Here is a 117,500-nt window from a genome sequence, read left to right on the forward strand (position 1 = left end):
ATACAATATCCTCTGTCATTGAACATTCAATTATCTACAATATAACAAACATGTCCAACAATATCTTACAAACTTGTTTAACATAACAGAAATGTTTAGAGCTCCTCTCATCAAACCTTGCAGTTGACTCAATGCAATTGCTAACTAGAGTTACCTTGGCCATGCCGTGTAGACCTAGCATCAACATTATACTGATAAAGCAACATACCTGGATTCATCCGAGATGTATCGGCACCATTGTTTTTTTTCACAGCCAAAAATGTAGAAGCCAGTGGAATCTTGAATTAGGGTAACATAAGAGCTGAGCTACGGTAAATCAACATTCAGTTAGGATATAAGGTATTGTCATGATGACCTGATTGCTTCATTCTGCCAATTCTATGCAACACTGTGTGGTGTTATGGTTATGGGAAGCAAAGTACTGATATAACAGCCTCGGGTTGATTGGTCATTTTCTTGTTGATTTTTGTGCTTGGTGCTCTTGTTATTGGTGTCTAAATTAATGTTCTATTCTGTATTAATCATAAGCTGTGAAGTTTAAGAAGAGAGTTTACATTTTTTCTATCACACTACCACACCTCTACCTAGGTGGCACTAGAGGGCATATTATGGGATGTTTGGGATAATGTTTGGTATCATATCAAAAGTTTTCACGAAATTGGCACACACATTATGGCACGCACCTTGCGATCATCAAAAATTTGATTCAAATTGACAAAAGTCTACAAACAACTTGTCATATAGGCCAGGCTCTTGACCTTGTCTGTGTAAAAATATCATACTTTTGTAGGAAATTTTGTCAGGAATCCATTCATGTTATGTTTAAAGCTGTTTGAGTTTTATTTTTTTGTCTAGAGGCCCAAGTGCGGAAGCCTGCGCGAGGTGGAGGCTCCAAACCCATGGACTTACATGGAGGGAGCTGAGAGGGCTTTTTTCCTGAACTTTATTTTGGACCTGAAGGAGGAGCAGTGGGGGGAACAGAGGCCTGATCTTTCCGAGGATATTAGACAGGAAGAAGTGAAAGAGCTACTCATGACTGACTCCGGGAGAGACAGTGATATTCCAACATTACATAGGTTTTGGAATCTTAGGCACGGACCATCCTTAGACACATGGTTGTTTTACTTGCCAGCCGAGGCCTTTCTTCTTCCTCAACTGAGAGTCATTTATTCTCTCATCTCCAGAATTGAATAAAATAAAATAGAACTTTGTTGTCATTGTGATAAGTACAATGAAATTGAAGTTGAGCTCCAGATGAAACATCACAGCTGAAGAGATGGTAAGGAAGCAGTACAGCCAACACGAAAAGAACGTCATCATATCTTAGTACATGAGACAGCAGCAGCTGGGTAGCAAAAAGATAGCAGGGATAAGACAGAGTAAACATGTGATTTATATACGCCGCCTTGTTGTTACACATGCTGTGATTGGTTGAGAGGGGTTAGAGATTGAACATCAGCCTGTCAGCTAATCACAGCTTGGCATATGACTTCCGTGTCCTACATGAACTTACGCTAACTCCATTAAACTCATCGTACAATCTATGTACATGTCTACATGTCTGTAGACCCAGAAATGTGCCCGTGACACTAAGAGACGAATGAGTGAAATTTGACTGATCTCTGAGAAAACCCCTCAGGAATTGACATGGAAGTACATGGTGTGCTGGTGCTGACTTTACCTGACAATTGGCCTTTTGGGATTAAGTGCCCCATCCTTTTGCTTTAAAAAACACTTTGTCAGAAGCAGGACAAGATTACCTACATTTTGACATATTATAGGGGAGAACAGGGTAAACTGAGCCACTTTTTACATTGTTTGACCTGTAGGCAAGTGGAAATGAAATTGAAGTAAAATCAACAAATGTACATTAATTTCACGATGTCTCACATCAATGGAAATAATTAGACCACATCCATAATGATTGGTCATGGAAATATAACCTGTCAAAAAATTGTCCCATCTCAAAAATGTGGCTCAACTTGCCCCAGCTAAGGGGTAAATTGCTCCACCTCAAAGGATAAATTGAACCACATGGGGGTAAGTTGACCTTTTGACTTTTTTGGTAGCGTTCCTTGAAGTTGATGAACCAATCTCAACCTAAAAGAATAGGGACTTAACTAAGAATCTGTTTAGCTACAAGACCAACTGTTTGTTGAATTGTAACCTCTTCTACACTAGCTGAACGGTTAGCTTTCCAGCTCTCTGGGACAGGGATATTGTTTTTTGTCTGCCATTTCAACGGCTGGATCACAGGATTTCTTTGCCGTGAAACCACGGAACTGGTCAGCCAGTTTTTTCACATGGTTTTCCAGGTCTTCCTCCATCTCCTCTGTAAAGACCCTCTTTGCGTTTGCTGTCCCTGTGTAGCCTGCCACTGTCACTTCCCCTCCCTCTTTCTTTTTTAGGAATCTGCGCAAGGTTGTCCTGTCAATATTTCTCTCTGTGGCCACTTTTCTTGGGGATTTTCCACCCTGGACTTTGGTTGCTGCTCTCTGCATCTCATCAAGGGGTTTTGAGCCCCAGTTTGTCTTTCTGCTGTATTTCCTCTGCATTCTAGCTTGTCTACAATGTTACACATATTTAAAAAAACAAAACAAAAAAACAAATCATTATGTATCACTACACTTAAACACATTTTACCTCTGACACTTTAGTGCCTTATTGTGGGGTAAGTTAAACCACTGGGTCAATTTACCCAAAGCAGTTTGGCTCACTTTACCCCACCATTTTGTTAAAAACAACCGAGCCTAGCAATCCAGGCTGATACCTAGCTACACGATTCACATGGTTTTATACACTGATAGTTCAGCTACACATTTGATGTATGTTTTTCAATATAGTTAAAATTATTTTGAGCTGGAACATTCCGTGCGATACACACCAATGTTAAATGGCTGGAAGAGCTGAAATGCATCATGACTTTTGAAGGATCATTGTGAAGAGACTACGAATGCTAGGAAAAATTTGAAACCCACTGAGTAAAGCCAAAAAATAGCTGAATATTTTGAAGTTTGAATGCAGTTTGTAGATGAATGTAGGACTGAATAAGAAGGGTTTGAAGAAGGCTGAAAAACTTCCTGAAAGGAGCAAATTTTGAAAAATTCCCATTCATTCTCTATGGGAGCGAAGTTGCGAAAAACCCAAATATCTCTGACAGTATTTGTGAAAAGTGTCTGAAAAGTTATAGCCCCCTTGAACTAAATGAGATGCACGTTTGAGGTTTGTAGGAGGAGTAGTGGTCCAAAAAAAAACGGGCGGAAGAAGAGGAAGCGGAAGAATATCTTTTTTTGTAACAGAAGAGAATATGCTGTGAATACATTGCTGCATTCACAGCAATTATGTCTGACTGATAAATGGGCTTTGATCTTACGACTTATTTGCATTCATTTAATAAACGTAGTGCAGTCTTTCTGCAGACGTTATTATATTTTTGAGTTTATTTCAAGATAACAGATCGGACTATTTTGTGATACTGACTTTACGACGGGAAGTCTGTTGAATCACATGAAGAAAAATTGAAGGTGTGTCTTTATTGTGAAAAGTTGTTGCCGGAAGTTATTGACGCACACTTCTTGGGGTGATCGTTATGCACAGGCGCGCGAGGGAGCAGCGCCGTTGTGTCTGCAGCTCGAATGAACTCTGAAGTGAATTAAAGCGAAAATATGAGTCCGTTTCTGACTCTGCGTGTGCCCCTCGTGTAACCGGCTAAGTTCACCGGTAGTTCGGCCACACGGTGAACATTTCTCGGGGTGGAAGCGGCGGGCTGGCCCCGGTTCCTCGCGGTGTGTTTGTCGTCGGAGGAGTAAATGAAAGCGTTGTTTGGAGCCGTTGAACAAAGAGCTTTTCTCCCCTGTACCATTGTTAGCGAGCGGAGCGCCTGTTTGCTAACTCTCTCAGGGGGAGTTTCGGACTGTAAAAGTAAGAGAACTACTCTTAAGTTTGTTACTTGTAATAAAGCTGTCTCCTGTGTCTGTAGGCCTAATGTGCGTTTAATCTCACTTTATATTCAAGCAGCAAAGCCCTCTAACCACTGAGCTACACTGATTTTAGTCAAGGTTAGTTATAAGTTTACGTAACATTTATTTTGGCACATAACTCAAGTAAGGGGGAAGCTAACGTGAACAGCTTCTTTGTTTTATCCACAAAAGTAATAAATAAACTCAATTTACTGCTATATTTAAAACAAAATGAAGTCTGATCAATTAGAAATAAAGATTATATATCAGCTTGAACCTAATTTCTCTGTTCACTTGCTGTTCCCCACGTTTTAACCAGCATGTGGCTGCGGCATGTCCCTCTTGAATCCAAAGTAAACAGCAAAGATTTATTTTTCCTCTTCCAATTCAGCCCTGATCAATTCAAAGCTAACAGCTTGCTAAGCTGCATCCTACTGTACCAGAATATTATGAAATCTTGGTTTTTACCCATACACCTCTGTGCAGTACTTTGAGTGTGCACACACAGACCACAAATGCTAATTTGCTAATACTTGTTTTGTATTTCAAATTAACCAGGTATTGTGATGTGTTGTGACATGATTTTCTTTAAATTGATATTAGGATCAGATCAGTATGGGTACCAGCTGATCCTTAAGAGTTTGATTGGTGCAGAGTGTTATTCTCACATGCCTCGTCTCAGGTGTTGTTTCATTTCTTGAATTATACTGCAGTTCTCAGTTTTACCTACACCTGTACGGAACAAAATCAGCTTTATTAAAGGTAGATATTTGTCCTCTGGGGGCTACTAAAACTGACGCAAAGCCCTGTACTCTCAGTATATCACATTGGATGCTTTGTGTCCAGCCTTCTAACTCCTGGCTGAGTTTGTGGTGCTGCTCCTTTTAACAGGTGAGGGGCCACCTGTGCTCCAGTCATGACCTCTGGTAATGGGAACACTAACAGCAGCCAGCACAACGGAGAGAGCAAACCAACCCAGGTTTTAGTCAAGACCCACATCCTTACCCATCTGATTGAAGGCTTCGTCATCCAGGAGGGAGCTGAGCCTTTCCCTGTGAGTTCACCAGCTCTGCACCTGTCTGTCTGTGAAGCCACACCAAAGAGCTGTACAAACCAGAGCCCTCCTTATACTCTCTGTGTGTGTTTCTGATGCATCTAACTCCACATGTATGGAGAAACATGATCCAGATTCAGCTTCAACCCTACAGGCATTTTTATTTTTACACATGTGCAGTCTTTCATCACAATGGCCGTCAGTGCAAACTCAAAGCCAAAAATGAACCTGATTCTACAATACAACTCTGCTAGACAGGGCTAAACATGTTGGGTAAAAGTCCCTGCACTAGGTCTGTCACGATAACTAATTTTACTAGACGATAATTTTCCAAAATATTATTGCCGATAAACGATATTATTGTCAATATTATTTTGTTTTTTTTTCCCATTTTTTCATTGATGTAATTATGATAAATGGGGTAATAAAGTGAGTACACCATATCAAAAGCAAGAAACTTTAATTTTTTAAGAGTATTTAACTGTAATAAAAGGTCAGGATCTTCTAAATAAAATAAATTAAACAAAAAATATAATAAATATAACACAAGAAAGAGAAAAAAAATAAAATGAAAATGAAATGGACTCTCTTTTAGAAAAAAATACATGTAAATGAAAATAATTAATACTAATCAAAAACAATAAAACATGGACCCTGTCTCTAAAGAAAAAAGAAACTCCAAAAAAAAAAAAACCAACAATAAAAACTATAGCCTAAATAAAAGGGAGTTTGTACAGTTCCTGAATTGTTTGTAACATGTCCTTTTGCCCAGTCAATCCGTACTGTCTGTCAAACATTTTGAACATTTCTGGCTTTCAACCATATTGAAGGGCTGCATTTCTTTGGTAATGTAGCTGTCTTTGAGCTCCCACCATTTGGCTCTTTTATTTCTATTTACTTTACCGACCAAAAGCCTCAGTAAGAGTGGATTGTCAAAGAACAAGGCTCCGCTGCACCTCCCCTTCTTCTTCTTCGTCGCCACTATTTTCAAACAAATGCGACATATCAGCTCGTTGGTGTTCATGAGCTCACACTTTGTTCATTCTGATAAAAAACAAAATATTCCCACACTGGGACTGTGGCAGGCGGCTTAAGAACCGTATCTTTCGTGCCATCACTCATATTAGCGTGTGTTTCCTCCTTACCCCTCAGGACGCTCGCTTCAGCTCTCTCCGTGTGTACGCGTGAGCAGCCCCGTCTTCACCCCAAAGATTGCATTTTTGACAGATGCTCACTCTGCTATAAATCTGCTATAGAATCTATGCACCCCGATGTTAGGAAAGATAGACGTAGTGAGCCATCTTCTCATTCAGCCTCTTTGGTGGAAAGAGAGGAGGAAAACAAACATGCATGCTCCTGTCAGTTTATCGAGGCTGGCAAACTTACAGAGGACGTTTTTATTCATCGTTCAGTTATTGATTAATTGATTATCGTGACAGGCCTACCCTGCACCAAGTTCCGGGACCCTTTAGGGTGAAATATGATTTAGCCCCTTTCTCTACCTTGAACAACTCCTCCAAAGGGTTTTAGTCCCTGTGGAGTTCCTGGGATGGACTGATGACAAGAAACATTCATGTCAGAAGGTTCCAACAAGACAGTTTACAGAGTTTTGTTTGCAGCCTAAGACAATAGAGTCAAATGTTTCCTTCTTTCCTCTCATCTGTCATGAAAGCTATTCCCACTCTCTGTATTTTACAAATGATCTTATTCAAGCCAGAATCAGAGCAGTGTGATGTTTTTCAGTTTTCTGTGGTTACTTTCACTCTGCCAGTGCGATCAGAAGCTGTAATGAGAGTGTTTCACGTCCGCAGGTGGAACGCCCATCTTTCTCGATTGAGTGTTTAAGGAGGAACACAGACTCAAAGGTGGACAGCATCTCACCAAAGGGTAAATATATTCACATGTAGAGCTGTAAAGACAGAAACACAGCTTAGTTGTTTTTTTTTATTTATTTCTCAGAGTGTGGAGCGGATGTATCTTCTATCCCATGTTTGGATGCTGATAGTTTGAACTAGGGGTTGATAAAAGAATATTGATTAATCAGTGCAACACAATCGTTCCTTGTCCAATTCAACATCGATTCAGCAAATTCTCGAAATCAATTCATGTCCTGGCCAGTGGGGGATGCTGTGCATGTTATTCGCTTGTATGGAAGAAGGATTAGACCAAACTGCAACAAAATGGCAACCAAAGCTCCTTCAACTTTTAAGTCTGGCATTTGGGTTGTTTTTATTTTTGCTCAAAAATGTGAGGTGAAATTCCACTTATGTTCACATGAGCATGAATATTTAAAAATTGTCAACAGAAACTCATTATCTCATACTCATTTGTGTACTTCTACTTCTTACTAAATTGACCTCAATGCATTTAAATCAGTATTAAATGGAATGGACACAGAATCAACCTGAAGAATTGAAATGGAATTGAATTGTAAAGTTCCTAACAGTACCCATCCCTAGCTTGAGCTGTTTCTGTATCTATCCGACTTTGATGCATCCCTGTGGATTTAGTTTTTAAGATTCTTAAACGTAATGCAAACAAAAATCCAGTGCTGAGTTAATCATTTCTACAGTTTTATCTGGATTCTTATCTGTGCTGAGGCTAGAAAGTACTGACTCTGCTCCCCTGTGATCCCTACACTTTCAAACCTAAACACAGTCTGGATGTCAGAGTTCATTATAAATCTCTGTCTCAAAGCATTCACAGACTGGTCTCTGCATGCTGCAGAAGTTTACTAAACAGAAGCAGAGGATGGCTTATTGATTTAAAGCGTGCATGCTTTTACACCTTTCACAACTGTCCAGGTCCTGCACGAGGACCCACAGGAGACAAAATTCTCTGTCTGATGATTTGATTAGTGCTTTTTTGCAGTAAACAGAGGCCTGGGGGAGATCCAAACCCCATGTGATGTGACCATGCTTTGCTGTGTTTTTAGTCATTGCCATTAGTGAGCTCATGATGAAAGTGAAGGTGAATACATGTGAACGGGTTACATGTCAGTAGCCTTACACTGTGTTTTCATTATTAGCTGTGGCATTTCTGCTGTCTGTCACCAGCTGTTTGTGTTGACTGTGCCCCCCCCAGAGTTAAAGGCCCAGCAGGAGCCCATGTTGACCTGCGAGCTGTGCGGCAGAGTTGATTTTGCTTCCGTCTTCAAAAGGTCCAAGAGGTTCTGCTCCACTGTGTGTGCCAAACGGTCAGTCTGAGAGCATGGTAGTCTCTCCACTTCAAAGTCTTTATCAAGTCTTTAGCCCCCAACTGCCTCTGGAGATCATAGAGGTTTTAGAAGTGCTCTCATCCTGGACTATGCGCTATTGCAGTGTTACCCAGCCCTGGTCCTGTGGCCCCCCTGCCCTGCGTGTTTTAGATGTTACCCCACTCCAGCACACCTGATTCAAATGAATGGCTCGTTATCAGGCTCCAGCAGAGCTTGATGACGAGCCATTCATTTGAATCAGGTGTGCTGGAGTCAGGAACATAAAAAACATGCAGGGCAGGGGGTCCCCAGGACCAGGGTTGGGTAACACTGCTCTATTGTGTTTCTCCTGCTTTTAATCTTCAAACAGACTGTTTTTCCTGCTGACACCTGATTGGTTATTTCTACTGAGACTACAAACATGACCTAGGTCAAGAGATTAGGCTCAATGACTGAACTTGTCAGACCTCAGGGTGACACTTGCAGATGAGGTTTGGGGAAAAAAGTCACCCCTGCCATTTGTAAATTTAACTGATAGAAACAACTTTCCCTGTCAAGCAGTTTGACTCTGTAATGCTCTCTGTCTGTGCAGCTACAATGTTGGGTGCACAAAGAGGATGGGTCTGTTCCCAAACCGTAAAGCCTCACTGCAGAACATGAAGAAACCGAGAGGAATGCTGAACGGAAACATGAAAAACTGCAGCTTAGACTCAAGGAAGAAGAAGGTGAGACTCAGACTCTGAGTTTAGACAAGAAGTCTTTGGCTGTGGTGAAGGATAGAGTCTGGTTCCCTTTCAGATCATCCCCTCAGTGCAGAAACCTCCTGCTCCTGCTGCTGCTCTGTCCCCGGGTCACTTGGTGCATCCTGCTCAGGGGGAATCCAGCCAGTGTTCAGACCTGTTGGGCTACAAAAGACCTCTGTCCCCCCTGTCGCCCTCCCAGAGAATTCCTGCTGTCCGAGGCTGTGATCTACCTCTGTTGCCTCACAGTTTCCTTCCCAGTGACCCCTGCCAGTGGAACATCGAAGATGTCTATGAGTTCATCTCCTCTCTGCCAGGTTGGTGCATTTGGGGTCTTGGGGTCTGATAGTCGGAGTATCTCATATGTGAACTGACGGCAAGTGTTGTTCCTCAGGTTGTCTGGATATCGCTGAGGAGTTCCGCTCTCAGGAGATCGACGGTCAGGCTCTGATGCTGCTGAAGGAGGATCATTTAATGGGAACCATGAACATCAAACTGGGCCCTGCACTCAAGATCTACGCCCAGATTAGCCAGCTCAAAGACTCGTAGCCCCCATTTTCCCTCCCCCACACACGTCTTCACACAGTCACTGGACAAACACAATGCACTCAGGGTCCCAAACTACCTTTGAGATGACTCCAAGTTTCAGTCTGGGATCCTTTTCTGGACTGGAGGACTCAACAGAGACTTTTTTTTACTTCACTGTCGGACTGCTTCAAGAAAGCTCACCCAAGACAAGTTAGGTGGGCTGTTTTTTTTTATTGACAACATGTCCCTTTAATTATCTGTTACTAAAAGTTTGGAGTTAGTGTTTCATTTGTTCTGTAATTCACACACGCACGCACGCACCTATTTCTGGTGTCAGATGTACTTTAAAGGATAAGTTTGGTTTATACAGCTTTTACATTGTTTATAGAATGAAGTAGAACAAAATACTCACCCAGAAGGCTTTCCTGATCCAAGCAGTGCTTCAGGAGATATTTAGATCCAAAATCGTGCAGCGGACGTCCGTATAATGGGATCCATCGGGGCATAGACAGCGCCGCTCCTAAAACTGCATTAATCGTCCAAAAACTCATGTTTTTCACCAATATTCCATCATGGGTTAGTCCTCTGCTGCAGTCTGTGTCACTCCAGACAGCGCTGTGTGGCTGTTCTGACCTCTGAACTGACAAAGACTGTGTTTACGTTTGCCCCTCAAAGAAAGGAGTCGGCTCTCCAGAGAGTACTGCGCACACGCGGAGGGGCAACAAAGTCTTTGTCAGTTCAGAGGTCAGTACAGCCACACAGTGCTGTCTGGAGGGACACAGACTGCAGCAGAGGACTAACCCATGATGGAATATTGGTGAAAACACGAGTTTTTGGACGATTAATGCAGTTTTAGGAGCGACGCTGTCTGTGCCCTGATGGATCCCATTATACGGACGTCCGCTGCACGATTTTGGATCTAAATATCTCCCGTAGCACTGCTTGGATCAGGAAAGCCTTCTGGGTGAGTATTTTGTTCTACTTCATTCTATAAACAATGTAAAAGCTGTATAAACCGAACTGATCCTTTAAATCCTGATCCAGATCTAGTGCTACTTATTGTGTCCTGGCCTGCTCTCATGGACACAGTTCAAACAGGAAGAAGGAGCTGGATGACAGCTTGTATTTTTGGATGACTCAGAGAAAGACTGGGTACAAAGAGGAGACTACTTGAGTGTTATTAGTGAACAGAGCAGATTTCTGATAGTTTGAACCAACAGGCAAGTCAGACTCTGAGTGCTGTCAAACCAAGGGACAAAAAAGAAGAGAGGAACGTACAGAGATCCTTTAATGGCGCATTCTGCATTATCATCACTTTATCCCAGCGTCCGAGTCAAAGCACTGCACTCACAGCTTTAGGCATTAAAGAATCTATCTGTGAGGTCTGTCAGGTTGTTTGAGGAGCTTGTAAAAGTGAGTTAATTACAGGAGATCCCAATCAGCTCAGCCCTTTGAGAAACAGGCTGACAGAAGTGAGGCCTCTGCAGACAGAGTCAGCTCTGCCATGTCTCAGGCTACTTTAAAAAAAAAAAACGTAAACGTCAGAAAGCCTGTTGCTTTTTGTGCCATTCGCACATGTTCCTGTGCCTGTAGCGCACAGTTCAGCCTGAGTTACCTTTTCCTCTCTGGTCTCTGCTTCATAAAGGTCTAAACGTCATGTCACTGTCAGGATCTCTCAGATGTTAGCTTAGATGTATTTATGCTGCAGACTTGAACAGCAGAACATGCAGAAGAAAATGTTCAAGTCAAGTCTGAGTACAGCGCCAAAACTAAGTGGCTTTCTGACATCAAAGTAAAGAACGTGGCACACTCTTAAATGGACCTTAGTGTTTCCCTCAGTTTCCTGTGGACAACAACCACACTAACAATAAATCCCAGCACCTTCTTTTCTGTGGAAATTCCATTATCACTCTTTCCTCATCACACACCATGCTCGTTGTCACGTCTTGAGGGTCAGAGTGAAATCAAAGACAGCTCACAGCCAGCATTCTCTGGCTGTGAGGAGCATCACACGCAGATATTGATTTCTTCTTGTTTATTGTGTAGCAGCACTGAGTCATATTCTTCACAGGTTATCAACAGAGAGAAACTAACTCCTGAAGCTCACATCAGAGGAACAGTGTCGTCCCAGGTCAGAGCTGAGTTCTACCTCATAATGTAGAGAGGGAACAGAGGGTAGAACGTCTTCATTTATAAATCACTCTCTTTGCTGGTGCAGCTCTGTTTAGTTCCCCTCTAACAGTCTGAAGTCCGTCCTGAGTGCCTTCATCCACATGCTGACACAGAACTAAAACTCAGCCACTCAGAGGCTAATTTTCTTCTTCCAGAGTGCTGAACCTTTGAATTTATAGACCCTGTTTCTCCTCTGAGCCACGCTAAGGAGGGTTTTTAAAACTGTTGTATCTAAAGTATATTTTTCTATTTTTAAAAAGAAATGGCAGCATTTCCTCTATCAGCGTACAGACTGAGCCATCCATCTCTCTGCAGATGCTGTGTTTCATGTTACGTTCTCCAGACTGTGCTGTCATGAGTTATGACCTGCTTTAGTTGATACAGTCCTCTTCTGATGAGACGTCACTGTATTTCTCCTTTTCAAATAAAACCATTGGAGGATACCTGTGAGTGTTAGTCATTTTTGTGTGTGTGTTTTTCAATACTGGAGTGGAAGTGGAGACACGGTGGGGGTAAAGGAGGTTTCCCCTTGTGTCTTGTTTCCCAGACAGGAGGAGTTACACTGTCCAGGTCAGATTAGAGTAGAAAACATCTTCAGGGAGGCGTTATAATGATTTCCTGAACAGCTCGACTGGCTCGTTTGGGTATGAAGGAGCAGCATCTTACTCCCACCTACTGTCCTTTCGGTCAATTCATGATGCTGTTTGGGAATGCAAAAACATAAAAAAGAAAAACACCTTCCTCTTGACCCAAAAATCAAACGTTTTGACTCGTGTTTTAATAATTCAGTGATTTATTTCCCCCCTTAAAGATCAGCTCAATCACAAACCATTCAAGATAGAACAACAAACACAATAAATTAATGTCTTTCTTCATTAAGACACTTGGCAGTTCACAGCAAAAAGATCAGATAAAGCCCACACAGAGGAAGACCAGTAAACACACACATACACCTCTGTTTCCAGTCATCAAACCCCCCCACCACCTCAAGATCCCCTCAGAGTTTATCTCTGAGAGCTGTGGTGCTAAATGAAGATGATCAGAAACAGTGTATCTAAGAGAGAAAGCAAACAGCATTTTGAGCAGAAAGACCCCTTCACAGAGGTCACACAGTGCCCTCAGTGCCCTCCAGAACCTGGTCCCTCTTTGAAAAATAAACTTCCCGTAATTTTGTGCATCGCATATAACGACTCAAAAGAAGAGGTATCACCTTAAACACGTCAGTCTTCCACTGATAAGCCTCCTGATTAATCACAGAAACATCCCAAAACAGACTGCCTTTTGTGTGGAGGGAAGGAAACGAGACAGAGAGGAAGCATGGAGGATTTGATCCACTCAGAGTCAGAGGAAACTTTTAAGGACTGACTCATCACTCCTCTAGAAATGCAAATATTTCCCTTGCTCTCTTGTGCATCAGCTTCAAAGAGTCAGAAAACCTCCTATTTGTTCTTTTAGCAGCACAAAGTCTTTGTATCATGTGACTGATTACACCTGACACAGAAAATCTAAAAACAAACCTTTTATTTCCCGTCCAAAAGAATTATCTGAATATCAAAATCAAACAAAAATAGACCTAAGCCCCGCCAAAATATTTCTGTAATTTTTTGATGTGTAAATGATGAACTTCTACTCTTGTAGAACTTAAAACTATAGCCCAATATTTAGAAATGATCATGCATCCTTAAAGCTCCTGTGAGGAACCCTCTGGTTGTATGGATTTTGTTGCCCCCTTTAATCAAAGTGGAACCTCCTACATGTTGGCTGATCTTATTTTGTAGTGTTTTCAAACAAAAGTTCCCTGAACTTTTTTTCTTTTGGCTGTCATATGTTTCACTTACCATTAACATATCCTTTGGAAAAGTATAGAAAGGTTTATCTTTACCAGGCGGTGACGTGCCCTCTGGCACTGACCCCATCACAGCAACTCTAAGGCATTACAAATTCAGAACAAGAACTTAAAATCATTTGCTGACAGTCCATGTTGCTTTTGTGGGTCATTAAGGGGAACCTGGGCTAATTTCAGTCTGTTTCATGTCAAGCTTTAAGAAATCTTCACAGGATCACAAACCTTTTTATAAAACCTTTAAAGCTCCTGTGAGGGGATTATCGTAGTTGTTTATGAAACAGAATTAAATGATGTGCCTTTTATGACCAGCAAAAGCAAACAGGACAATCAGCAACATGATGACTGCCTCGTGTCCATTTCTCTGATCCTAGAATGCTGTGGTGGGGTAGGAGTCAGGTGAGTGGCTTAATGCATGTCCCCAAAGTAGTCCTCTTTTTCTTTCTACATGTTCCAAAGGAAAGGTTTGCAAAGGCTTTTTAAGTCAACTCTGCTTTACTCTCAATAAAATAAGGTGTGGCTGGCCAAACCGCGTCCACTAGCACCTCCTGAGGAGGACAGCTTTCATTACAGAAGTTCAATGTTTTCCTTCTTGATTCCTTCTTTTCCTGCCTGACTGTCATCCAATTAAGGCTTAAAAAAAACTTCTAAAAACAAATGTACAGGACAAAATCAGTGTGCAGGACCACTTTGTCCCCAAGAGGGCACCAAAATCAACCATGCTGAGAGTTCCTTCACACAAAAAAAGTGAAAAAAACGTTTTAACCCCTGAAAAGCTGCTTTTTTTTATCCTGCATGTGATCAAACTTCATGTTTTGTGATTTAAGAACTGGCAAACTTAAAACTGTCTGAAGCTGCAGCACTCATCATAGCAGAGGCATCAACAAATCTAAACATCTACACTTCAACAAAAGTTATGAGTGAGCGCCCTCTGTGGTTTAATGTGGAGTGGACGCCTTCTCTGACCTCCATGCCTCCAAATCTGTTCACAGCAGTGGATTTGTGTCACTCAGCACCAGAAACTCCCACATGTACAGCATGAGTGACTTTAGCCAAAGCTAAAGCTGAAGCAGAACCACATGTGGGTTGTGTGCACAGAGCTCAAGCAGCGATCTTGATGTCGCAGTCTTCACGTTTTGCAGCGACCTGGTGGAGTCAGAGTCAGAGTGTTAGAACAGCTGAGAAACAAGGCCCCCCCTTACATCACCCACCCACCCCCAGGAGAGAGACACACACACACAGGCATGCTGAGAGTAAAGAGCCAAAGCCAACCCAGAGATTTGTTAATTTAATAGAGTGATTTCATAAAAAAAAACATCATCAAAACGCAGGAAGGAAAAGGAGGGAGCAGATAAAAAGTGAGCACAGAGTCCAAGCCAAGACAAAGGTTTGACCTGCAGCGCCCCCACAGTCCAACAGGCCACAGCCTCCTCCTGAAAGCCTTCTCAAAGACAGACACTGAAGCCTCCACAGCACCTAAAACTTCACTGAATAATTGAAGGTCCTATCAATGGAAGGGATAATTCAGCTTTGAGATGATCCACCAGTCATTTTCATCCTTCTTCACAGTTTACAGAAACCTGGAGAATTCATGAGGAACAAACTTAAAGTGAGAATATCTGGAGGATTTCTGACAGCTGTTCAGGAAAACTTTGTGCACAGCTTCAACATGTTGTGTTTGCTTGTTTCTAACTCTAAGGTTTGCTCACAGCTCGTCTGAATGCTGTGTTGGATCCAGATTCAGGATGAACAACTGAACTGAAGGTGCAAATGTTCAGGTCCTGTTGTGATCAGCTCTGCTGATCTGATCTGATTAAAGGTTTGTGAAGTGAGTTTTTTTTCTGGACAACACGGCAATGTCTGAAAGTGATTGATATACAACATCAAGCTATTATATAGCATTAAAGACTTATAAACTTATGCTCCTGTTTTTTTATTTATTCAAAGTCACATTCCCAAAGAGATGTCTCCAAATGACTGTGTTTATCTGTTCTAGCTCAAAGTCTCATTCACAGGTACGTCATTGTGTCTGCAGCGACACTGATAAACTAAAATGACCTTTTAGGTTGCAGGTATGTGAATGTTTTTTGTCAGCCTAAACCCAAAGATTGGTTGAACTTAATTTGATATAAAGATGTTTTTTTACAGCTCTGCTTTGTCCACTTGTTTCTGCATCACTGCTTAAAGGATAAGTTCAGTTAATACAGCTTTTACATTGTTTATAGCATGAAGTAGAACAAAATACTCACCCAGAAGGTTTTCCTGATCCAAGCAGTGCTTCGGGAGATATTTAGATCCAAAATCGTGCAGCGGACGTCCGTATAATGGGATCCATTGGGGCATAGACAGCGCCACTCCTAAAACTGCATTAATCGTCCAAAAACTCATGTTTTTCACCAATATTCCATCATGGTCCGCTCCAAGTTAGTCCTCTGCTGCAGTCTGTGTCACTCCAGACAGCGCTGTGTGTCTGTGTGTCTCTGAACTGACGAAGACTGTGTTTACGTTTGCCCCTCCGCGCGTGCGCAGTACTCTCTGGAGCGCTAACTGCACTTCCCCCTTTCTTTGAGGGGCAAGCGTAAACACAGTCTTTGTCAGGTCAGAGGTCATTACAGCCACACAGCGCTGTCTGGAGTGACACAAACTGCAGCAGAGAACTAACCCAGAGCAGACCATGATGGAATATTGGTGAAAAACGTGAATTTTTGGACGATTAATTCAGTTTTAGGAGCGGCGCTGTCTCTGCCCCGATGGATCCCATAATACGGACGTCCGCTGCACGATTTTGGATCTAAATATCTCCTGAAGCACTGCTTGGATCAGGAAAGCCTTCTGGGTGAGTATTTTGTTCTACTTAATGCTGTAAACAATGTAAAAGCTGTATTAACTGAACTTATCCTTTAAAGTTGGCTTGTGAGGAAGCATCAGCGGGGATGTCAGAAAAACTGCAGAGGGCACCTTCAAAAACAACCAAACAATCACTTTGACAAATTTAAAGCAGCTATGATGCTGACTTTGAAAGTTTATAAAGACAGGCTGTAAAGTCAGTCTGACACCTGGAGTAAAATGAATGAATCCCTCTAGATGTAAAATGTGATCTGTTGTAAAAGTAGAATCATGGTGGGGTTATAAGATCATGAAGTTAGAACAGTGAGGCTTTAAAGAAGCTACAAAGACAGATTCAAATCTAAATTTGAACTTTTGTGCTTATTTCTCTTCCATTGTGATCCACGGATGCACCACATTAAAAAATGGCTGATTGGGTGGTGGGACCAGATGGTTTAAAGTAACTTGACGTATTTTGTCTTTAAAGTAAGGCAGAAACTGGACTGGAGCATGAAAGCGTAATCAGACCTCTTATCGCTCTCAGCCTCTCAGGGTAAACAGCTGCAGGAAAATCTTTTTTTAGCTCCTTCGGTGCTGAACCAAACCTGTGGAGTCCTCTCATGTGCACAGCCACTCCCAACACTGAACCAGGTGAGATGGGAACAGTTCACTCACAGAGAAAGTGAAAGCCAAAGTAAGAAACCAACCCACAGAGAGCGCAAGGAGAGAGACCCAGCACACACTTAAAAACACACCAGTTTGTTCTGCTCCCAGTTTTATAATGCTGGTTTTATACCTTGCTCCTGAAGAGGGGCTTGGCCCCTGGGCCACAGTACTCATTGTAAATAAGCTTGAAGAGGAAAAGGTGGAAGAGGGTGATGAGTGAGGCCACGCTGAACCAGAAGAGGAAGGGCAGGCCCGGGTACCTATTGGCCATGTGCTCCTCGTGAGCCAGGATGGCCTTAAGGTGCAGGGTGTGGCGGAGGTCCTGCAGGTGGCGCAGGTCTGTGGAGATGTAAAGCAGTGGTGTGATTGGCTGAGTCACCATCACGGGGAAGGTGTGACCTTTGATCTCTGATGTCAGCTCCACAGGCTCATTGAGGCAGCCGGCCTCGCAGGCATACAGCTTCACCGGAGTCTCCTGAGGCTTCACCGACACGTGCAGGAACGGCTTCCCCTCCACGTCCAGCAGCACCGCCAGGTTGATCAGGTCCTGGTTGTAGTGAATCCCCCTCAGGGCATAGCTGTTGTGCAGCACGTCAGGGTCAGCCTGGAACTGAAGGTGGTTCTCTGTGAACTGAAGGCCTCCAAAGCTGAGTACCATGCCCTGCATAGTTCCATGAGCTCCTGCTGCCACAAGCACCTTGCAGCCTCTCTTCTGCAGGGTCAGAGTCCACAGCGTGACCAGCTGCAGGATCTGAGCTGTGCTGCTCACCCGCTCAGGCCAGAGGTTCTCTGCATGCATGGTGGCGTGGCCGCTGAAGCAGTGGTCGGCGTAGTTAAGGCTGGACTCGAGGCGAGCGCGCTCGTCACTGCTTAGCCGTCGATCCAGCAGAGGAGCCGTGGTGGAGGACAGGATGTAATAGAGGGTGGTGTTCACTGTGCGGCTTAACGGGGTGTGGAAGTCTGTGATCTTTCTCATTTCAACACCTGAAGGAGGAATGAAGCAGAAATATAGCTCAGGAAAAACTGATGCCTTGCATGATGGGACAATTTAAATTCAGGGTATATGCTGAAATCCTGAGGTTAAATTCAAAACCTTTTTAAGACTTTTTAAAAAACCGTTCAAAAAGTATTAAGATCTTATCGTGACTTTAAGCTGTTGTTAGCAACAGATCTTTGACAGTTGTAGTTTGCATTTTAACATAAATTAGGTAAGCTGAGGAGGAATAAAGATTGAAAGAATAAATGAAACTGAAGGCAAGTTAATTGACATTCCCACAAAGAGTTACAGCAGTTATATAAGGCCAACTTGCAGAAAAAAAACAAGAATTTTATTTCATCATTATCAAAATTTAGGACATGTGCTTATGATTGTGTTATTTGCTTTCTATCAGCGCTACATACGGACAGCTACTAAACTACTGTATGAACAGAGTTTGTTGTCACATTAGCCTACGGGTATGTTGGGCTGCTCGTGCTACATATAGTCCGTGCCTCACAAAATCACAACTTTGCTTGTTGTCAGGTTTCAAACAACAGCGCTACATAACTGTATTAATAAGTAACTAATCTCTTCGCGTTGTATCCAGTAAAAAGGTGATTTGAACAAAACAAAAATTGTTCCAAAACAAATGAGATCAGGAGAAGCTTTTTCTAAATGGTAAGATTCCAAGATCCCAGGTCATCAAAAGTCAGAGAAATTTTCCCAGGAGGCTCGAGAAACTCTTATGATCTAGAGAGAAATATTTTGAGATGCTAAAGCTTTTTCTAGATCCTCACGCTGGTCTGTGATGAGTGTGACGAGCAGAATGATTGTCCAATCACTAGGTGTGGTTATTTTTGAAGGTTCAGACCCTGAAAACATTTGCCAATCAGATGGACTGTTTCTGTGGAGGATATATGGATCTGTCTGTCTGGCGTGTCAGGTTAGTTTGTAACTGTCCCAAGGAGAAAAAGCTTGAATACCAATAAAATGTAATACCTCACAACATCACGATCAAGGCTTTTTAATACTTTTTAAGGGCCTTGATTTTCCCACAACTGATTTATCAACTTTTAATACTTTTTAAGACCCTGCGGACACCCTGTAATTCAGCTGTTCTGCTATGCTTCCTGTTCCTAAACCAGGAGTGGCCGATCGGTGAACTCTGCATATATTAAACAGCATATAACTCTTTTCAGCTGGGACCATGTCAGTGAAAAGGCCCAGTGTGGAGTAGGATTCCCAGTCAGCAAGTGTGGTGAGTGAACTTGCTGAACTTGTACAACAAGAGCTTTGTGAGTCAAACATCCGGTGAGACTGAGGCTCAGAGAAACCACAGATAAGGGAACATGTTATAACCAGACGGTCTTCATCAGACATATGCTGCATAAAACATCAAATGGCTCCAGACGAGATATGAAGATTTACTCTATCAACACATTTTACCCTGCATACCAACTATTTAAGCACAGCATGCTGCGCTGACTCAGCTGGTTCAAAGTTTGAAGGAAACAATAAAAAGGAGAACAGAGTCAGCCTTCATGAATCTCTTCTTTTCACAATCTGTGAGGGTAAACAATCTCAGCAAACAGGATGACTGAGATCTGCGAGAAAACACACATTTAAACACATCGAAACCCCCACAATCTTTTATGACATTTCCTGTTTTTTCTGAAGCCGCAAAGGATGGAAAAAGAACCACGAGTAGCCCCGTCATAATCTGTCAGACAGACAGAAACAGCACCCTGTGACCTTTGTTTGTTTTTTAAAGGTGTTTTACAGATGACAAATGTTTAATTTGATCCTGAAACTGGCTCTAAGAACACTGGCAGTGCAGACGCTTCAGCAAACACCAATGAATGAACAGGATGAGTGATTTTTAAAGCTGCTGACAGAGGATCTGAGAAGGATATTCCATAAATTCAGTGATGAAGCTTTCCACTAAACCTTAGGGTGTTTGTTCTCCTGTATTTTACTATATTATGATTCACCTCCTATACTTAGATGTGAGGGTTTTCATTATATCAATAAAACTCATTTTGACTTTGACCTTTGTATTCTGGCCACTCCTATAACCACTCTTAAGTGAATCAGATGTATTCAGCTCATCAGCTGTGACAGAATCACTTAATCCTGGAGTTACTGTGATAATGGGCTTTATCTAAAGTGTGATACAGCATGATTGATCAGTTTGGGATCAATAAAAAACACCTGTCCCTCTCTGTCAGTGTGTCTGTTGAAAGACTAGAACCAGGTGCTGCTGCAGGATCAGCTCACCTGAAATGAAGAGGTCCATCCAGGCCTGCTGATGGTCCAGGACCAGCTCATCCACGCTGGCCCTCAGCATCTCCCCAAGCTCCTTCTTGGCTCCTTCTCTGAGCATACTAAAGGTCTCCTCCAGCTTGGAGGACTCGATGGGGTCTGAGGTCCACACCACTGACAGGATACTGTCTGTGTACTCAGACTTTGCCAATACCTGGATCCTGCTGCTCATCTTTTTAGAGACCACCACCACCAGCACCATGCGGTTGTTTTCTACAGGAACTCTGCCTGAAGACAGCACGATGTCTTTATCCTCCAGCTTCTCCACGCTGGAGGAGAACTTGCTCCCAAAGGAGGGCCTGTCGGAGGAGATGTCCAGGGAGACGGGCCTGTCGGAGGGGTTGTTGATGTGGATTCGCTGCAGGAAGATATTGGGTCTGCTCCTGTGTGCGATGAACTCCTCTCTGATGGTGACACAGTCCCTGGGGGACTGCAGGGCAGCAGGAGAGGCACAGCGGACCACCAGCACGGCTCCCTTCCTGAACCACAGCATGGTGGCCTGTGTTTCAGCCCGCTTCCCCTCCAGGTGAACGCCAACTCTCGGGGAGAAATCTGTCTGATGCACCGGAGCTGACCCGGGCTGTGAGGACGAAGCTACCCACAGTTTATTGGAGTCAATGTCAATCATAATATGGCCGTTACCTGACACAAAAGGTGTGTCCAGTTGTTCCTGAGGTGTGCTGTAGATCCCCTCTCCTCGCTCCACCAGGGAGCTCCACCTGTGGATCTCTGCCAACAGGCACTGTCCTGCTGCCCCGCCGGGCATGGCCGTGCCGCTGAAGAACCTCCACCTGCGCTCCGCCCCCAGGTACCAGTAGAAGATGAGGAAGAGGAGCAGCCCGATGAGGAGCCTCCGAGCCCAGCTGCTGGATAGCAGCCCCGGCAACCCCTTCAGTCTCTGCTGCAGCCACATTCTGAGTTTCAACGACAGCAGCCCAGCTGTGAGTCTGAACGGGGCACCCAGCGTGCTTGGTTACAGAACCGTGCCCGTCTTCAGAACATATTCCCCGGCCAAGGCTTACTGACTGAGTCCGCTAGCTCCTAGCTAAGTTAGCTCAGCTCGGTGGAGGAAAACAGTCCAGGTCTGGGCTTGTTTCTCGCATTGTGGCTGTTTTCAGATCAGTTAGCGGCTCTTGATTACGGGCGTTGAGTTGTCGTGTCCCAGTTAGCTTCGTTCAAAGTTTTTCTTCAAGTTTTTCACATCATTATTCGAAAATAACTCTGCAGCCAGAGGTTCACACTCCTGTTTTTTCACAACGTAACAGCAGGGGCCGGAAGTGTCGTCAGAGCGAAGCTTTCAACCTGCTGCAACCTCCGGTATAATGCTGTTGTCATGTAACTACAACATTACACGATTACCAGTTAAAATGTCAGCATTTTATCAACAAGCTATGTTGGCATAGAAAATGTGTTACTTACATAACTTTTCTCCACACAAATCAATAATATAGATAATGAATAATGTCACCAAAGGAAAAAAAATCGCTCAATTTACAAAATTGAAATGATCAGAATATAATTTACTTGAAAGATCTATTGAACTGCAATGGTCAGTTACTTAATTATAAAGATTTTATCACAAAAAAACATTCCCTATTAAATTTAAAGAATATAGCTCTGTAATAAACTCTATACCGAGCGGTACGATGGAAGTAAAGAAAAGCTACAAAAAAAAAACAAAAAAAAAAAAAACGAAGTTGTTTGTTAGCAGAGTTTAATTAAACATAATGAATGGGCCGTTTATAATTTTTAATTCAATCTAAATGAAACTGGAGTTTTTGGCAATAACTGCACTGTTTTAAAATTGAGGCAAGTGATTTCACTCAAATGATTTGAGTCATGATGCACTAAATAAAAGGTTTTAAGTAGGTTCAACTTTAATGCTAAAAGTTTGGACTCAAACAAACAACCTGGTGGTCCAACCTTATAAAGCTGTTTCAATTGGTAGCACAAAGTTTTTTCGAATAACTGTTTTATACTGGTTACCAGAAATGGAAAGTGAAAAATCTACCCTAAATTTGATTTTTGATTTGTACATAGAACGAATGGAAGGTACACGGATCACAGTTGCCCAGCACTATACATTAAGCAGAAGCTTACATCTGAGATGTTATCGAAGACTGTCATTCTGGCCTGTGAATACTGCCTATTCTACTTAGTTTTATAAATTTATTAATCTTATATTGAAAAGAAGTTGTCTGTTTTCGTATTATTCCTGCATCTTCCCGATTGATGTATAAAAATGCTCCATCTTTGATTGTTATTAACTGAAATATCCGTGGTTTGTTTTTACAGATATAATAAAGTTAAAGAAAAAAAGGAGGGAAGAGTGCGCATGCGCTTTCCCGGCCGGCCTCTCATAAACAGTTGTCAACAAATGTTCTGTATTTTTGCCACTCTTTTAAAAACGATCAGAAAAGAAAAACAAAGTGAAACTTTCATGATGGACAGATGAAGCTTTCTTCTTCTTCTTCCAGTAGTTTTTATTGGTTTTTATTTCTGTTGGTGTGAAAAACCTTCAGAGCCTCGGTGTGATCGGTCAGCTTTTTTACCCATGTGCAGAGTATATGCTTCTTACTCCTCTCTCACATTTACAGAAGTCTTTCTTGTGCGGCTTGTTTTTATCCTGTAGAGTGAAATGGCAAATTCTGCGTGGTCAGAAAAAATGATCCAGCTCCTCCGTCGTATGAATAACTTCTATTCTCCAGGTAAACCTGCGTTTATAAACGCAGCTCTATAGAGCTCAGCATGAAGTCCATGTTGTGCTGTATGTTTAGTATCTGAACGTTTTTTGTCTCTCTGCAGGATCCTGTCGGACTAATTGCTTTAGGTTTGAAATAGAAGGGACACAGGTGGGCTGGATCCCTCCTCATGTAGCTCCGCTGTTAGCACGGTACCCTGAGGTGTTCAACCGCCCACATGGTGGCGCCGTGTCTCTGTGCAGCAGCCTGGACTCCTATGAGAAGAGATCTGAAGCTGTGGATAAAGTCCTGCAAACTCTGAGAAAAGAAGAGAACCTGGTCTTTCTGAAAGGATGGAGGAATGAGGTGAGAACGAGTCTTTTTTGACATAGAATAGAATAGAAAAGAATAGAATAGAATAGAACATCTATCTCTGTTGGCTTCAGCACGACCAACATGCAGCATATCTGAAGTACAGAGTAATGCTATTACTTATTGGTCCCACTGGGTATAAATGTACCTTGGTCGATAATACAGGTGTTTTGCAGATAATATCTGATAATGTAAAGTCTCTTTGACAAAGTACTCCTACATTACACCTTCTAAATTACTCGTTTTAAAGATAGAGACTCAGCAAAAATGTTAAGTGGTATGAGGGACCAAGGTAGGATTTATCAGTTTGTTTCCTGGGTATGAAAGACACAAGCAGAAACAAGAAATCCAGCTATTTTTCGTTTTGTAAAAAAAATAAAATAAAATAATAATAATAATAATAATAATAATAATAATAATAATAATAATAATAAACAACAACAGGAAACAGCTCTTTTTTTGTTTTTGTGTTTTGTGCAAAAAAAAAAAAAAAAAAGAAAAAGAAAAAAGCCTGTCATTTTTTATTTTTTTTTTTCGTTTTCACACAAAAAAATGAAAATTCCACACCACATTTCATTTTGTTAGTGGGCAAGGCTTTTCAGTGCTGTGCCCTTCACAATAAAAGTCTCTCTGGCTGGCATAGAGAACCTGACTTTCAGTGCATTGCCTGCATTTACTCCAAATCAACACAGGCAGTGTACACAGAACACACACACACACACACACACACACACACACACACACACACACACACACACACATATATATATATATATATACTTATATTTACTGGCCATTTAATTAGGCACACGTCCGACTGCTTGTTAATGCAAATTTCTTATCAGCCAATTACATGGCAGCAACTCAGTGCATGTAGACATGGTCAAGAAGATCTGCTGCAGTTCAAACCAAGCATCAGAATGGGGAAGAAAGGCGATTTAAGAGACTTTGAACGTGGCATGGTTGTTGGTGCCAGATGGGCTGGTCTGAGTATTTCAGAAGCTGCTGATCTACTGGGATTTTAACCCACAACCATCTACAGAGGGTTTACAGAGAACGGTCCGAAAAAGATAAAATATCCAGTGAGTGGCAGTTCTGTGGATCAAAATGTCTTGTTGATGCCAGAGTAAAATGGTTGGAGCTGATAGAAAGGCAACACTCAAATAACCACTGGTTACAACCGAGGTCTGCAGAGGAGCATCTCTGAACACACAACACGTCCAACCTTGAGGCAGATGGGCTACAGCAGCAGAAGACCACACCAGGTGATCCTCCTGTCAGCTAAGAACAGGAAACTGAGGCTACAATTCACACAGCAACACCAAAACTGGACAATAGAAGATTGGGAAACGTTGCCTGGTCTGATGAGTCTGGATTTCTGCTCCACATTCAGATGGTAGAGTCAGAATTTGGCCTCAACAACATGAAAGCATGGATCCATCCTGCCTTGTATCAACGGTTCAGGCTGCTGCTGCTGGTGTGATGGTGTGGGGGATATTTTCTTGGCTCACTTTGGGCCCCTTAGTACCAACTGAGCATGGTTTAAAGTCCACAGCCTACCTGAGTATTGTTGCTGACCATGTCCATCCCTTTATGAGCACAGTGTACCCATCTTCTGATGGCTACTTCCAGCAGGATAACGCTCCATGTCATAAAGCTGGAATCATCTCAGACTGCTTTCTTCAACATGACAATGAGTTCCCTGTACTCAAATGTCCTCCACAGTCCCCAGATCTCAATCCAATAGAGCTCCTTTGAGATGTGGTGGAACGGGAGTTTTAAATCATGGATGTGCAGCTGAAAAATCTGCAGCAACTTTGTGATGCTATCATGTCAACATGGACCGAACTCTCTGAGGAATGTTTCCAGGACCTTGTTGAATCTATGCCACAGAGGATTAAGGCAGGTCTGAAGGCAAAAGGGGGTCCAACCCGGTACTAGCAAGCTGTACTTAATTAAGTGGCCAGTGAGTGCATCCTATTCTATACATACCCACGTAGTGTTCACAATATGGTGACACAAAGTAAGGCACTGGGTATACAGGCACAGACAAGGAGAGAGTCAAAACAGAGTCCAACGGGAAATTAAAAATCAAAAATTATGCAGACAAGAAACTTGCTGCAGTGGCCAGCAGTTCACTTATTTCAATCATTGAAGTCTTTAATTTTGACCCATTACATCTTAAGCTGGACACTACAGGTAAGTGTGACTTAATCCTTTTTGTCTAAAAATGAGACAAACACTTGTTAGAACCCGTCTTCTTGCAGTTCAGCTTTCTACTTTCTCTCTGTATTTGTGTTCAACCATTTTACACCAAAGCACACATGTTTTCCATGTGTAGTTGTACTTGGTAATAAAACAAGATTCTGGTTCCAAATCATGTAATACAAATGCATTTCAGTGCTTAATTAGATATAATGATTAACTGTGAGGTGTGTCCCAGAGGTACAGTGTGATGCCCATGTACTCTGACCCTCCTCTGATGTGGATGGAAAGAGCTGCTACAAGTGAGTCAGTACGCTCAGATAAATGGTTTGTGATCATCGTGTTATTGTTTCATGAGTGGTTTTAAAGTGAGTCTGCTCTCAGGTCTGTTCGGGGTGAAGCGATATGGAGTCCATGTTAACGGTTACACAGTCAGTGACAGCGGAGAGATGCGCATGTGGCTTGCACGACGCTCTCCTACGAAGCAGACGTACCCAGGGATGCTTGACCACGTGGTGAGTGAAGACAAGTTTTCCATCTTTGCTACAGGAGGAGTCGGTTAATGAGGAGTCCAAGAAATGTAACATGCTGTGTGTTTTGTGTCTAAAGGCAGCCGGTGGTCTGGCTGCTGATGCCGGCATCAAACACACTCTGATTAAAGAATGTGAGGAGGAGGCGTGTATCCCTTCAGCCATTGCTGAGAGGGCTAAACCTGTGTCTACAGTAAGGTGAGATCCTTCTTACCTAAGACCTGTATCTTCAAGGCTTTATGCAGAAAAAATCAGAACTCTTAGTGTAAATCAAAAGACAAAAATAAATAAAAATGAAGAGACTTAAAACTTCCATCAGCCCTAATTCATGAACAGGATGTGCCCTTTATATTTCACAGCTCAGTGTGTCTTCTTTGATGAATATTGGATGAAAAACATGATAAAAAAGTTTCCTAAAAGTCAATAAAACTATTTTTTGGTTTGTTTTCCAGCTACACGTACGTGGAAGAGGGAGAGGTGTTTCCAGAAAGTCAGTTTGTGTTTGATTTGGAGCTTCCTCGAGAGTTCAATCCCAGAGTCGGGGATGGAGAGGTGCAGGAGTTCTACCTGCTGCCCCTGGACAAGGTTTGTCTAACTGGGACTCCCTGCAGAGCAAAATCAACCTACAGACATTAGAGGCGTTAGCTTCTGGCTCAGATGAGGGTTTACATGGTGGTCTTTGGTCTCAGGTGAAGGAGCTGCTGGCCTCTAATGACTTCAAACCAAACTGTGCCATGGTGGTCCTAGACTTCCTCATCAGACACTCCTTCATTGAGCCGGACTCAGTGTGTGTGTGTGTGTGTGTGTGTGTGTGTGTGTGTGTGTGTGTGTGTGTGTGTGTGTGTGTGTGTGTGTGTGTGTGTGTGTGTGTGTGTGTGTGTGTGTGTGTGTGTGTAAAATCCTCATGGTGTTTCTTGTTGTCTCATGCTGATGATGTATTTCTCTTTCAGAGCCTCACTATCAGGAGTTTGTAGCTGGACTCCATCAGACTGTGTGAGGAGAAGCTGGACATGTGGACAGCTGTCAGTAGGCTCAGACACTTCATACTGACTGTTAAGACAAATGTAAAGCCAGTTTGTGAGCTGTCTGCTCAGCTTTAATAAGACTGAACATCAACCAGGATCTGACAGCTGGAGTCTGATCTCAGTTCAGGGGGGTCAAACTGAGTTCTGGATTTAAACCATAGGGTCCTTCCATCCATAAAATCATTTTTCAGCTGGTGTAACTTCAAACGGAGCCATAAAAAATGGGACAGACATATACATCCTCATAACTCCACCTATGCCATGACAGAAATGAGCCTTCAGGAGGTGTCGATGCTGTGTTGCTCCTGCAGCACCTTGGAGTTTGATACCCTTAACACTGACATTATTGTTCCTGTTAAAGAACATTTCTGCACCTGAGTGCTGACCAACATCCAGTCAAGTGTTTGTGTCTCATTTCCAGTAAACTTAGTATCCTTAGACTTAACATGAGCCATAGTCACCTAAGAAGTCCAGAAAAATGTCTTCATTTATGACATTGAACGATATAAAAACACCTGAATTGTTTGAAAAGAGTGGGAGAAACCTGCTAAATGGGTGAGAGAAATGTACGTTGTTTCTTGTATTGAGACAATATTTAAATATTGGTTCACTAAACAAGTGGAGGGATGAATTATTTCCTCCAACACCTTCTCTCTGTTGCCACTGGTCTTACTCACTGAGCATGATGACTTTGTTTTCTTAATCAAATTCATGAAAAAGTTAAATAAAATCGTAGTTAAGATGAAAAACAACAATAAAGGACATTTGGCTCTCACTTGTCTCTATGTAGAGCTCCAACAGAACACACAGCTTACACTGACCCCATCGGAAAAACTAAGTTTGAAAACTCAAGAATTTTGGGGGTAAAATACAGATTTGCAAAATTCTGATTTTTAATGACTTTTCCTTCCTAAACAGACCAATACTCGTATAAATAAATGAAAATGTGGTAAATCTGAAGTCAGCCCAGTCACTGCTTTCTCCTTTTGTTCAGAGTTTTTTGTGTCTGTGCCCTCTTCTGGATTTTTTTTTTTGTGGAGTTCTGTCTTAAATAGCTGCAATAAAAAAATCTCAAACTGTAATTTTGTTTTAATTTAGTTTACATCTGCATCCATCTGTTGCCCTGGTTCTGGAGGAACAACTCGCTTGTCTCTTGTAGAAATCCGTGCTGTTTTATCTCTGAGTGTGCTGAGTCTCTGTTGTTTGTTGAATGTGCTGTTTTTAAACTTACTCATTGAAAATTCAAAGTGTTTAGAGGAGGAAACAGACTTTAAAAGCTCAGACAAACCTCTAAGGGGGCAGAGTTTGGTCATGAACAGTTGCAGTTTATTTCCTTTAGATACATAAAAAAGATAACCGGTGAATTGAATTGAATTGAAAATACTTTATTTATCCCAGAGGGGAAATTCAGGAGTCACAGCAGCATTTAAGAAAACAAAAGTAAGAAAGTGTATAGAGAGTGCAAAAAGCTCCACAAGAAAATAGATGACGACAGCCCGTCCACCACTCTCCAGCCCAGCCAGTCTCCACCTCCACAGGGTCCAGGACTGAGCCTCCCCAGCAGTCTGTTCAGTCTCTGTCTCCTGGATCCTGTCTGCCCACAGCAGGCGAAGCTCCTCCAATGTGGCGCCGGCGTCCGATGTCAGCTCCATCAGCCACGTCCCTGAACAGCACGATGCCACTCTGCCCTCCGGCAGCCCCTCTGCCGCTGGGTTAGCCTAGCAGATCCCACGTTCCCAACAACGATGGATGGAAGGACAGGTCCACGTCGTCACCTCCCAGCTCACACCTGAGAACCAGCACGTCGTCCTCACCTCCTCCTCCTCAGCTCGAGGGAAATCATCAAGCCCTACACTAGTTAGCATTGACATGCTACAGGCTGCTAACAGCTAATTTCACATGTAAACAATGCAACAATGGTTACATGTAGGATCTTCAGACAAACACAGGAGAAAAGTAGTAAAAATATCACAGAAGCCACAAAAAGTTTGGTGTCCATGACCAACAATGAACCATACAAAGTAATGATCTACTCCAGATACAAAGATTATGAAAAAGAGGCAAAAAAAATTACAAGAAACGGACAAAGAAGAGAGAGCTGCTGCAACAGGCAGCTACTTGGGCAGCACCTAGCAACAACAAAAAAAAGGTGAGAATACACTTGCATACAAAAGACACTCCTCTAAACCAATCCTTATTTCACTCAGAGTTGTAGTTTCATAGTCTCACATTCATCTCTGGAGGGTAAATACCAAATTGACCTCTATTTGTTAACTTGTGTGCAAATAATACTGAGTAAGGCAGTAGAATATCACATCAGGCTCAAATAGAAAACAACAGAAGACCAAAGAGAAACACCAAGGGTGGAGTGGAGTGAAGACGTGGAGGGAGAGCTACCATAAAATCATGTCTCAGAAAGAAACGTATCCGCCAGTATCACAGCATGCTCGCACTGGAAGTCCATCCATCCATCCATCTTCTTCCGCTTATCCGAGGTCGGGTCGCGGGGGCAGCAGCCTAAGCAGGGAAGCCCAGACTTCCCTCTCCCTAGCCACTTCGGCCAGCTCTTCCCGGGGGATCCCGAGGCGTTCCCAGGCCAGCCGAGAGACGTAGTCTCCCCAGCGTGTCTCCTCCCGGTGGGACGTGCCCTGAACACCTCACCAGGGAGGCGTCCGGGAGGCATCCGTACCAGATGCCCAAGCCACCTCATCTGGCTCCTCTCAACGCAGAGGAGCAGCGGCTCTACTCCGAGCTCCTCCTGGATAGCCGAGCTTCTCACCCTATCTCTAAGGGAGAGCCCGGCCACCCTACGGAGGAAGCTCATTTCGGCCGCTTGTACCCGCGATCTTGTTCTTTCGGTCACTACCCAAAGCTCATGACCATAGGTGAGGGTGGGAACGAAGATCGACCGGTAAACAGAGAGCTTTGCCTTCCGGCTCAGCTCCCTCTTCACCACGACAGACCTGTGCAGAGTCCGCATTACTGCAGACGCTGCACCGATCTGCCTGTCGATCTCTCGCTCCATCCTTCCCTCGCGAACAAGACCCCGAGATACTTAAACTCCTCCACTTGGGGCAGGATCTCGTCCCCGACCTGAAGAGGGCACTCCACCCTTTTCCGGCTGAGGACCATGGACTCGGATTTGGAGGTGCTGATTCTCATCCCAGCCGCTTCACACTGGGCTGTGAACCGATCCAGAGAGAGTTGGAGGTCACGGCTTGATGAAGCCAACAGGACCACATCATCTGCAAAAAGCAGTGATCCAATCCTGAGGTCACCAAACTGGACCCCCTCGATACCCTGGCTGCGCCTAGAAATTCTGTCCATAAAAGTTATGAACAGAATCTGTGACAAAGGGCAGCCCTGGTGGAGTCCAACCCTCACTGGAAACGAGTCCGACTTACTGCCAGCGATGCGGACCAAGCTCTGGCACCGGTCGTACAGGGAACGGACAGCTCGTAACAAGCAGCCCGACACCCCATACTCCCGGAGAACCCCCCACAGGACTCCCCGAGGGACACGGTTGAATGCCTTCTCCAAGTCCACAAAACACATGGGGACAGGTTGGGCAAACTCCCATGCACCCTCGAGGACCCTGCTGAGGGTATAGAGCTGGTCCACAGTTCCACAGCAAGGACGAAAACCACATTGCTCCTCCTGAATCCGAGGCTCAACTAACCTACGGACCCTCCTCTCCAGTACCCCCAAATAGACCTTACCAGAGAGGCTGAGGAGTGTGATCCCCCTGTAGTTGGAGCACACCCTCCGGTCCCCCTTCTTAAAAAGAGGGACCACCACCCCGGTCTGCCAATCCAGAGGCACTGCCCCCGATGTCCACGCGATGTTGCAAAGGCGTGTCAACCATGACAGACCCACAACATCCAGGGCCTTAAGGAACTCTGAGCGGATCTCATCCACCCCCGGGGCCCTACCACCCAGGAGCTTTTTAACCACCTCGGCGACTTCAACCCCAGAGATGGAAGAGCCCACCCCATCATTCCCAGACCCTGCTTCCTCCAAGGAAGACGTGCCGGTGGGATTGAGGAGGTCTTCGAAGTATTCCTTCCACCGATCCACAACATCCCAAGTCGAGGTCAGCAGCGCACGGTCCCCACTGAGCACAGTGTTTACAGTGCACTGGTTCCCCCTCCTGAGATGCCGGATGGTGGTCCAGAACCTCTTCGAAGCCGTCCGGAAGTCGTTTTCCATGGCCTCACCGAACTCCTCCCATGTCCGGGTTTTTGCCTCAGCGACCGCCGAAGCTGCATTCCGCTTGGCCTGTCGGTACCTGTCTGCTGCCTCGGGAGTCCCACATGCCAAATAGGCGCGATAAGACTCCTTCTTCAGCTGGACGGCATCCCTCACCACTGGTGTCCACCAGCGGGTTCGGGTGTTGCCGCCCCGACAAGCACCAACCACCTTACGGCCACAGCTCCGATCGGCCACCTCAACAATGGAGGCACGGAACAAAGCCCATTCGGACTCAATGTCCCCTACCTCCCCCAGAACACAGTTGAAGCTCTCCCGGAGGTGGGAGTTAAAGCTCTCTCTGACGGGAGACTCTGCCAGACGTTCCCAGCAGACCCTCACGATACGTTTGGTTCTACCAGGTCTGACCGGCATCTTCCCCCACCATCGGAGCCAACTCACCACCAGGTGGTGATCAGTTGACAGCTCCGCCCCTCTCTTTACCAGAGTGTCCAAGACATGCGGCCGCAAGTCCGATGACACGACTACAAAGTCGATCATCGAACTGCGGCCTAGGGTGTCCTGGTGCCAGGTGCACATATGGACACCCTTATGCTTGAACATGGTGTTTTTTATGGACAATCTGTGACGAGCACAGAAATCCAACAACAAAGCACCACTCGGGTTCAGATCGGGGGGGCGTTCCTCCCAATCACACCTCTCCAGGTCTCACTGTCATTGCCGATGGGAGCGTTGAAGTCCCCCAGTAGGACAAGGGAATCCCCAGACAGAGCACTCTCAAGCACTCCCTCCAAGGACTCCAAAAAGGGTGGATACTCTGAACTGCTATTTGGACCATAGCCACAAACAACAGTCAGGATCCGTCCCCCCCACCCGAAGGCGGAGGGAGGCTACCCTCTAGTTTACCGGGGTAAACTCCAACGTACATGCACCGAGCCAAGGGGCAATGAGTATCGCCACCCCTGCCCGCCGCCTCTCATCATCGGCAACTCCAGAGTGGAAGAGAGTCCAACCCCTCTCGAGAAGGCTGGTTCCAGAGCCCTTGCTATGTGTCGAGGTGAGACCGACTTTATCTAGCCCGAATTTCTCAGCCTCGCGCACCAGCTCAGGCTCCTTCCCCGCCAGAGAGGTGACGTTCCACGTCCCTAGAGCTAGCTTCTGCAGCCGAGGATCAGTCCGCCAAGGTCCCTGCCTTCGGCTGCCGCCCAACTCACTTCGCACCCGACCCCTATGGCCCCTCCTGCAGGTGGTGAGCCCACGGGAAGGGGGTCCCACGTTGCCTCTTCGGGCTGTGCCCGGCCGGGCCCCATGGGAGTAGGCCCGGCCACAAGGCGCTCGCCATCGAGCCCCACCCCCAGGCCTGGCTCCAGGAGGGGGCCCCGGTGACCCATGTCCGGGCAAGGGAAACGCAAAACCATTTCTGTCTTTCATCATTAGGGGTCTTTGTGAGCTACTCTTTGTCTGGTCCCTCCCCTAGGACCTGTTTGCCATGGGAGACCCTACCAGGGGCATAAAGCCCCGGACAACTTAGCTTCTAGGATCATTGGGACACGCAAACCCCTCCACCATGATAAGGTGGGAGCTCACAAATGGAGGGGTGAAGTGTGTACACTGGAAGTCACCTGTTTTAATTCACTGAACACCTCCATGTGCCCTAATTCATCAGCTCTCGAATGATTCAGTCACTCTTGCACCAATTGTCAAATGTTTTAAACTAAAGCCAACATCAAGCGTGGGTGCATCATGGTTCATTTCAGGCATGCTTCATGACCTGTTCAGAATTCCTCTCACAGCGTTAAGGCTCTTGTGAGCTGTTTTCTCTGGTGAGAGTAGCATGCACAGCACTCACCCTCCTGCTCTTTTTTCAAGGATGTCCTCTTTTATTCACATCCTTAAAATCAGAGCTCTAAGTATTCTTACGAAAGCTATAAGCTTGGACTTTTGTGTCCCTTTGACTTCTGAATGTAACCCTCCTCCTTTTGTCCTTTGGGCCTGGTTTGATTCTCCCCACATCCCCTGAATGCCCCCCTCAGCTGTTCCTGCAGAGCAGACACAGAGGAGGCATCTCACCCTCTCTTTCCCGGTTGTCCCTGAGTGATCTGATCCTCTAAAGGAGAAAGCAGAATTCCTTCTTGCTTCGCCTCTTGGCTTGTAGTGCCGCCCTGGTGGCCATCTCAAAAACCTCCCTCACTCCGTCCTTCGTCCTGGCTGAGCATTCCTGGTAACCAAAGGCGTTGATCCTGTGTGCCATTTCTTTTGCATCCTCTATTTTCACTGGTTCCTGTCAGAAAGAAAGGAAAACCATGAACAAATGTTCAAATGTTATAAACAAAGCAAAAGACACAATAACAAGACTGTTTATTCTAAGAACATCTGCATGATGGTGATGACAATAAAACTTTCCATTGACGTCTATACAATCTCTGAATCCATCGGATACCTAAAGTCTACAAAACTCCACAGCCATTCATGATTTTCAGGGCCTGACATTTTGACTTGGAGCTGGGTTTTCTTTGGATAGTCCTGCTGTGAATCATAGACTGTATATAGAGTGGACAGCATGGCTCCGCCATTTATCATTGTACAGTTTTGAAGCAAAAATACCGCCATCTCAGGCGCCACCGTTGTAACAGTTTGGAGCCAGATTCAGCGCAGTAGAGACGATGAGGGATTGTGGGAGAATCTGAGTGGAGCTGGGTGACAATAATAATAATAATTTTTTTTCTTTCAAGAGTCTAATCACTTCTTGACTCTACCTTCCGACATATTTTACGATCCCAGAAGAAAATACACGAGAACGGCAGCTGTCAATCATTGTTAAACGGTACGTAAAGCCTCGTTTTTAACCTCGTATAACTAATGAAAACGAAACTTTTCAGAACAAAGAGGACTTGAAAACAAGACAACCAAATGATATCTTCAAATCACCACAACAATCGGACGTGAGAAACATTTCAACACAACATTACTGATCATGCCCTTAAAATGAAAGGCTTACCTGTTTACAATCCACCTCAATATCTGCCACATAGTTTTCAAACACTGTGGGCACGTAAACCTAACTGATCTTTGCTGAACACTATAAGGAGGCAGGTTTTTCCACAGGCTCCATCACCAACGATCACCAGTTTCTTCCTGACTGCAGCCATGTGAAAGACAATAGGAGAACACGGTCATTAACTGATAAACAACACAGTGAGGGTTCAATTTTGATCAGAGTGGGGATGTTTTGCTTTTGTAGAGGCTCAAAGTGATATAAACGGAAACAAAAAGGCTCATCTTAACATACCACTTTAATACATATGTTATAGGGAACCCGATCATAGCATTATGGAAGTACTGCGAAAAAGTTTATCCACACAAAGTCAGTTATTCTGTCATTTTCAAGCAGAAGTCTAGGCGAGGCTAGGCGTGCTAGAGCTTAGAGACTCAACTGACCCGTTCGTGAGAAACACCAAGGCACCAGTGCCAACAGGACGCAAATGGAAGGCAAAAGAGGCTGTTGACCAAGCCATCAGCAGGCTCATGCATCGTGAAGTAGTGGGCAGGACACAGGCAGGGAGAGCTGGATTGGGGTGGGGAACAGCTCCCAAGTTTTGGTCTAAGGCCTCCAGAAAGGAGAGGAAAGAAATGGTGATTGAGGAGGTGGTCAGGCATGAAGAAGAGCAGTATAAGATCAAGGCTCTCAGCCAGCCTCAGCAAGGGCGATGGACAACATGGGAAGGAGTGGTCAACAGGACCATCAAGTGGTCCGATTTGTGGAAGATGCCTCAAGCAAGGATCAGCTTCCTCATACAGGCCATGTATGACACCTTCCCCAGCCCAAGCAACTTGAGCCAGTGGTACGGCTCAGAGGTAAGCTGCCAGCTCTGCAATGCCCCAAACCCAAGCCTACAACACATCCTGTCCAGTTGCAAAGCAGCCCTGGCTCAGGGTAGGTATAGCTGGCGGCACGACCTGGTCTTGCAGAAGCTCGCAGAAGTCCTTGAGGTACGAAGATCGGAAGCAGCCAAAGATCCTCCTTCCAAGACACGGTCTATGATACACTTTGTTGGACAAGGTGTACAAGCTCAAAATGTCAGCCAAAGGGAGAAGCCACCACTGCTAACACCTGGATGCGTCTGGAACCTAAGGGCGGACCTTGACCGGCAGCTCAAGTTCCCACTAGAGATAATCACCACCTCTCTGAGGCCAGACGTCATCCTGTGGTCCCCTGCAAGCAAGTCAGCAATCCTGGCAGAGCTAACCATCCCCTGGGAGGGAGGAATGGAGGCTGCTTATGAAAGGAAGAGGGAGAAATACACCAAGCTGGTAGCCGACTGCAGAGAAACTGGGTGGTCAACAAGGATCTACCCTGTGGAGGTTGGCTGCATTGGTTTCATTGGAACATCCATCCAGCGCCTCCTCAGGAAGGTTGGAGTGACTCGGCCAAAGCTGAAGAGTGCATCCAGAGACCTGGCAGAAGAGGCGGAAAGAGCCAGCTTCTGGCTGTGGCTGAGAAGGAAGGACAGGTCATGGGGGAAAGAGGGGTCCTAGGGGGAGCTGCAGGGGGCGGCAGGGAGACGTCCCTGCCGTTGCTCCACCACCGAGAGATGTTCCGGGATTAATGCAGCGAAGCATCAATGAAGGGTGGCTCCCGGCTGATGACCCCGCAGCTTCCCCGCCGGCACTGTCGGAGGTACTTCAGGCGGAAACGCCATGCAGGTAGCTCTTACCTGTGCTTCCATATATATTTTAAATTAGACTTTCTTCACTCTTAAAAACTCAAAACTGATCAATTACTAACCTCAACATAACTCCATCCTGTTTAGTAATGGTAATGCTGGAAGTGTATCCTGATAATGTTAATGATCAAAGCAAAAGTGCACATCATTTTTTTTACTTTATAGAGGGCCAGATTTGTTGGTGAAGGGTTAAATCAAGTGTTATAAAAGCAATAGAGAACTTTTGTTTAGTTTTCTTAGTTAATGGGTTATTTTGTGAAACTTCTGCTCAATCATTTACTCACAAATGTATGTGCTTCTTTCAAATAAGGGCTTTAGCAGCCATATTCAAACCAAAATCAGTTAGTTATAACATGATATTCTTAATTTTCTGTATTAATTGAAGTCTGTAGCAGTGTCAAGGCAAAACCCAGTCAGAATCTGCCTTCAGATTATATGTAGGGTTAATAATCCTGTAACAGACTCTTGTACATAAAATAAAGCCAACTAGAAAGGATGGCTTGGAGTTGGTGTGTTTACGTTGCATTATTACTTTACTTCCTAACATAGGACGCCTCTGGATAACTCTCGGTTACGGATGATCCACCAACCCAGTGCCATCTTATTTCTCATATATATCATTTTTATTTTATCAATACATCTCAAAACAAAATACTCTAACTTGTAGTTAGCAGCAGTTTCCATAACATCTAATGAAGCTATCTTTCTCTGGACAGCTGGCCTCTTGTCAAACCGGACAAACTTCATTTTGCGACCGTAACACATTTTTCGGTTCTGGCAGCTACACCAGAATATAGCCGTGTTTCCACCAAGCAGTCCGGGTCGGTTCGTCTCGGTATGGTGCGCTTTTAGCGGCGTTTCCACAGACTCATCCCGGGACGGATCCCTAAAAACCGAGACGAGCCGTCCCAGTTTTTTGGGACCCTTTCGTATGGGTGCCAGACTGAACCGATCCGCTCTCGGGAGGTGGAGCAACACACTGCAGACAGTTGATTGGTCAAAAGAATCGTCACTCACCCGACAGCATTTCTCCTGGCGGCTCACAGACTTCTCTGAAACGAAGCTTGATTGCACTTTGTAACAGAGAGTTTCATGAAAATCACAGAGAGGACGAAATGCTGCATGTCTTCCATCCGTGCTCTTTGTTTACTGTGTCGCGTTTTCTTCTTTGTTGGATTTAATCGCGGGGTAAGCTGCTACGGCGTCGCGCTATTGTTTACCAGCTGTGGCTTCCGGCATGCGGCTTACACGCCGCCCACCACGAGAGGGCACAGTTTGCTGTGGAAACGCAAACAGGATGAGACTTAACTGTCCCAAACCGTCCCAAACCGTACTGAACCGACCCGTACTGCTTGGTGGAAACGCAGCTTATGATACCTTTAAACATACGGTGACTTTGACATGTATTTCCATCGTTTAACAAGTGGTACTCGCCTTTTTTTTTTTTTTAGCTTTTCCTGTTGGATCTCACAGTACCGCCCCCGGCAAGTGCCACAAAGAAGGGCCCCGCCCACTCCGCACTTTCCACCAATGAGTGGCTATAAAATTATGATGAGTACTAATACAGCAAATCACATTCAAGCATGCACATTGAATCCATGGACTGTATCAAACATTTTTGTTTAACCATGGAATAAACACAAGGTAAAAAATGTTTTTCTGCTTCTTGTTTGTCATGTTTTTTAGGACTTTAGTAAATATAATTGCTTTGAGGACTTGCCTTAATATGATCATTATGACAAAAAAAAATAGAACTGCAGACACACACACACACACACACACACACACACACACAGAAATATGGAAACAGATCAGTATTAAAATAACTTTTGTCTGTGCAAATCCACGAACGTGTAAGTAAATTCACAAGCGTGTAAACAGATTTGCAAATGTGTGAAGCATTTACAAGTCTGTGCAAATATCCACAAATGTGTAGACTGATTTGCAATTAAATGCATAGTCTCAGATGGCTGATATGATGGCCTCTGTTAAAATATTCGGATGTCAGAGAATTAGAGCAATGCTTTAAGTACTGAATAATATCTGCAGAGTACCCTCTTTATATGTAGGAGGCGGCAGTTAGGGAAAATAACTGAGTGCACAGTTGGAGTAACCGCTCCTTTTAACAGATTATGAAGTGAGGGAAAACAGTAAAATTGTCACTTGGAAATAAATTTAAAACACCATTTCCTTTCACAGCATTAGGTAATTTGTTTGATTGGAAATTTCAATTGGTATATATTTATATATTGATACCAGCTACAGTTGAAAACACTGTCTGTTAACACTCGTGAAAACTAGTGTAATGAAATTTCCTTCCAAATGCACTGCTGTGTAACTTGTGAAATGACAACAACGGAACTCTAAGTCTGATATATGAGGAATGGAAGGAGTGTAAGAACAACTTTCATTACAAGGATGTTAAAGATGCTATTAGGAGGATCTGTTTAAATTGCACTCCCCTTGCCACATTGTGGCCTCCACACACTGTTGTAAATTACTTTTTGCGAGGTGTGTGTTTGTTTTGGAGTTAAATGGAGATCAGATCAAATCAGATGTTCTTCGATCAAGACAACTTTTTACTGGATACAACGTGCTGAGGTGAGGGACTTATCAGCACAGTTATGTAGTGCTATGGTTTGAAACGTGACATCAAGCAAACGTTGCAGCAGCCGGCTATATATTGTGACATCGGCAGCCCGGTGCCCCGGCATATCTGTTGGCTAACATGACAACAAGCAAACACTGTCAGTAGTTTAGTAGCCATTTATAGTCCACGCAGTTGGCAGTCCGGTGCTTTAAGACATGACCACAATGTGTAACATTAGTAAATCCTGGTTAGCTATGTCCTGCCAGTCATCTACCAATCAGAGCTAACGTGACCTCACTTGTAATTGTATTGATAGACTCTCAAGTTTGAACAGACCACTGCAGAATAACTGCTGACTGTGGGTTGGAATGGACATTATCACAAACAGCTTAGCCCCTGTGTTACAACTAATTAGCCTTTAGCTCAGGCTGTATCACTCTCCCGTTTAGCTTTCTTCTGCTCTTCTGTCCTTTTTCTGTCTGACAGACTCCTGTGTCCACCATCACTACAAAATTAGTTAAAGAAATTGTTTTTAGCAGAGAAAAACACAGATTTCTGTGTTTTTTCTCTTCTCACTACTCAACTCTGTCAGCTGGCGTGGAGTTGTCTTAGAGACTTAAAAATAAATCAACCCGCTCCTGGTCGACCCAATTGGGAAGCTAAGAAGTAGCAATTTAAAACAGAATAGAAAATAAAATAGAATAGAATAGAATAGAATAGAATAGAATAGAATAGAATAGAATAGAATAGAATAGAAAATACTTTATTTATCCCAGAGGGGAAATTCAAGAATCAAGAAAACAAAAGTAAAAGAAGTGTATAGAAAGTGCAAAAAGGTCCATAATAAAATAGAAGCTGACAGCTTGTCCACCATTCTCCAGTCAGCCAGTCTCCACCTCCACAGGGTCCAGGACTGAGCTTCTTCAGCAGTCTGTTCTGTCTCTGTCTCCTGTATCTTGTCTCTGCTTTGCCTTCTGGTGCCGGGTTAGCACAGCTAGCTCATCCATCTTACTGGAGATAAATCTTACATTCCCAGTAACTATGGATGGAAGGACAGGACGATGTAGCCACTTCTCAGCACACACTTGAGTACCAGCGCGTCGTCCTCCCCTCCTTCTCCTCAACTTGCGGGGAATCATCAGGCCCTGCACCAGTTAGCATTGGCATGCTACAGACTGCTAACAGCTGATTTCACATGTAAACAATGCATCCATAGCAACATGTAGAACATCCAGAGCTGCTGCAGCAGGCAGCAACAACCAACAGAGCGGCGCCTAGCAACAAATAATAGCAAAAATATAGCTTCCTATTCCTTATTGCAGTGTTTCCCAACCTTTTTTGTTCTGTGTACCTCCTGAGCTTTTTTGTCATGCCATGAGTACCGCTCGCTCCTGAGTGTTGATGAGTCTTCAAAAGTAGAATGCAACACATCTGCTTATAAAACGAAAATCCTTTTATCTCCTTAATTTGAAAATTTAATTCCCCAGTATTTTCTTCTTTTTACTCAATTTAAACATAAAAATAAATAATGTGTTGCCTTGAAAAAAAGTAATAAAAATAATCAACCTGCCTTTACATCTAGCTCTTGTTAGATTTACCAAAGGGAAAAAGTCCACTGAATAAGTCCACTTTAATCAGTCATTTAAACTTTCATTATCAGGAAAAAAAACACTTCATTAAATAACATTGAGACTCACTAAAGACAGTTAATTTTCTTTTTATCTGTCATCTTAGCTTTAATGAGACACTTGAGCTCACTTGTCTTTCATATTTGCAGACAAGAATCTGTTTTGATTTTGGTATTTTGGTGTGGCTGTGTTACAGGTAGGGATTGGTACCAAATTAGGTCGTTTTTTAGGTACTGTCTAAATTCTGTCCATAGTAACAAGTACTGATTCACATAAAATCAAACACCATGTTTCATCCCTGTGACTGTGAGGGAGTAGAAGAGTTGGTGATTTTCCATGCTGGACATGAACACAGCTTTGCAAGTTTATCTTCTGAGAAATAAATATGTTAAATTGATAAAAGTTGAGATTTTATTATCAAACAATACCACATAAATATACACAAGTACCAAAAATTGATACCATTGAGTACAGATACCAATTGCCAGGCATTGGTACCATATAGTTTCAGAGTTAAAGATACCCATCTCTAGGTTATTGTCTCCCTGGGGAAACTAGTTGTAGCACACATGTGCCATTTTATGGACACGCTTATCTCAGTACTTCCAAGTTGGAAATAAATTATCAAATGTTTCCCAGTGATGTGTTTGCGTGCCCCGAGGGGTACACTCACCCCTAGTTGGGAATCACTGCCTTATTGAACCAGGGGGGTATTCCACAAAGCTGGCTTAGCTCAAACCCTGGCTTAATTCGGTTAGCCTCGCTAACTTTAGTGAGAATTCAGTTCCACAAACGAGGCTTAGGGCTAGCGTGGCTTGGTAACCATGGTAAATTAGCCAGAGCAACAAGCCTGGTCCCGGGCAGGCTTAAGGTCAGGCTTAACTTAGCTGTATCCCAGAGAAGGTCTGACGAGCTTCTGAAAGACGCCTTGTGAAGTGCATATCTCACATTAAATTAATCCAGAACTGTAATTCATTGCTAGGAGCTGACCTGTTGCTTACGGCTGCTCTTTTGTAACAGCTCTCTCTTTTTTGTCCGTTTCTTTTAATTTTTTCATCTCTTTTTCATAATCTTTGTATTTGGAGTGGATCATTACTTTGCATGGTTTATTTTTTGGTCATGGACACCAAACTTTTTGTAGCTTCAGTGATATTTTTACTTGTTTGTCTGGAGATCCTACATGTAACCATGGCTGCATTGTTTACATGTGAACTCAGCTGTTAGCAGCCTGTAACATGTCAATGCTAACCCGTGTAAGGCCTGATGTCTTCCCACAAGGTGAGGAGAAGGAGGTGAGGACAACATGCTGGTCCTCAGATGTGAGCTAAGAAGTGACGACATGGACCTGTCCTTCCATCCATCGTTATTGGGAACGTGGGATATATCTCCAATGAGATGGACAAGCTAGCTGTGCTAACCCAGCAACAGAGGGAATACTGGAAGGCAGAGTAGCATCATGCTTTTCACAGACATGGCTAACAGAGCACCAGACACCAACGCCATGTTGGAAGAACTCCACCTGGACCCTGTGGAGGTGGAGGCTGGCTGACCGGACAATGATGGACAAACTGTCAGCATCTGTTTTCTTATGGACCTTTTTGCACTTTCTATACACTTTCTTACTTTTGTTTCCTTGATTGCTGCTGTGACTTCAATTCCGTTGTACTTGTTACATGACAATAAAGTTCCATTCTATTCTTTTCTATTCTATTCTATTCTTTTCTATTCTATTCTATTCTTTTCTATTCTATTCTATTCCAATGAATGATGATCTTGTTCAGAAACATAAATTGAGACCTTTTGGTAACTTTTCTGACACGTCCTGCTTAAAACCCCAAAAAGTCAGATGGATTGTGAGGCCCCGCTTTCACAGTCCGTATTCATTCCCCCTTATTCAAATATAGGGCACTGTATCACTATCATCTCTAATAAAAAAAAATGACATCTCATCTATACATGTTTTTTTTCTACTGTTTTCCACTGTATGTCAGTGCTTATATATATATATATATATATATATATATATATATATATATATATATATATATATATATATATATATATATACAGCTAAAATTTAATCAATGTCCTTTGAGCCACAGCAGTGGGTGGAGCTTCAGGGTGAGAAGAAAAAAGGTCATCAAACTCAGCAGAAACAGTCAGTGTTGATTTGACACATAAGCATGGTATTCTTGAACCAGCAGCATCTCTGGCACCGTGTTACCCTTTTATGTGATTTTCAGTTTGTAGTCATCATACGACTCCATGAGGAGTTTTTGCTCCGCTGAGGGAAACGTCTCCGCTCCTGCTTTTCGACATGATTTCGTCATTTCGACAATCGATACGTCGGGGCTTTTCATTAAAGTAGCCCGGGCTTTTCATTAAAGTAGCCCGGCCTTTTTTAACCAGCTTCGTTGAATTCCCCCCAGGACTGAGGGACACAGGAACTCATTCCTCCCTGCAGAAAATAAATGCTCTAGCACGTTGTGTTTCATCTACATCACTAATATGTTCCTTTGTATGAGGAATAAATGACACATTAACATCGCAACAGTCTTAAGACGCTTTCTCTAAAGCATTATGTCTTTATTTGTATTTTAGATTATTTTATTTGTTGATAAATCTTTGTTGACTTTTTTTTCTAGATTGATTACAGGAAGTCGAAGTTTGTGAACCAATGAGCGCAGAGCTTGTGAATACCCAACCGCCATTGGATGTTTCAAAGGACAGGGAATTTAAACGGTAACGGCTGGGTTTCAGTGTCTCCTGCGTTGTTTCTGGAACAAACATCTTCGGTAAGACTGTCACCGGGTTAGACCTTTTCTTAGTGCTTTACTCAGTATTTTTTTTCACCTGAAAACTGGAATTTAACTGAAAGATTTCCGTTATCATATAAATTTGTATTTTGAGTTATATATTCCAAGTTAGACTTTGTAACGTCTGCTTTTGAAGTTGTGCACCATATAAGTAGCATTAGCGAGTTAGCTTGATTATTTTTCTCTCTGACTATTCTCTTTATCGTTCATATGTAAGAAATTGCGTAAGAAATGAATGCAACGTTTCTACGTTACACCGTGATTAGACGTTACGATAAAAAATATACATGTATTTGTTGTTTCCTGAACTAGTTTACGTTCACATCCGCTGTACAGACAGTCATTTTCAGCTACGTGTAGCGCTAACGAGCGTTAAAACTGACTCAGGGCTGCTTCACAGACTGATTTGTATAACTCCTGTTAAGGTGGACTTTCGACAACACAGTTTGGCATTATGGCCGAACTGTATGAATTTGATGCCCCGTCCCACGTCGTGGACCTGAAAGAACTGGAGAATGGAGAAAATGGAGATGAGTGGTTTGGTAAGTCTCCTCTCTCTTGTACGTTTTAATCTTGTCGTTTTTCCTCTTTGCATTCTGAATCGATCATCTCCCGCCTTTGCAAAATGAAATTTTGAAATAAATTTTATTTATTTAAAGAAATATTCAGTGTAAACATTTAGGCCCACAGCTCTGAAAATAACACGAGTCGAAACGTTTTTATTTTGTTTGCGGGTACGGTGCTGTCCCTTAGACCTGTTTTGTTTTTAACCTTTGTATAGTTTTGCAAAACAATGTCATGTTTGTTTGGGAATTTTTCACATACAGGAAAATCATTCATTCACTTTCTGAAGTGCTTATCCTAGAACACAGGTGTCAGACTTGTGCCATGGAGGGCCAAGAGGCTGCAGGTTTTCTATCCAACCAAGAACTTCACCAGCTGGTTTCACTGATTAATCCATGCTCTATGCTTTAAGGTTAGGTAATCAGTGGAATCAGCTGGTGTAGTGTTTGGTTGGAAGGAAAACCTGCAGCCTCTTGGCCCTACATGGCACGAGTTTGAGATCCCTAGAAGATCCGTGTAGCACCAAAAAGAACCAGCCTTGATACTCGCACACTGTAGATTGAAGTCTTTCCCTCTTGTTAATCTCCTGAAATGTGTAACCAGAGACCTAATGACCTATTGTGGCAGGTTTCATCACTAAACTTCCCGAAACTGTTTATGCATTTGATTGTGTTATTGCTTTAATAAGCTATTATTAATAATACTTGAATGTTTGCTGCTAGACGGTGAAATCTATTTTTTGCAAAGCCGGTCAAAAACCTAACACATCATGTGGTTGATTCTAGTTCATCTCAAACCTCAAGCTAGTGGAAACTCTGCCCTGCTCCTCCCTTTGTCTCTAGGTCTAGAGCTTTATTTGATTAAAATATTGTTAATGTTTTGCTACAGGAGCTGACAGCTTATAAAAAGTGGCAAATCAAGTGTGTATCAAGTTATCAAGTAGGACTCATTTTGGAGTGTCAACAGACCAAATGATTTTCAAATTGACTTAAAATGGATGTGTTGAGGATTCACTGCAGTGTAAATAACTCAAAGAACTGTAACAGAAACTGTTGTGTGAGGGCGCGGTCACACTGGCCATTCGAACCGTGCCATATCAAGCATGATTGTTCCCCCTCTGGAGAGTATGGCCATTGGTCACACTACTCCTATATGAACCAGACTATAGCAGGTTTGGCATACACGCATGGCCCTGTGTTATCCTGAGCATCTATTCACATGAAGCCTATCTCATCAGCATCAGCACAACGAGACACAGAGAGCACTGCTACAACTTTAGAGACTTTTTGGTTTATATTAAGTTCAGGGTGTCCGTGGGGTCTTGAAAAGTATTAAAAGTTAATAAATCAATTTTGGGAAAATTAAGGGCCTTAAAAAGTATTAAAAGCCTTAATTGTGGTTTTATGAGGTAAAGTTTCATAGGTATTCAAGCTTTGACTCCCCCAAAAAATCCATGAATATTTATTTTCCTCATTGCAACTGTTCCCTGATTGGGACGTTAAACATTCAGCCGATAAAGTTCTAAAATAGAATATAAAAGAACAGAGTTACTTTATTGATCCCAAACTGGAAAATTATTGTGTTAACAGCAGAAATCGATGGAGTCAGTAGAAAAATACAAAAATAAAAAAGAATAAAATAAAAAAGATACATAAAGACTGTAGTTACAATAAAATACAACAATAAGGATTGTGAGCAGTATAAACACCAGCTATAAATAATGTCATTTCTAGTTTCATAAAGAGAAATTAAATACAACATTAAAGCAAATCACACAATCTCCGGCACATGTCCAAAATAAAAAAAAATGATTAAATAATTTCTCATTTTTTCAGCAAGTTGGCCTTGAATAACTGCTGTTTCTTTTTGTGAGAGTGTTGATAAACCTGCCTTTAGTTTCATTTGTTCTTTCAAGCTTTATTCCTCCTTAGCTTACATCATTTCTGTAAAACTATAAACTACAACTGTTAAAAAGTGGATGCCAACAACAACTGAAAGTTGCGATAAAGTCTTAAAACTTTTTTAAAGGCTTTTGAAAAAGTCTTAAAAAGGTATTGAAATCAACCTCAGGGTTTTGGTATATACCCTGTAAGTCATTAAGGTCCAACACAGCCCTTTAACACCCTGCTACTGTTTACAATGATTGGTCACAGTGATCATGTCATGGATCATACCTCATGTTTGCATGCTTGTGCTTGTGCATGAAGTGAACTGTGCCAAAGCAGAGAAGTGACATGTGCTTAGGTATGACACACATGCAGTCACACTGATTAAACGAACTGGGCTTTATAGGGTTAGGGCTGCACGACTATCGCAATCGCAATGTCAGCACATGCAATTACGTAATCGCAAGAGAGGATATCGCAATCGCAATGTCAGCACATGCAATTCAGATTTTTCTCCATGATAACCAAGCAAGTCTGTAGACTCATCATGACACAACTTTTTTTATTAAATCGCAATCACAATCGCAATCGCAATATTGTCCACCTAATCGCAAATCGCACCTTTTCCCCAAATCGTGCAGCACTATTTAGGATTAAAACGTGCTTATGCAAGGTATGGTTTGTCAGTGTGAAGACGTCCTAAATCTCTGACTGCCCTGCAGAACACCAGGCTCGGGTAGCAGATGGTCACCTTACAACACCAGGAGTTGATCGTCACTTCTCCAGGAGCTGTACTCCCAACCTGCCCAGAGCCATTATAGCTCCTCAAATCAAGACGGACATAGAGCCAGGTATGTTGTCTCTGCTGAGCCCCCACCACTGCTTATTGCTGAGAATGCAAACAGAGTAGGTATGGGTTAAGGAATGTAAGAGGACCTGTCAAGTCTTGAGATGACCTCATAAAGGGTGAACTTGGATTGAAAGTTATTTACTTCAAGTTTTTGCTGTGGAAGATTTCATTAAAACAGGATCACACAAAAATGTGGTTGTCCGCTGTATTTCATAGAGCACCAAGGTATCAAACATGGGTGTAAAATTAAAAAAAAAAACTCTTGATCCTTTGTCTTCTGCAAATCAGTGAAAAGTCCTCAGGGTTTGATTAAGAGACCAATTTCTATTGCAGAGCCCTGTGGATCCACATCTGCGCCTTCAAACCTGGTGACATCCTGGGGCAATGCAGCACCTACTCAAACTGGAACCCGGGCCAGAACATTGACCTCGGATCAACCCCCTGCACAACCACGCAGGTACAGTCATTGTGTGTGGTGGTCTGGATTAACAAAGACCCATCTCTCTAGGAAATCAAATTTCTTGTTGCATCACAAGGAACAGGGGGAGCATATGTTTTGGAGCTTTTGCATCTCTTCAATAGTTCAGTTTAATGAGCTCGTTTCTGATTTTTCATTTTAGGGTCTCGAAACGTAAATCCAACACAACAGCAGCACCACCGCTAAAGAAGCAGAAGAAGTAAGTGATGACGTGTGGTATCCTGAAGATGTTTTTATGTTCTTTGTGACAGCTGATGCCTCCATGCTGGAAGTCATTTGTTGCTTTTGAAGTCTCAAATGTAGCTGTGAATTCTAGGAGTCCTGCTGCTCGGCCAGTCCGAACTAGCACGAGCACCCATCGCAGGACCAGGCAGATGAATTCCAGAACTGCTGCAGCGTCCTGTCCAGCGGCTCCAACACCTGCAGACCACGAGTGAGTCTGGAGCCATCAGTGGTTCACAGCAGCATAGTGAGGAGATAGATGTCAGTTTTTCCACGTCAGACTGAGCTGCCACTTAAATCTATTTTTCTTGTCTTTGAAACAGGCCAAACAGCTCTGAGGCTCTGGAGCTGGAACGTATCAGGAACCTGCAGAGGGAGGTCGCTCTGCATCGCAAGAAGAATGAGGCCAGCTACAAAGCTGCTCTGGCTGGTGGTGAGTATCCCTGCTGTATCCATGTGCTGACTCAAAAGAACATGTACTGGTCTTCAGGTTTTATGAAAGGCTGACTTTACTCTGTCACTGTTACAGATGTACTACCACAGAAGATGGTTCTTTCAGCCACTGTGCCCAAAGAGTTCCACTTCAACACCAGCACTCGCTCAAAGGCAGCCACTGCATCCAGTACAGCTAACAAAGAGGTGGACTTCATGTCCCAGCTGCGCAAACCCTCCTCCCCAGTGAGTATCTGATTTCTTTGGGGATCATGTGTAAAAACGTGAGTGCTGAGGAATCTATAAGACAGGGTTTCCACAGCTTTGATTCCAACTCCCAGTTCATTAGATTAGGTTTTTTGCATCACAGAATTGGAAACGGCAGATTTGTGAAGCTTTGCATGAGTAGACATTTATAAGAATAAATGTTGAAGACACCAGTCATGCTGTGTTTTTGGAAAATATCCAAAGCCTACTGTTCAAAACTTCATAATCTTTGTCAGGCAAAGGCTCCAAGAGGGGCCACAATACCGAAACCCTTCAACCTGTCGAAGGGCACCAAGAGAAAGGTGGAGGAGCCAGCAGCCTACGTGCCCATGGCTCAGCAGATCGCACAGTTCCAGAAACGAACTCCTGAACGTTACCATCTCCGCAGCCGCAGGAGTCAGGCCAGAGGTGGGCAGGAGACGTAGAAACTGTCTTCTCCAGCTTTCTGTTGAAGCACACTGTCACGTGTAACAAACACTGACTAAATCCATGTACATTCCTCCCAGGGCCATCCCCAGTGAAGAGTGACGGCCTGAAGCTCACCCAGCCTCACACTCCACACCTGCTCACCAACCAGAGGAGCCGAGCACCCACAGTGAAGAGCAGCGCTGAGCTGGAGGAAGAGGAGCTGGAGAAACTCAACAAGTATGTTTGCTTTTGTTTGTCCTTGTCAGTCAAACAGAATTTAAAGCAGAAACGGATCAAATACCAGCATCCTTTACATGAGGAGTTTCAGATGCTGCCATCAGCGAGAAGGTTCAGTCTGCCCAGGTGCAGCTCAATCAGATATAGACTCTTATATTCTGCCGCTGTTGGTTTCTTGAATTATCTGTGCTGTGCTGTGTTTGATGTATTTGTGTCCAAGTATTTTTTATATTGTGTTGACTGCTGTCTGTAAAATGAATTGCCCCTTAGGGACATTAAAGCTTGTTTCTACTCCACTCTAGTGTTCTCTGGCATACTCTCATACCAAAGCTAGAATTGAAAGGCATAAGAGGCTGCAAGAAATGGTTATTATGAAAATCAAAGTGGAATGAAAATGTTTCCTACCAGATGAAATTTGTCTTTGATGGGTAACTAGAGTCCGCACTAACTTAGTGTTTAACTACAGGTTTAAATTCAAGGCTTTGGAGTTAAACAAGAAAATATTGGAGGGTGTGGAAGGCCTAAGAAAACCAACTGTGAAGGAACCAACAGTACCTGAAAGCTTCCAGCTGCAGATTGAAAAAAGGCTCCAGGAGAGACAAGCATCCAAACCTCAGGAGGAAGAGGAGAAGCTCACATTCAAGTCCCAGCCTCTGCCCAAAAAGATCCTGGAGGGAGTGGTGGTGAGCGTAAACCCTCAAATCAGCTGCAAGAACATGCTTGGTACAACATTACAGCAATTCTTATGTGGTCTTAAAGTGATCTGAAAGAGAAATTCCACCTCTTTTCACAGGGATTACCAGAGAAGAAAGTTCTCCCTCCCACAGTCCCAGAGTCTCCAGCTTTTGCCCTCAAGAAGAGGATCCATGTGGAGCCAAAGGCTGAGGAGGTAAGGTGGTTCATATTATGTTTTGGTATATTTTCTCATTTCCCATACAGGCTGTGCTTGAATCTCAACCTGGTCACTTTTCCATCAGGTAAAACGCCCATCACCAATCAAGGCCCCTCCAGTCCCTCACTTTGGCCTCCCCTTCCAGCCCCGGCTCCAAGAGAACCACCACGTGGAGGTGTGTCCTTTCTCATTTGAAGAGAGGGAGCGGGAAAGGAGGGCGCTGAAAGAGAAGAGACTGGAGGAGATGAGAAAGGAAGAGGTGGGTGTCACACTTTTAACGCTTTTAAGTCTGAATGAAGTCCCAGCTCTTAAATCTCTAGTTTCTTTGGGTCCAGGTTCCACAGTTTAAAGCCCAGCCTCTGCCCGACTTTGAGACCGTAATGCTCCCAGAGAAGAAGAAGCTGGAGCCCACAAAGCCTGAGCCGTTCAGACTGCGCATGAACGAGCGAGGAGCGGTGAAGACCAGCCGCTGGGAGCAGATGGTATGGATGTAAATATTTTAAAACACTTTTAAAAACACTTTTAAAGCCTTCACCTCCAGATTTAGACATACAATGTGTTTGAAGGTGAAAGAAGAGCAGAAACAACGTGAGGAGGCCACAATATTCAAAGCAAGACCAAACACAGTCACTCATCAAGAGCCTTTCATGCCTAAAAAGGAGAGACGCACTTTAGCAGGTAAGAGTCAAACATGCACCATGAAAACCCTTACTGAGCTTCCTAACTACATCTGAACTATGAAAGATAGAAGCTTCACAGCACAGCCTCAGAAAGGCTACCAACACTCCGTTAGAGAAGCTTCAACACTGAGTAGATATCTGAAACTTTAGTATCTGCTGCTTGAAACCCTTGTTTGTGCAGCTATATTTCTAGGCTGTGAGTGTGTGTATGTGTAAAAGAAAAGTTGGTGTGTCAAGGGTTGAATGTGCTCCTGCAGAGTGTTTCAGCTCTCTGCTGAGGCTGCAACGCTCTGCCATGTCGTGTCACTCACTGTTCTTGTTGCCTTTACTTCACTCGGTTGCGGCACTCTTTAGAAGGCAGTTGCTCTTCCACAGTGCCAGAGGCCTTCGAGCTGTCCACAGAGCGGAGGGCCCGGGAGCGACAGGAGTACGAGCGACTGGCCAGCGAGAAGGAGGCTCTCAGGGCGCTGATGGAGGAGGAACGAAGGCGAGAGGAGGAGCAGAAGGAGAAGGAAGAAATTGCTAGGATGCGGCAAGAACAGGTGAGCACAACATTTACCATTTCCAAACACCGTGTCTGAGATTTGACAAACTGAGAATGAACAGCTGTCTCTGTGGTTCAGCCTGACTCTCTTCTTTGACCTCCTGCAGGTTCATAAGGCCCAGCCCATCAGACACTACAAACCTGTGGCTCTAAAGAAGAGTGAACTTCCTCTCACGGTGCCTCACTCACCAAACTTCTCTGACCGCTTCCGCTTGTGATCATCTTGCTCTGCCCCCACCTTGTAGAAACCTGCATACAACTTTTTTCTTATCTATTTTAGGCTTAAGCCGCTGAAATGTTCCCCTATCCCTGGTCAGTCAGATCTCTTGGCTGTGAACTTGTAAATAGAAGTTTTTTGGATTTATTGAAGCTTTGTTTTGTCTATTCTTTGAGCTTTAGATCTTAACCACATGTATATTATCTTTTATTGTCTTGCTCTTTGACCTTCTTTTAATAAAGTATTGTTGAATTAAGCAAGTGACCATGGACCCTAAATCGGCAAAAATGAGCTCAGTATGTGAAACTCTCCTGAACAAGGATCTCCCAGTAATTCAGCTGAATGAATGCACATTTAGGCTGTATTCAGACCAGAAAAGTCCTTTGGTCCACTTGTTTGGTCCGGACCAAAAGCAGACTTTATTTTTTTTCATTTGGTGCGGTTCGTATTCAGATTGTACTTTTTTTGCAAGTGGACTATATTCTGTAAACGCATCCACGTGTGTGACCATCAGTGCTCTCATTGGACAGCACTGACAAAGGGCGACACACAGAATACAGACCCAGAAATGGAGGTAAACATGTGTGTTTGTGCTCTTATTAGAGCTGCTAAATAATTTTCAGTTTCAAGAGCAGCTCCTTCAAAGCAGGCTTAACAACACCATTTGCAATTTTGGAACAGTGAAGATGAATGCACGGAGACGCTATGCTCTGCGTGTCCTAGCAACCGCGTGGCTAAACAGAAGACGGAGGATCAGGTATGAACCAAAGACGGTTAGGTTATGGTGGCTTTATAGGCCCAAAAGGTGCATGTATCCTGTAGTTAGTTCGGATGGACCTTGTTTTGTATTCAGACCTGCACTAGAGAACCACAAATCGCACCAGAGGTCGTTTGGAAGCGGACCGAGACCACCTCAAAAAGTGGGTCTTGGTCCGGTTGTTTGGTCCGCACCAGGATTCGTTTGTGTCTATTCACACCTGCATGAAAAGTCCACACCAGCGTGGGAAACAAACCTTGGTCCTTTTAAAGTGGACCAAACAGTCCAGGTCTGAATACGCCCTTACTCAGTGATGAACTGCAGGATTTGTTCTGAGGTAGATTAAGAAGTGTGCGTCAAATGTAAGATGACAAGGAATATTTGAATCTGTGTTTGTAAGCTGTTTTCAAACATGAAATGAAAGAAATTTATTTTAGTTCTCTTTGCAAAACATGAAACAATTCACAGAGATCAAAATATAGTTTTAAAATTTCCGAATTTCCATATAGCCTCTTATACCCAGACAGTGATACTCTGGACTGGTGACCTCCTTAAAGCAATTTACTAAAGGAAATCCAAAACCATAGGTGGGAAAAATGTTGTAGAATTGGTATTGATAAATTTAATATAGCACAAACACATTCTCATTTCATATATATGAAACGAGAATGCGTTTGTGCACATATGGCTGTTCCCCAAATGGATCTGTCTCCACATATACAGTCTTTATTTAGTCCCCTCCACCAAAGGGAAACATCTGTGTTTGCATGCTGTGATATCAAATTCAAATTGGTTTTCACAATAATTGATTAAACATAGAAGTGTAAATAGTTTTCCACTCAAGAAGGCATCTTGTGACCCCTATCATGGTCTTGGAAACCTCTGTTACAGGTGTGAAAACCAGAAATCATACACTCCTTTTGAGGTAACGTGAGGCTGTTGTTGGCTGCTTTACCTGACTGTTTCAGGTGACAAAGAGACAAAGGACAGGTCAGGCTCTGTGGTTGGTTTCATTGTTTTATTTGAGTTGTGTCTAAAGCATGGTGATTTCAGTAAACAGAACTGTGTGAGGGAAGGAGGCACTTTACTATACCCTGCTGATGAACATCAGAGAGTGCCGGAGGACAGGTGGTTGTAATGTCTTCACATAAACACAGAAAAATAAATAACAGGGTCTTTGGAGTGCTTGAGAGAGGAATAAAGAATCATTGCTTTGGATGCAGAGATAAAAATGTAACGGTCTTTGAGTACAAAAGTTTTTTTACAAATATTTAAAATAATCTACTGTGGACTCTTGATGGTTTCCTGAGAGGAGTCCAGCTCAAGGTACAACAGGATCACACACATCATGGTCTGGGCCCAACAGGAGCCTCCAGGGCAAGTTGACAGCTGCAGAAACAGGTTTTCTGAAAGGGAAAACGGACTCAACCAGAAAGCTGAAGAAGAAGTCTGTGAGCACTGAATTATGTCAAGTTTCTGAGTTAAAAAAGAAAGGGTTCAAAGAATTGGACCTGAATTTTAAAATCACATGAATACTGTCACACAGAGGACTCTGACCTCAACGTTGTAGCAAACACAAGGAAGTCTGTGCACATCCACTGCATCTCTTAAACTGGCTTTCTTGAAATGTCTGGTAGAGGGCAACACTTCTGGTAGTATCTTCTCAGCTGATGTATTCCCTCTTTAACCATTACCTCCCAATTTGTAGTTTCAAACTTTCTTCAATAAAAAATGATGTTAGGAAGATTCTGGTCCCATTATGGTCCGATCTGTCGGTTGGGAGTTTGGTGTGGCACTCCTTCCTTTTGTACTGGGCTCTAATGAAATCCAAACTCAGTTTCCCAGCCATTTCTGCTTGACTAAATATGAAAAGAATGATTTTGGGCATCCAAAGATGTAAACAAAAAGAAAAAAGGCTGCTCCATATCAGGACTGAAGGAGCAGTTGATATTATTTGGTCTGTGTGGGTCCTGTTCAGTCTGGACGACCCAGTGATGTGTGCTGTCTCTTTGAGTTCATGGGTCCACGAAGGACACTGCGATGTAGCGCACACCGGCAGTGGTGGGCAGGCCTTCGTGGTAGTGGGTGAGGCGGCCCGGGTGCATGAGGGCCCAGCCTTTACGGGGAGCAGAGATGGAGCAGTCATAACGGAGGAACCTGCAGCCGCCTCCCTGCAGCCACAACACACCACAGGTTACTGAAGAGGTCACTTCCCTTTTCTATTTTTATGTCAAACAGCATTTCCATACAAAAAACACAAAGCTGTGTGTCACTGCTTCAAGAAACTGAAATGAAACCTTTACTAAAACTTATTTTAAACAGCATCTTAACTGAAAGAACTTCTTAAACTCTCAGTGGTTGTGGAGCTTTAGGTATAACAGACAAAAACCCCACTAAAACAAACACTCTCACTCTTTAAAACTGAAATACTGTAATGTATTTTGTTACGGAATAAATGAGTGATACTGTAAACTACTGATTGATCAGTCCCTCTGTTGCTGAAGATGCAGGGAAAAACACAGATGCAACACTCAAAAATTGCTCCTAGCCTCAGCTTCATATGTCGTGCAAAGGTGACAGACTTACAAAGAGACAGATGATACGATGATACGAATGGAAAGATTGAAACACCAGGATGGGATGTAAACATGCCAGAAAATATGATGGCATCCATCCATGTGATGAACAACTGCCACGTTAGCATCATGCTTCCTCAAACCTGAGAGCTACACTATGATTGGTCTTTAAGATCCATGTGAAACAACAGTTTTGTCTCCGTTAAGGAAAAAGGTACTGATCTTTGTTTTTTACTGAGATTTCCAGATCACCGTTTGACACGAACAGCTTCTTGATTCACTGAACAACACTAAGAGTAACAACATCCAGTGGTGGGAGGCATTGTTCAGACTGAAAGCTTAAATGTTGAGTGACAGACATGAGGTCTCAGATGTTCATTGAAAGTTTTAAGATATGATTCATATGTTCTAGTTTTTGTTCATTTTTTCCTCCCTGAACTCTTTGGTGCTGCACAGAAACCTCTAGGAGGACCAAAGCTCAGGTCCTGATCAAAAATAACACCCCGGTGTCTGGCTAAGGGTGTCCTGTGCATCGAAAGGGCACTCAGATTACTAATGATGAGATCTCTCTTTGCCAGGGGGCCAAAAACAATTATTTCAGTTTTGGTTTCATTAAGTTTTATAAAGTTGTCTGACATCCCTGAATTTGTCTTTGCTTGACAGTTGGTGAGATACTTGATGCTTTGATGACCATTGGTTTTAACTGGAATGTAAGGTTGTGTATCATCAACATAACAATGATAGTGGACATTATATTTGCCAACAATGTTACCAAGGGGGAGCATATTAATAGAAAAAAGAGCAGGGCCGAGAACGGAACCCTGCAGAACCCCATGAGATAGATTAACTGTAGAAGACAGCAACCCAGATGACACCACAAAGGATCGTTTATTCAAAAAAGAGTTTAACCATTATAAAGCCACTTTACTGAGACCAGCCCATTTCTCCAGCCTGTCAATCAGTTTACTGTGATCTATCATATTGAATGCAGCAGTTAAGTCGAACAGGACCAGGATAGAGCAGTCACCAGAATCTTTGCTTAACAGGAGGCCATAGCACATTTTTAGAAGAGCTGTTTCAGTGCTGTTGCGAGATCTGAAACCGGACTGGAATTCTTCAGATAATTGGTTCTTCATCAGATGTGCATTTAACAGATCAAAAACAACTTTCCAAGATCTTAGCTGGAAATGGGAGATTAGAAATCGGTCTTTAGTTTTCAGGAGAGTTTGGTTCTAGGGTTTGGTTCTAGGTTGTTTTTTTAAGGAGAGGTTCAATCAGGGCATTTTTAAAATGAACAGGGACAGAGCCAGACAACAAAGAGATATTTACAATTGAAACAATATTAAAAATTTTAAAACAAATTTTTTTATTTTATTTTATTTTTTTAACTGGTAGCCCTTTGAGATCTTTTGATGTAAAGGGCAATACAAATAAAATTTATTATTATTATTATTATTATTAAAATGACCAATGGTAGGCATGATCTCCTTTCGGAGACTTGTGGGGACCACGTCTAGGAGGCAGGACGTGGCATCATGCTTTTAACCAAATCACTTAGTGGAGCCAAAATCACAGGGTTGAAAGAGCCGAGGGAAGGCCGGTGTGGTGAATTATTATTTTAAACAGGTGGACTTAGAAGACCTGTGTTGTTGGTCTGTGAATGCATTTTATTTGTATTTTTATTTGTATAAAATATTTTTTGAATTTTTCACAGAGTTCAGGGGATAGCTGTGGACAGTATTGAAAAGCGGACCAACAAACTGGTGGAGGGTTTTAAATAAGAGCTTTCATTAGTTCTTTCATGATTTCATAATACACATGTAGTTTACAAGCCTTCCATTTCCTCTCTGCTCTGCGTGCCCCTCTCTTGATGGATCGGGTATGGTTGTTGAGCCAGGGGAGGGATTTAGAGGTGGATCTGAAACAAGTTTTGACTGGGGCAACTGAGTCCAGAGTTTGTTCACGAAGATGGTTGAATGTGTTAACCAGCGAGTCAGGATCAAAAAGGTCGGGTGGGGCTGCTGTAGAGGAGATTAATGACTCCAAAAGGGTTGAAAACTCTTCTGAAAATGCATCCCCAGGACAGCAGATATGATTATTAAAATCACCAACAACACAAATTAAATCCTAATTGGTTAACATCAAGGAGAGGAGATCAAAGAACTCAGGGATAAATGTGCCTTAAAACTTAGGGGGTATCTAAATTAAAACAAAACTGGCTGGAGCTTGTTAACACAAAATATCAAACTTTTGAAAGAGAGTGATTTGAATTGGTATTTGTCTTTGTAAATGACAGCAGCAACCCACCACGGCTGGACAGCCTTGGTTCCTGAGCAAAGTTGAGGGGTTGCTTCTATCAAGGCGCTGTATTCCCCTGGTTTTGACCGTGTTTCTGTGGTACTCATTTTTGTTTTACTCTCACTTTTATTTATTTTTAATTTTGGCAGTTTTGGTCCTCCATGTATTAAAGTTTTTTATGAATGTTTTTAAGTTTATATGATTTTTTTTGTTACTTAACAGCAAAAAGACTACAGCTTCCCCCAGTGGTGATCACATCACATTACAACCACAGGCTGGTAAAAGTTCTTCAAAAAGTATACTTTGAAGATGAGATGATCTTCACATGAATTTTTTGATCTTTTATTCTAAAAAAAATATTTAAAGATTTAAAATCACTGGCATTAACCTCTGCAGTGTTTGGAAACATGTCAGTCTGGATTCTGCTCTCCACCTACAGATGCCTCATGTTTAGGTGCCTTTTAAGATTTAGAGCGTCTTGTCTTGGTGGTTTTAAAATCTTTATTTTGTTGGTTTTTGATCCTCCAAACTGCAGCTGTCTTGCATTTTTTGTTGTTTGCTAACTGATGATGCTAATTGTCCCACTCAGCGTAGAGGATGTCCTGTTTTCCCACCTGCAGAAATCTGTTTTTTTTTGTTTTTTTTTTGATAAACTTCAGTCTGCCTCACAGCTGTAACAGCACCTTGCCTTGGTTGGTTCAAAGACATGTTTGCAGGATATATGCTTAAGCAGTGGGTTTATTGTTACTCTGAGCCAGCAGCTTCAGTACCATGCTACTGCAGTGACAAGTCGTGCTCACAGGCTGTGATGAGTCCAGTCACCTTCTCACAAAGTGTTAGTGTCTTTTAAAGAGGCCTCCAGTCTGAACAAAGCCTTCCTGACTCAACAGGACACTGTAAGCACAGTCCACCTGTGTGAACAGTCTGATTTCTACCAACCTATGCACACACTCACCTGGTAATCTCGGCCCACTTCATTGAGTGCAATGTTTATAGTAAAAGTGGAGGCGTCGTGGTGCGGTCTCAAAAAGGGCTGCTCGTCTGGCTTATATCTAACTACAAAGGCCAAATCAAACTGAGCCTGCAAACACAGACAGACAGAGAGGAGTCATGCAGGCATTCACACAGAAACACAGAGAGACAGTTCATCGGCCCTCACAGCTCCTGCTCACTAAGAAAAGCTTGGTCCCGCTCCAGCATTCAGGTCATCCAGAGGCGGAGCAGAGAAGCAGACAGAGAGGTGAAGATCACCTGCATCATCATCATCATCATCATCATCATCACCATCACTATGTCCTGTAGCTCCTAACACCTCCTCCTCATTTACCTGGTAGTCCACGCCTTTCCTGTTGAGAGCAATGTTAATAGTGAATGTGGAGGCATCGTGGTGAGGCTCGAGCAGCGGCTGCTCGTCGGGTTTGTACCTCACCACGAAGTTCAAAGGAGTGGCACACTGATGAGAGAAGACATGTTGGTCAGAGGAGCACACACATGGCAGCAGTTAACCAGGGCTGGGACTGCTGCTGCTTCCTGTCACTAACCATCAGTCTATATATTCACTACTTCATCACTCAGGTCGTAAACAACAGGGAGACAGAGCTTCTAGAAAGAGGAAGAAAAGAGAGTTCCTGCTCCTACCATCACCTAAACCCTGATGGGGATTTTCTGTCATTTTACAACACTGGAAAACATTTCCAGACAGCTAACAGGTTTTTTCTTGTTACAGCAGAAACTGTATTTGTTGATACCTTTAATGAACTTATGGTATTTCACATCCAGAGAACTAACTGTATGTAGCTTCTATGAGCACCATCAGTTTTACAGTTACTACCTTCCTCTACCATTGAATTATTTTCTTTTACTCATTTTTGAGCTGTTAATGTTGTCACATCTCATCACATCTAGACCCACTTTATCTCCACTCCATCGCACCCCTCACCTGCTTGCACTTCTAATTTATTTTGATCTAATCACAATTTTTATCAATGTCTCTCATCCTCCCTAATTTTGTTTCATCAATTCTCATCTCCTCAGATATTCTCAACCAATTCCATTTTATCTCATCTCCTGATATAATCTAATGTAATCCCATCTCAAGTTACCACATCCAGTCTAACATTGTTTCATCCACACTTGGTCTTAACCAATCTAGATTCTCATTCTATCTTTTCTAATTCAATAACATTATATCTTATCTCTTAACCTTATTCCATTTCATCTATCCTGAATCATCTATTCAATTTATCTCATTTCACCTCTCACCCAACCTCATCTCACCTCCGCCTTAACTTCACCTTCTCCTTATCCAGTCTAAATTCACTTCTGATCTAACATCAGTTAATCCACACTTAATCTCAACTGATCCTATCTCATCTATTCTTATTCTATTTCATTCTATCTTTTCTAAATGGATCACATTATATCTCATCTCCTAATCTTAATACATCTCATCTCATCTCATCTCCTAATCTTAATACATCTCATCTCATCTCATCTCCTAATCTTAATACATCTCATCTCATCTCATCTCCTAATCTTAATACATCTCTAATTTCTTCTCATTTTAGCGAATTTCACATTATCTCATCTCCACTGTCCTCTCTCCTTATTGATGAATTAAAAACAAAATCAAAGAAATGGTTTATGGCATTGTTGATGGTTGAACAGAGCCATCAGTTTTAACTGGAGTATGTTTTATCAGCAGCTAAAATCTCCTCATGAGAGCTGTTAGTAGCCGTTGTCTGGTAGCTCAGCTGGTTTCTGCTCTTTAGAGCTCTACTCTGTCATTTCTGATGGGGGGCACATCCATGGATAACATGGGGCCACACCACTGCTGCCCATGTATGAATTTTCTTAAGACCCCTGAAACATATATGGACCCCACAGCTTGGTTCACCTCTGTCCCTTCACATACAAACGTAAAAACATATTGAGTTTTCCTCTGTAACCTCTGGGCAGAGGCTCCACAGAAAAACTGGAAACATGAGAAACAGGAAGAGTCAGGTTAAGCAGGGGACACAGGTTAGGTTATTTAAAGGTTATTTAAACCTCAACATGACAAAGCGACAGTTTCACTCCAGTCTTACCTTTGTGTAATATCCAGGGTACATTTTCTCAGTCACAGGAGCGATGAACTCCAGTAAAAACTTGTGCCATTCTTTCTCATAGTTGATCTGGTTCATGTGGATGTCAATCGTTGGGACGTTCTCGTAGCCACCCTGGATTCTGGTGTCCTGAAGGAAAGGAGTGGCTTGAGGAAATGATCCACAAAGGTGACTGAAAAACTGATTAGGGAGTGTTAGGGATGACATACCACATTCCCTCCTCCTGACCATTTTCCAAAATTCTCCATTTCTTCAACCAGGTGGTTACAGGCCACTTCAGAGAAGATGGGGAACCAGTAAACATCCGGACACGGCTGAAGACACAGGACATCTTCATCAAAACCAAAGTCCACATGTCTGGAGCTTTATCTAAGTGAGGGAACGTGTGTGTGTGTGTGTGTGCTCACAGTTTCTATGAGTTTGTCTTTCATCATGTTTGTGTAGTTCTGGTGGATGTATCGCTCCTGCCAGTCCTGAAACAAACACACACATCAAACCCACACATCACTGAGCTCAGTGTCAGAAAAACAGCAGACAGAAGAGTAGTTCCAGCTGACAGTTCCAGCTGACGTTCTCACCACGGGGTTCTCAAAGATCTGCCACAGGTCATTGTGAAGGTGGCTGGTCTGATAGTTCTCCGTGGACAGGATACGGCCAAAAGTGTGCAGGTTGTTGGCGTACATGAAGAGTCCCTGAAAGGAAGCGTGCAGCATATAAATGACCACAGAGAGGAGAAGAGGAAGACTGAGGTTGAGGTGTAGTATCTCTGTCTGTCTCAGACCCACCTTGCTGCGGATGTTGAAGCAGAAAGCCATGTCAGGATCTAAAATCTGAGAGGTGAACAGCTCGTAGTCTGTGAGCTCCTCTCTCAGGACGCTGGCTTTTATCAGGTATACTCTGGAAATATAGGGAACGTTCCACACACCCCTGCAACACAAGACCCCAGCGACAGCCAGCACACATAACTATGAATTAGTGTTTCATTTCAAGCCCTTAAAACATCTTTCTTGGGTAAAGTGAACTCACACTCTGCGTCCCTGAACGATGTCCACGTAGTCCTCGGAGCGAGCGTAGTATCCCTCGGCACTCAGAGCGCCCCAGAAGTTACTCCATAGACGACCAACTCGTGTTATCATGGGGGCCACGATGGGGCTGAGGGACAGTTCACAGAGTTTTTATGTTTCCTGACATGACTGAGAGGTCATTCAGCAGCAGCATCATGAGTAGAAACAAGCCGATCACTGAGGACTTTGTGCTGGTGGAGGTACCTACAGGTTCTGTTCGATGAGGATTTTAAGAGTGTTCTCATTCTTTAAGACCACTTCCACGTCCAGACTGAAGAAATATTCACAGTCCTGGTCTTTCCGACACATGTCACTGAAAGAAAATGAGACCAGTTCAATCTAAATCAACCTGTCTGAGACTTCTTCTGTCAGAGAGTCCTACAGTTTGTTGATCATGTGGTTTTTATGGACTCACATGGCCAGGTTTCTGGATTCAGCTCCATCTATGGCCTCATCAGGCTGGACCACCTTCACCTCCTGATACAGACTCTCATGATCCTTCAGGAAGGAGATCACCTGAGGATGGTGATGAGCCTCCTGCAGGTCAGAGAGGGGTTAATACAAACACAGAGCTTTGTGAGAGCTGAAACGTAACAACGATCCAAAGTTTAATATTAGCAGTGAAAAACAAGAAATAAAACCCCAAATGTAACAACGGGTAACATTTTGGGGTTTTTTACATTTTAAGTTTTTTTACATTTTGGGTCTGTTAGAATGAAATAAGTACACTAGGGAACAATTTTTAAAAAATTCTGATGAGTTAGATTTTTACACTGAATAAAACTAACTTAAAGGGGACATATCATGCTTGTTTCTCCTTTTCACTAAGCCAGACTAGGATGCCTGTAAAGCATTTCTGCCCTCAGTACAAGTCATTTAGTTCCTTCATTGCCCCACAATAGCGTTCTCAATATCCTCAGTTTAGGCCATTCTGAAGATCTCGTTGAAACGCTCCGTTTGGAGAATGACCTCCAGTAACCCCGCAACATCACAGCCCTTTGTGCTCTGATTGGTCAGTTCTATCAGAGGGGCGGAGGGGGTAGAGCCAGGGGGCGGTTTTTGCAGCATGGCAGTATTTACAAAATCGCCACATTGAATGGAGCAGACCGAGCGAGTTTGCTGTTTGCCAAAACTTCAGCGTAAGGCATTGATAGCACTAATAAAATGGCAGAGTGTAGGATACGTCCTTTTGTATTGGACCCCGAGTCAGACCCGGACGGTTCTGCAGCTCAGGAGGAAGAAAATCCACCTGGACACAGATCATCTCAGGACGCTTCAGTGTGGTGAGTCAAAGCGGTACTGTAACATGTATAGTTCATACGTGGAAATATAGGCAGACTTCACCAATAAACTATTTCTATAACAGGGCTCCATCCTGCTCCTTCACTTTTCTCTGTCTGTTTTATCCATCATGCTGAAAGTGTAGTCTAAAGATGGCCTCTACCGTCAGTTCCTCACTATGTTATTACTGCAGCATTATTGTGGTCCAGGTTCACAGTGCATGTCAGAACAAGCATGCAAATATCACAGTCTCACAAGTATTACCACGTCTGCTAAAACTACAGTGCTTTAACTGCTAATTCACCATGTAAAGCCGAGCTGCTCAGCAGAGCACAGTCCCTGCATCCAGCACTCAGTCAGTCGGCTCTTGGTGGGTGTATCCCTCGGTGGCGGTTGTGTGACTAACTGACATCACAGAGGAGGAGCTGCTTTATCAGATTACTCCAATAAAAAGAAAGGATCCTCGTGTCATCACGAAGGTCGAAATCTTGAAGCCAACTGGCAATGACCTATTTTCAGAGGCATCAAATCTCGTTCTAGGATATCAGAAAAAATACAATTTGTCGTTTTTTGAAAATTCAGGGGATGTAAGGTCTTGTTTTCAACTTAATTATTTTATATGTAAGTATTAAATCACGGATCAGCATGATATGTCCCCTTTAACCTTGTTACCATGGGCATACTGTTGTAAGTTCTATTTTGTTTTATGCTGTTTTTTTTGTTTTCAAAGCTTGTAACTATTCCATCTTAGCGTTTTATTTACATATGTTGTATCCTTTGTTCTATTTCATGTCCGCTCCTGTAGCTCCTCCTGTAGCCACATCTTTTGTAAAAACATAATAGTGTTTAATAAACATTGCAGTCATGCCTGTTTCTTTCATATTTCATTGTATGTCAATATTTGGAGTTTTTTATAAAGCAAGCACATATCTGTTATGTAAAGTATTTTTCATTTCGTATAAGAAAACAAGAATACTACAATTCAAAAACTTGACGTGATAGAGAAAAATTGAGAACAGTGTTGGATTCTGCATACAAAAATGAGTTACAAACAGCTGTCAGACGGTTATATTTTTTCAGGATAATTGACGTAGCTCAGCATTTCATCCAGTCTCATGTTCTTGTACACTCTCAGGGTTGATGTATGTTTATCTGGCAGATAGAAGGATAGCTTCTGTCTCCAGCTTGTGTCTGTGAGGTCTCTTTGACTTTGTGTAAACTTTCACCCAGTCTCCAAGCTACATGCTCTAATTCAACACACACACACTTGGATAACTCATCTTACTGAAACCTGACACTAGCTGTGGGCTGAGACAGTGATGTCAATCTTGTTTTAGGCCAATAAAAGTTGGGTGTTAGGGTAAACTCAACCTCTGTATAGGCGCAACAATGATTGTTATAAAATTGTGTTGCTCCTGGATATCGGGGCTCATTCTTTTGGGACCAGCGCTGTAAACTTTACCTGTGACAGAAAATTCTAATCTATTTAAAACTTTTCAGGATTTGTGAATGTAAAATTTGAGAGTTTGAAAGTGAAATTATTCTGAAATCATTGTTTTTTTATTCAACTGGAAATTCCAAACAGGAAAGCTGTGAACTTTCAAATTATTTTTTATTTTTCCAGGAAATGTTAGAAATTTTTCCACATTTTAAGCACATATAAAAGAAACTTTCAGATGGTTTGGTCATTTAGAGGGCTTTTTAAAACTGATTCTGGCTGTGTGTGTCTGTTCTGTTTGTGTTGTTTGAGTATTTTTCATCAAGTCCACACACATCACCAAACTTCTCCTTTCAGCTCTCTCAAAGTTATCTTTATTCCTGTGGATTAACTTTGAATCAGCACATGTTTCTCTGCTGCTGTTCAAGAGCTGAGTGTTCAAACCCCATCCTCATCTATGATCAGAGCACTTTCAAAGTCAGGCCTGATCTCAGGTTTTATTTGATTATTTGGCCCTATCAGGTCCAGGATTAGAACTTGTGGGTCAGTTTGCAAAGTGTTTGTGTGGTACCTCGATGTGGATGAAGAGTTTGAGTTTGTCTTTTGGATACTGGAGCTTCAGGAGACGCTCAAAAAATACTGAGACGAAGGGAGTTGGCTGCTGGATGAAGATACCGATCAGCACTGTCGGGTACTCGCTCTCCTGTGAGATGAAAAAGATTAAGAGAGGGAGATAGATAAATAAACAAATGATCAATCTCACACAGACATAAGCAGACACCATCAATTTGTCACCAGACCTTCAGAGCTGTGAGTAGACGGAGGTTCTCATGACACACTGTGCACCCGGTCTCAAAAGTCCAAGTGTTTGGGATGTAGTTCCCCAGGTAGTTAATCTGAAGCTGGAAAAGACATGTGAATGTAATCCGTCAGTTAACCCTGAAACCTCTGCAGGAAGTTTGTGACAGGGCAGAAAGAGTTAAAGAAACGTCAGAAACGCCTTCCAGGAACAGAACATTCCACTTCCACCCCAGCTGACAGCAGCACCCGTCAGCTCCATACCTTTGTTGGTCCGTTGCCATGAATGATGACAGGGAGGGTGTCATACAGCACATTTCTGGCCCGGACTCGTCCATCCTCAAACTTCAGCACCACTTCATCTGGAAACACACACACACACACACACACACACACACACACACACACACACACACACACACACACACACACACACACACACACACACACACACACACACACACACACACACACACACACACACAAACACAAACACAAGTCAAAGTGTAGCCTGAGGCTGTGGAAAGGTTAATCTGACCATGCTAGGTGTGGAGGAATAATCTCAGGCAGGTGGTGGAGAGCAGAGACAGGATCTGACTCTGGTTCAACTCTTTAAATGAATAAACAACAATCTGAGGAGTCAGAGTTTACTCGTGCCTGTCCAGACTCAGACTCTTGGAGTCGCCTATGAGCTTTGACACTTCTGTCTCACACACCACTCATAAATTCTTCTCTCAGCCTCAGAGGAAAACATATTGCCTGCACCGAGGAGAGGAGCTCAAGTCTAAACGTGCCGCTCTGCCTGAATCGCAGCAGCTTCAAATCAGTGACTGCTGCCTGTGAGGTCTGACTCAGTGTGTGTTTCTAAGGTAGCTGTCTATTTACAGACACAGTTTGCTACTTTCAAGGTCACATTTTCCCATTTGACAACACATTCTGTGTGTGTGTGTGTGTGTGTGTGTGTGTGTGTGTGTGTGTGTGTGTGTGTGTGTGTGTGTGTGTGTGTGTGTGTGTGTGCGTGTGTGTGTGTGTGTGTGTGTGTGTGTGTGTGTGTTTAAAGGAAGTAATTGCTTTGTAAACCTGAAAACCATGCTGAACTCACCAAGTGCTCCGTGAAGGTTCTGGAACAATCTGCATTTGGTGTCCAGAGTGATGTTGATGGACTTCTGAAACACACAGAGGAGCAGCAGTTTTAAAAAGTGCAGGAGAGCTGATCAAACACACATTACAGACACCACCGAGAACAGGCTCTGAGGAAAACTTCAAGAGGCCTGTTACAACCCGACTCGTGAGGGGACAGGGAAGCTACATAAAACCCCAGTTCTGTTGTAAACATAAAGCTATTTATTTGTTTCAATGAAATAAAACTGTGTAGTTAACCAAATGGCAGGCGTACAAACGAACAAGGAGGAGGTGGCTACTTAAAGGACACAAATTCACAACCAAGAGCGACTCTAACTTGGAGCGAGGGAAAACAACAAAGTAACAATACGACCAAAAACTCTGAAGCAGCTCCCCAAGCCCTGAACAATGTAACAACACAATTTCTGCAGTTCGCCTCCCACAGCCCACACATGATCAACACTCAAACCATGCAACTAGTGAAGTGTCTACCCCCAACCACCTGCTCCTCAGCCAATCGCAGCGTACCTGTAGGGGCAGCACCCTCTCACACACTCACACACTCAGACCCACATACACAGGCTGTCTTGGCTGGGTGTGCGAGTGGTTTCTGGTCTTTCTGCAGCCAGACTCAAGTGGCTGCATTTACTGGATACATCGCGCCAAGGCAAGGTATTTACCCAATGCTACAGTTTGAAACGTGACATCAAGCAAACGTTGAGGTAGCTGGCAATATGTAGCGCTATCGGCAGCCCGGTGCTCCTGATGTATCTGTAGGTTAACGTGACAACAATTAAACACTGTCAGTTTGTAAGTAGTTTAGTAGCCCTTTATATTTAGCGCAGCAGGCAGCCCGATGCTCTGAGACATGTCCGTAATGTACAACATTAGTGAATCCTGGTTATGTCCTGCCAGTCATCTACCAAGCAGAGCTAAAGTAACCTCACTCTTCATTTTATTGATAGACTCTCAAGTTTGAACAGACCACTGCAGAAAAACTGCGGATTGTGGTTGGAATGAACATTAGCACAAACAGTTTAGCCCCTGTGTTAGCCTTTAGCTCCTGCTTTAGTCTTTAGCTCCTGCTTTAGTCTTTAGCTCCTGCTTTAGTCTTTAGCTCCCGCTTTAGTCTTTAGCTCCTGCTTTAGTCTTTAGCTCCTGCTTTAATCTCTAGCTCCTGTTTTACCCTTTAGCTTGTTTAAGCCTTAAGCTAGTGTATTAGCATTCACTTGTGTCTTACCCTTAAGCTTGTGTTTTAGCTTTCAGCTCGCGCTCTATCTCTCTCCTGTTTAGCTTTCTTCTGCTCTTTCTGTCCTTTTTCTGTCTGACAGTTTCCACAGCCAGCGTGGTGTTGTCATAGAGACCTAGATGTGCTGTAGATCAATCTGGTCTTGCACTGGAAGCTAAGAAGTAGCATTCTGAAATAACCTGTAATCTGTAATATCGGTGCTGTTAATCTCATTTCAAAGTGTGGATTAGGAACAGGCATATATCTAGAAGGGAGACTTTTTCAAGATCACTTAGAAACTCCTTACAGCCCCTTAAAGTTTGTCTACTCAGCAAATATTCATGTTTGCTGCTGGGGCCTTTGTGTCTTTCCTGCTTATAGTTAACGTCACTGTGTTTGCACCTCGGGGCAACCGTAGCACTCCTAGCGTGCTGACTAGGGATGTCCCAATGTTACATTTTCACTTCCGATATGATACTGATACTGCAGCATTGAGTATTGGCCGATACCGATATCAATCGGATACGATATCAGCATTAAACATGCATACTTTTATTACTTATTTTGTAGTATGTCTGTCATGTTAGAAAAGGCTTGATTAAGTGATATAATTCAAACAAAGAACAGTAGTCAGCAACAGTAGGTATGAGGAAAAACTGACCCATTTATTATGAACCAATGGGTAACAGAAATTTTAACATTAACAAAAAATACTAGTAATTGAATAAAATAAAGAATAGATTAGAAAACCCAGAAAATAACCTAAATAAATCAAATAAAAACAGCAGGAGCGGAGTCTGAATGGACTGCTTATATCGGAGATTTGAGATGCATTCTGATATAATCTGATACTTGTTTTTTTGCCAATACCGGACCAATGCCCAATATCAATATCGAACTGGGACACCTCTAGTACTGACTCTGTCTGCCTTCAGTGATTTTCATCTCAACACTTCTTTTCATTATTGTTCAAAATAGTGATCTATGAATGTGTTTATCTGTCATGTCAGGCAGAGAACTAAAAGAAGTTAACACCAGGAAACTTCATTCTGCAGGCTTAGTTGTCATATCATGTGGTGTTTACTCCTTCAGACATCAGCTGTTCTCATCCATCCAACAGCACCACACGTTCTGTTTGTCAGCCAATCATATCACTCCTGTCCTTTTCTGAAATGTGGCTTCCTCTTCCACTAATCCATCGCAGTGTGAAACCCTCAACTGCTCTTTCAGTGTCTTTGCATCTTCACCATCTCATCATTATCAGATAACGTCCTTGGTCAACACCTCAACATTGAGGAAAGTTTTCTCAGTGCAGACTCCCTTCAGTCACCCTGTTCTCTCTTCATTTCTGACATTAACTCACATCGTTTCTGAGGAGTGTACCTCCAACTCATGGACTGCATGTCACTGCTCAATCTCAGTCACCTGTTAGCTATTTGTATTTACTGTAAGTTTGCACATGTGGAAAATTAAAAGGAAGAGGAGGATTTCTACCCACTGAGCTACTGGAAGGCTTTTGATGCAAAACATCTGTGAACAAAGTGAAATTCACAGCAGGGTGGGCAAACCTGCAACAGCTCGTTAAGAGCTCCATAAGTTTCTTTCAGGATTTAGAAATATGAATCATCTTCAAGTCATCAAGTCAAGATTTGAGTCTGAAAAATGGAAATCTACAGAAGCAGCAGCAGCATTTCAGAGGAATGGGATAAAATCCTCTTTCTGGATTGCTGCACTCAAAATAACTGACGCAAATAAAGGCCAGGGCCCGTATTCACAAAGCATACCAAGGCGAAAAGTAGCTCTCAGTGACATCATTCTTAGAAAAATCTGAGAATTCATCAGATTCTAAGATTTTTCTCTGAATTTTTCCTTGGGAAGTTAATGTTATTCACAAAGTTTATTAAGTCCTAAGAGAGCTCCTAAGGTGAAAAACTGTTAGGAGGTGGGAGGAGTTTAAAGAGCCTCAGAGTGGACACCCATACTGATGTCAGACTTTCCCAACACACTTCACACAGTTTCTGCCTCCTGCACAGGCTGTTAGCTGCTGATCCACCCCAGATCTGAGAGTAAAAATTGGCTTACGGCAATGTGTACGTGTGATTTATGAAACGTGCGTACCAGGGCCAATCACGGTGTATGCCTCATCAGGTCTTGATAAAAGTGGCGACTGATAACAATCATAATTTACAACACCATAGCAGCCAAGGTAGAAAGAAATGATGCCGTATGGCAGCCGGAAAAGTGGAATCAAAGTGAGCTGAAAAAAACTTGTCTGCAAGGAAATCACTGCAGCCATCAGCATAACTTCATTTGTGGTCGTTTCGGTGCCTGGAAAAGCTGTGTGTCCATCGTGCACCTACGCTCGGGTAGACCAGAGTTTATGATTACTTGTACCACGAGGAGAGCAGGTTGTTTGTGATCCTATGTTAATGAATGTCTATTGTTCGGTGCCGGCTGAATGTTCTCTGCAGAGACTTTATTATGGACATGGGAGTGCATTAAAGACTGATAACAGCATCTCTATTTTTTCTTTAAGTAAATGGACGAAGGAAAAACTTTTTTACATGTAGGAACCACCTAACAGCTCGCGCTGCTGCTCTTTCATAGTGATGTATTTTATAGATTGACAGAAGAGTAAAATGTTAAAAAAAAAAAAAAAATGTGTCATTTCTAATTCAACCATCTAAATATTAATCTAAGAACACCAGTTTTTCAGTCTGAAATGTTTTGCACTCATGTAATCAAATAATTCTCCTCCACAGACAGATTTCCCTCGCTGCACCGCACTGCCCACTGACATGAAACTTATGTGAGCAAACTCAGACCTGGCGTGGGATTTGAGCGTACTGTACAGATTGATAAATGCCGATCTGTCTGGATACGAGCGTACACCCATTTTTGGTTGTAGGCACGCTTCATTAATCAGGGCCACTGAGTAGTGAAATGAGCAGCATGGACAGTAAAAAGAACAATAAGCGAATCAATATAATCAGCATGTGAATGAGGTCAAATTCAAATACTTCAAAGCTGTGTCACAATTAATTGCATTTAGCTGGGTTTCATTACTGTCATGATGACACATTTCTTTATACAGTCTGAGTTGTGACATCTGTTGAGTTTACTGTACATTCATTACTACGAGCTCAGCGCACTTTTTCTTTTTGTACCAACCAATCTGAGCTTTTAGGAGACTGTCATACGTAGAAATGAGGTCAACCGCACCTCCTCACTGAGTTAAAGGTTCTGCTCCCTCTTTGCTCAGAGCTGCTCTCAGAAACTTCCTGAATCCCTGAGGAGCTCTCTGAGTGGACTCTGAGAAGCTTTGTGAATACAAAGCCCCAGGATCTCTGTTTGGGAGCATAACAGCACATTAATGTTGGTTATATGTTAGGGCCAATTGTCCTTGCAGTGTAGGGATCTCCTGTAAATTTGGCCTGAGGTAGAGCGGAGTTCAGATCAGTGCTGGGTCACAGATCTTACTCTTTTTGCAGGATGGATGTAGATCTTGGTGAAGAACAGCTGATCACTGTCGTTGTCTTCTCCTGTCCAATCAGAAACCATCTCTTTAATGTTGGGGAGGTAACCCATGAAACCTGAGGACAAAAAAACAATCGGGAGAGAAAGTTTGAGTTCTGTTTTCATGTGAGTGAACTTAGTTTCTGTATCAGAGCACTTGAAGTAAAAGTCGTCTGCACTCAACGGTCCTGACTGATGTGCCCAGCTGAGCGCTGAGCTGCTGTTACTTTAAAAAGTAAACACACATGCTCCTTCCTCCAAACACCTGGCTCAGCATTAAACAGTGAGAGCAGTCTGCAGCCACATCAGCAGCTTCAGAACATAAGGTGTTTGAAGGAGAGCAGCAGAGACCACTCTACGTACCACCTGACCCCAGGAACCGGTTCCCCTCCCTGACGTGAGGGTGTTTGTCCTCCAGGTGTCTGTCAGGCCAGATCAGGGTCTCAGAAGAGAACACCACCTTGTGTCTGGTCTGTTGGAACTTCTTCAGCAGCTCTTTGGGACCCGAGGAGAAAACCACATCGTAGCTGTGTGGAGCAGGGAGTGAAAATAGACAGACTTTACTGTGCCGTGTGGCTCAGTGTGGCTCAGTGTGGCTCAGTGTGACCCAGTGTGGCTCAGGGGCAAAGTGACATCAAATTAAAGGGTTGAATTTTTAAGATGCCAGCATTCTTTATTTAGGCTTTAGTTACTGGTGTTTGTGTTTACTGGTGCAACAGGCAATACACACTCTGTTTGAATTTCAGAGTGTTTGTGTCAGTGGGTCTCAGACGTTTACTGCAAACCTTTAACTCAACCTGTAAAACCTTAAAGCCTGCGCTGACACACTGACACAACAAGAGAGAGTCTCTCCTTCCAGGGACAGAAAACATTTAGTTTTCCATGAAAAACAGAGACACAGAAAAAAAAAACAGATTCTGGATTTCTGCAGAAAATTATCCACAAAACAGGTTTTTGATAATTACAAATATCTTCCAACATGAAATCCTGCTTACAAAACCTCTGCGTATTTTTTTCCAGTTTTTCTTTTGTCAGGCAGAGGAAAACTTGCAAGTCTCTGCCTCTTCCAGACATCAAAAAGTTTCCCCCATGTTTATGGGCATAGCTGTGTTCCAGATCAGTATCTGAAAAATGTCTGGAGCTTGTGATCACAGCAGACCTTCTCTCAGGTATCAAACCACTAACAGCTCAAAAAGACATTCAACAGGAGATCCAAAGGAGCACAAATAAAAAATAATCTGTGTTCTTTACAGCATGTCTCTGAAATGCTTCATTCCCTTCAGGGATCGTTTTCCTCCTTGGGGGAAAAGGAACAAACTTTCAGACAGTCTGATGAACTTTAACCAACATTAAGGTTAAAATATGCACAAGTGTGTCTCTGCACATACTTGGTAGATAAGTTGGAATGACTTCTGCACACTCAGTCTCATTCTAACACTAAATACAGACTTTGTTAGCAGATACAGAGAGAGCGACTGAACCTGCAGAGACCTGTGAGCCCAACCACACAACAGAAACACTAACAAGAGTGGAAGAGAACAAGGTCCTACAGAGTACATAAAAGGAAACAAGTGCCTGGAGAAGAAATATCTGCTTTCTCTGGAAAAAATTCAGGAAGGACTCCATAGTCTTAACTTAGAGCAGCGTCTCCATCAGGTGTGATTCAAACTCTACCTGTCTATAAAAAGGATGATTTTGTCCTCAGCCTTCATCTCCTCCAGAGCTGCTTTCAGGAGCCGAATCTTCTGTCCTCCTCCTGGAGTCGACATGTAGTCACTTCCTCTCCATTCCTCGCCCTGACCGATGACCTGAACACACAAACTCATCAATTTAGTGAAAATAATACAAAGAAACTCACCTCCAACCTTTACCCTTACCCACAAATATCTGATCTGATTAACTCACTTCAACTAAATATTGAGACTGTGAAGAAAAAAACATCAGAATATTCATATTCCAACACTAATTATTAATTAATTATTAATATTGTTGCTAGGCACCACCCTTCTGTGGCTGCTCATTAAGGCAGCTCTCTATTCCTTGTCTGTTTCTTGTAATCTTTTAATCTCTTTTTCATCATCTTTACATTTCAAGCAGATCATTACTTTGTATGGTTCATTGTTGGTCACGGACACCAAACTGGTTTTGTCTTCAGTGATATTTTTACTACTTTTCTCCTGTGTTTATCTGGAGATCCTACATGTAACCATGGCTGCATTGTTTACATGTGAAATTAGCTGTTAGCAGCCTGTAGCATGTCAATGCTAACTGGTGCAAGGCCACAAGGTGAAGAGAGGGAAGTGCTGGTACTGAGGTGAGAGCTAGGAAGTGACGACATCGACCCGTCCTTCCATCCATTGTTATTGGGAACGTAAGATCTATCAACAAGATGGACAAGCTAGCCGTGCTAACTCAGCAACAGAGGGGATACCAGAAGGCAGAGTAGCATTGTGCTGTTCACAGACATGGCTAACGGAGCTGACATCAGACACCAATGCCACATTGGAGGAGCTTCACCTGCTGTGAGCAGACAGGATCCAGGAGACAGAGACTGAACAGACTGCTGGGGAGGCTCAGTCCTGGACCCTGTGGAGGTGGAGACTGTCTGGACTGGACAATGATGGACAAGCTGTCATCATCTATTTTCTTATGGACACTTTTGCACATTTTTACTTTTGTTTTCTTGATTACTGCCGTAACTCCCGAATTTCCCCTCAGGGATAAATAAAGTATTTTCTTTTCTAGTCTATTCAAATTTATTCTATTGTATTCTAATCAAGTTACAACTAGGGGTGTACCGATCACGATTTTCTGACTGATACCAATCTTTAAAAAGCCTAACCTGCTGTTACTGATTTTTATATTTTTTTATAACTGACAGCCTATACTTTCAATGTTCCAATCTTGTTTTATTGAAAATCATTTAACAATACCTGTGAAACAATAAAATCTTTATTTTCAAACTTCAACAACCTACAAATTGTCCTGAGTTTTGTGTCTAAGAGCAAAAAGGAACAATGGCTGGCTGAGAGACCTCCCCAGAGGTACATATGATCAGTTTCATACATAAGGACAGGACGATCCCCTATCACCGACCACTGATCACCTAAAATTAAGGAAATCTGCACCAATCGATCGGTGCATGTCTAGTTACAATCGTAGACTGTGGCTGAAATAGACAGCGTGGTTCCACCTTTTACCATTGTATGGTTTGATGTCATATCATGTCACGTCATGTCATGTCATGTCACCTTTTTGCACTTTCTATACTCTTTCTTACTTTTGTTTTCTTAAATGCTGCTGTGACTCCTGAATTTCCCCTCGGGGATAAATAAAGTATTTTCTATTCTATTCTATTCTATTCTATTCTATAACACCCCGTCAGAGGTGCCGCCAGAGTCTGTGCAGAGGCTATGAGGGACTCTAAATGGAGCCATGAGATAAGAATAAATATCATTTTTTCTTTGAAGAGTTTAATCTCTTCTTGGCTCTCCCTCCTGATGTATCTTGCTATTCCTAAAAAAACTACACAAGAACGGTTAAAGATGAGATAAACTCTGTTTTTAACCTCTAATATCTAATGAAAAAGAAACTTTTCAGAAAAAGGGAGGACTGGAACACGGTGCAGCCCAATAATATCTTTATATCCCCACAGCAGATGTGGGGATAAGTGGGGAGAAGAGTTTTTGACCTATGCTGCAGCCAGCCACCAGGGGAAGCAGTTTTTGTGGAGACCTCAAATCGAGCTGAGAACCCCAAATTCACACATACAGTGTGTCCATAGCAGCACCCATAGCAGCTGGATACCCAAGATCACAAGTAGGGATGCACCGATATGAAAATTTTAGCCGATACCGATATCTGACATTAATGTTATGCTCTACGATCGATATTTACTGATATCAATATTGGCAAAAAAAAATTAAAAAATTGAGATGATGTGTCAAGGAAGTTCAGAGAGCAAGAGTGGCTTGATCATGAGAAAAGACAACCATGGAGGAGATCAAAGGATGGAGCACCCATAGAGGTGTGTCATATCATACCGTCTATGATGATACGGGTTTTATTTTTTTGACAATATAAATTTGTCATTGCATGATATTTACGGCGCAGAGACACAATGACATCAGATGCTCCCTGCTGTGTACAAAACGACAATGGCCGAAAGCGAAAGTAACAAGGCAGCATCAACTTGGTCCTCACATGAGGATTTAATGCCTCAAAGAGGAGCTACCTCAGTGATGTGGAGGTGGTTTAACTGACCAAAGATCAGACAAGCAGCAAAACACATTAAATGAAAAATGTGCAGGAGAACTATTACCCCAAAGAGTGGCAACACCACAAACATGTTCAACCACCTAAAGCTGAAACACACAGTCGAATACACCCAGGCTATGAAGACATGTGAAGAGGACACAAAAGCCACGTTATCATTAGTGGAGTTTTTTTGCCTACACAACCGACGTGTGGTCAAGCCAAATGCCCTAACCCTACATCAGCATTACCCCTGATTCACACATAAAGTGTGAGCACCACGCAGTGCAGTTCCACAGATTTTGGCCGTGTGCCAATCCATACTGGATGCATCTCTGCAGCGCAGCACAGCGCAGAAGGGTCCACTTTTCTTAGGTAGTTTTGGTGTTTTCCATAGTAAAGAAAACAATATTATTTGGGTCTTGAAAAATCGTTCAAGATGCTCTGAAATTGGCCGTCAGGAGTATCACGTTGCTACAGGAATCCTACCCAGGACAGCGTAGTTTCTTGGTAATCAATTAGTATGTTAAACTCACCTGTTCCTCCCTCAACTTCAACACCTTTAGTCCATGACTCCTCCTTTCTGTTTGTGTTCTTATAGAAAGGGTGTCTTGTGTCGTATAGAATTATGAAGTTTTTCACCTCCAAGATTACCTTTCCTTGTCCAAAAGGTCAGATTTCCTCTGAATTTGACCTGACCATGTGTCTGCGATGTAGTTTTTAAAAACAAGGACGAGATTTATGATCGGGAGCCAGAACATGGAGCTTTATATCGAAATGACTGGATCCTTTGATTGTTTTTGTATCTGATTTCCTGTTTGGTATGATCTTTTCTGCAGAGACTGTAGAGTGCTCGGCAGCATAGCGTGTGGCATAGTGTGTGGCATAGTGTGTGGCATAGTGTGCGGCGTAGTGTGCGGCGTAGTGTGCAGCGTAGTGTGGGGCTTAGTCTGCAGCGTACTGTGTGGCGCAGTGTGCGGCGTAGTGTGTGGTTTTGTGCGCCGCCACGCTCACGCTTTATGTGCGAATCAGGGGTTAGATGATGTCCATTCTTGTTCCAGTCTGTAGTTACCACAGGATGAAGGATAAAAGAGGAAAGCTTTAGTACCACCAAGCCACCATAAGCACAGAGCTCTGCAGCATTTAAAGAGTCACAGTGGAGAGGAACAACTTCCCTTTAACGGACAGAAACCTCAGACAGGACCAGACTCATGTTAGACAGACATCTGAGAGAGAGAGAGAAAGAAGGAGAGAGGGACAGAGAGAGGTCAAAGGTCATAATTTGAGGCATTTGGTTACTATGAGTTTTTATTCCATGGTTTGAAAACTTATCCCATAATTTGACTTTTTCTCTGTTTCATCTTCGGTTGATCATAGTTTTCATGAACTATCCTCAGTGTGACCACAAATCTAATGATTTTTTAAATCAGAATTTGTTTTTTTTCTCTCTCATTTACTGCTTTTCTATCCCGCAGTTTGGCTTTTTTCATGAACTTTACTTTTCGACTTAAAAATGTGTCTTGTTTTGCTTTCTTATTTTTAATGTAATCAAAATTTTGACTTCTTCATCTCAAATGTATGACTGACTTTCTCATCATGTGGACCTTTATCCCAGTATTTTGAGTTTCAATCCTATAACTTCACTTTTTAATCTCACTTATCCAACAACAGTAAGGCTTTCTTTAACATCCTGTCTTCCTCTTCCTTTGTATGTAAGGCTGGCCTTTTCCTAATTTTGACTTTTGATCTCAAATTAGAACTTTTATCTTGTTAACTTGACTTTTAATTTTATTATCGAGTCACCAATTTGAATTTCTTTCCCTCAGGTTTTCCTTTTCTGGCTTCATTTTGAACCTTAAGTCGCATATTTATGGGTTTCTTTCTTGGAATTTCAAAGTCTAATATTTTCAACTTCTTGCTTAAAAACTTATCACTCATGGATGTCAGTTTCTCAGTTTGACTTTCCATCTCATAAATATGAATCTTGTCAATTTTGTCCCGCCCTGTCTTGAATGTTAAACTTTCTTCTGAATGATTTCACCTCTATATCAAATGTCTGACTCCCATCATCCAGGTTTGACCTTTATCTTTTTTCATACATGAGATTTATTAACTCAAAAGGATTGCAGTTTTTTTTCTTACATCCCGGTCCAGTTTTATTCTCCTGGCAGAAATATGTTTCGTCAAGCGATGACTAAAAAGAGAGGTTTCTTAAATTAAGGATGAGACCATTTTGTGGGCTGACAGCAGAGGAACGAGCTGCAGGGATCTTACCTTCACAGTGTAGTTGAAATGTTTAGCCGACCTCATGAATCTCTTGAAGCCGTCTGTCTCTTTGGTTGCTACAGTCAGGACGAGAAGTTTCTCTGTGGGAGAGAAATCAGGGAGGGATTTAAATGGTAACTGGTAAATGGACCAGTACTTACACAGCGCTTCTCTAGTCTCTCAGAGCACTCAAAGCGCTTTACACTGCTAGTCCCATTCACCCATACACACCACATTCACACACTGATGGTGGATTTCCTATGGAAACCATCAGTTTTTGTCTAACACATTCACACCCATCCACACACCACTGACCAAAAGTGGGAGCGATTCAGGGTTTAGTGTCTTGCTCAAGGACACTTCGGCATGTGACAGCAGGAGCTGGAATCAAACCCCCGACCTTCTGATTGAGAGGCGACTACTCTCCCACCATTTAAGGAGATGTGATTCTGTTCATGGAAACTTTTTTTCAGCCCGAAGCATCAAACATCTCACAGACTGGGCGGTTCAGTGTGACAGCTGAGTGATGAATGGTCTGAATGACTGTAACCCTGCAGGCATCAGCCTGAAAAGACTGAGCTTCAGTATAAAACAGACCCAACACAGGCATGAATGAAATTCATCTAGATGTAGAGGTGTGTTTTACACAAGTGTCACTGTACCAAGCATGATGATGGATGAGTGTCTCAACAAAAAAGATTTGACAGTTTGTAAAGATGTTTTGAGACATTTTTCTTATTTCAGGAAACTTGCCAATATTACATTTTTCTTTGCCCATCGGATGTCTGACAATTGACAATTCCGGCATCATTTTTGTCTTTGAATATCTTGAAATTAGATTTTTTTTTTCAGGACTTGTTTGATGAATGTGGCTGAGATGTAATCTAATCAGAAGACAAACACTTTTTTGCATTTCAGTTTTTGTGGCGTAGTTTCAGAATCAAGTCAAACACTGGAAGAACAGGAGTTCTGATAGAGTTTGCTTTTACCATTTGCATGTTTACCGTACCGTAGCACACAGGAAGGTGCTACAGAGTATGACAAACACCGCCCAAAAGATCATCGGACACCCCCTCTCCTAGGGATGGGTACCGAATTAGGTACTTTTATAGGTACCGACCAAATTCTGTCAAAAGTACAGGGTATCTATTCATGTAAAACCAAAAGGTACCATGTCTAGGTACCTAAATGCATCGTTGTGACTGTGAGGGAGTGGAAGAGTAGGTGATTTTCCATGCTGGACACAGCATTGCAAGGTTATATACTGAAGAATAAATTTGTTGATTTGAAATTTTTTTATATTTCATTATTAAACAAATTGATATTTTTTACCACATAAACACAAAAAAGTACCAAAACTTGGTACCGTTGAGTACCGGTACCGATTGCCAGGTACCGGGCATCGGTACGGTATCGTTTCAGATGTGAAAGGTACCCGCCCCTACTCTCCCTCCCTACAGGACCTTAACAGCACCCACTGTCTCAAAGAACCATTTCTTGAACTTAGTCATTCTTGCTTTTGTCACTGTTTTTTTCAGAAAGTCAGAGTCTGCAGTCTTATCTTGAGATGGACAATAGACAATATCTATTTTCCCTTCACGTAGTGCATCATGAATGAAGTGATACTTCACATCAATACTTTTGGCTCTCTGCCTGTTCACAGGGTTCTTACTCAATGCAATGGCTCCTTGATTATTACCATTCATCTTAGTACAGGTGTATATCATATATCATATACTCAGCTTCTCAAGCTGACAGAGCCACTGTGGGCTGTTTCTTGCTAAAACAATAACCTGTTGTGCTGCGTCTGTCTTCCACAGACAAGGCCCAGTCTGAATGGGATTCAGATCCTCTTCACTTTTCTTAAAGCACAGTTCATAGTCCATTGTTCCTTTAAGATACCTTATTAATACATGTTTAGCTGCCTCCAAGTTCTCTGCTCTCGGTTCAACCAGTGTTTGTGATAGTTTGCTAACAACCCAACTAATATCTGGTCTGGTGCATGTCATGGCATAAATCAGACTGCCAACAACCTCACGATACTCACTGGGATTAATAATGATAATGATCTTACTGGTGGTATCTTCACGATTTTTAATGTTTTCTTGTTTTAGTTTGCTTGGTGTTGATCTGGGTTATGTGACATTACAAATTTTTTCAACATCCTTTCAATGTACTTTGTCTGGCTCATCTTGATTTCTCCTTGTTTTTGTTCAAATTGTATTCCTAGGACAGATGATATTTGCCCCAGGTCTTTCATGTTGAACTTACACTTCATAGAACCTTTGAATCTGTTCAACAGGTCAATGTTGCTGGCGGCTATGATCAGGTCATCTGCCCATAAGATGACAATGATAGTTTCATTTTCTGTCTGGTGTCTGTACACAAAATAATCAGATGGATTTCTCACAAAGTCATTTTTCTCTGGATAATAATTCAAGAGTTTGTACCAGTTTCTCCCGGATTGTTTCAAACCATAAAAAGATTTCTTTACCTTATACACAAGTTTTTCCCCAGTGTTTAACTTCACTTCAAAACCTTCTGGTTGTTCTAAGAAGACCTCTTCTTGTAGAGGAGCATGTAAATAAGCTGTTTGCTGTTTTAACATCCATCTGTTGCAGTGGTGGCTGCTGGTCAGTCAAGGAGGGGAAGCTCTTTTTTTCCGGCCTACATCATAAATTGTTTTTTTTATTTAAACTTAAAGAGGACATATCATGCTTGTTTCTCCTTTTTACTATGCCAGACTAGGATGCCTGTAAAGCATTTCTGCCCTCAGTACAAGTCATTTAGTTCCTTCATTGCCCCACAATAGCGTTCTCAATATCCTCATTTTAGGCCATTCTGAAGATCTCGTTGAAACGCTCCGTTTGGAGAATGACCTCCAGTAACCTCGCAACATCACAGCCCTTTGTGCTCTGATTGGTCAGTTCTATCAGAGGGGTGGAGGGGGTAGAGCCAGGGGGCGGTTTTTGCAGCATGGCAGTATTTACAAAATCACCACATTGAATGGAGCAGACCAAGCGAGTTTGCTGTTTGCCAAAACTTCACCGTATGGCATTGATAGCACTAATAAAATGGCAGAGCGTAGGATACGTCCTTTTGTATTGGACCCCGAGTCAGACCCGGACGGTTCTGCAGCTCAAGAGGAAGAAAATCCACCTGGACACAGATCATCTCAGGACGCTTCAGTGTGGTGAGTCAAACCGGTACTGTAACATGTATAGTTTATACGTTTATACTGGGGCCTTGGTGGGTGTATCCCTCGATGGCGGTTGTGTGACTAACTGACATCACAGAGGAGGAGCTGCTTTATCAGATTACTCCAGTAAAAAGAAAGGATCCTCGTGTCGTCACGGAGGTCAAAATTTGGGGCTGGAACAGAGGTCATATTAGCTGTAGGAGCAAATGTTTCATGGTAGTCTATCCCTTTGCCTGATTGTATCCTTTTGCAACATATCTAGCTTTGGGGACTTTTACATTTTCTGCATTTTCTTTGACGGCATAAACCCACTTTCCTCCTACTGTATTTCTGCCTTCTGGTACTGTTGTTAGTTCAAACTTGTCATTTTCTTTGAGTGAGTTGATCTCATCTACCGTGGCGTGGAGAAAGAAAAGAGTCAAAATAAACAAAATATGAGTATCTCTTTACAACATTCAACACTTTTCCTATACACACAAAATTAAAGTATATCCCTTTAGCTGCTAATATCAGACATAAAAACATGAATTATCACTCTCTATTGTTTCTTATGAAAATGACATTTTCACACTAAAAGCTACATTTTAAATCATATTTATCTTGAAATGAAATTATTTATAAATTTATTTTTATAAATCAATGTGCAGCTTTAATCCCGACGATAACAACGCTAATTAGCATTCCGCTAACCAAAACACAACTCAATAAAGTCCCACTACATGGAGAAATGTACTGAACCTTAACCTTACAATGGACATAACGTGACACAAGAATAATTTAAAAAAACTTTTGCCCTTATCAGCCAAGAACAATAACCTTTACACTCTTTACATCCTTAGACGTGCTCCTCTTGTAAACACATTTTTCACTCTGCCGGCATGGTAACATGAAACATCCAAAACAGAAAAACGGATGTTGTGGCCTGCAGGCGAGTGGCCCTTCAAAATAAAAGTCTTGTTCCCCTTTTCTTCTCCCCTTCTAAAATAACCAAATAAACAACCTAATTTCTACCAAATATTCCCAAATAAAAAATAGATGAATGGATACCTTCATAAGGTCATTTACCGGCTTCACTGTAGGTCTGTGTAACTCCACACACAGCTCTGTTACCATAGTGGGTTAGGTTTTCACTTTTACAGTCTGATGTGTAACCTTCCAAGTATTTTGGGACTTTTTTCGTTCTCTCTATGGATAACCCTGACTTTCACCATCCTTTCTGTCCTCATCTGTGCTTCGTTGCCATTCAGAAAACCCTGTATCATTTGTTTTTGCACCACCCCCATTTTCACATTTGACCTGTGTGTCTGTGTTTTTTATGTCCTGTGGCACGTCATCATGGTTTTCACTGACAGATGTTCTCTTTTCAGTTCTAGGATATCTGAGTCGCATTAATTTGTTTGTGTCGGTTGTTCAACACAGTTCTTTTTGATAAACTTCACCAGTCTGTGTTTTGATACTTTTTCACACCTGGGATCCAGCTTCTTTTGGTCATTTTTATATGTGTAACAGTTTGATCCAAATACCCACAACTTTGAGAATTTTGGTTTTCTCTTTGTCATTATGCAGTATGTGAGCTGCATGTTGCACAGCATAAGGCCACAACATCTTTGGTTACTTTTTCTTGAATAACATGCCCCTTCCTATTTCAAAGAGGGTTCTCCACTGTCTTTCTGCTGTCCTGTTTTGGTGTGGGGGATATGGTGATGACCTCTCAGGTCTTATACCTTGGTTTTTTTAAGAGAGATTGAAATGCACTGCTCATGAACTCAGTTCCATTGTCTGATCTGATGCATTTTATGTTACCAAACGGTGCAATGTCAGCAAGAAACTTTTCTGTTGCTAAAGTTGTGTCATGAATGTAGTTTTATCTGCCTATTTTATCTGTTTAAATAAAAATAAGCCTCCATTTTAGCTGATAGTCTCTCATCTCTGTAAAACCAAACACTTTAACATGTTGACCCAGTTTACGATAAACGAAGCGATCCTGTTACAACTTCTTGTTCTGCCAAAGCCCTGATTCTTTATGCTGCTTTGCTTCAGGCTGCACAGACATCCAGAACATTCCTCAGGGAGTCTACCATGGAAACTGCTTCTAATATCCGCCGAACCTCTGTGTCTTTTTATTTCTAGAAAAAAAAATCAACTTAAAAATACTTGCAGCTGATTTATGACACAGCTGACCACAGGGGAGACAGGGATGGAAAGTGAGGGTGACAGGGTAGAAAATACTCTTACCTCTTCATGTCTTTGTATCAAGAATGTTTGCAAGAAAGCAATGTCTGAGCATGACCAGAGTGTCAAATATCCAAATAAAAGTGCCTTTAAGTGCACTATATGCTACATGCATGTTAGTGTTATTGTTTAACAGCTGGTAAAAGCACAGCTACTCTTACTTTGTACTGCCCATTTTTCACATGTGTGTTTCTAATGATTGCTTGAGTTTTGTTCAGTCAGGTAGATTGAGTTACAATGTTGTTGAAATAAGCACCCAAGCAATAAATCAGAGCTTTAATAATCACACTTTTCATCTACCTCCCCCTAACTAGACTCATGAAGACATATCAAGTCTCATTTTCTCCTCCTAAATCACATTTACTCTCAATCTTTACACTCCACTCTGAGCCAACCCCCACATGAGCTGTAACTCCTTTAAATGTATTATAAAACACGTATTAGATTTCATATATGTGAGTGTGATGATGTATAAATGAGTATGGCTCTGACAGCCGTCCACGTCAGCGGCATTGAGGTCTTGCACAGCACAGAGCCGCCTGCTGCTTCCTCTCTGCAGAGAGAAGCGAACTGGGTGTAAAACCCCGAAGATTCAGTCCTTACTCAGCTGTTTCAAACACAACACCTCACACCAACTTTAAGTTCTGTGTTCAACTGCCTCAGTTTAATGTAAAGTTTAACTCGGCAGGCTTACATTTCCACATGAGTGACGCGTGTATCAACAAATCTCAGCTTTTCTGTTACCCACGCACACTGAGCAGCAGCTGTGGGTTTATTTACTGCAAACTCTGCTGGAATGTTCCTCTGGTACAGCCTGACCCCCAGACAGGCTCTCACTCAGCCAGGGAGTCTCCCAGAGCCCGAACCAGAGCTACACACTACATGTAACGCCATTAATTCTCCAACATGTGGAAACGGGACCGGGTCCGGGGTCAGAGCCAGGCTGCAGACACAAACCTGGTCCCGGGGAGGCTTACCTTCTTTGATCCGCTGCTCCGCGCAGAGCGTCGGGGAGAAAAGTTCCCATAGTGAAACACTGGAGAAGAAAAGAAAGGCCCAGAGCCGCATTTTAGAAAGTTGGAATCCTCCAGAAAGTCCGAGGAAGACTGAGCTGAGAGGACACTGAGGGCGGGAGCAGGAGGGGAACTTTACAGGAGTGTTTGCTCTACTGCACCCCCTCCTCTACTGTGTGTGTGTGTGTGTGTGTGTGTGTTTGTGTGTGTGTGTGTGTGTGTGTGTGTGTGTGTGTGTGTGTGTGTGTGTGTGTGTGTGTGTGTGTGTTCCGTGGACATGAAAACCTGCACGTAGCCTCAACTCCCCCTCAACACGCACAAACCTGCTTGTGGTTGCCACTAAACCATCATTATTTATACGAATAAACTGGAATCTGTTGAATTCAGATCCACATTTTCACTTCACACAGAGCAGCCGCCCAAGCGTGATGTATTCACTGCTCTTAAACGACTTTATATCTGCTTTGTTATTCATCTGTTTAAATACTGGACAATGTTATTTTGTGCGCACAAGATGACTACTTTGGGCTGGAACTTGTTACCACAATATATAGAAGAGACGGTATGGTTGTAACCAAGGTTATAAATAATAGTTTTGGATTTGTCATTATAGTTTAGTTTTAGTTAGTTTTGACATTTTATTTTCTATTACAGTTTAGTTCTAATTAGTTTCAGAGCGGGCATTCTAGTTCCAGTTCATCACTATGATGGTGCCGTACAGCACTGACAACTGCCTAAAACTGTCTTAAAATTGGTTGGGAAAATGTGTCGGATTAATTTAAATCCTAAAGACTGTTAATATTGTCAGAAACTATAACTAAGGACATTTTGTCTTTAATTTTAGTTAGTTTTAGTTAGTTTTGTGAACACAAGATACAGTTTTAGTTTTCTTGTTGTTTTTGTTTTCTTTTCTAGTTTTTATTTGAGTTAACTGCAATGTGTTTTAAATTTCAGTTTTCGTTTTTAGTTTTGTTTTAGTGAGCGATTATAACCTTGGTTGTAGCACTGTTCGCTTCAGCACCTCCAACTCACTGATTTTTTCACTCAGAGTTACTAGCAAATGCAAAGTACCCACATTGTTTACTACAAATGGTGCCAATTCAAACCTCTGCAAGAATAATTCTTAACCTCAAACTATGCCTTCCTTGGGGCAAAGTCTGTAATTCACCGTTTCCCCTCCATTCCCCCAATGTTTTTATTTCATATCTATTATGAAAAGGCACTGGGCACACCAGCAGCTCCTAGGTCCTCCCACTTTCCTGTATTCCCGTCACTGTGTGTTCCTATATGTTTTGGATGGGATGTAACTAAAATGTAATTTCCCCTCAGCTATCAATAAAGTATTCAGATTCTGACTCTGATATCACAGACCTGACCAGGTGATGTCAAATCCATTTGTTACCACCTACTCCACTACCGGGCTAGGTTGTAACACATGCAGGGGTAAGTTGTAACTGACAAAAAAAGCAAAGAGAGATCATGCCCTCTCTCCCTCTCCCTCTCTCTCTCTCTCTCAGATCCTAGTACTGTTTAACTTTAGGGTGTGATTTGTTTTTTTTTAATAACTAACTCTGCATTCTTTTATTCTGCTCTGTTTTATTTCATCTTGTGCTTTTTAGGTTGCCCATTTTAACATCTGGCCGAGGACTACAGATGAAAATTAGCCTTTTGGCTAACTCTGGCATATTTACTGTAATGTCCATTAATATGCATTGTCCCTGTAAGTCAAATAAATTAAATTAAATTGAATAAAATAAAATAAAATAAAATAAAATTAAAAATTAAAGGAGGTTTCCTGAAATAGAACAATTCAACAATGTCTCTCTCTGTGACTGACCATAACTCACTTTCTGTTAGACTCAAGAGTTCATCCTTAACAGTATGTATGCTCCAACACTATAGTGTAGCTGTGTAAAGAACACAATGGCCCTCGTTGATCAATCGTGCGTACGCCTGAAAAATGGGTGTACGCTCCTTTCCACGCACAGATCAGCATTTATCATTCTGAACGTGGGCGTCGGGTACGCTCAATTCCCAGCCAACATTTGTTGTCTGTTGTCCGGTCTCTTGTAAGGGGGCTCTCTCTCTCTCTCGGCTGTTGTCATCCTCAGTGAGAATGAATGTTGTAATCATCCAGGTAAATATGAAACATGTTTGAAAATTATCGGGGCGGCTCCGAAAAATCTGTGAGATGATCGTGAAGCTAAAGATTCATCTGTGACCGCTCACACTAGAAGATAATCTTGGCCGAACGTGGGGGCGTTCATTTATGAGGGAAATGTTCCAGCTACACTCAGTAAAACTGTGCATGTGTTCTAGTCACTTCACGGCCGACTGCTTTTCCAACTTTGGACAGTCCAACAGAGGGCTAGAGAATAGACTGGTCCTGAATCCAGGCGCATTACCAATCATCCACCAACAAACCTCGGAGCTTGGAAATGTGAGTATTTTAAATGCTGTGTGCTGTGGCGCCGCTCTCAGTGACGCTGAAGAACGGGGCGGTATCAGCGGTGGCTCATTTACATATGAAGGCCACGCCCACTAAATCAGAGCGTTCTGAACAGAGGGGCTATGAGAGCCTGGAAACAATGCTGCTGTGCTTGATTTATTGGCTTTTTGGACCAAAACATGTTACTACCATTTCATGAAGACATCAATGATCCATATTAAACTGCAGAAAAGGAGCAGAATATGGGACCTTCAAGAGTGCTTTTGATTTTTTTTTTCCTTATCACAATTAGGGCTTCAGCATGTTTTGAGTTCATGGGATAGAAGAGTTTCTAAAAGGACAAGTCACTTAAGTTACTTAAAGAGAGGTGGGTACCCATCACTCTCTGCCAGGACATCTCTTTATCAGGAATTGGTAAGGAGACATTACATTTGTAGTGATGTGATGAGTAAAAAATGTAATTAAAAAATGAATGAACCATGTGCTGAAATCCAGATAATTGCATAATTATTGCAGAGATTATTGTGTCACATTCCGTCACATTGAATGAAGCGTATTCAAAATGTATTATGGCCACTGTCCACTGCCTCCTCAGTTATTTGACAAATTTCTGATTTCTTACAAAATCATTGTGTTTTGGCTCAAGCTTGTGAATAAAAACATGAAATCAGTTTGAAGCTCCTGTCTCCTGCTCATAAAAGGTGAAGAAAAGAAAAACCTTTGAAAAACAAAGAGTCAGTTAAAACACTTTACGATCCTGGTCTGATTTCTTGTTTTTATGACAGGTGCTCTTATACTTTTGTTAAGCTCTGTTTGTATTCCTACGACAGTAGATACTTTATGTATGTATGTATGTAAGGTTACATTTTTGTGTGGTTTAAATTCACTGCAGTTAAAGGACTACACACGCCTGTAGAGGAGAATCAGCACTGAACCATCATTTCTAATTCCAGGCTTTCATGTTGTTCAGCAGCTAGCTATGACTGGGCTGTTTTCTTTTTACATATTGTTGTGGAAGTCTACCAACTAAGGAAAATGGGATTTAACACTAAGCCTTTGAATAAAATGTTGTAATGAATTTTAGGCACCATAACTGGTTGGATCTCAGTGATGGCATTCACAAAGTGTTACTCCAGATAAGACACTTTTGTTCGTTTTTGGGAAGGGTTCTTAAACAGGGTATATGCTGAATTCCTGAGGTTAAATTCAATACCTTTTTAAGACTTTTTAAAAACCTTTCACAAAGTTTTAAGACCTTATCGTGACTTAAGCTGTTGTCAGCAACCAATCTTTGACAGGTGTAGTTTGCATTTTAACATAAACTGGGTAAACTGAGAAGGAATAAAGCTTGAAAGAATAAATGAAACTAAAGGCAGGTTAATTCACACTCATTCCCACAAAAAGTAACAAAAGTTATTCAAGGCCAACTTGGAGAAAAACAAACAAGAATTTATTTTACCATTGTCAAAATTTAGGACATGTGCTTAAGATTGAGTTATTTACTTTCTATCTGCGTTACATATGCACCGCTACTAAACTACTGTACAAACAGTTTGTCACATTAGCCTATGGATATGTTGGGCTGCTAGTGCTACATATAGCCTGTGCCTCACAAAATAACAACTTTGCTTGTTGTCATGTCTCAAACAACAGCTCTACAAAACTGTATTGATAAGTACCCTATCTCATCGTGTTGTATCCAGTAAAAAGGTGATTTGTACAAAGAAAATTTGTTCCAAAACAAATGAGATCAGGGGAAGCAGGGGAAAGCTCTCTCTAAATCGTAAGAATTCAAGATCCCAGGTCATGAAAAGTAAGACATTTTTTCAGGAGGCTTGAGAGACTTATGATCCAGAGTGAAATATTTTGAGATGCTAAAGCTTTTTCTAGATCCTCACACTGGTCTGTGATGAGTGTGACGAGCAGAATGATCGTCCAATCACCAGGTGTGGTTATTTTTGAAGGTTCACACCCTGAAAACATTTTCTAATCAGATGGACTGTTTCTGTGGAGGATATATGGAACAGTCTGTCTGGTCAAGTTAGTTTGTAACAGACGCAAGGAGGAATATAAATATTCATTGATACGTTTGGAGTCAAAGCTTGAAAGCTAATAAAATTTAATACTTCATAACATTACGATTAAGACTTTTTAATACTTTTTAAGGGCCTTAATTTTCCCACAACTGATTCATCAACTTTAAATACTTTTTAAGACCCTGTTAAACCAGAGATAACATAAAGTTCTGATGTGGTGAAGCTGGTTTAAACTTCTTCTGAAAGCTGACAGAAGGTACACTGAACAAGTGTAAACATCATTTTAATGGAACTACATGAAAACACAAGATATACTTCAATATCAAATTTGTACAGCAAATTCTGTGCATTTTGTTTATACAATTTCATTTATTGTCCGTGCAAATTCAGAGTAGGGTGGTGCATCCATTATCAAGTAAAAACAGTTGAAAGCCCTTAAAGCTCAGGGTTAAAAGGATCACAGACTGGTCCACTGCCGCTGGTTCAGTTCCAGTTTCCTGACTGAGACAGAGTTCATCCCAAGCAGCCTGGCAGGACTGTGTTTCTGTTAGCAGCTACTTGATAAAACTTCCTGAAATAATTACAAAGGTTCACTTTCTTTGGTTTCTGGTGAAAAAAGAGGAAATCTTGCTTTGGGTCTGCAGAGGAGGAGACGATGGAGCTGAAAAAGTGAAACAAACCAAGAGGGGAAATATTTAGAGAAACACAGCAGCACATATTAAAACGGCAGACAGAGTTTACATTTACCGGGTTCGTGCTGTTCTTTATGGGCAGGAACATCATTGTTGGAAGAAGATGGACCAATCAGAGCATCAATCATCTCCTTGTACTGCTTCTTGTGATGAGGACGAACAAATGTACCAAATCCTGAAAACATGAGACAGTAGTGGATGAAGAGAGAGAGTAAGGTCACACTGGCAGACCATGCTGTGCTTGAGCACGCTTCAGCCCTGAAGCGCGTTGAACGGAACTGTGCTGTGCTTGAGCACGATTCACTTCTCTGCTTTGGCACGCTTCAGAGAGGTGGGCTTCTGTACGGTTTACTTCATGCACGAGCACAAGCACGCGGACGTCGTGTGTGATCCATGAGGTGTGATCACCACGAGCGCATATCTCGACAATCATTTAAACTAAGCAGGGGTGTTAGAGGGCTGTGTCGGGCAAAAACAACTTACTATAAGTCCAAAAGTCTCTAAAGTTGTAGCAGTGCTCTCTGTGTCTCATTGTGCTGACTCTGATGAGATCGTGCTTCATGTAAACAGATGCTTCACGATGACGTAGGCGGGCCATATGCGTGTGTGAGACCCACTAAAGTCTGGTTCATACAGGGGTAGTGTGACCGCTGGCCGTACTCTACAGCTGGGGAACAGCGCTGCGGGGGGGCAATCGTGCTTAAGCACAGCACGGGTTGGATGGTCAGTGTGACCACGCCCTAACAGGTCATCAAACCTTCACTACACCATGCACACAGCACACAGCAGGCAGTGTTTGGACTCACGGACAAGCAGGTCGAAGTCCTGGTCTCTCTCCGTCAGTAAGCTCACCACTGTGCTCACCAGGTGTTCATAGCTGTCTGTTTTCTTGTAGCTGTGGATGGCCTGAAAGAGCTGAGACGTCTTTTCTTCGCCCATAGATTTTTTCACATCAGCCAGAAACCTGGTGTGGAACTCATTCTTTGGAGCAGAACCTGGAGGACACAAGGTTTGGATCAGGATCTAAGACTCAATTCTGTAGCTCAGGAGCTAACCTTTGGTCTCCATCTGGAGTCTTTCTCACCTGGAGAAAAAGTGCTCATGCAATGATTGCTTTAGAGAGTTTGAAGGTAAAACACTGTTTTGTCCAACCTTTCTGGGGCTCCTTCATCCCCTGCTGGCTCAGGTGCTGTCCTCCTTTGTTGAGCTGTTGTGTGTTTAGCTGAGTGCAGGTAGACGTCCCACTGCAGGAGGTCAGGGCCACAGAAGGCGCTCGCTCAGCAGCTGAACAGGAAGAAGAGAAGAAAAAGGATGCCAAAGTTGGTTTTACTCTTTAAACTCTTTATTTTGGTTTGGTTGTTAGAAAAAGTGTGTGTCCGGGTGTGTGTGTCAGGGTGTGATGAATCTTCGCACCGCTCTGTGGCAGAGCTTTCTTCACGTCCTTTGCCAGGGAGTGATCAGGTTTGTACCCACAGCCCTGTCCCGTCAGCTCCCGACACTTTTCATCAAACCTCTGTTTGTGATGAGGACGGACAAACTGGTAGAAGCCTGTGACACAGAGGTAACCACTTATGAAACACACACAAACAGGCACACTGGACATGTCTGGATCCTCATTTTTTGTGCATTTTAAACCCTGCTGGGTCCAAAAGAGAAGAGCGTGTTTTGAAACTGTACGTTCTTTAAAGCTGACCTGTATTTTTGTTTTTGGCGAGACATGATCATAATCTAAGGATTATGATCGTGCCATTCAGCAGAGAAACTCACCTCGGAGCAGACTGTGAGTGTTAGCGTCTTCAATTAAGACGGCAACCTCTGTCAGCAGGAGGTCCAGGTCGTCTGTCTTTTTGTACGTTTGCAGGGCCTGAATGATCCGGTCAAAGTTCACCTGACTCAGAGACTTCTTCATCTCTGCCAGGAAGCTTTTGGCTCTGCTGGATTTACCTTCTTCAGATGTTTCCACAGACACACTGGATTTATTTTGCTAGAAAAAAGGGAAACATTTGCTGAAACACTTTATTACCCAGCTGTGATTTAAACTGAACTCTAATTGGCTGACACCTCTAGAAAGTAGTGGTTTATTCTTGATGATTAAAGGGGACATATCATGCTTGTTTCTCCTTTTCACTATACCAGACTAGGATGCCTGTAAAGCATTTCTGCCTTCAGTACAAGTCATTTAGTTCCTTCATTGCCCCACAATAACGTTCTCAATATCCTCATTTTAGGCCATTCTGAAGATCTCGTTGAAACGCTCCGTTTGGAGAATGACCTCCAGTAACCTCGCAACGTCACAGCCCTTTGTGCTCTGATTGGTCAGTTCTATCAGAGGGGCGTCCTTTTGTATTGGACCCTGAGTCAGACCCGGACGGTTCTGCAGCTCAGGAGGAATAAAATCCACCTGGACACAGATCATCTCAGGATGCTTCAGTGTGGTGAGTCAAAGCGGTACTGTAACATGTATAGTTTATACGTGGAAATATTGGCAGACTTCACCAATAAACTATTTCTATAACAGGGCTCCATCCTGCTCCTTCACTTTTCTCTGTCTGTTTTATCCATAATGATGAAAGTGTAGTCTAAAGATCGCCTCTACCGTCAGTTCCTCACTATGTTATTACCACAGCATTATTGTGGTCCAGGTTCACAGTGCATGTCAGAACAAGCATGCAAATATCACAGTCTCACAAGTATTACAACGTCTGCTAAAACTACAGTGTTTTAACTGCTAATTCACCATGTAAAGCCGAGCTCCTCTGCAGAGCAGAGTCCCTGCATCCAGCATCTGAGGGGGATACTCGTCTCTTGGTGGGTGTATCCCTCGGTGGCGGTTGTGTGACTAACTGACATCACAGAGGAGGAGCTGCTTTATCAGATTACTCCAATAAAAAGAAAGGATCCTTGTGTCGTCACAAAGGTTGAAATCTTGCGGCCAAATGACAATGACCTATTTTCAGAGGCATCAAATCTCGTTCTAGGATATCAGAAAAAATACAATATCTCATTTTTTGAAAATTCAGGGGGTGAAAGGTCTTGTTTTCAACTTTATTATTTTATATGTAAGTATTAAATCAGGGATCAGCATGATATGTCCCCTTTAATATGACACCCAGATCACACCCTTCAAATGAAAACATATTAATTAGTGATTCTGAATGTCCACACTCTGAGTCAGTTTAGTCAGTCTTCATGTGCCTATCAGTAACTCCATGCATCTCTTCTCTGCTCAGGGGACATAACTGGGTTTAGGACTGGGAGGACATGTGGGACACAGAAAACACCAACCTGCTCTTGGACCAGTCTGATTTTGCGTTTGCCTCCCCACACCTCGTTCCTCATTTTTCTGTCGTATTGTAGAGACAGCTCAGACAAACAGTTTGCCTTCAGAAGAAAATCCACAATAGGAAAAATGTCAAAGTCTCACAGGTCAGAGAATCACAAATAATCAATTATTTTCTTTTGTTAGATTGATAATAGTGGCTCTGACCCACTTCACAAATCAACCTTTTCAAATCAACCTCTTGACGAACAAGGACGTGTGGACAGTGGAGATGTTTCAGGAGAAAATACACATAGCTACCTTCTCTCCTGCAGCAGAATCTCCTCCTTTGCTATGATCTCCTCGCTCCAGAGCATCCAGTAGGTTCACTGGCCTTCTGTGGCTCTCCTGCACCTCCTGCTCATACTCGATACAGATCCCAGCCACCCCAGCCTGTTCATCTGACCACAACATTTAAACAATAAGAAGCTTTTCTCTGAGATACGTTCAGGATCTAAGGCTCCATTTTCATGACAACGTTGAATCTGAAAACGCAGTAAACGCACAGAAACGCTGAGGGGCTGAAAACACTGTAGTAAGCATTCCAGGCCTATAGTCAGCGCAATAAATGTCTTGTCCAGAAGCCGCTTTTGGGAGATCGCCACCGAAGTAGAGTTGAGCCGATCATCTGGTGTACTGGTGAATACTAAGTTAAGAAGTGGAGCAACAGATGCTCATTTTGTATAAAGACAGTCAGCAGATACAGCAGATTGAGCAGCACAAGCACAACATGGTAGTTCACGACAATTGTAACAATGGTACTGTTGTCCTGTTGTATGCATGAAGTGCGAAGCGGAGTGTGACGTCATCGCTCCCACTGAAAACGCCGGCATACTGTTTACACGGCAACGGTGTCGACAGCGTTTCAGAAAAATCCCACTCTGGAGGCCGTTTTCAAAAGATTGTGTCTTAAGTCAGCTGAAACGCCGTTTCCGTGTAAACGCGAGGCTGAAACACAACAAAACCGCTGTCGTGTAAATGGCCCCTAATTTAATTCTACTCACTGAGTCTCCTCCTCTTCAGGCTGGGCAAGTGAGCGTCCAGGACCTTGGCTTTCTGTGCGTTAGATCTTTGGGAGGCTGAGAAGGAAGCTGAACTGGAGGACTGAGTGTTTTCTTCCCATGAGGTCCCACAGCTCTCTGCTGGAGCTGCCTTCTTCTTCTTCTCCACATAAGGCCTCTGACATGTTCATATAGAAACACAAACTTCAGTTAAAGCCGACAGTCAACACACTACAGTTGAACACACAAAAAGGTTACATGGTCCTGAACTTTCACTCCTAAGGTGCAGAAGGAACACTCCTCCAATATTTGTCAGAAGGTCGTAGCAGGAGTAAAAAAATGGGGTTTATTAGTCTTTAATCAACATGAAAGCTCGGTCAGCAGATTTCAGGGTCAGGCCTGAGACTTGGTCATTCCACCTGTTTGACATCTGCTCTGATCCTGCTCTGACTGTTTATATTACAAAGATTTCCTGCAGAACCAACGGCTCTTGCTTTCTGACTGAAGCCCCACAGGATTGTAAATGCTCCGGGATCAGATCAGAGCTCACCAGCTGCTGAAGAATCCTCACTTTACTGAGTGTTTTTAGCAGACTCCATGAGATCCTGTCACTTTATCAACAACCTAATACACTGCCTGGCCCAAAAAGTCACCTGGATTTTACTAAGCAAATAGGTATGAGCCTCCTATTGGATAATTACTGCATGGGTGATAATTCTTAACTGGCAACAAGTTATTCAATCCCAACTGGTGCAATGAGCTGCTTCTCATTTTTTAAACAACTATGTGGAAAGACACATCTCGTGGTTGTGGAAAAAATGTTAGTCTTTTTGAGAAGGGTCAAATCATTGGCATATCAAGCAGAGAAAACGTGAGAAGATTGCAGAAACTACTACAACTGGGTTAAAAACTGTCCAAAGCATTATTAAAAATTGGAAAGAAAGTGGGGACCCATCGTCTTTGGGGAAGAAACGTGGCTGGACAAAAATTCCTGAATGATCGTGATTGACAATCACTTAAACATTCAATAAAATCAAATGGAAGAAAAACTACAGTAGAACTCAGGGCTATGTTTCATGGTAAAAGTAAGAGCATTTCCATATGCACAATGCAAAGGGAAGACGGTCATGTGGTCTGATGAGTCCAGACTGACCCTGTTCCAGAGTGATGGGCCATCAGGGTAAGAAGAGAGGCAGATGAAGTGATCACCCATCATGCCTTGTGCCTTCTGTCTAAGCCTGTGGGGGCAGTCTATGATCTGGGGTTGGTGCAATTGGTCAGGTCTAGGTTCAGCAACAGTCTATGCTCAAAGAATGAGGTCAGCTGACTACCTGAATATACTGAAGGACCAGATTATTCCATCAACGGATTTTTTCTTCCCTGATGGCACGGCCATATTCCAAGATGACAATGCCAGGATTCATCAGGCTCAAACTGTGAAAGAGTGGTTCAGGGAGCATGAGACGTCATTTTCACACATGGACTGGCCCCCACAGAGTCCACACCTTAACCCCATTGAGAATCTTTGGGATCTGGAATGCTTTGTGCAGCGGTCAGACTCTACCATCATCAATGCAAGATCTTGGTTAAAAATTAATGCAACACTTGATGGAAATAAATCTTGTGACATTGCAGAAGCATATCGAAATACGGCCACAGCTAATGCGTGCCGTAATCAATGCTAAGGGCGGTTCAACGAAATATAAGAGTGTGTGGCCTTCTTTTTGGCGGCAACATTTTTTTGGGCCAGGCAGTGTATCACATTATTGTAAACAAGGGATGGGCAATAATTTTTGAATATTCAATCAGTAATTAACATAAAAAAAAAATCAAATAGTTCATGCGATGATGGCTTTATCCTGTCTATGGCAAATGGCAATTTGATGCTTGATGCCGAAGCTGTTATGCGTCAATTTCACAAAAAAATAGATTGTGCGGGACAGGAAGTTGAATGAATGGAAACCTTTTGAAATGCCAAATGACTTTCAAAATAAAACAAACTGTGTCCAAACCAGATCGTATTTCACTTGACTACTGCAACAAATTGCCATAATGAATAGAGCCAGACATGGAGTCAACAGGCTGGAGGATTTACAGCCAAAACAAGAACGAGAAGATGCTAAAAAATCAATTAGGAAGTGCAGAAAGTGACAATCTTGGAATAATTTTCGAACAGTTAAAAGGGAATATCTTTTTTGCTTGAACTGCCCATCCCTGGGTGAACGCTCAGACCTACCAGTTTCTGTGCGACCCTGAAGAACTGAGAGACATCTCGGACCACGTTCCCAAAGTTGTCATACAGACGCACATAAGGCCGGACCCAGGATGGGAGCTGATTCCGGGCAGAGGAGCCCTTAAACCTGTCAGAGAAGGCACATTATTAAGCTGGACCAAGTTTACACCAGTATTCCTGGAGCCTATTAAGCTCGCCCTTCTTACACCTGCTTACAAGCCTCTCATCTGCAGGTCCAAGCCACAGAACAAGACCATGCAGTATTGATCTGAGGACACTACACTGTCCCTGAGAACACCACATGGCAGCTGTTCGAGGAACCACAGCACCAGCTATATTGAGAGCCCCAAGACATACATACATTAGGGCTGGGTATTGCTAAGAACCTCACGATTCGATTCAATTTGATTTGATTTTGATTCTTTAGCTTGCAATTTGATTCAAAATGGATTTAAATGCTTTGATTATTTCATGCCCCATGTGAACATACGTGGTACGTCACCTAGGGATGGGTACCTTTCACATTTGAAACGATACGGTACCAATGCCCGGTACTGATACTGGTATCAGTATCCAACAGTACCAATTTTCGGTAATTTATTTGGCGTTTATGTGGTAAAATTTTAATTTGTTTAATAATAAAATCTTATTTTAACTTTTCCAATTTAACATATTCATTCTTCAATATATAACCTTGTAATGCTGTGTCCCTGTCCAGCATGAAAAACCACCAACTCTTCAACTGACTCCACTTCCCCCTTTCTTTGAGGGGCAAACGTAAACAAAGTCTTTGTCAGTTCAGAGGTCATTACAGCCACACAGCGCTGTCTGGAGTGACACAGACTGCAGCAGAGGACCATGATGGAATATTGGTGAAAAACATGAGTTTTTGGACGATTAATGCAGTTTTAGGAGCGGCGCTGTCTATGCCCCGATGGATCCCATTATACGGACGTCCGCTGCACGATTTTGGATCTAAATATCTCCTGAAGCACTGCTTGAATCAGGAAAGCCTTCTGGGTGAGTATTTTGTTCTACTTCATTCAATAAACAATACAAAAGTTGTATAAACCGAACTTATCCTTTAATAAAATATCATTTCAAACAAGGTACATGGTGTTTGTCTCCCTTTTTGTCATGATCTTAGAGCTGGGTCGTGACACAATAATAATACATTTTATTTAAAAGCACCTTTCTTAGCACCCAAGGACACTTTACAAAACACATAATATATAATATAAGACTGACAGCTCCAGTCTGACCTCATATCACACAGGAAGATGGCTCCGAAGTCCTCTTTGTGGCGAATCACCCGACCAATGGCCTGATTCACGGCTCTGAAAGCCTGCTGCCTGTACCAGTCCTGCCCTGAGAGGTACTGCACTCAGGAAATATCAACGAGTTATCAGCAAGGGAAATGATGTCCAGCCTTATCAGCCACTGTTAGGGAGCAGCTCCTCACCTTCACTCCTGGGACTCTCTTCCTGCTCATCTCATCCAGAAACTGCATCTTTAGGATGACTCGAGGGTCCATCCGAGGAGGAAAGGGGAGACCTGTGATGATGACACCTCGACCGTACGTGTTTGCAAAATCTAGACCCTCACTGGCCTGAAAAAGGAGGACATACTGAGCTTTGATCAGAAACCAACAGTGTTCGGATTCATTTAAAGCCTTTCTGGACTCAGGGAGAAGAAATCAACCTCACCTTCCCTCGACACACAGCAAAGAAAGATCCTCCTTTGGATGAGGAATCATCCACCTTACTGTAATACCCATCAATAACCTGAGAGCAGACAGAACAGAGGTGTTAACAGTTCTTACACTGCGTTGAGACCTTAAACCCTGTCAGAGGAGGTCCAGATATATGAAACACTCGCCTCATTAAAGGTCTGTTTTCCTTTAGTTTCAACAAACATGGGCTTCACGTTCTCGATGCGGTCTGCGTGTCCGTTTGACTGAAGACAGAGAGAGATAAAGAGAGACTATTTACTTGTCCTACATCCTCAGAGTATCAAATTAAACAAATAAACAAACACCCCAGGTGTTCAAAACAACAATCTCCCTCCAATGACAATCAACAGCATCAAAAAGTGCAAAAAGTGCAGAGACACAGAAAGATTTGAAGGAGTGAAGAGGGTGAGTGCAGCAACTGAAAACAAAGCAGTAAAAACAAAGAAGCGGGCAATTTCTTTGGATTGTTTCACAGTGATTAATAAAAGAGTTGTGAAGTTTTGAAACGTGCTCCACCCACTCTCCAGAAGTCCAGAGTTTTCTCCATCAAAGGAAAAGAGGGAAAGAAGACCAAGAGGCCATGGGGAACCACACGGCTCAGGTTTGCTGAGGAAAGAACACAACAACAAACATAATGATGTGATTATTGGGGCAGAAGTCTAAGAAACTGTTTCAAAACTAAAGAAAAGGGGTTTGAAAAACTTGCTCTGATAAGACATTTTGAGATGAATAAATAAGATCAACTTTAAAAGAGATTTTGCTGACATCAGCTTGAATATGACAAACTGCAGATATGTGATACCACAGAGTAACATTTGTATATTGCTTGATCTTACCGACAGTGTTTCCTAAAGACGCCATGTTTTCAGGGACAAATCTGTCAGAGAGGTAAAGATGGTTATTTTTAAATGAGAGGGTCAGAGAGGTCATGCTGTGAGGTTTGAACCTGACACAGACAGGGAAGGCTGAATTTGTGTTGACTAAACATGTGGGAGCAGATCTGACAGCACCAGGGTGTGCAGATAAATGATGAGTTAGTTCAAAAGTAGGGAATCAAAATCAAAGGCCTGTGTCTAATACAAGACTGCTTCAAATGAAAGTCTGCTCCTATCTGCGGCCGAGGTAAGCCACATTTTAACACATAGTGTGTCTTCATTTCAGAAAGAGGATGAAAAATAGAGTTTTGTTATTCTTGTACCTGAACATTTGACAACCCAACACGCAGGAAGGAATACCAACCTTCTGTCGAAAGCTGAACTCAACTCGATTCCGTCTGGACCTCGATCAATGACACTCACAAAGATCTGATCGCGCTCGATCACGTGACTGTTCTCCAGAGTCACCGGGAACTCTCTGCACCACAAGCAAACACGATTTGCTGAGTCAAATACAAGTGCTAGCTGATTCTGCTGTCACAAATGTCAGGACTGATCAGGTCTACTCATTAAAACACATCAACTCTGAGGCTCCTGTCCATGTCTGAGTACATAACTATGAGCCATCGTCATCACACTGAGCTTTGAGGAGCGACAAGTAACGTACATCCTCATCTCAGCGGTGAAGGAGGTCAAGGGAGACAGAGTCCCACTGGTCAGGATGATGCAGCGGACTTCCTGATTCTTCAGATCCTGCATACTGAAGCCCGGGGAGAAGCACCAGTAGCTCAAAATATTTCCTGCAAAGAGAAAAGCAACCCAAAGAGCCAGTTAAAAACCAGGATCTTACCAGGGTAGCAAGTGATCCTTGGATCAGTGAGACAGGAGGTGTACCTTGTTTTTTGGACGAAGATGAAGCCCAGACATCCGAGCTTTGCTTCTTATTCCAGCTGCTGGTGTCTCGATGGATGTGAACCTGAGAAAAACACACAAGTGAAAGTTTACCCCCCTGTAAACATGATACAGTACTGTGAAAATAAAAAAAACTTAGCTTTGATGTGCTTAAAGAAAAGTTTCAGTTAGAAAAACAAGACTTTTTTTGATACTTACAGATGTGGAATTTTGTTAACAAAAAGGTAAAAAAAGATTGATATCAAATACAACGCTAGTGGATTTAATCAAGAAAGCATACAACTCAGACAGTGGAGGTAGAACTATTTCTTCTCTGTACAAAGGTTTACTGAACCTCAAACCACACTCAGCTATGTATATCTAATCAAGATAGGAGAAGGAAGGAGGGATTATCATATCCAGAAATCTCAATATTTCAGCAACTCCCCAACCTGCCGGAGAAAGTGTGGACATTTAAACGCCAATCACTACCACGTGTTCTGGAACTGTCCTGTTATTCTGGACTTTTAGAAAGGGATACACAGCGCCTAAAGCCTGGCTCATACTACAGGATTCTTGCCCCAATTTAACCCAGATTCGGTCCTCCTGACAATTGGGGAAGAAATCTGGTTAGGGACTAAAATCGGCTCCGACAATCAGCCAAGATTATCTTCTAGTGTGAGCGGTTGACAGGTGAATCTTTAGCTCCACGATCGTCTCACAGACTCGTTGGAGCCGCCCCGATAGTTTTCAAACATGTTTGATATTTATCTGGATGATTACAACATTCATTCTCACTGAGGATGACAACAGCCAAGAGAGAGAGAGAGAGAGAGCCCCCTTACAAGAGACAGGACAACAGACAACAAACGCAGGCTCAAAGTGCAACGGAAAGGCTCCGGGTCAGCTGACTGCACGCTCCACTGGCCCACTCGAGCCAGTTCAATAATGCCTTTAAAGATAACACATAACCACACCATTTTCAGTAGCAAACTGTTGTTTTATCAGTGATGGGTGTGATATCATGCCGTTATTGGCTGATACAGCAACAGTTTCACCTCTGTCCCTCTGCGTGTGCGTAATGGATGAAAGGCACCGCTGCAGACAGCTCCTCTTCTCTCTCCTCCTGTCCCACCAGTGCGCTAAAAACCTCAGATCAAACAACTGAGCTCATGTGGTGCATCACTCTCTCTGGTCAAATAATCTTGGTGAAATCCTGTCGTGTGTGCTGGTCAGTATTTTCAAATCTTGGAGTTAGTGCGTGCTTAAGATTTAAGAGAAGATGATCTGTGAAGATTCTCCTCATGTGTGAGATACAACCCGATTTCAGAATCTTTGAAGATTTTTTAAATCCTGTAGTGTGAGCCAGGCTTAAGACCTTGTTTTTTTTGTATTATGCCTGAAGATCTACCAAAAAGAGATAATTACTGAACATACTGATGATTGCAGCTAAAAAGGCTGTTACAAAGAACTGGCTATCCCAGGAGAACCCTTCTTTAAAAACATGGATGGACATCGTGATAGACATTTACAAAATGGAAAAGATTACAGCATGTTTTAATCAGAAATTAGACATTTTTGACTCAAGCTGGAAAAACTAGGTAAACTATATAAAGCCTCTCAGGCCAGACTTGATTACTTTTTTCTAAATTTTTTGATTTTCCTCTTAAAGACATGATCTTTCCCTACCTTTCTTTCCTTTAGGTCTATACATGGTTCATGTGTTCTTTAGGTTTAAAAAAAAGGGAAAAAATGAATGTGACATTTAAGTCAAGTTCAAAGATAAAGTGTATATGTTTGTTTACAAGTGTCAATAAAAAGTTAACTCAAAAAAGAAAAGAAAAAGGTGCAAAAACAGATGAAAGATGAGGGAAAATTCATTTTCACAGCACTGTAAGAGCATGATTACAATGTTCACAAATGACTGCTGAGGAAAAAACTAGAGCCCGACCGATTAAAAGGCGGGCCGATTATAGCCTGTCACAGAATAATCAACATCGGCCAAAATGTAGCCGATTATAAAAATTTTGCTCCGCGGAAATTCTGCCGCTCCTGCTCCTTTCACTCCTGCTCCTGTGAGTCTGTGTGTTGGGCAGCACGCTGCCCGAGTGCCCGGCCCCTCCCCCTCACACGCAGACCATGCTTTGCAGCCGCTCGTCTCCCCCATTCACTCTCATTCAGTCTGCTACAGGAGAGGACGGCAAAAACTTAAATTACTCCATCGTCAGCTGTGACTTTTCAAAACAATGTAACTCTACACTTTAGTGCTCCATGACAAAAACACACTGTTAAGACATGCCGGGAAGAGCATTCAAGGTTTTTTCACTTAAGTTTTAAAGAGTGTGTAACAATGTTTAACGCCATGTAAGTTGTATCTTTTGTGAGACGAACAGAGATAAATGCTACTGTTAAGTCACACGTTCACCATAATCTACAGTAAGACTATAGAACGGCGTTTTAACGTTGTGTAAATTGCATCTTTTGTGAGATGAACGGAGATAAGAGCTACTGTTAATTCACACGTCCACCATCATCTAATACAAGAGTATAACACGGCGTTTTAACGTCGTGTAAGTTGTTTTTCTGTGAGATAAACAGAGATAAATGCTACTGTTAATTCACACGTCCGCCATAATCTAATGTAAGACTATAATACGGCGTTTAAACGTCGTGTAAGTTGCATCTTTGTGAAACGATATATGCATTATGCAACTGTTTACATGTTTACAGTTTGAAAACTTTATTTTTGAATATTTATTTTTATTATACTCTTAAAATACAGTTTGCACTAGTTTGTTCGCACAAATTTGCCTTATTGCCTTATTTATTATTGTGTTTCTAGTTTAATTTTTCCTATTAATCATTGTGTGTTTACAGTTTGACTTCTTTTTAAAAATTCATTATTGTGTTTAAAGTTTGACTTTTTTATTTATCATTGCGTGTTTACAGTTTGACTTTCTTTCTACTTACTGTGTTTAAAGTTTGACTTATTTATTTATTATTGTGTTTACAGCTTGTTTTTATTTATCATTGGTTTAAACTACAGTTCTTATGTTGACAGTTTTTTAATTAAAGTTCCTTGTCTTAATTTAATAGTGTTTTGTCTCTGTCTTGAATCATATGGGTATTATAATAATTTGTGTTTATATACAGTATGTGTACAATGTATATCAATGAATTTATTATGTATATCAGCCATTATATTGGTCGATATATCAGATATCGGCCGATATATCGGATATCGGCTTTTTTTTGCCCTCAGTATCGGCATCGGCATCGGCCCCAAAAATCCCATATCGGTCGGGCTCTAGAAAAAACACACCTTGAAATGAGCCGTGTTGTTCTCCATCTTCTGCTGTCTGTCCTTCTCTGACGGTTCACCACAGAACACAAGCTATGAGGCGAGGAGAGGAAACAGAGGAATGTAACTAAAGAAATGTTGTTTTTACAAGAGCTAACTGTGCAGACACATGCTTGTTCCTGGTCTGTATGCTGCTCTGTACCGGTTAAAAGTTGTTCAAGGATATTTAGTGACTCAGTGTGCTGACCTAGTAGTTCAGGAGTCCTTGCATAGCCATGCACTGTCATGCACCACCACAGGTTTATCAGTTGGTGTGTGATCTTTTGGCTGGATGGACCAGCACTGAGCTGGCTGTTTTTCCTCACTTAAAGACTTCAATGCTAATGCTAAGCATTCAAACTCCAACACTGCTCTGAAAATCACTGAATAATCCCCATAAGATTCAGTGTGCAGCATACCTGTATGATATCTGACAGCTTCTGCAGTCCGCTCGTGTTCAGGAATATTCCTGGCTCTGATGAGAAACACGTCACACAAATCCTATCAAGTTAGTAAAAGATTACATATGATACACATATGATTTTGAATAAATATGGTTTGATAAGATATGACATGATGTGATGTGGTATGGATGTCAGAGAGTTCTGATGTACAGTTCCAGATAAAATGTGTACATCTTCAAGTAGATTCCTGCACAGCAGGGATGTCCTGATCCAATACACTGATCGGTATCTGCGCCTGGTATGGCTACTTTTACAGGATCAGATGGCATCGGATTTTGCTAAGTGATCGGTTCCGATCCAGTTTTCACGTGTTCTCAGCACCGTCACGGCTGCTGTAAATCTCCCTGTACTCTGCGCTGGCCTGGTCAGTATTTTTTGTGTGCAAAGTTCAACACCAGCACTTTTGAAGGGTTTCATCTTAAACTATTGACTTTTTATTTGTTTAGTAAAAACTGAGCTTTATTATGGCTTTTGATTTTGAACTATTCAGGATTTATGTTATTTATTATTATCACAGTTATTCAGCTATTTATTATGACCTAGTTGAGAGCAAGTTTGGTGCAATACGGTTCATTGTATAAAGCAAAATCAAAAAGGACATGTATGCAAAACTGGTTGCACTATTTTTAGGGTCTGAAAATGTAGGTATCGGTATCAGATCTGTATGGGACTGATATCAGCAGAACATATCATGACAAAATCAGATTCGATTGGAAGTCAAAAAACCTGTTTCTGGACATCCCTACTACACAGTAGTCAAAACATAAAGGCAGAGGGATGCAAATATAAAAAATATATAAAATATAAAAGTATAAGACATCAAAAAAAAGTAGAAATCTGCAGAGTCCAAAATTAGAGACTAAACATTTCAGTAAACAAAACTTATGAAATTAGCAGGAAAAGTAACCATCATCATCCAATCATCATCAGGAATGAGACTTTCCTGCACAGACCCATCACATATGACAGGTAGACTTTATTGAAGGGGTGTGTTATTATCTTAACTCAAATAACTCAAATTTTGGGACCTCTGTTGTTTAGTATCTACATTAATGATCTTCTGACGGTGTGCAAAGATATTAACGTCATCATGTACGCGGATGACGCAGTCATTTATGTACATGGCATGGAGATGGAGCAAGTGGCATCCCAATTATCTTCAGCAAGGAATGATACATAAAATTGGCTCAAATTCTCTTGCTTAAGTTTTAAGAAGCATATCAAAAAACTATGCAATTCAATTAAATACAATATCTCTTCCTTTAGACATATTAGGAATAGTCTGACTATGGAGGCATCTTTTATGTACTTCAACGCTATGATCATTTCTCACATCACTTATTGCCTGTCTTGTTGGTCTCAGTCCAATGAGCCCACATTCAAACCACTCAGATCCGTCACTCAGATCCGTAATCAGGCACTTAAGGTACTGGACAAAAAACCTCTTCGTTATCATCATTGCAATATTCTCAGTAGGTATAAAATATACAGTTTTGACAATTTAATTTTATTTACAAACTTAAGAAATATCTTTAAAATTATCAATAACATTGCTCCACCTCCATTAAAAAAAATTGTTCAACTTTACTCTGAGCAAACAACCCGAACATCTCGCTCGACAGTTCACAGAAACTATGCTGTCCCAAAAAGATTCTGCCTTTGCTCAAACAGCTTTTTCATTCAAAACCATTAAACAATGGAATCAGCTCCCAGACGGTCTGAAATGTTCTGTAGATTTAAACCTTTTTTCTAGAAATCTAAAGAAATATATTATTGATAACCAACTGTGTCAGCATCAGTCTGGTTGATTTTGTACATAGGATTTGACACTGAGGTATATTAATTTTAAATGAGCTAGTTTTCAACATAAACAGTTGTGTAATTGCATTGTGATTGTTGTGAACCAGCCCAGGGACTGCAGATGGGAATTAGCATTTGCTAAATCTGGTACATAGCATCTTTTCTATTAAAAGATTAATGCATTTGTACATGGTCCCTGTCAAATAATTCAATAAAGTAAAGTAAGTATGAGAGAATAAAATCGAACTGACGTCCTGCTAAATATCCGCTGATCTGCTCCAGAGCTTCATAAACGGCTGTCTTGGAGTCGTAGGTCAGGTGAGCTTTTTTTAACAGCTCGTAGATGAACCTGAGACACAGACAAAAAAAACATAGATATCAGTTAGGAAGTCACAGGAAAACATTTGTTTTTCACCCGTTAGCAGCATGGCTACATACACCCCTGGTTTAGTGATGCCTTTGTCGCCGGGGACCTCGTAAGAATCAATGGCCGCTTCCAGATCAATCAGAATTTCTGTTAAAGCACAAAGACACAGTTTATTTATGTGATTTCTCGTGAGCATTTTAACAAGAAGATGTTCATCTTCTCCACTGATACTCACGCTTGATTTTAGCCACACTTGTTATGTCCAATTTTAACCCTTGAACAAAAAAAGAAATGAACCAGCCGTTAAAACGTGAATGTTTGTCTTTAAAAACACTCAGCTTGTTTTAAACTTGTTTTGCTGATCAAATCTTCTTTCTGACCAGAGCTCAGTGATTCCAAGGTGAAGTCTTCTGACACTGAGTCTCCGTTGCTGACTGATTTGGCCTGCTCAGCAAGCAGCCGGTCCACTGCAGAGATGGCTGAAGCTATGTCGTACGGAGTCAGGTCAAAGGATGTCGACTCCTCGCATGTCTTCTCCTGCAGCAAACAGGATCGTTATATCATCTTTGTGATGTGTACTAAACCAAATGGGGGATCATCTTCATAAACCTGGAACAGCTGGATTTTTAAACTTTATCAAAGATTTTCAGCAGCAAATTTTATGTCATGTGAATTTTCAAAGAGAGATATTTCAAAGATACCTTGATTCACCAATCAACACATAACCCTGATTACTTATTCCCATGGTGAGTTGTACGTTTTACTGTTTGAAGAAAGTCTGGAGATGGTTTTCTATGTGACTGGATGATTCTTCCTCATTTGATGAGGTCAAAGAAGACATAAGGTGTACCACTTTGTTGACAAAGCTTGCTAAGGTTAACACGAAATTAAAGGTTCTCACAACAACTTTAAAAAAAGACAGTCACAGAGAAGATGGGAAAAGCAGAGTCTCACCACATTGTGAGCTTCATCAAATATGACCACAGCTCCTTTCAGCTCAATATTGTGCGCCCTGCGACTCTGTGGAACAAAAGATAACAGCATCAGCAGCAGGAAGAGCCTTACAAAGCCCTCCTGTGTCACTTACCTGTGCCTGTGTGTGTACAGCAAGAACCATCACAATAAAAGACACTATGACTTCTTGCATGATGAGAGTATTTAAATAACTAAATTAATTCAAAACTTTTAATCAGTTAAATTAATCAAAAATTAGCCCTGGCCTTATTTCAGTCCAACATCTGTGGGTCAGCTCACCTTTGGGTCCAGCAGGTAGTTGTAGGGCATGAAAATCACATCTGCTTGCTGCTTCATTGAACGGGAGAGGTAGTACGGACAAACCCTGGAAGAAAAATGTTCAACTTAAGATGAAGTAAATACTTAAAACAGCTCTGTATGCAGATTGTAAGTGTTATTTCTGCACACATTATGACCTTTTCCTGCATTATACTTCTGAATGTATGGTTTTAAAAGTTGCAATAATACATTTCTATGTTATTGATGAAGTTTTATGAAAAAAAGGCAAATAATCTTGAGTTCCTGTATCTAAACTGTGCAGATTTTCTGCTCATCTTAATCAATAGTAGGCCTGTCACGATAATCAATAAATCGATTAACCAAACGATAAATAAAAACGTCCTCAGTAAGTTTGCCAGCCTCAATAAACTGACACCTGCATGCATGTTTGTTTTCCTCCTCTCTTTCGATCAAAGAGGCTGAATGAGAAGATGGCTCACTACGTCTATCTTTCCTAACATCGGGGTGCATAGGTTCTATAGCAGATTTAGCCGATTTATAGCGGAGTGAGCATCTGTTAAAAATGAAATCTTTGGGGTGAAGACGGGGCTGCTCGCGCGTACACACAGAGAGAACTGAAGCGAGCGTCCTGAGGGGTAAGGAGGAAACACACGCTAATATGAGTGATGGCACCAAAGATACGGTTCTTAAGCCGCCTGCCACAGTCCCAGTGTGGGAATATTTTGTTTTTTATCAGAATGAACAAAGTGTGAGCTCATGAACACCAACAAGCTGATATGTCGCATTTGTTCAAAAATAGTGGCGACGAAGAAGAAGAAGGGGAGGTTCAGCGGAGCCTTGTTCTTTGACAATCCGCTCTTACTGAGGCTTTTGGTCTGCAAAGTAAATAGAAATAAAAGCGCAAAATGGTGGGCACTCAAAGACGGATACATTACCAAAGAAATGCAGCCCTTCAATACGGTTGAAAGCCAGAAATGTTCAAAATGTTTGACAGACAGTACGGATTGACTGGGAAAAAGTACATGTTACAAACAATAATAACTGTTTAAAGTCCCTTTTACTTAGGCTAAAGTTTTTATTGTTGTTTTTTTTTTTTTTTTTTGGAGTTCCGTTTTTTCTTTAGAGACAGGGTCTATGTTTTATTGTTTTTGATTAGTATTAATTATTTTTATTGACATGTATTTTTTTCTAAAAGAGAGCCATTTCATTTTCATTGTATTTTTTTTCTCTTTCTTGTTTGATAAATGTATTATATTTTTTGTTTAATTTATTTTATTCAAAAAATCCTGACCTTTTATTACAGTTCAATACTCTTAAAAAATTAAAGTTTCTTGATTTTGATATGGTGTACTCACTTTATTATCCCATTTATCATAATTACATCAATGAAAAAATGGGAAAAAAAATCAAAATAATATTGACAATAATATTGTTTATCGGCAATAATATTTAGGAAAATTATCATCTAGCAAAATTTTTTATCGTGACAGGCCTAATCAATAGTAAAAGTTTACTAACAATTCATGCACAGCCTTTGGGCACAACACACCACTTTTTTCACTGGACTCAAAATCAGTCAAAGCAGAGACTTTTTGGTCAATCAGACATAAATATAAAAATCAAAACATCATTTCCACCTCTGTTTGTTGCCATATTTGACCAAATCTTCCACATCAAGGATGGAATGAGCCAAATCTTTGTCTGTGCTCTTCTCTGAGGGAGATAAGGAAAACAGTCAGTCTCCAAAATGTTTGATTCCAGATAAAATGAACAACTCAACACTTAGGGGAAGAAGGTTATTTGTGGTAGATTATCTTGTTAACTCATCCAACAAACACGCTTTTCAGGCCTCTGTGGTATCCATCTTTACCTTCAACATTATTGTAGAAGACACACGACCTGGTGGAAACCTTTGATCTGCACATGTGGACCTGAAACCCACAGCATGAAGAGAATGTTTTATTATACACACTGTGCTTAAAGAAAGAGCTGCAAAATAAAGTTTTTTTTATCACCATCATTGAAAATGCAACTAATATGTATCCTCACGTTTACCTGTTTTATCAACATGCACACAATAACAGCTGGACCTGCACCTCACCTTGACATGGTTGCTCTCCTGTCGCATCACCTCCTGGTTGATGCACAGCTGCTCTCTGGATCCCAGCACACACACCTTAGGTCTAAACAGAAGCTGTAGTAAGATGATTCAGTTCAACAGACTCTCTGGTGTAGCAGTGCATGATTACAGTTTGCAGAGATGACATCATTTACCTGTATGAAGTGTTCTTCAACTCATTGATCACCTGTGCCAGCTGAGAGTGTGTCCTGGATGCATATATGATTTTTGGCACATCCGTGTAGTAAGCTGAAAAATGTTTTCACTTATGTCAGAAACAATCCTGTATATTAAGGTGACTCCTGAGATGAGAGGTTCTGCTTCTTTCATGTATAAATACAACCTGTACAGATCGCTCTGGATTAGGCCTGGGCGATAAATCCATTATATCGTTTGATTTAAATTTTTCTTTGTGGACGATTTAAAAAACGAAAAATTAGAATTTTTCTTCCTGCTATTGCGCACCTTGTATACCGCAGCAAGCGCTGACTCTGCGTGTGTGCAGCGTGATTTAACAGTTCACTAACAAAACAACAGAAACCTGAATGTTATACAAAAGTTCTTGTGCATCTTTGACACCCAGCACCTTGACGGACACATGTTTCTTATGGTCCATATCAACAGCCCAAAGAGTTTAATATAAACTAGACCTCTGTTTTCTATCTGTCAGTTTTTAGGAGTTTGTTTAGATCTTTGACTGAAACATTTACAAAGCCTGGACCCTTTTAGGTTCATCTGCAGATAATTGATGATGTGATTGACGCGCCTAAAACCTGCTGCTCTTCGAAGTTAATACTCTGATCATTTTTAGATTTACATAGTGAAGAAATATACATCCGTTTTTTCTCAGAACTCCCCCACTCAACCTAAGAAAACACCCTCTTATGTTGATATTGACAGATCATGATTTTTGAAAATAGACTGCAGGGAGGGAGACGAGACGGCGATGGGTGATCAACCAGAGCGGTGCTGTCTGGACAGACATGACTGAGAAGGTGTTTGACTTTTACCTGAGGAAAGCTGAGTTCTGTCTTTCCCTGCAACTCTCTCTATTCCACCAACTGAACCCTCCATTCAGCATAAATCCATCCACTGACTAGCAGAGCAACATAACGAGCCTGCAACCAGGTACGCTCTGACAAGCAAGGGCGGACCAGACTTTTTAGATTGGGGTGCCCCGACCAAGGCACTGACTTAGGCAGGGAGGCATGAACTTTGTGAGCCCACACTAGAATAAATAACATTTATTTTGCTTATTTGTTTGAATTAAAATCACAGGATTAAGAGACTACAGCTTAAAAAAAATTAAACTAGACTGAAACAAAGCAGGTTTTTTTTAAATCATTTAAAAGTAGAATATCACCGAACAGTGCTGTAGTGCACTGAAACAGTACCGTACACACTTTTCCTAGCAGTATTTTCAAATTCAAAACATATAAAAGGGTGCAGCTTTCAATGTGAATGTAAAAAAGTCTGCCTTCTTTGAAACTACAAAGTGAAGTTACTGAAACAGAAGAAAAGCTGAAACTTCAATTCCAAGAGTCAAATAGAGGTTACTTTAATTAAGTTTTTGATTCAAATTAAAACAAAACTGGTTTTGAGTTATCTGTCATTTGTACTTCTGGTTTTCTTTAAAAGGTTGGGGAAAAAATCGTCAAAAAAATGTAAATTGAATTTTTTGTGAAATAATCCGATTTTATTTTTAGGCCATATCGCCCAGCCCTACTCTGGATATGTAAAACTTACTGGGTATGTCTCTGTCTGTAGCAGCTGTCCCCCAGGATGCCAAGGGTGTGTTTGGGAACATCTCTTCCCCTTTCAGCTTCTCTGATATCTTTTGGGCAGAGATGGTGTCCTTAAAGTGCTCTCTCCAGGCCAGGGTGGCACACAGCAGGCACAGGGTTTTACCTGTACCTGTGGGACTCTCCAGGACCCCATTTATCTTCTGTCTCACACACACACACACACACACACACACACACACACACACACACACACACACACACACACACACACACACACACACACACACACACACACACACACACACACACACGGGTAAGTGACACAGGAGGCATCTGTCAGAGTAAATGTGACATAATCTACGAAAATGTCCCATTTATTGTCAATTAAAGCTAACTGTAACTGTGCCCCCTCCTAACACCAGTACACTTGACTAACCAGTTTAAGGTAACGTGTACTCCAGCTTGTTTCCTTGACAATATGTAACACCACTAAAGTAATCTCTGCTCACCTTTTGAAGACACTCAATCACTTTGCTCATGTAGACTTTCTGACAGTCATATGGAAGAAAAGGGAAATTCACTGCCACCCCATTCAGAGTCAGTGAACTCATCATGCATTCACTAGCTTTGCGCTTTAGCAGCAGTTACTGAGCAAAGACGACGCATTGAAGAGATGTTCATCTGAGCTGTGGGTGAAGTTTAACTAAAGCTCTACTCATTTACAGCGTGGTAACATATGACTATATGACCCACACCTCCAAACGCTCAGCAAACTGATAAAAAGTTGCTCTATGGACATGCCTCAGCTTGGCGCCTCCAAACATTACAGGGCGCATGCGCACTCTGCTGCGTTCAAGTACCCACAGAATTCTGAGATGCGCTATGCATACATTAGTGAACGTATGTTGGTGATAGAACCTGAGAAAATGTTGATAACGGATGGTAACAGTTACATTTTCGAAAATAAACAAGTTAAATCTCAACTAATAAATGAAGTCAAGCGTTCAACCGTTTGCGACTTAATGTAGAGTAAATATAAATGCAGAAAATGCACTAGACACAAAAATGATAAACTAAAGGGTGTGTTTGATGTCCTGGAGAAAGCAGGAAATTACACACACACACACACACACACACACACACACACACACACACACACACACACACACACACACACACACACACACACACACGTTTTCGATTTGCTTAGTCTTCAAATTAAACCAGTTTAAATGTGCATATGACACCTTGGCCCATCATTTTACTATATACAAACCTGTGTCTTAGTGACATTTCATCACTGCAGCATGCCCAAACTGTAGACAACATGCATGTAGTCTGTGTTAAATATGTGAAGCTTCCCATAATAAATGTTGTTCAACTGTCACTGGTGTTGCGTGGGATCAATGGAGCCAAAATTGCAATTATTCATGTGACTTAGGAATGGGTACAGAATTTGGTACTTTTATAGGTACCGACAGAATTCTGTCAAAAGTACTGGGTACCGATTCACGTAAAATCAAAAGGTACCATGTTTAAGTACCTAAATGCATCCTTGTGACTGTGAAGGAGTGGAAGAGTCGGAGATTTTCCATACTGGACATTATCACAGCATTGCAAGGTTGTATATTGAAGAAAAAAATGTTTCAAATTGAAAAAAGATATGTTTTATTTGATTTTTAAGTGATTTTTTTACTACATAAACACAAAAAAGTACCAAAATTGGAACCGTTGAGTACCGGTACCGATTACCAGCTACCGGGCATGGGTACCGTATCGCTTCAAATGTAAAAGGTAACCATCCCTAATGTGACTTCATATAAATTCATTAAGGACAGGTTGATATGATTTTTAATTTAAACTGAAGTCTTTTGAAAACACTTTTAGCAGTTGAAATAAAATTCTGAAAATCAAATCTTAAATTAATTCAACAACAGCTCCTTTTGTGTGAAGATGTTGTTGCTTTCCTTTGCTTTAAAAATAAAAAGATAAAGCTCAAAGTTGGGAGAAAATTTTGAGCACAATTCTGGGTAATAGATTTTCCTTCCTTCCTTTTATGAGTCAAATGATCAGTTAAGTGGAAAAATGACTGATGATTTACTCAAAGAACCTGAAAATTAACATTAATTACAGTTAAGGCAATATCAATTAAAAATGTGCACCTCAATGAACCATTAGACCATTAGGGAAAGTGAATGTGTGAAACTCGCGTCACCTTATTTTCGGTTGCAACTTTCTGTCAATAGATGATGGTAATCAAAAAAGAGGGAAACTATTGCTCTCTCTCTAAAACCGTGTTATATTATTCCAGTCATCTATTCAGATGACTGAAGCTGGACAAACCTTAAAAATTCTACTCATCCTCATGTTTTATATTCTTCTTTTTTCTGAACAATTATTTGTAAGGTTGGAGTTCAATTCTTAACTGTAACTTTAATTACTATTTTGAGCTGATCAAAAGTCATCCAAACTATCAAAAACTGAGAGTCTGAATCATCAGTTCCCGAAAACCACTGCAGATTCTCCTTTGGCACAAGATTCACATGTATTCAATCTGCTGTTGCAAGAAATTACTGTCCACAACAAACAATTAAACAATTAAACAAGTACATTATTTATTCTCTCATGGGGAAATACAATAATTATTAACACAGTGAGTGCAGACTGGACGCTCTACTCCTCTCCAGCTGTGGGCAGGATGATCTTGCTGGAGTCGTAGTAGTCCGGGTCTATAAGAGGGAGACCAGCCTTCTCTCTCTCCACGATCACTCGCTCTGCCTCCCTTCTGACCCACGAACTGAGAGGGGATGCAGAGATGAACAGAGACAAGAGTGAGAAAAACAAAGAGAGGTTTATCAGAAGATGGGAACATATCTAACACCAACAAAAAACCTGAAAAGCACAAACACTTCATCAGTCCATGTCTGAAAGCTGATGCGACAGAACGAGAACTCACGTGTGGTCAGGCAAGTAGGCGAGAAAAAATCCTCCAAACACAAGGGCCACTGAGATCCCACAGAAGAAGGCTGTTCTCATGTTCCACTCGTCGACCTCAGGGTCACTGGAGAAGCCATGAAAGTCTCGGTTCTGACCAAACACAAGAGGGGGGAGGGTCGTAGACAGCGTCAGGGTAGGATCTCATACAGCAGTGATACAGCAACTTCAGGCTTCACTGACTTTATATTAAAGAGGTTATGTCTTTGATATGTCTGAAATAAACCACCATTTATATTATCAGCTAATCTGCAAATATTTGACAATCCCTGATCATCTTGAAAATATATGCTTGATCATTTTACTAGAACAACAACTGAAAATTCCAGTCTATCAAAGCACATGCTGTTTATTCTGTGTCGATGGGCCGATCAGTAAGTCAGTTAATCCCCACAGCCGCACGTATATTATCATGAAGAGTCTTTCTGAGATGTTTGAACAAACTTACAACACTTCTCTGATCTGATATGTCTTTAACGTCAAGGGCTTAGCTCTTTTTTTTTATCTTGTACAAGTTGTACAAGAGAACCAGATGATATCTGTGCTCAGTTATTTGATATAAAACATCTTTAAACCCCTGTTTCTAAAATTGGGCAGACTTAAACCAAGTTTAACTTACATATCAAAACTACTTTTATGATAAGGGACAGTCTAAAAGCTTAATTATGTCTGAAATCCACAACATCTTTTTATTGTTGACATGAATGTTTACTGAGTGGAATTAGAAAAAGACTTTTTGCCAAGCATTTTTTCCTAACCATAAGTCTGTCAATAGGGATGGGTACCGAATTAGATACTTTTATAGGTACCAACATTCTGCAAAAGTACCAGGTATCAATTCACGTAAAATCAAAAGGTACCATGTTTAGGTATCTAAATGCATCCTTGTGACTGTGAGGGAGTGGGAGAGTAGCAGATTTTCCATGCTGGACATGAACACAGCATTACAAGGTTATATATTAAAGAATAAATATGTTCAATTGAAAAAAAAACTGAGATTTTAATATTAAAAAAAATATATATATATTCCGACATAAACACAAAAAAGTACCGAAAATTGGTACAGTTAAGTACCGATACAAATTGCCAGGTACTGGGCATCCATACCGTATCGTTTCAAATGTGAAAGGTACCCATCCCTATCTATCAGCAAACAGATGATATGAGGACAAACAGTGAAAACAGAACAAAATAATAGTATTAATCACAATACAAAAGAAGAGACAACAGATAATGAAAATATGCACATTAATTATTTCAACATGCTTTAGTTGTGTTATCTGTATAGTATGCATCAGTTTAGGCTCCCCTTTGTGGGCAAAGCAGTACTTTAAATCACTTATACCATATTTACATAAATGATTATAGTGAGATAAAACTTAAATTGATGTTCCTGATTAACAACAATAATAATTAAAACAAGATTAAAAATAACAATAACAAAAATGAATAATAACAATAATAACAACAACAATAATAGTAAGATCAGATTTTGGTTTAAATCAGTGTTTTTCAAAGTGGAGGCTTCCAGGGGGCACCAGGGGGGCCTCCCAAAGATTGGAGGGGAAGGGAAAGTTATTCTTATTGTATGTACTGGACATACAAGTAAAGTGCCATAGTAGTTGGATTCTCAAGTTTCTGACAGTACCTGACCACACCTTGTGTGACAGCTGCAACTTTGACATTATGATGTCATGATTTTTGATGGGCTTCATATTGGTGTTATTACTCGTTTGGTCTTTCTTCTAATATACTTTAAAATGTCGCTAGCTGTTCTGTCAGTGTATGTTGGCCGGCAACCAGTCCCACTGCTGCGCTGTGATTGGTCGAGATAAGGCTATGGGAGTGCCTGGTCATGGTCATCTGTACCTCGGGCAGGGCGGTGCAGGCATGTCAGGTGTACTGAAGGCTAGCTAGCGGTGCAGTTAGGTTAATAAATCAAACGTTTCAAAGCTGAACATGTTTCCAGCTGAGGCTGCGTTCAGGTAACCTGACACACCAGAAGGACAGTTTCATATATCCGCCACGGAAATATTTCACTAGTCCATCTGGGTAGCAGCTCTTCAGATTTGTTTTCAGAGGTGGGACCTTCAGAAAAATCAGCAGCTGGTGATTGGACGACCGTTCTGATTGACACACTCACTACAGACCAATCCACATTAAGCCACGCTGTGACGTAGCTTATGTGCGCCGCTGCTGAGAAACAATAGACAAACAACTACAGGAACACGAGAAACAGTTGTGATAATTGTGTTAGATGACTGCTGCTGTTTTTGCAAAGTTAACTTAAGAATCAAAGGAACGCTGACAAGTACGAAAGTCTGCTGACGTCACTTCCGCTCGTCACTTCCGCTCGTCACTTCCGCTCGTCACTTCCGCTGCTCCCGCCTCTCTTCCCTGATTGGTCCGGTCAGAATTTAGCCGGGTGAAATCGTTGGTCAGTAGAGCCTGGCAAGATGGACCTGCAGGATTTCAGAAACTGAAGCAGGCAGGTCCATCTGCTCTGCAAGGTTAGCGTTCAGGAGTACCACTGGCCACCTCGCACTGTCAAGCCCTGAGACATCCCTACATGAATATCAGCGATGGAAAGAGGTATAAAAGAACTTATTTCACTGAGCTTTAACCCACCTTATCTGACCCCACCCCTTCGTAGTATTCGCTCACACCTTAACTTTTTTACTCTGGAATATGTACATAGCAAAAAGTGAGCTCAGTTTCAAGATTTGAAAGGGCTGTAACTTTGAAATGATACATCAGAAACAGATTATGGTTATTTGTTTTGACCTTTTTATGCTATCCTGAAATCGCAAAAAGTTAGCTTAGTGTTTGATTTCAAAGGGCTCCTACTTTGAAATGAAACATCAGAATTGGATTGTTTTCCCTGGGTGTCTTCCTCACAAGGTCTGCTATCACCTTGAAGTGGAATGATTTGTTTATGCTTTGTTTTGACCTTTTTATTCTGGAATATGTACATAGCAAAAAGTAAGTTCAATTACTAGACTTTAAAGCGCTCTTATTTTATTGTGTGTCTTCCATACAAGGTCTGCTATCTGCTATGGTCTGCTATGAAGTGGAATGACAGATGGACTATTTTTTTTACCTTTTTCATTATAACTTAGCTCAGTGCCTGCACTTTAAAGGGCTTTTATTTTGAAATGATACATTCGAAATGGATCATTTTCACTGGGTTTCTTCCTCACGAGGTCTGCTTTCACCCTGACGTGGAATTGCTGATTGACTATTTGTTTTGACCTGTTAAGGCTTTTCTGAATTCAGAAAAAAAAAAGCTCAGTATTTCTTTTACTTTTAAGGCCTCTTATTTGCAGTGATGCATCAGAATTGTATCATATGCACAGGGTGTTATCCTGAGAAGGTGTACTATCATCCTGAAGTGAAGTGGTTGATTTATTATTTTCAATAGACATTTAATCCTAGTCTGAATATAAGAGCAGATCTGCACAGTTCCAGGTTTTTCGAAAAGCTTTAATTTAGAAATAAAATATAGTCCTCAATCATTCAATGTTGAGTACTAAAACTTTGCCGTGAGTTTTATTTTGAAGTTCCGTCAGGCCAAACATTATACCGCAATACCGAGGATAAACGCGCATCGAAAAATTAAGTGAATGCTGACTTGACCATCTTTTACGAAGTGAGAGCTGGCTTGACAGCAGCTGTCAACGGACAGTATTCCTTCCACTTGTAATAGCATCATACACTTTATCTTTGACTGGGTTAACAGGTTCAGTTAAATAATCAAATCGCACATGCTCATGTTCTCATTTTGATCTTTAAAAGATCAACGGTTGTCCAAACTGCACCAACACATCGTGTTAATAAAGGTCAGTTCATTAAAAAGGAGCTCAGAAGAAGCCGAGTTTGCTGTAAACAAACTCGCGTTGGCTTATGTGCTTGTTGTAAAGCTCGTGTTGGCTTATGTGCACGGACCCGGCTAACGCTGGGTCCGAGCTGTGTCATTCCACAATTTTTAAAAAAGAATATAAGTCATTTTCACCGGGATTTAACGTAAATGTTTGCCTGTGAACGTATCTTTCACCCCAGTTTAGTGAATCTTAGCGGACAGTCTGGTGGTCGGACTCTCACCTTGACGTACGGGTCGGCCTCTGCGTGTCCACCCTGGTCCACCGGGGCGTGAAGATCCGTCACAGCGGCCGAACCGGCTGCACCAGTTGGCTTCGACCGAGAGACGAACCGGACCGGCTGACTGGAGATTAACCGGGGCACGGCGGGCCCGAACCGTAAGAGTCGGGTCAACATTTTACCAGTCGAGGTAAAGTCCTGATCCTGACCCGGATACACAAACACAGGATTGCTTCCCTATTTCTTCTTCTTCTTTGCTTCATCACGATACAGAGCCGGTTACTGCCACCAAGAGGTGATCTATGGTAATGCACTATGAGGACTGTGCTTTAAATCAAGCACCAAAACCATTCCACCAGAAAATAGGAATCGCAGTTGTTCTTGATTATATTCTGAATGAGAAACTTCAGTTTCTATCGATTCAAAATCATCTTAGAATTTGTCACACTGATTTCACATGAATCACAAATGCAAAAACAAGAAAATACTAGAGGATATTGGTGGTTGTAGCTTGCTTGCCCTCGACTTTACAGAATCAGAGCAGTAAACATGAATCCAATGTTCCAGTCTCTGGATATTTAGAGGGCTTAGAGGGGTTGCTGGTCTTTGGCTAAGAAGCACGGCTGGTGCGGCCGTCGGGTAAAGCTGTGGCTGCTTCGAGTAATTAAGACTGGTGGGGCTCGGCTGGCGTGGTCAGCGGGGTGGTGCTGGCTGCAGCAGTGGAGTCTGGGCTCCACGTGGCGGCCGGAGTGTGCACTGCCGTCGGGAGCAGTTGGTTCTTCGCCTCAGCTGAGGGAGATTGCGGCTTTAACAGCCATTAGCAGACGGAGACTGCTGTTTAGGCTGTGGTTTGATTATTAAGCATGAACTGGAAGTCCCAGTATCCAGATGGAAGACGCCTCGCCAGGTGGAGGAGAACAAGCGTGGGACTTCCAGATCCGGACTGACACGATGGTGATAGCCAATCAGCATGACAAAGTGGTGGTATTGACTTTTGGGCCACATGTGGCATCAAGGAGGCACTTCTGGCCGAGTTGTGATGAGGCAAAATGCATGTGGGCCATATGATGGGCACATTGGTTCAGCCAAACCTTCACAATTGGAAAGAATTTTTCCATCTGGCACGGTTCTGTAATTAAAGCAGTTGGCCCAGATAATAGATTTTTTCATTTGGGCCACATGTGGTTTGTAACTGGCAAATGCA

At 42.1% G+C, this 117,500-nt stretch overlaps 7 protein-coding genes across 9 annotated transcripts; 3 read left to right on the plus strand and 4 right to left on the minus strand.

Moving 5' to 3' along the window:
• Nucleotides 1-3,465: 3,465 nt before the first annotated feature.
• On the plus strand, nt 3,466-9,849 carry LOC141799429 (polyhomeotic-like protein 2). Its single transcript, XM_074681673.1, has 7 exons — nt 3,466-3,921; nt 4,851-5,013; nt 6,825-6,900; nt 8,098-8,209; nt 8,802-8,934; nt 9,008-9,266; nt 9,344-9,849. The coding sequence occupies exons 2-7, from the start codon at nt 4,876-4,878 to the stop codon at nt 9,496-9,498; spliced, it is 873 nt and encodes a 290-aa protein (XP_074537774.1). The 5' UTR covers nt 3,466-3,921; nt 4,851-4,875; the 3' UTR covers nt 9,499-9,849.
• Nucleotides 9,850-12,453: 2,604 nt separating this feature from the next.
• Nucleotides 12,454-21,597, minus strand: kiaa2013 (KIAA2013 ortholog). The gene is made up of 3 exons (XM_074681282.1): nt 20,241-21,597; nt 17,115-17,968; nt 12,454-14,638 (listed from the first exon to the last, which is right to left on the minus strand). The coding sequence occupies exons 1-3, from the start codon at nt 21,196-21,198 to the stop codon at nt 14,594-14,596; spliced, it is 1,857 nt and encodes a 618-aa protein (XP_074537383.1). The 5' UTR covers nt 21,199-21,597; the 3' UTR covers nt 12,454-14,593.
• Nucleotides 21,598-22,621: 1,024 nt separating this feature from the next.
• tpk2 (thiamin pyrophosphokinase 2) lies at nt 22,622-28,138 on the plus strand. Its single transcript, XM_074681283.1, has 8 exons — nt 22,622-22,993; nt 23,091-23,332; nt 25,782-25,845; nt 25,928-26,058; nt 26,153-26,271; nt 26,526-26,658; nt 26,763-26,855; nt 27,020-28,138. Exons 1-8 carry the CDS (start codon nt 22,924-22,926, stop codon nt 27,068-27,070), a joined length of 903 nt encoding a protein of 300 aa, XP_074537384.1. The 5' UTR covers nt 22,622-22,923; the 3' UTR covers nt 27,071-28,138.
• Nucleotides 28,139-42,920: 14,782 nt separating this feature from the next.
• tpx2 (TPX2 microtubule nucleation factor) lies at nt 42,921-50,960 on the plus strand. 2 transcript variants are annotated; one of them, XM_074680545.1, is made up of 17 exons: nt 42,921-43,044; nt 43,491-43,607; nt 46,238-46,366; nt 46,699-46,822; nt 46,986-47,042; nt 47,160-47,276; nt 47,389-47,498; nt 47,595-47,743; nt 48,001-48,172; nt 48,271-48,409; nt 48,876-49,092; nt 49,203-49,298; nt 49,387-49,560; nt 49,637-49,783; nt 49,868-49,979; nt 50,336-50,523; nt 50,633-50,960. In XM_074680545.1, the coding sequence occupies exons 2-17, from the start codon at nt 43,520-43,522 to the stop codon at nt 50,741-50,743; spliced, it is 2,130 nt and encodes a 709-aa protein (XP_074536646.1). In that variant the 5' UTR covers nt 42,921-43,044; nt 43,491-43,519; the 3' UTR covers nt 50,744-50,960. The 2 variants fall into 2 exon arrangements, with proteins under 2 accessions (XP_074536646.1, XP_074536647.1); XM_074680546.1 differs by having other exon boundaries at nt 50,357-50,523.
• Nucleotides 50,961-52,503: 1,543 nt separating this feature from the next.
• Nucleotides 52,504-83,058, minus strand: plod1a (procollagen-lysine, 2-oxoglutarate 5-dioxygenase 1a). 2 transcript variants are annotated; one of them, XM_074681536.1, is made up of 19 exons: nt 82,852-83,056; nt 76,453-76,544; nt 71,599-71,732; nt 70,288-70,451; nt 69,889-70,001; nt 65,161-65,224; nt 64,323-64,420; nt 64,061-64,162; nt 63,832-63,963; nt 60,957-61,078; nt 60,750-60,854; nt 60,504-60,629; nt 60,263-60,404; nt 60,056-60,169; nt 59,885-59,950; nt 59,687-59,791; nt 59,460-59,606; nt 57,329-57,454; nt 52,504-53,670 (listed from the first exon to the last, which is right to left on the minus strand). In XM_074681536.1, the coding sequence occupies exons 1-19, from the start codon at nt 82,940-82,942 to the stop codon at nt 53,515-53,517; spliced, it is 2,199 nt and encodes a 732-aa protein (XP_074537637.1). In that variant the 5' UTR covers nt 82,943-83,056; the 3' UTR covers nt 52,504-53,514. The 2 variants fall into 2 exon arrangements, with proteins under 2 accessions (XP_074537637.1, XP_074537636.1); XM_074681535.1 differs by having other exon boundaries at nt 60,056-60,404; nt 82,852-83,058.
• Nucleotides 83,059-87,621: 4,563 nt separating this feature from the next.
• Nucleotides 87,622-110,045, minus strand: rtel1 (regulator of telomere elongation helicase 1). The gene is made up of 33 exons (XM_074682079.1): nt 109,714-110,045; nt 109,206-109,404; nt 107,615-107,708; nt 107,442-107,523; nt 107,211-107,271; nt 106,978-107,053; nt 105,341-105,425; nt 105,041-105,106; nt 104,467-104,623; nt 104,322-104,360; nt 104,158-104,233; nt 103,971-104,068; nt 101,875-101,930; nt 101,438-101,509; nt 98,119-98,200; nt 97,892-98,024; nt 97,589-97,702; nt 97,186-97,226; nt 96,870-96,955; nt 96,496-96,573; nt 96,324-96,401; nt 96,080-96,226; nt 95,880-95,995; nt 94,621-94,744; nt 92,388-92,562; nt 91,645-91,784; nt 91,350-91,445; nt 89,832-90,048; nt 89,478-89,612; nt 89,217-89,348; nt 88,871-89,059; nt 88,120-88,239; nt 87,622-88,033 (listed from the first exon to the last, which is right to left on the minus strand). The coding sequence occupies exons 1-33, from the start codon at nt 109,816-109,818 to the stop codon at nt 87,963-87,965; spliced, it is 3,540 nt and encodes a 1,179-aa protein (XP_074538180.1). The 5' UTR covers nt 109,819-110,045; the 3' UTR covers nt 87,622-87,962.
• Nucleotides 110,046-111,794: 1,749 nt separating this feature from the next.
• ndufb11 (NADH:ubiquinone oxidoreductase subunit B11) lies at nt 111,795-116,769 on the minus strand. Its single transcript, XM_074681725.1, has 3 exons — nt 116,300-116,769; nt 112,161-112,291; nt 111,795-112,001 (listed from the first exon to the last, which is right to left on the minus strand). The coding sequence occupies exons 1-3, from the start codon at nt 116,471-116,473 to the stop codon at nt 111,878-111,880; spliced, it is 429 nt and encodes a 142-aa protein (XP_074537826.1). The 5' UTR covers nt 116,474-116,769; the 3' UTR covers nt 111,795-111,877.
• Between the last annotated feature and the right edge of the window lie 731 nt (nt 116,770-117,500).

Source organism: Halichoeres trimaculatus, unplaced genomic scaffold, assembly GCF_033239565.1.
Source record: "Halichoeres trimaculatus isolate MK-OKI-2021-1 unplaced genomic scaffold, fHalTri1.1 fHalTri1_scaffold_11, whole genome shotgun sequence".
Lineage (NCBI taxonomy): Eukaryota > Metazoa > Chordata > Actinopteri > Labriformes > Labridae > Halichoeres > Halichoeres trimaculatus.

Coding starts and splice junctions, on each gene's coding strand:
- ndufb11 (XM_074681725.1), bottom strand. CDS start 116,473: ATGTTGACCCGACTCTTACGGTTCGGGCCCGCCGTGCCCCGGTTAATC. Junction 112,292..116,299: donor AGGCCGACCCGTACGTCAAG/GTGAGAGTCCGA, acceptor GTGTTTGGTCAG/AACCGAGACTTTCATGGCTT. Junction 112,002..112,160: donor GCCTACTTGCCTGACCACAC/GTGAGTTCTCGT, acceptor ATCCCCTCTCAG/TTCGTGGGTCAGAAGGGAGG.
- plod1a (XM_074681535.1), bottom strand. CDS start 82,942: ATGCGGCTCTGGGCCTTTCTTTTCTTCTCCAGTGTTTCACTATGGGAA. Junction 59,951..60,055: donor AGATCTTTGAGAACCCCGTG/GTGAGAACGTCA, acceptor TGTTTGTTTCAG/GACTGGCAGGAGCGATACAT. Junction 59,792..59,884: donor AAGACAAACTCATAGAAACT/GTGAGCACACAC, acceptor CTGTGTCTTCAG/CCGTGTCCGGATGTTTACTG.
- rtel1 (XM_074682079.1), bottom strand. CDS start 109,818: ATGATGAGTTCACTGACTCTGAATGGGGTGGCAGTGAATTTCCCTTTT. Junction 101,510..101,874: donor AGCTGTCAGATATCATACAG/GTATGCTGCACA, acceptor CTCGCCTCATAG/CTTGTGTTCTGTGGTGAACC. Junction 97,703..97,891: donor TTCACCGCTGAGATGAGGAT/GTACGTTACTTG, acceptor CTTGTGGTGCAG/AGAGTTCCCGGTGACTCTGG.
- kiaa2013 (XM_074681282.1), bottom strand. CDS start 21,198: ATGTGGCTGCAGCAGAGACTGAAGGGGTTGCCGGGGCTGCTATCCAGC. Junction 17,969..20,240: donor GATGGACCTCTTCATTTCAG/GTGAGCTGATCC, acceptor TTCCTCCTTCAG/GTGTTGAAATGAGAAAGATC. Junction 14,639..17,114: donor AGCCCCTCTTCAGGAGCAAG/GTATAAAACCAG, acceptor TGACTCCACCAG/GTCGCTGCAAAACGTGAAGA.
- tpk2 (XM_074681283.1), top strand. CDS start 22,924: ATGGCAAATTCTGCGTGGTCAGAAAAAATGATCCAGCTCCTCCGTCGT. Junction 23,333..25,781: donor TGAAAGGATGGAGGAATGAG/GTGAGAACGAGT, acceptor GGTGTGTCCCAG/AGGTACAGTGTGATGCCCAT. Junction 26,856..27,019: donor ACTCCTTCATTGAGCCGGAC/TCAGTGTGTGTG, acceptor TGTATTTCTCTT/TCAGAGCCTCACTATCAGGA.
- tpx2 (XM_074680545.1), top strand. CDS start 43,520: ATGGCCGAACTGTATGAATTTGATGCCCCGTCCCACGTCGTGGACCTG. Junction 49,093..49,202: donor AGATCCTGGAGGGAGTGGTG/GTGAGCGTAAAC, acceptor CTCTTTTCACAG/GGATTACCAGAGAAGAAAGT. Junction 50,524..50,632: donor CTAGGATGCGGCAAGAACAG/GTGAGCACAACA, acceptor GACCTCCTGCAG/GTTCATAAGGCCCAGCCCAT.
- LOC141799429 (XM_074681673.1), top strand. CDS start 4,876: ATGACCTCTGGTAATGGGAACACTAACAGCAGCCAGCACAACGGAGAG. Junction 8,210..8,801: donor TCCACTGTGTGTGCCAAACG/GTCAGTCTGAGA, acceptor CTGTCTGTGCAG/CTACAATGTTGGGTGCACAA. Junction 8,935..9,007: donor TAGACTCAAGGAAGAAGAAG/GTGAGACTCAGA, acceptor GTTCCCTTTCAG/ATCATCCCCTCAGTGCAGAA.